General features: G+C 40.4%; 6 protein-coding genes across 9 annotated transcripts; 3 read left to right on the top strand and 3 right to left on the bottom strand.

The window, feature by feature from the left end:
• Positions 1–2,935: 2,935 nt before the first annotated feature.
• On the top strand, positions 2,936–15,921 carry usp36 (ubiquitin specific peptidase 36). The gene is made up of 21 exons (XM_030790192.1): positions 2,936–3,011; positions 6,714–6,975; positions 7,268–7,489; positions 7,743–7,853; positions 8,639–8,741; positions 8,876–8,943; positions 9,117–9,187; positions 9,319–9,401; positions 9,516–9,627; positions 9,735–9,875; positions 9,993–10,093; positions 10,193–10,331; positions 10,522–10,872; positions 11,299–11,517; positions 11,992–12,125; positions 12,441–13,160; positions 13,283–13,500; positions 13,731–13,916; positions 14,246–14,361; positions 14,548–14,683; positions 14,967–15,921. Exons 2-20 carry the CDS (start codon positions 6,723–6,725, stop codon positions 14,677–14,679), a joined length of 3,480 nt encoding a protein of 1,159 aa, XP_030646052.1. The 5' UTR covers positions 2,936–3,011; positions 6,714–6,722; the 3' UTR covers positions 14,680–14,683; positions 14,967–15,921.
• A 3,910-nt stretch (positions 15,922–19,831) lies between these two features.
• cyth1a (cytohesin 1a) lies at positions 19,832–54,464 on the top strand. Of its 4 annotated transcripts, none has more exons than XM_030790252.1 (14): positions 19,832–19,845; positions 22,832–22,908; positions 41,598–41,680; positions 43,712–43,776; positions 44,614–44,680; positions 44,783–44,901; positions 45,912–45,992; positions 46,336–46,448; positions 47,358–47,506; positions 47,600–47,711; positions 51,502–51,578; positions 51,809–51,877; positions 52,107–52,261; positions 52,543–54,464. In XM_030790252.1, exons 1-14 carry the CDS (start codon positions 19,832–19,834, stop codon positions 52,619–52,621), a joined length of 1,260 nt encoding a protein of 419 aa, XP_030646112.1. In that variant the 3' UTR covers positions 52,622–54,464. The 4 variants fall into 4 exon arrangements, with proteins under 4 accessions (XP_030646112.1, XP_030646114.1, XP_030646113.1 ...); XM_030790254.1 differs by lacking the exon at positions 19,832–19,845 and adding an exon at positions 48,914–48,916 and having other exon boundaries at positions 22,833–22,908; XM_030790253.1 differs by lacking the exon at positions 19,832–19,845 and adding an exon at positions 40,355–40,360 and having other exon boundaries at positions 22,833–22,908.
• An 11,843-nt stretch (positions 54,465–66,307) lies between these two features.
• Positions 66,308–69,024, top strand: LOC115826422 (suppressor of cytokine signaling 3-like). Its single transcript, XM_030790249.1, has 2 exons — positions 66,308–66,405; positions 66,938–69,024. The coding sequence occupies exon 2, from the start codon at positions 67,071–67,073 to the stop codon at positions 67,704–67,706; it is 636 nt and encodes a 211-aa protein (XP_030646109.1). The 5' UTR covers positions 66,308–66,405; positions 66,938–67,070; the 3' UTR covers positions 67,707–69,024.
• Positions 69,025–97,708: 28,684 nt separating this feature from the next.
• LOC115827010 (transmembrane protein 235) lies at positions 97,709–104,690 on the bottom strand. The gene is made up of 4 exons (XM_030790964.1): positions 104,519–104,690; positions 101,022–101,102; positions 100,529–100,666; positions 97,709–97,953 (listed from the first exon to the last, which is right to left on the bottom strand). The coding sequence occupies exons 1-4, from the start codon at positions 104,688–104,690 to the stop codon at positions 97,709–97,711; spliced, it is 636 nt and encodes a 211-aa protein (XP_030646824.1).
• A 1,405-nt stretch (positions 104,691–106,095) lies between these two features.
• Positions 106,096–109,147, bottom strand: birc5a (baculoviral IAP repeat containing 5a). Its single transcript, XM_030790957.1, has 4 exons — positions 109,040–109,147; positions 108,525–108,634; positions 108,127–108,244; positions 106,096–106,185 (listed from the first exon to the last, which is right to left on the bottom strand). The coding sequence occupies exons 1-4, from the start codon at positions 109,145–109,147 to the stop codon at positions 106,096–106,098; spliced, it is 426 nt and encodes a 141-aa protein (XP_030646817.1).
• A 1,581-nt stretch (positions 109,148–110,728) lies between these two features.
• fscn2a (fascin actin-bundling protein 2a, retinal) lies at positions 110,729–116,710 on the bottom strand. Its single transcript, XM_030790787.1, has 5 exons — positions 115,888–116,710; positions 111,686–111,842; positions 111,442–111,563; positions 111,170–111,337; positions 110,729–110,934 (listed from the first exon to the last, which is right to left on the bottom strand). The coding sequence occupies exons 1-5, from the start codon at positions 116,708–116,710 to the stop codon at positions 110,729–110,731; spliced, it is 1,476 nt and encodes a 491-aa protein (XP_030646647.1).
• Positions 116,711–126,938: the final 10,228 nt, after the last annotated feature.

Below are 126,938 nucleotides of genomic sequence, written 5' to 3'. Positions count from 1 at the left end.
TTTCTTACCCCAAAAGCGCTTGTAACATTGCTCTTAAAATAAACAGGGAAAAATTATAACTCTACCCAAACATATCCTGTGTATATTATTTTTAGAAAACAAATAAAACCAAAGATGATTTTTTGTGGCCTAAACATACAAGCACTCAGGTTAATCATGTTAGCTTCCTTTCTTAAGTAACATACATATTTCTCCCTAGCTTTTGCTGCTGAGATGCTCCTAGTTCTTTTAACATACACTGACTGTTTTTACTGTAGACCACAGAATTACAGTTTACCACTTCACTTGTACAACACCCTGCATTTTATTTCTAAAAATTATAAGTGCACCACAATATTTTAAAACCAGCTGTGTCATAACTGGTCTGTTTGAATCATTATTTGAAATACGCACTAATTAACAACTTTCTCTAACAATAGGGTTATGCTTCAGAGCACTGAATGCCTTCCCTTTGTCTCCTTTTATTGTGACCAAACCAGACCTAGTATCAACAGACCTGTGTTCAGATTCTCTTTTTCATTTACCATAAATGCAAGTTTAGCTGTTATAATGTAAGTGAGCTCATTGCTAATCAAACACTGTAATGATTAACTCTTGAATTACTCTGTGGTCACAGTAACTTTTCATAAGCTTTCTGTGATATCTATAAAACATTCACTGTGCTCAGTGTTTTCAAAAATGATTTCAGTAAAACATGTCTGAAAATGTACATTAAACATTTGTTCTGTTTTCTGTTATCCTCTTAATTTGTTAAAATCATTTTCTAATTGAATCTCTTTATGGCCTGTATAGTAAACATGTAGCTCCATTTTCATATGAAAAGTACCAATCGCTGATATTTTAGTGGGTCACTTTAAAATGTATTTGGCAAATATATGCATATGAGGAATGTATAGAGCATATGTACATTGTACTCTACACTGTGCATATAACAACATGCACAGATGTGGCAATAATTTATGGATTGTGTAATATATCAGGATTAATTTATATCATCAGCATTCCGATCTGAATATCATTTTTTTTTCCTTTTTGAAAAAAAAATAGCTCTTGCTCTTTCCGAGGGATTATCTTGGTTGGAAATGATTTGATTGTCCACTGGTACTGTGATACATGTGGCTTGACCTAAATTTTGGCACTTTGCAGCATTTCATAATTAAGTATCTGCAAGCCCCGGTGTTAATTGTCCTGTTAAATGTCCCAGTCGCACCATAATGATATGAAATTCAAGCACGGAACTTGTTCACATTGCTTAAATATGAAGCTTTTTCTTTTTTACGTAAATTTTGTACTCTGAATTTTGTATTTCTGTCAAAAATCTTACTGATTCTGTTACATTGTCTTGTACATTGTGTGTTTGATTTTTCCTTTTCTTTCTCTCTCTACTCCCTTTTTTTTGAGTGACCAATGTCTTTCTCTTATCATTGCTAAAAAGTAGTATGAGATGTCTCGTGCTGGTACCACTTGGGACAATCTGATGAGAGCTAGATTATGCATGCCTATGATTTTATTTTAATACTCATATTTCAAGAATAAACAATACAAAATCAACAATCAATCTCGTCTAAGTATTATTTATTTCCAGTTGAAGAACCTCTTTTAAAAAAGTACTGGTTTTAATTTGTGATAACATTATAAAATTTAATATAAAATAAACATCTGTCAGAATGAATTAGCCTGGGTGCATTTGCCAATGGTCGGTCTCCCACCTTAGGCAGGGGTGATAAAACATTTTTCTCACACATTTGTGGACACCAACTTTGTTATTTCAACACCAGGGGGGTATTCCAGAAAGCGGGTTTAGTGAAAACTCGTTTTGCTAAGACGATGAAGCCATAGGGCTTTTCTATTAGGAGGTTTACTACTTACTCTGAGTTAACAACTAACTAAGTTTTCACTAAGCCCGCTTTCTGGAATACCCCCCAGGTTATTGTCTGAAATATTTAAGTGACCATCATTCTGTCAGGTGTTGTAAACTACATTCACTCCCCTGTCTTGTTCAAAACCTTGATCAACCTGCTTTGTTCTTTAATTATTGTTAGACGTTCTGTGTTTTTAAACACATATTTCAGCCTCCACCCCCAAAGTAACATATTACTTTGGGGGGCCCTTTGAATCCACCCCGCAAAACCTTTCTAAATAAGCCTGCAAAGTTATGTACATAATTATCACCGTCACGTTGGTCAACCGTATGTAAATGTTGGAAGCTCTTCTCATTTGATCCGTTCTAATGCAGGGATGCATCCTCAATAAATAGGCGTTCTACTGAAAAGAAATGCCATCTAGTGGTACCTCTCTAAGAATTTAGTCAACCAACAGGCATTCTTAATTAGCTCAGTCTTTCGATTTGGTATGTCTTGTTCAATGCCTGTAGAATAATGCTTTCGGCCACTCCGAACATTAGGTCTAACGACGGCCACCATCATCAAGTGTTCACCTGAAATAAGGTCTAGTTTTCGCGGGCCGGAGTCCTGCAGATGTCTGACCTCACCACATAAACTCACGCTGATTTCATCCTATAAAGCACGTCTGCTTTTCCGTGAACTATAATGCGACTAGCGTGATTGGTAGAAATCCAAAAGAAACTATGAGCTCGGGTTCTGCACCCTCAAGTGTCCTCTATTTTATGTGATATGGCGACTGCATATTAGTAAGTGTTTCAGACTTCGTTCGAGCAGACCAAAAGCAGTTAAGCACAGCTTAACACACTATCTACTAACCTTTCAGCAGCCACCCATGGCAAAAAGTAAACAACACCTTAAAATGGATTCCCATTAGAACTTACACGGCGACCTGCTTTCATCATCTGATTGGACATGTGGAGCATGAATGAACGCTGGCGTCTGCAGCAAGGTAAATAGCTGATTGGCTTCAAGGCACTGTCGCTCATCCTCGACCCCTCCCTCTCTTAATGCAGCATGGGGAAAAGAATGGAACAAAATGAAGGCTTTGTAGCATAGCGGCGGTATTTAGAACGAAACCACAGTATCATTGTAGATGAAAAAAGAAAGGTAAGTACCCTTTATTACTGTCGTAAGTAAATCGGGCAATGGCTTGGATCACTGTTGTTGTTTCTGTTTTCCTTAAACCAGTTGACGCGAGAGGTGTTATTCACATTGCAGCAATGTGAAACGCAGCGCGTTCGCCACGTTCGTCAAACTGCTAAGCTACTTAGCATTGGTTAGCTGGCTTTTGCTTACCACAACAATCTAGTCATTACCAGTCACCATATTTCTTAATAACAGTAAAAGTTACGTTGCAGCTGCCACCATTAGCTTCGTATGTGATGCGTAATCATTCAGATGATGTTCATGTTTGTGTCGTGTATCGTCTCCAGTTTAAACGTAGGTTACCTTATCGCTTACCATGTTTGGCCGCTAGTTCAACCCATCATGAGGATACATTGGTTAGCTATTCTCGCTAGCTGAGCTGCATACCACGTTGTAGCATGTGCGAATCAGCTGTCATTAGCTCACCAGTCACCGATCTTTCGCACAGGCTGTGGTTTAAACTTCATTTGTTTGGTGATAGGGTGTTTGCACAATTCACTAACTTTTGCCCATGTAATCTGTTTGCTAGTACTCAGTATACATACGTGATTTGCTAATGCAACTGTTGGTGTTGGGTACAACGCAGCTGTTTGAAGGAGATGAGTAAAAGTTGACTCGCATCAACGTGTCAGTGCAACAATGTTACCTCATGTTACCCGAAATAAGAGCTGAAGTTACCTTAACCCTGTTACCTTGTACGTATACACTGCAAATTGGAAACTTAATGTGTCGTTTGCAAAATTAACCTCATACAAGATTTTTTACCCAGTTATGTGATTGAGAGAACTGAACACATATAATGACATGGATATGTAAGAGCAATAATTAAAGGAAGTTTACTCCATTTTGTTGTTTCTGTGTTAGCCCCTTGGCAGACACAGTGAACTGTTATGCTGCTTAACTGATAGTTTAAAATATTGTAGGCGCCCATCTCAGGTCCTCATAGTCTAAATTCTATGCCAAGTTCTTTACACTGCATTTTATAGATTCATTTTGATTGTTTTAGCTAATGAATTCTACTGTTTATTGTGAGGGGGAAAATACTCGGAACGTTAAGTTGGTTGAGCTCGAGCAAATTTTGCTGTAGCTACAGAGTAATCTGGGTACGTCAGTTGTAGCGAGCTAATTACACGGCCTGAGAAATTGGCACGTGTCCAGTACAGCTATAGAAAATTCAAAAGCACCACAGTCTCTAAAAAACAGCCAGATTTTTCTCGATTTCAGCATTGCTGGGAAATTACTCTGTGTCTAAAGAAGCGTAGGTATGTCCCCACGTCTCTTTATTGCCCAGTGTAAGAACGCTCAATACCATGTGCTGCAGATAGCGTCGTTTTTCTTGATCATGCTGTGAAAGTGGACGAGGTCGTGTGTTAAGATCACGTACTTTTACATTCTTATCACTTCTCTCATTCACCCTGTCCCTCCTACCACCACCACAACAATACAGGGTTCAGCGTTATCCTCACAAAGAAAGGGGTCTAATGTTGTAATGTATATTGACACGAACTGACACGACAAAATAAAGCCACTAATAAGCTGTACAGTATTCTCGGAGACATAGGCGTATCGTTGAGAGAAAAATGCAATTTCGGCAATGCTCATTGGCTGTTAATGTCAGCTAAGTCATAACTGTATATTGTAGACTAATTCACATTTTACTAGAGTAACATACGCTGTGCCAAGGGGGAAAACAAACCGATGGTAGACACTACCAGTATTCTGGTGAATGGACAATTTAGCCTATATATCAGTCCAAAAATTATGGGTGGGGGGGTGGGTGTTGAAGTGAGAGTAATAAAACACGCTGTGCGTGTCTCAGTCTGTGGAAGCATTAGCATCATTGTGCTCAGCTGTGCCGTAGATAGGAGGGCTGTGTCACTATTAATTGTATCAGTAACAGCACATGAAGGTTAGCCTGCCCTTGTGGTTCTGATGCATGTGCAGCCTCAGTACTCCTCTCTGCTGTACGTCAGCACCAGTGCTGATGAGTAAGCCTGTTATACCCCACACTATGGGCTGTGTGGAGAGAGAGCATGCCTTTTCTTTTTTTTTTCACTCTCTTGTAGCCTATATAGACAAACCCTGCATTTGTGAAAGATGCAGTGATGGTTGACCAATGAAAATGTTTCTGTTGAGTTAAGAACGTCCCAGTCGCTGCCGACAAAAAACAGTTCTTTCTCAAGGGATTGTAGCTAATTGTTTTTAAATTATAGTTCCACTGACGCAAGAACATTACTGACATCAAAGCAGGCAAATGAATTGATTTTAACATGCTGCTTTAGTCATTACGTCTCGTAGAGAAAATATCTACTGTCTGCCGGCATATTTCCCAACATAGGAAATGCCATGTTTGATGAGGCTTCTCCCTCAGACAGCAGACAGTGGTTGTGAAAACTTGGAAAATTTTACTATCCAAGGAGAAACGCCCCGCCCCCCCCCCAAAAAAAACCCACACACACACACAAGCTGCACTCTACAACATCAACGTCTTTATATTGTTCTGATGATAATGAGCTTTAGAGAAAGCGTTACTCGTTTTTCATTTTTAATGGAAAATTATGTTATAGAGGGATCATAAAGCCATGGGAAATAGTGGAAAAAACACATAACTGTGATGTTGGGGAGACTTTGTAAACTAATGTGGATTCTTGCTGATGGGTGGAAAACAAACCTGTTCACCAGAGATTGAGTTAGAGTTTAAAATGAACTCATTTCTGAGGGGACAAACTCAGTAAGATAATGTCAGTCCTCAAAGCCATCAAAAGCTAGGGATAGCCAAAACAACCCGTCTTTATACTGTGATACTCATAGAAATGATCAATAATGCTTAGGGTATATACTCTGTGCGACCTTGGAGACGCCAGTAACGGAAGCCTTTCCTCATAGATTCACAGATGTTATATCTGTAACGGACCCATAAATGATAGATGGGCTTATGTAACATGAATATGTCTCAGTGCATGAGCATCAGTATGAACATCCATAAGACACGTACAGGACCAAATTTCAGGCTCTCAGATCTTGCCCGCAGGTCTACGCTAATCACTCTCCCTAAATAACCTTAGGTGAATAGGTTGCACTCTTTGATCACACACAACAGCAGCCACACGCTGTGAGAGACACAGCTGGCTGTATTTTCCAACTACATAAGCCTGACAGAATGGGAGCTGACACTGCATGCTTTGACTTCCTCCTGGGGACACACACATGCACACAGGCTTTGTACCGTCTCACAGGTTAGCTACCTTGTAGCTGTTATGTAATTTTAGGGACCGCTGCCAAGATCTTACCTGACTCTTCCATCGCATTCAGCCTCTCTGCACTATGCTTACATCAGGCCAAGTCGTGATGTCAGCGTTACTAAAGATGGCACAGTGTCAGGAATAGACAATGCTTTGTGACGCCATATTGAACTTTACACCAATCACCAAGCTACTGACAATGTAAACCACTTGTTGTAGCTTTATTCTAAACAATTTGTTCTGCGTTAAAAATCTCCAAATATTGAAACAAGGTAGAAGTCTTATTCGTACTGCAGTTAGACATGGATGTTTTCATCAAGGGCGATACTCCGTAACTCCCTCAACAATGAGCTACTTTATCCCATGGCATAGAATCCATTAAACAATTAAGCAAGTCCGGTTGTTTTGTGTTTATTTGCAGTGATGCGCAATGCCAATCGTGGACAAGCTCAAAGAGGCCCTAAAGCCAGGACGGAAGGATTCTGCCGACGAAGGCGACCTTAATAAACTCCTGGCCTCCTCCGCTAAGAAAGTTCTGTTACAGAAGATTGAGTTTGAGCCAGCCAGCAAAGGCTTCTGCTACCAACTCGAAACACTCAAGACCAAGTATGTTATTCTGAACCCGAAGAATGACGGTGCTTCGGCACAGAAGAACCCAGAACCGGCCCAGATCAAAAGACAAGGTCTGTTGTGGTTCTGGAACTTCAGCATTGTAATAGTTTTGTGTGACAGTATGTGTTTTTACTGAATCCAACATGAGATATTCCAACTAGGTGCAAAGTTGTCATTTCTGTGGATTCATGTTGTTAAAGATGGATTACAATGCATATAAATTTCATGGGACCAAACTATATTCAGGGCTGGAGTCTTGTGTAGTGTTTGTGTTGAAATAGTACAAATTAGAAATGTGTATTTATAGTGAATTTGTGTATGTTTTGCGCTTAACAATCACTGTATCCTTATTCATTTCTGTAGTTTCTGAGAGCATAACTGGGGGCCAGAGTGATGGTATTCCTGCTCCACAGAAGATACTTTTCCCAGGGAACAGGCTCTCTATGCGGTGGGAGCGGGTTTATAGGGTGGGAGCCGGCCTCCACAACCTGGGAAACACCTGCTTCCTCAACTCCACTGTGCAGTGTCTCACCTACACCCCTCCTTTAGCCAATTACCTTCTCTCCAAGGAGCATAGCCGCGCCTGTGAGTCTGCTGCATGTCAATCATCAGTGTTAATGATGGGTTAATAGTTACTTTTAGTAGTAACTGTGTTTAGGATAAATGTAAGGAATGGTTTTAGAAACACCATTAGCTGTTTGAGTTATTTATTCACGGTGTATAGAGATGTTTTGGGTTGTCACTACTAAAATGATTGGAATAGACATTAGGTGTCGGATTGGGATTAAAAAAAAAGGTCATATTGGACCTCTAACCTAGTCTTGTGTGTTTCTTCCAGGCCACCAATCAGGATTTTGCATGATCTGTATTATGCAAAACCACATCATCCAAGCCTTTGCCAACACAGGCAATGCCATCAAGCCTGTATCTTTCATCAGAGACCTGAAGAGTAAGGACACTTTCACGTTATTCTTAGTGATCTTGTGTATGTGTTTTTGTGTTGGAGGTTGTTAGGTAGGGTAAACCCTCGAACAGGGTCAGAAGAGCAAATAGATTGGGCAATATGGAATGGAAAGTTTGTGATGGAAGTTCTGTGGGTAGCTAATAATGTAGTGAGTCATTGTGGACTCTCTGTAGCAGTTGCTTAACTGTTTGGTCATAAGCAGTGACGTCACAGAGAATTCGCATCATACAGTGGCGCTGTGTTATCATCTCAGGAGAGAATGCCACTGTACCCCTCCCCTTCCCTAATCTCTCTTTCCTTCCCACTTCCACTCTTTTGTCTGACTCTCACTGCAGTATATACCCTTCCCTCACCCCCCCCCCCCCCCTTTTCCTTCCCTGGCTTCTATGCACTCTCTCTCACCTTGTGAGTGCATCCTGGGACTAGTATCATTAACAGAAAATCACAGCTGTTATCAGTTCGCAGACAGAAAACATGTACTTCATAGCTACAAAGAATTTACACACTCTGTGTTAATTTCTTTGCCCTTTAGATTCTTGTCTTTCATGTCATTTCTGCCACGTTTTCAGTCATTTGGGCCTTACCCTGTGTTTAATGTCTAATCCTCATTTACACTGATAAACAACACAGCTTCAGAGTAGGTTTATATGTGTTACTTTTTGATTAACCTCCCATGGATTCATTTGCAGTTTTTCAATGTAAAGCCATTTTACTATATGGATAAAATTCTAATAGAGTAGCATAATGTATTGATTTTTCCTGTCTTTCAGAGATTGCTCGACATTTTCGATTTGGGAGCCAGGAGGATGCCCATGAATTCTTGCGGTACACTATTGACGCAATGCAGAAAGCCTGTCTTAATGGCTACCCCAAGTAAGCCTTGAATTTTCATTAGGCGTTTTGATTTTGAATGAGGGCAGATTAAAATAGTTGCCTGTTCTGTTGTTGTAATGAAAGGAATGGCAGCAATTCCACTTTCCCCTCTTTTTCTCTCTCTCTCTCTCCAGATTGGACAGGCAGACACAGGCCACAACATTGGTTCATCAGATTTTTGGCGGCTACCTAAGGTCACGAGGTAGATAAATCTATGTTTCATTTGAATCAGCAAAATAATTTTCAGCGTACACAGCACTTAAATTTTTACAACTAGTCTAGATGCCTAGAAAACTGTTTTAACAAGAGAACAAGTTCTATCTTGATTTGCATTGAGTTTTTTTGTTTTTGTTTTTTTTCTTCTCTTCTCCCCAGTGAAGTGTTCCATTTGTAAGAGTGTGTCGGACACTTATGACCCTTACCTGGACATAGCTGTTGAGATTCGGGTGAGTTAGCAGGTGTACAATCTGTGCTGTGATGTTTAAGAGAAATGGTTTTTTTTTTGTTTTGTTTTTTGTTTTTTTCATCGCTTAGAAAGGAGAATGTGTCTGAATAGCTCTCTGTCTGTCCCTGTTAGCAAGCGGCCAACATCGTCCGTGCTTTGGAACTATTTGTCAAACCCGATGTATTGAGCGGCGAGAACGCTTATATGTGTGCCAAGTGAGTTTCATGCGTTATTTATTTCTTAACTCAGTATTGGTATTTATATTGAATTGTAAACTCATTTCGCAGCATTCAAAATGTTGGACTAATGCCCAACCTCTCAATCTTTAGGTGTAAGAAAAAAGTTCCAGCGACAAAACGATTCACGGTTCATCGAACATCCAATGTTCTGACCCTGTCCCTCAAAAGGTTCGCCAATTTCAGCGGGGGAAAAATTACCAAGGTTTGGATTTTAACCTTCCACAGTGTGTTTGCAATGCTCTGTTTTATGTACTGTCGTCTGCGAATTCGTCCGTCATTCATGTTTAGTTTCTCCTTTCTTTCACCTAGGATGTTGGTTATCCGGAATTCCTGAACATTCGCCCCTACATGTCCCAGAGCACAGGAGACCCTGTGATGTATGGCCTCTATGCTGTTTTGGTGCATTCTGGGTACAGTTGCCATGCTGGGCACTACTACTGCTATGTTAAGGTGAGTATCTGAGTTTAACCTGAGGCGATGGATGTTATCTGCTATGTGTGTGATTTACCTCGTGGAGAATGTTGGAGGAATCTGGAGAAGACAATGATTCTTCCTCTCTCCCTTCAGGCCAGTAATGGGCAATGGTACCAGATGAATGACTCCATGGTACATTCCAGTAACATCAAGGTCGTCCTCAATCAACAGGCATATGTGCTCTTCTACCTGAGGTAATGATTGTCACGTCTTATGCTGTGGGACTGTATTTTAGGTTGTAACCTTTTACAAAACAACTCAACTCAAACTTTTTTGTTTCTTTTGTCTTACAGGATTCCCGAAACCAAGAAGAATGTGGATGGGCCAGTATCAAAGCAGGGTTTTGTACACCCTGCGAAGAACAATTTGGCTTCAGAACAACTTAAGAAGACCACTCTGAATGGACCCCTCTCCTCGCCCCAGGTTACCAAGGTGAATATGCTGAGTAACATACCAGAGGGATATCCATTCCAGAGTCCTTATAATAAAGTTCACATAATAAATTTGTTGTAAACATAAATAATGTTAATGTACAGAATATATGCTGTGATTTTCAGTGTGATCCCTAACAAGGTATGTGTCTTCTCATCTTAAATAACTGTTGTTTCTTTGTTCTTCTCAGAAGTTGGACCCCTCCCAACTGAGAAAGATCCAGTCCATGGATGGGGGCATGGGAGTGGCAGTGCCAAGGAATGGCACCAGTGTCCCATCTCCCAAAATGTCCAATGGCGTGTCTTCAGCTCACGCTTTGTCCAAGCTGTCCGGTGGCCCCACGCTGATTGAAGAGCCCTTCAAAAAACTGAAGAAGCCCTCTCCTCAGCTGCAGGCTCGCAGTAGCACCCCGGCACCCTCCAACGGCCTGGCCAAACCAGAGACTGAAAGGAGGAATGGAACGGAGAACCGTGGACTGGCACCATCTACCTCACTCAAGTCCCTATCCGACTCTTCATCAGCCGACACCTCAGAGTCTAAGGTAGCGTTGCTAGTCTGTACTCTGTCATCTACTCCTGCTCAGGCTACATGGTCCTGCTGTGCCCAGTAAGGCACTGTCTATGTCTTCACGCACAAACGTCGAGAGCGGCATGCATAGACCAGCGGTTTCCTATTCTAGTTGTAGATATCCACATGGCTGCTTATTTTAGTTCTAGGCCAGAACCCGATTGCCTGATCTCTCTGGTGACTAACTTAATGATTGACTGACTGAGCTGAACTTTGTGTGTTGTTGCGTGGTTAGAACAAGAAAATGGGAAACAGTAACTGAAATGTTATGAAAATGTAATGAAATGGCTTTAACTTGTTTTTTTTTTTGTTTTTTATGATGATAATAATAATACAAAGTTGAGCTGTGTTACATTTATAGATCTCAAGATTCATTTGTTTTCTCTGGCGCCATTTTTAGGACTCAATCGGCACTCGGAGCGCGCCTGTCGGGGACCTGACCACAGCCCCCAAAAATGGCGTGAATGGGACAGGATCTCCTGCAAAGAGTGCGGCGCGGTTGGGTGCAGAGGAGCAAAAGGCAAAACTGAAGCCCCAAGCCCTCACCAACATCACATCAGAAGCCACCAGCACTATGTCCCCTCCACCTGCCAAGAGGCTAGCTTTGTCTGCCAAGAAGGTGAACCTAGACTTCATTTAATGGCATTCTCATTACCCTTCTGGATGTTGTGTTTAGTCATGGAGCTGTGTGTGTCTGTGTTGTCTTTTGCCTGCTGCCTGTCCTCCTCACCCTGTCTGTACTGTGAAGTTGGTTATGTATCCCTGCAAATGGGTTTTAGGCCTTTGCTGACGATTACTACTGTAGTAATTCTCCATATAATTGATGCTAGCATGTCAAATGACGTCTCTTTACTCCTGTCTCTGTACAGCTACTCAAATAAGCACTTGCTGTCTTTTAGAATTTCTTTGTCGTTTTTTGGGTTTGAATTCTTTTTTTTCTAACCATTTCTAATTCTTCTCTGCCATACCCTTTTTTCCCCCCATTCGTTCTTTTTGTCTTGATTTTTCTCTTGGTTTGGATCCCTCCTCTGTCATGTTCATGGCAATGTTTTTTTTTAGACCACCAAGTTTTTATTTATGTCAATAACTGCAGGCCAATCACAGCCGGAGTCTGAGCAGCACCAGCACTGAGGCTCCGCCCAACCCATCCCACCATCTGTCAAATGACCCCACACATTCAGCTCAACTTCACCTTCTCACCTCTGCCTCATCGGACCAGCGCTACAGGTACTGACTGCCAACACAACACTCAGAAACCACCAAACCTTGAGGGCATTTGTTCTTTAAATAGTGTTTTGTAGAAAGGTTTCTCATCTCTGTCCTTGGGCCTCATTTGATGACCCATTTTCTCTGACCAACAGCAATAGACTTGATTATCAGGGCTTTGGTGAGTTTACTATTATTAGATCATTAGAATTATGCATGTTGGTTCTGCGAGGGAACACAATCAGTTAAGTTGGAGTAATGCTTCTGTTATTTGTGCGAATGAACCTGTATGCCTTTTATTTCTAATGTTGACATGTTTGTATGGTTTCCGTGCAGGGTTGTACCATTCCATTCACCCAAGCTGCAGTCTCCTCCTGTGACTCACGATCAACAAAGCTTTAAAAACGACAGCCCCGCAAAAGAGTCCCCCTCTACCCTGAAGAGTCCCATACTCACCATGTCCCCGCAGATGAATGGTTTCCAGTCTAACCCTTTTGGCACCAACGGACCAATCCGGAACCAGAATATCCTGGCCCCAGACACAAGACTCACTAAAGAATCTCTCAGTCCCTCCCTAAAGAAGAAGAAAAAGAAGAAACTCAAGCGACATCACTCAGAATTAGAAGGAGAACAGCCAACTGTCACCTTATCAGACGCTCTGGCAAAACAAGAAGATTCGATCAGTGAAAAAAGGAGGAGAAAGAAAAAAAGGAAAAGAGAAGAAGACGTAAAACCTCCGGGGAACCGAAGGGAGTGCGTGCCGTCCCATCTCGAGGCCCAGGCCCAAGACGAAGACTGGTGTCTTGGAGAGACTTGGAGCATCAGGCCTGTTGCTAAAGCATCCATAGAAGAGCCCAAGCAGAAAGCAGATTTGTCCTCAGAGCAGAAACCTCAAGTTCAGCCTCAGGCCCTGCCTGTGCTTTTGCAAAACCAGTTAGCACCCCCTCTGGGCCAGGAGAAGACAGACACCATCTCAAAGAAGAAAAAGAAGAAGAAGAAGAAGAAGAAACTCAGGGAGATGTTGGACAACACAGCTACATCCTTTGTAACAGTAAGGTCAGTGTCCTGTCGTAGATGTAACTGATTTGCTTCATGACATGCGAAAGTCACTGCATCTCTGCAATACTTTTGACCTTCCCGTTTTAGAGTTTCATTTCCTCTTCATTTGTCCACCACAGTTCTGCGGTTAAGGATGCAGTTACCACAGAAAGCAAGGTGAATAAGTCAGCAGTGTGTAAGAAAAAACAGAAGAAAATGAAGAAGGAGCTGAAGGATCAAGAGGCCAAACAGATAGAGGAGACAGGACATCCTGTTGACCATCTGGCGAGTCACGAATGTGAGTCGGTTTCTCAGAAGAGCAACGAGAAGACCGAGAAGATGGGCAAACCAAGCAATGGTACGGCCCCTTCCTTTTCATGCTTCCAGTTACAAAGGTTTTTACGAGAAACTTCTTAGTATAAATTACTACAGCCGACACTTTAACATTGCTTTCTTGTCCTATGCTGAAATTCCTTTTGACGCATAAAAAAAAAAAAGTCATTTCTGTATGGTGTAGATTGGGTGTCTCACTAATGTGCTACACAAGTCTACCTACCCCTCTCAGTGCCTTTTACTTGTCCCATACAGCTGCTGTGACTGTCTGGGACAGTCAGGTTAAGGATGGCTACAAGCGTACTGAGAACCCCTCAGGAGCAGATGACGTGTCTGGGAAAGGGCCTTGCCCTGCCCCCATGGCCTGGGATGGCAAGAGGAGCAACTCTGTGGTGGAAGAGCTCCTGAAGAACTCTTTAGATAAAGCTTACGGAACAGAGGGTAATCCCAGTTGAGCTCACTCCGTCTTTATAAGGGTTTTAATCTGACTTAGTTAATTGTTCAGGTCAGTGCTTTCTTAATTTGTTCTTGCTAGAACTATCGGCCCCGTATGTTGATGCTCCCGATTCAATTAAACAAAACCTTGGACAGTTAAGTGAACGAGTCGATCCCACTGTGTCACCATGAAGTTAAAGCAAAAAAATCTTTATAATATAGGGACCTGCAAGAAACGATTGTAAAACGCTGGTTTGATTTCTTCCAAACAACTGACCATTGCTTAAGTTCATGTGCCAAGTTGAAGTGTTGAGTGACTTGCTGTTTGTAAACAGTCCTTAGCTGGGAAGGAGAGCTCTCTTCCATCAGTAAAGATGCCATGGAAGATGCCCGCTATGCCAAAACCGACACAGTGATAGATGAATGGGACGAAGAGTTTGACAGTGGAAAGGTAACAGCTATTTGACACCCTGACATAGCACAAATCTTTTTTCTGTCAAGTTTTGAGTCAAAGGTGCAGTCGGTAATAAGTATTTTAATCTTTAGCATCTCTTGAACTATTTTGCAATTTTATTTTGAAAACCTTCTCCCCCAGGACTGAACTATAGCACCTCCTTGTGTTTGAATGTATTAACAGATCAAGAAAATGAAAAAGTATAAAAAGGAGAAGCGAAGAAGTGGCAACGTCTTCCAGAAGATTCAGGACCGCAGGAACATGTGGTCAGTCACACCAGGGGGAAGGAGGAATAGTTTAGGCTTCCGCCGCTGAGAAGGTGAGTTGGGGGGGGGGGGGGGGGGGGGGGGGGGCAGCTGGGATATTATCTACACAACCCCCATCTCCATCAATGACCCTTTTGAATGCTCCAGACTTATGCTCAGTGACAGCTGCTGACCAGTGATGTAGCAGTTCCATTGAACCTCAGATTAAACAGACGGCCAGGAAGTCCATTGCCTGTCATGAGAAGAGACCAAAGAGCAGAGGACTGAGCGTGTTTCTGACTTGATCATTCCTGATGTACGTGTGTTTTTTTTTGTTTTTTTTCTGTTTTACTGTAGACTGATCTGAAAGGCTCTGTGATGTGGATACTGTCTGTGCGTGGGCAGAGATGCCCTTACCAGGCCAGTAGCCGTATTGGATCAGAAGATGCCAGGACCTCCCGACCTGGCTTTTCATGGACTCCAAAGGGCTTCCTCGAATGCTGCTGAACGTTTACTGTAGGCAGGATCAAAATGTCATGGCTCAGTTTAAAATTTTGACCGTAAATCGAAAACAACAACAAAACAAAACAAAACAAAGCCTTCCGTGTGAACAAAACTGTTCCTGAGTCTCTCTTAATCTCTCTACATGTTATAAGAATTTCACCAAAGCAAGATGTCAGGATGGCAGACGGCCATCCAGTTTGATGGTTAAGTCCTCGATTTGAAATGTGTATGTTATTTGATCTTATGTGGGTTTGACTCTGGTCAAACCACCAACCACTCCCAAGGCCCAGGTGCTCTTTTGGGCTATGATGACATGTTCTTCATGTAAACTGTCAGGGGTGTGTCTTCCATGTTTGCAAGCTGAATCTAGCACACAGTTCATTTTGGAGATGTGAAAACAGAAAAAAAAAGTCACTTTCCATGAATGACTTAAAACAGCTTTTAAAGGATTCGTATTCCTCCCCCACCCCCAAATCCCTGCTAAACTGGTAAATCCTTTGTAGGGAGACATACATTTTATCTGAATTACTGTATGTGTTTTCTTTAGTGTGGACAATAGGAAGCCTGTGTAGGCCTTGGAAAACCCAAATGAGTTTTATTTGAAACCTTGGCCAAGTCCAGCCTGAAAATGAATGAAAGCAACATCCCTGATACAAAGCTGCAGTATCATATCCACTCTGTGAAAATGTAACTCTCTCGAGGATGTCATCTCTTCTTATAACTGTAGTCTCAATACCGGACTAAAATTCACTCATTTCATTTCAAAGAGACGACCTTTGAAATTATTTCATTGTTCTTTGTTAATTTACATGCCTTTTTTTTATATATATATATATACATATATATACACATATACATCGCTGTTCTGAGGGCCAGCAGACATAAAGGCCCGTTTCACATATCAGTCTCCTCTCTGCCTGTTGACCTAGTGCTGGAGAAAACAAAAAAAAGAATATGTATATTGGAAGAAGGGATGTTGACTGTGAGAAGTGCTGACACATCAACAATCAGAAATCGATATACTGTACCACCTATGCAGGGCTCCATTCTCTTAAAGAGCAGCTTACGCAACCACTCATGTGCCCCTCATTTGCCAACGTTAAGCCTTTCACCTCTGTCAGGTTTGGGCAAATTAGGTATGTCCACTTTAGAACAGTGAACAGTGCAATTCATTACATCACTTAGGCAAGTACATCTTTTGGTATCCCTTGCCTAGACAAGGATTTAAGTTAGTTTTGGGCATGCTTGTACTTTGAATGGGAACTCTTCATTCAGAATGCACTTTAGCCCATGGCCAAATGTATTCATTGTGTTAGAAGCCAGATCATGGATCACAGGCCTTAATATAAAATAAATCCCACCACATCCCTCCCAGATAAGACACTTTGTTGCCCCTGTGATATTTTAATTCATATAATTTGTGGTGCAATGAAAGGCATGTACTGTGTGTGTGTGTGTGTGTGTGTGTGTGTGTGTGTGTGTGTGTGTGTGTGTGCGCATGCGCCTCAGATCTGGTTTACTCATGCCCACTTCTTAAGTCTATGCAACTCTCTGACAGGTTACCTGAAACTAGGGTTCACCTCAGGAATGAACCCCAAAACTCCCAACTCGCCCCCAGAAAGCGTGGTCTTACCATTTGCCCCTTTCATTCCATCAGACGACCTCATTTTGAAAGTTCTCCTCATCTGCCATTGTCCATTTCTGCCGACCGACATGCCGTCGAATCGGTCGCTGTGTAACATATAGGGACAAATTGGTTTCTTCCACTTGCTTAAACACAGATAAATTAGCAGTGTAATTGTCAGAATTCTACATGATGCTCTCCCATGTAGGACATTGTACAGTTCAACCTGTGTCTCTTCCCCCCCCCCTCCCCCCTTGTCCTTTCACATCCTTGTAGTAGAAACCTATGTCCTCTGATACTTCAGTTCTAGAAACGTTGCCTTGGACTTTAAACTTTAAAATGAATAGATACTATAATTGAACATTATTATTTATATGCTTCACAAATATGAAATGCACACCTTATACACAAGTGAAACCTAATGTATTTAAGGGTTGTTGAATTGTGACTGGAAAAAAAAAAAAAAAACTATATCGGCCGATAAATGTGTGAATGTGGTGTGTTTGAGAGAATGTGTTAAGCAGTCTGCATTGTCTGGGACCCTCACACATTTGCTGTAGTGCTATACAGTACTTGGAAATGGGAAATGTTGAAAAATGAGTTCCAAGCTCCTTAGAATGTGTTGATGTTTAGTGAGAAATTTACTTGAGATAGGAAATGTTCTGTTGTCTGAGAAACTGATGCTAAAGAACGCATTCTTGTCTTTTATCTATGTCATATTTACATAGATGGTTCTGTACATTGCACCACCTTTTCTGATAAAGACAAGACATTATTGAGAACAAATGACTAAATGTAATGGTGCAATAAAGTTGTGACTTTTGTGAAAAACATTAAGTCTACGTTTGTTTTACTTGCTCGCCATAAAAAAGACACAAAATATGTTGTTAAATGTTGTAGGATCGAGAAGGGGTGAAAACCACTTGTGCGTTATGTTAACGATACACGAACTAAGAAGTAAGGGTTAGGCATTACATTGTTTTAAAATTGTACGCTCTTTGAGTATTTTACAGTTGTCGTTAATGAAACTTTTTCGCTGAGCCATAAGTTAAAGCATGACATCACATCGAGTAAGGTGGAGTCATGCCCGAGGTGGGTGTGCCTAGCTTTGGACCCAGTGGGACTGGTGGTGTGACAGTCGATGAGGGTTCTGGAGGAGAAGCGGGTATCAGAGAAGAAGGGGAAACCGGGGAGAGTCGAAGAGGGCGAGACAAGGAAGGTTGAAAACGCGTAGGTGGACTCGAAGCAGAAGGTACTCCGGTGCAGTGTAGTGTGCAGAGGAAACCCTGCGCTTGCGGCAGTGACAGCCAGACCTGTCAATATGGATGAAGAAAACTACGGTAGGTCATGCAATACCTCCGTTTCATGACTGCTCACATCTTAAAGTACCAAAATAACGCTTACATATGAACAGGTACCGGTGCAGGTACTAAACATTTTCATTTGAAAATGGACCACGTTCAGAAGTAGCATCATTAACCGACGAGTTGATCGTGTCCTCCCAGCAGCATTACTCGAACTGTAAACATATTTGATGTCCTTAGTGTGTCCGAGATGAGCTCAAGTTTTGCGCCAGCACTCTGCTCTACCTGATTAACAGGTAGTCCCCTTGAATGTTACAGGATGAAAAGGGAATGAACGCTGAATTATTAAATGGAGTGGCTACCACCCAGCGCTGATTCTGCGTCAAGGCACTGAATCTGAAGAATGAATTAGACCGCACTGTGATTTATTTATTGAAGATAAATGCTAATGTCGCAATCAAAATTGCTTGCTCTTTAATAGGTAAACTTATGGTTTGTTTGTTTGCTTTTGTGTGTGTGTGTGTGTGTGTGTGTGCGCGCGCGCGTGTGTTTTGTTATTTTGTTTTCAGTTTACGGTTTTTCTTTAAAGAATGAGGCATTTACCACTCATTGTCATCCATGTCAGACTGAAGATCACAACTTCTCTGAACTTTTGGTCAGATAAATTACCTGAGAAGATGTAAATAGCGAAATTCTTTGTGAGAACTGAAACCTAACTATCTTTTAATCCTCCAAATAGTCCTTTACATGACTATCTTTAAAGATGTAGGCTAATAATGCTTCCAAAATGCAGCTAACAGTATGATGTAGAGATTCATCTCAATTATTCATCATTGAGCTTTGCTAAGTGCATAATGCATCTCAATATAGCGCTGTGGTTGTAATGGCTTCGCTGTAGGATATCATCTGCTCCAGTCCCTTCAAGGAAATTGTAGATTTAATGGCAGTTAATCTGATAAAAGCTGTAATATGATCTTCAGAGGGTGGGTATGCATGCACACAAATCTTTGTGTGTGCGGAGGTAAGATCCCTTGTTACCTTGAAGTTGACACACAAACAATGTACAAATCGAATTGAACCAAGCATATTTAACATAGAGGGCCTGAGTCTGCTGGAAACTCTAATGTAAAATCTGTGAACCAGCCTTTTACTGTAGTATGATTCTGTATGGATGGTATTTTGTTAAGAGAACTCTGTTGGATGTGTTCAGTGTTTCATCCCATCTGTACTCTGTCACACTATGCATGTTCTGCAGAGTGAATGCATATCCCATGTGGCAAGGCCTCCATATGAAACGAGAGGTTATTTCTGCGTGTGCAACTTTGGTTGTCTTAGAAGATGGGGTGGTTCAGAGGTGTTGTTTTTACACAGTTGTCTCTCGATCTTTATCAGCCAATCAACAATTTACTCTATAAAACGATATTCAGTATTGCATCAATGAGGTTTTCACCCTGCGTCTGCACCACGTCATGTAGCACTGACTCTATACAGTGCTACATGACATGGTGCAGACATTGGGCTAAGTTATAGGGCTATTTATGTTCTGTATGGTATTATTCCTGTCTCTCTCGAGTATTCATGTGCTCCATGTCTAACTGTGTTTATCTCCACCTTCAAACAGTGTGAAGTCTGACTTGTCGTGCTTGAGATTTTTGCACACAGGTGTGAATTTAGGTTATTGTGGTCATCGTGGTTATGCAATCTGGAACATCAGATCTATGTTTTGACACTTTGTAACTGTCAAGCTTGTCACATTGCCCCACCCACCGGGGATTATTAGTGACAGCTAAATGGATACACAGGTGTGTGTGTGTGTGTGTGTGTCTGTGTCTGTGTGTCTGTGTTCAGGCTGCATCTGTCTCTGTGTGGGCTGCTTGTATGATTTTCCACTAAGAGTCTGCACCTCTGGAGCTCTCTGCCTCCCACATGCAAAGTGTTGGAAAGCACTATGTAAAGTGAAACAGAGAAACCCTCACTGCTGCTCTGCTATTGTTAAGTCTGTCACTTCTGTGGCAGGATCTGTTCCGTTTCAAGGTGCTCAGATTTGACACACACAAAAAGGAAAGAAGAAAAAAAAAATCCCCTCTCTTGCATGAACGGATGTAAATCAAAGGATCTAGCATCTTCTCACTTCCTTTAGAGACAAACAATTTCACTCCAGTAAATAAAAAAAAAATTAGAACGTCAATAATTAGATCATTAGAACATCAAACTCACCACTCAAAGATTTCAGTATTTGGCTTTATGTAAGTATACATTACATCATGTTTATGCAGGGGCATTGTGCTTGTATAACGTGTCTCTGATCTCTCGCCTACTGTTAGCCCCTCCTGAGTGCTATCTCAGTCAGCATGTCTCCTCAGGACCGTGTATATCTGGATAAAGAGGATATCAGGTTGTGTAGGAGTGAGTTCTACCAGCATTACACACATCTCCTCCTTGTTCATTATAAAAAGCAATGAGGGACATCAGCGGATGAGTTTAATATCTCAGGCTTCATCCTTAGCTTTGACAAGTTTCCAGTAAGGAAATATGTACTTGTATCTATTTGTCACACGTCAAGTTTTTTCTTTTGAAAACCCTAATGCTATGCCATTTGACTAGTATCCCTCATGGCGACACCACATATGACCACTAAGGGGCGACCTTGTGCCACAGTCATGCTCAGAGTTTTAGCCCCAGGCTTGGTTATCTTTGTAACATGTAAGAAAGAACATTGTGCTGACACAAAGTTTCAGAGGCAGTCTTATGCTTGGAGTTATGAAGTACAGTATTTTTTTCCTGACAAAAAGAAAGCAACTTAAATTTTGCAAAATGACTGATGCATAGTACCCATTTTTCATTTCTTGGTATGAATTGTGTCACAATAAGAATCATGACATTATATTCCAGTATGCTGTGAACACAAACAAACTTAATCTTACCACACAGTTTATTTGTTTGTTTGTTTGTTTTTTGTCAGCGTTTCTTCTTTCATTGCCTTCTTTCTTCAACTGCTTCCCAAAGGCTCAGCATTTTTATAGCATGTGTATGAAGACTTAAGCCTCGTGACATAAAAAGCTAAAATGGAACAGAGACGGAAAAGTGGAAATGCATACTAAATGTTTGAGAGGATCGTGTGTGCTGACTTGACAGAAAATGTCCCGTTGTCCTTTCACTGGCTTTTTCCCGTTTGGCTGATGAGCAACTGCAGCACTTTGATTCCCTGACACTGCAACTTGTGCTTTTTGCTCCGTGATGCTGTGTTACCATTACCATCCTCACAATTCGTTGTTGAATGTCATTGTTCACTGCTTGCTGATGTCATGTTGTCCTTCACTGTCTACCTGCACTGTTTTAACCCCACTGCAGATACAGATAATGATTGACAGAGAGGCACATTCTGAGAGGAATTGACAGGAGCCAGAGATAAGCATGCAGAAAGAGAGAGAGAGAGAGAGAGAGAGATGTTTACAGAGACATGGCTGACAGTGTGGGAGTGCCTAACACAGAGAATGACTGACAGACAGCAAATCAATTATACATAAGGTCAGCATTGTACAGGTGTAATTATGTGTGTCGTTAGCATGAGGGCGTTCTCTCTTAATGATTTTCATGCTGTGTACATCAGTGTAGGACAGACAACTACACCCACTTGACACTATGAATGTGCCATTTTTTGCACAATAGCTGACGATAATATAAACAAAACAAGTGGTCTGCTGATTCTCACATAGGGAATATTTTTTTTAACTTGTTGCCAAGCAACAATCCTATCTTCATTACCCCATAAAGGTTTATAAAGCCCCACAGCATGACCTGCAGCAAGAAGATTAAAAAAAAAAAAAAGCAAGAAAAGAATAGAAGTTATGTGTCAGTGCTCCTATAACACAATGACACAAGACCAAAATTTAGGACGTGTGCATTTCAGTTGGCTGTTCTATACAACTTTTAATGAAACAAATATAAAGTTGTCCCTTTGTGGTGTATTTTAATGTACAGGTCCAGTTTACCTAGTATCGTCACACAGCTAAAACCATGATTGTGATACGTGGAAGTTCCTGTGATGATTTGACATTTTTATCCTAGTTGCACAATAAACCAGTGGTGTGTGTGTTTGTGTTTTTGTGTGTGTTTGTGTGTGTGTGTGTTTGTGTATGTGTGCGTGTGTGTGTATACAGTATATGTGACTACAATATATTTGCATATATGCAGTATATATTACATTTGTTTATGTAGTTTATCCAGACTATCCATATGTGAAAAAGACAGGTGTGTTAATCTCCTCACTGCCAGGCAAAATGTTTGTGTATTCAGTTTGTTTGAATCTAAGAATATCCTCTGCTGTCACTGTGCAAAATAACATCCACACGAGAGAGAGAGAGGGGGAGAGAGAGAGAGAGAGAGAGGGACTCAAAGACGTTCTCTCTGAGAAAAAGTATAAGGGGGGAAAAAAGGTGCCGTAGATTTTAGGGCGCGCTGAGAAGAATATATAAGGACGCGCAAGGTTTGAGGTGTATGGAGACTGTGTCGGGGACGTGAGTGGATTACCAGGGAAAGCAAACAGACACACAGGCTAACATGCTGAACTGAGCAGCAGCAGCCCGGAGGTACACAGACCAACAAGAGGGTAATCAGCTGAGAAGACAGAGAAATGGCTCACAGCATGGATTTAACACATGACGTTGACTTCTCTTTCTGAAATTGGGGAAGAGAAAGTGGAGAGTTACATAGAGGCATTCTCTCTCTTTCTCTTTCTCTCTCCCTCTCTCGCACACACACGCACACATTCATACACAGTCTTCTTCAAGCATGGGGACAGTGAGTGAACTCTGTGTGTCCAGTTTTCAGGCATTCCTCTGCCCGGCAGTGCCAAGCAACACTCCAGGTAAGATGCCCTGAGAGGCAAAGATACCAGAGTGAGTCTCTTTTTTTAGTGTTCTGTCTGTTTGGACATGACATTTTTGGTGTTATCTTACTCAGCAATTTATGTCGAAAACTGTCTATTATGTGTGTTACTTGTCTTTAAGAGACAAATTTAATATTTCTCCTTCAGTTGTATTTTCAGAGTGACCTTTAACGTTAACTCATCTTAACACATAATTTTGAGAGATCAGCATATTTGTCACCTACTGTGTATTGAAGGATAGCTTGAGGTTGCTAACCATCTTTAAGGATACTAATGTCAACTCTGTGTATGTTGTATGGAGTGTGTGTGTGTGTGTGTGTGTGTGTTAGAGAGATAGAGAGAGAGAGAGAGCACACATGGCTGAGAAGAAAACAAACAGAAGGACAGAAATAGAAAGAGCTTGGTTCAGCTAATGAACTTGGTCTCATTATGGTCAGCTTAAGGGCTCTGCTCTCCTTAAGGAGAGGAACAAGGGAAAAAGATGCTAATATCCTCAGATAACGTTAGCAGATGTTAATTCCTACAGGGAGACAGACTCAGGTCTTTTAAATACATCCATTTGGGCTCACCGATATCCGCAAATGGAAACAGAGTCTACTTGTGTCTGCTGAGAAATATCACAGTTTCTAGAAACACAGTGATATTTCAGTATCGGATCGGGGAGAGTGTATATGTTCTGCTGTAGCACAATACCTTGATGCCACAACTAACTCTGGAGCTCTGTATCTTTAAAGCTACCTCTGTTCACCTTTATCTTAGTCCCAATCACTTGGATCTGCCCTGCCAGTGGTTTCCCTTTTAGTATAAAGAGCAGAGTGATGTTTACTGGCACTGCGCTTTAAACCCAGATGAAAATGGCTGCGTTCTGCAGTCAGTAATTATAGGCTAGAAGGTACACAGAATAGATGGAACACAAGACAAGATCAGGGGGGCCGCATTTAAACGTTTGTCTTTTTAAACTTGAAATCGATCTTGCGTTTCCCTCTACGGCTCACGCAAACAAATGAGACGGTTTTTTTAGGACTGTAGTTATATTAGGGAGGAGAAAAGTCAAGCGAAAGCAAAACTACTGACCAATGATGTTTGTACATCACACCAAGAGGTTTTGCTTTGCGGGAAACGGAGCGTTTTTTCCCAGAGACATCATTTGGACTTTTTGAAAGCTATTTTTTTTTTTTTTTTTGAGGAGAAATGAGGGTGCTGAGGGGTAGCTTTATGTGTCTCTGTGCTGTTACCATGCACTATGGGTGACAGAAAGGGGAAGGGATTCTGTGAATCTGTTGTTGTTATGAGGAAATTGCAACGTTAGCGTGAGGTTTCTGTGGAGAGAGAGAGGGATTGTTTGTTAGGCCAAAGATGAAGAGTGTCTAAACTTGAAGGCTCATGTTAGGGGAAAACAGTTGTAAAGCCAAGTTTAATGCTATTTATCAGGGCTTCGTGGAGAACTAGTTTTATTTTCCATGTAATAGAGGACATTGGGTTCAGGGGATTTTGGTAGAAGATGGTTTAGATTAAATGTGCCTTGAGTAATGTTATTTTAAATGAATCTCCATGTGTCCAATGCTAAGACAATGCTAAGAAATAAATACACAGTTTACCTCAGTACTGTGGCTGTCCCACTTTACCTGGCCTCAAGGCAGACTCTAAAACCACTAGAAAACGTGTGTGTGTGTGTGTCCGTATGTTTTTTTTAAAAATTAAGGCAAAAAAAAACTTATTTGAGGTTTCTAATGCTTGCGGAACTTCTAGTGCCTGGTCATCAGTTTTACACCATTGCACTTCAGTCTCACCAACATTGTAACATGTTGTCATGGATCTGTTTCGTTTAATTAAAAATACGTATCTATAATTATCCTCTCAACATTTCTGACCATATAAATTACCACTTTTTACATTGATCATATTGACTTTAGCAGACCGTTCCTTTTCTAGAGCCCTCTCACCTCATGATTCAACTCTAATTAATACAGCTATCATGAGGATGGCATGAGGGTGAGCGTAGTGTATTGTGGTTTTTGAAGTGATGGATGATAATTAGGAGAGTAATATCAGGGTAATTTAATTGGAATCCTTGTATCTCTGTGTTTGTTTGTGTGACTGTGTGTGTGCGCGCGCGCGTGTGTATGTGTACATATGTGTGAGTGTGTGTGGTTGTCGTTTTTCTATGTGTGAGCAGGTGCACACAGATAATTATTGCTGTCCTCCACTTGACACACAAATTGTTCCTCTGGCTTGCATTGCATAGCATTGCCATAGACAGCTGGGCAGCTGAGTCTGCACTGCCTTGGCCAAACAGACCAGTCACAGTAAGATCCTTCTGGCCCTGCTTAAAGAGGACTAGAGCGACATTACTGTCTATGAAGCGTCTCAGATTTCCCATCTCTTATCTCGACAGAGGAAGTTTCAGAATGTTGAAGATGACTCCATTTTCTATGGCTTATATGTAATGCGTCTTATATTGTAATGTGTTGTCCTCTGCTATCATCTCTAATGGTTTCAACCTTACTTTAGCCAGATGGCAAACATTTCAGCTCAAGATATTATTGATGTTCAAATATATTGCAGCCAAAAATTTTCAACTGCAGCCTGTTGAGACCGTGGAGTGGAATGGCAAAGGCAACCTCTATGGGATGTGTTGAAGAGTTTAAAACACGGAATCAGGCTGTCTCTCTGTCAGGGACTTCAAAGAGACTTAGGATGTTGAAATCCAAACAGCAGCGTATAGGAATCCACAAAGCCTTGTCTTTCAAAGTGAAGACTGACTGCTCGGTGTTGCCCCCCCCCCCCACCCCCCTCCCATCTCCTTTATATGTGTGAAATGAAAGCAGGCCATGATACAAACACAATATTGACCATATTTTCAGAGGGGTAGAACTCAATGACGTCACAAAGGGAGAGAGGGCATAGCACAGGGGGGCTGTAACGGTGCCTGTCATTCTGTTCTGGCATCTTCAAAGTGACATTAATGTCATGTCGTGTCTTAGATGGTTGGCCAGCCCTATTTTCTAGGGGGCTATTTCTCCTGACCGCAACTTGGAAGCATTTTAGATGAGATGAAAAGGTATGCTGGTCGTGGGTGCATCATGGTATCTTTGGATAGAGGGAGAAAGGGACAGAGAGAAAGAAAAGGAAAGGGAGAGAGATACAGAGAGAAAGACTGTATATCAGATCCTGTATGCCTAACACTGTTTAATTACCATATATGTGTTGGTTATGTGTATGTCTGATATCCGCTGTTCATGAGGAATGCAGAATGACTCGCAGGCTTAGTCACACACTGATATAAAGGGCTCTTTCATTAGGAGACCAGGAAATCACAACATTTCACACTCTGTGTTCAAAGCCTCCATCAGCAAGGACACACATACACACCCTGTGGGTCTACTACTCTGAAAGGCTTTTGTGTGTGTGAGTGTGTCTGTCTGTCTGTCTGTGTAAATTTAACAGTGGCATTTAACACTCTTCTCTGCTCTACTGCCTCAGTAAGCATTAGGTACATAGTCCTGCATGTTTTTACATAGCTGTCCTCTCGTAGATGATTAGAGACAACTGAGGAAAGATGAGTGAAGAACTAAGGCCTCAGTACATTTAACTCAGTACAGTCCAGCAGATAATTCCCCACTGACTTCAAGCAGAAATGACTCAGATTTAATGTCTATCTCATAGATACTGTGCCCTGTCTGTTTGCTTGCTTCACGGACCTGACTGTTATGATAGAGGACAGAGACTGAATTATTTACTAGCTATTTTGTGATACATATTATTAAAACATTAGATAGGTTGTGATTGCTTTCCCTCAGAATTATCTCAAGAGAAGAACTACTGACTCTGATCATTATTGTTATAAAGCTTCCTAAGATTTCTCAGTTCCTTTTTTTCTTTTTTTTTGAACGTCACAGAGTAAACAACATGAACTTTCTGGGTGAAACACAACTGGTTCAAGCCAATTACCGCTCTGTGTGTGTGTGTGTGAGTTTAATCTGCTATAACAGCGGATACAACTAGTCAGATTTGATCATTCACTCTTAATAATGATACAGCCTCTAGAAATCAATATACATCACATCTGTGCCAAGTTTGAACTTGTTTCTGATTCTCAGTGCACAGCATTTTGCTTTCTGCATGTCCTACACCTTTTTTTTGAAAGAGCAAGAGCAGGCTTTGTAACAGAGGCCATGAGTAATATGGAGAATATCTCTTATCCAGCTGATGTAGCACACATTCATTCAATGCCCTCTGAAATTATCCCCACACAATGAAGGATTGCATGGCAGCTGCAGGCAGTGAGATGTCTAAAATGAAGAAAGATGAGGCAATTACTCAAATAATTGCAGATATTCCCTGTCTCCAGAGACACTCTCTTACAGCTTTATTACTGTGCTGTTTCAGATCATCATTTGCTTCACTCTTATAGATGAGGTTTCCTCAGATGGGTTTCAGTGTCATCTCCTCTCACTGGCTCTTCTATATTAAAACAAGCTCAGTGATGAGGCACGCAACGTATTGTTGGCCTCCAAGTTACAGTACAGACTTCCACCACTAGAGGGCAGACAAACCCACTTTGGACCTTCCCTAATCTGTGCCCAATTCATAACATAGTGTGGTATTTTCCAAAAACATGTGTGTCTTCCACTAATCAAAGTATATTTGATTCACATTAGTTTGAGTGGAAAGTGTGTGTTCTTCAGATATAAAATATAGGTCGTAGTGCTTTATATAACATGCTCTACAAAATCTGACTTAGCAAAATGTTTTGGAGTTTAATTTAATTGTATAATAGCCATTGGTACACTTAAACTCATACGTAATGTGTTAATAGGCTTTGGCAGATCTGAGGGAAACAGTGACTGTATTCCCAGGGTGGATTTGTCAAAGATTGTCACATTCCAACACTTAAAACAACTGGAGCCTTGAGGAACAATACATGGAAAAAGTACATTCCACAAATAGCCTGTTGTGCATCTGAACTGCTCTGATAATGATCTTAGGTTTACAGTGAGTAAACTGTGTATGAACTTTGTTTTTTTATATTGTTTCTCAGAACAACCACAGTCTCTGGGTTCAATTTCAAATAACTGAACAAGAAATACATGCAATGCTATGGTTAGAAAATACTGTTTCAATGCCACAATTATTCTTGTTTTTTTTTTTTTGTCTTTTTAATGGCTTTGAAAAGGCTGCATTGTTACCCATGAACAGCATGTTAAAAGTTAATTTTGCCCTGACAAATATTTGACTAGGAATGCCTAACAGCATTGTTAAATGTTGAAGAACAAAGCCTTTCTCATATGTCATGAGGCAAGAAATGAATTTACATAATACTTACATTAACATGAAACTCATGTGCCAGTGACTGAAGCAGCACATTGTTTTCACATTACGCAAATGAAAAGGGCGACAAGGCTGCTCTACATTTCTTCACGTTGCTTAGTGATGAAAAGTATGACCTCATGTCAAGCTCAAAGTGTTTCTTGTTTCTCAGTTGTTGTTTTTTTTGTTGTTGCTGTTGTTGTTTAACATTTACATTTGCATTGTGGGTCATTGGGTGTACTCCATAAAATGAATCTAATTGTCTTGTGAAACACAGAGCCTCACACAAAACAGGGCATATTGTCAGAGACTGTTGTTGAAGAAGCACAACACCCATATTTATAAACCAGACAAGCATGTCTGCTGTGTTAATCTGAGTGACATCTCCTCTTTTGCCGAGTATTTCTTAAGAAATCTCATTAATCGCTCCTTAATCTGTAGTATTTCCTCCTATTCATTGTTGGTTTTTTATGCCTTTGTTAACAATTAGATTGTAGAAAGGACTGCTCCCCTTAGTGTCCCTCAAGGTCCACTCATATAGATTTTAAAAATGGAGACATAGTTTACATTTTAACATACTGCTACACTGTGAGTTAACAGTCCAATAGTTATGATAATCCAGCCCCCCCCACCCAAAAAAAAAATGCTGCATGTTTCCGCATGCCTACACCACCTCTTTCCTGGCAGCAGGGCATTGTCACCTGTTGTACATAATTGGCAGGTGGAGAGTGCAGGTAGTGTTGGTTTTATCGCACTTTGACCTTCTTAGCCAGAAGTGTAATCCCTTTGTCCTCATTCTTCATTTGTGGCATAGACAACAATCTCTCTAATTTATTGTATTTTACCACAGGTGAAGACACGTTCTTACACAGTTTTTAATGCGGTCTCCCTACTCCATTTAAAAGCACTGACAAGGTGCCAAGAAAAAAAAACTGTTTTGACTGGGTGTATGTGACCGGTTCGCACTGCCCACAAGATAGGTGTGTTGCATCTATAAACTATACGCCAGGCCGCGTGTGTCATGGTAACAACAGTTTTTGTTTTAATCAACTCATTTGTTTTACTAGGTGAATTTTTACTGTGTCAGATTAACTCTAAGATGTGTCCAAGTCACGACACACAACATTAAAACACTCCTGCATGTTGTACACCGCGCTCCCGGCGTTTGTCAATCAATTTCCCAACCCCCCACTCTCTCCTTCTGCCCGCTCGCACACAACAAGGGCGTGTGTGAGTGTGCTTGTGAAACAGAACACCGAGAGAGATCCAGGACGGCATGAAAGCGACCATTACGCACAGATCGTGAACGCGTCATTTGGCAAAGCCATTTGGCCCTACTTCCTACGAAGAACATGATTGGTTAGTTCTAGCCAAAGGCCCTCGAAACCACTCCCTTTAACACTCGAGAATACTCTTGCTTTGCAGTTATACATCCGGTATCGAGTACTATGTAAAGCAGTCAATTTATTGTCTAGAAGTTGAACCAGACTCAAAAACTATTTAAATAATAAGTTGATAAAATTTTGTCTTTTGTCAGAATCGGAATACGCCAAAGTAGACGCGATGGTGCTGAAATCGGAAGACGGAGTTGGTAAGTGACGATCGCTATTCACAACATATTTAACTAATTTCAACCCCTGTAGTATAATGTTCGTCCGTTTATTTTGGTTGTGTGCCATATATAAAGCTAACTAACGGTTTATTTGTGTTTAAATACCACTCCGAACGATTCTCTCCCATATAATTGCTCTTACACGTAACTTGAAGGTGTTTACAACTAACACGCACGTAGCGAGCCTGTTCCGAAACTCAGCCAGTCCACGGTGTTGCACTAAATTGTTTTGCGGCAGTTCTCAAACCAACCACTGGTTATTCTACTTTTGTGACTAATAGAAATCTAGTAGAATGGAGTTACATACTGAAACTAAATCGTAAAAGAAGTTGATAAAAATCTTTAATTTAAGAATATGAATCAACACGATTCTTATTCAGCCTAAATTTGCAACACACCGCAAAGACAAGAGTTACTGCAGAAGAACTGTAGCCAGACTGTTGGTCTAATGGGGCAAATGCTGACAACATTTTTGGGAGACTCTAAAATATTCATAACTGAATAAATATTTTCACAAGTTTCTCACCACTACTTATTATTATATTATCAAACAGAAATAGGTTTTAATGGAAAAAAAGGATTTCTAAAGATTTTGTTATTTTTAAAACAGCATAGACGTGTAAATTTAAGAAACCTCATTGCTTTTTTATAGCTTCTGTATTGTTATTTATTGCCCTTAACTTACATGCTGTTTTTGGTGGATATCCATTCAACAAGTGTGTGCAGTGCTGCAGCACACAGTGCCTTGTAGGTGTAACAGTAGAGAGGTGTTGCATTTCAGTGAAAATAATCTGTGACTGGCAAATATTGCAGAGTGTCATTTGTGCTGTATGTTTGTGCTTTGTTCTGATTTTTAAAAAATTTCATTATTAATAGGTAAAAAGATGAACAGAGCAGTCTCTGTAGATAAATCTCTGAAATGAAAATCTCAGATCTGGAGCTGAGAGGAATGGCTGCCAGTTGAGAGTTTTGTTGTTGTTGTTGTTGTTTTATAATTACTCTTTTGATTAACAGTTCTTTGTTTTTTGCATCAGTTGATCACAGTAGTTACATCTGAATGATACGTTGTTCCCTTCATGTAACAGCCTTCTTGGCTTTGTATGAATTTGTCTTTGACACATATGTTAATGAGGTGGAAACGTGTAATCCCTGGGTTGTCTTTACGTATTTTTTTTGGTTGTTTACAAATATATAAGACTCTCTTTTTTTTTTACGTCACCGTGCTGTGGGTCTCTGTCATCTCTGTCGTGTTCTGCCGACTGCCAGAGTTCTGTTGTGCCAAACCCACGTCTCCACACACACACAAATGGAGGACATTTAGGAATATCATTGCGGTGTGAGTGGTGGAGCAATTTGTCTAGAAAAACAACAACAATAAAAAAACGAGGCGAAGCGCATCCTCAGAAGAATTTTATGTTATTATGAGGAGAAAATGGCCACGCGCCTTGTTATCTAACTGTTCGTAGTTGCTAAAGTGCTGATTTAGACTAAGATCAAGTTCAGTAGAGTTCTATACTGCTCAAAGGGAAAAGTCACTGAGTGCCAGGAATGTGAGTTATGAGACAGAGTTAACACCATAGGATGTGTATATGCAAAAGCTTTTGCCTGAAGGTTAAACGTGGAATTTCACAGCTCAGTGATTACAGACATAAGACCTTAAAGGCCTGCATCCAAATATTGGAAATCCGCTTACACGTGAATAATTTGGATTTTGAATTTTCTGCCATTTGGCCGAGATAGAACGTTAATAAAAAAGAAATAGGTTTAATTTATGGTTTATTTTTTGATCTGGGAACAGATATTTGTTTGTTTAATTTCACAGTGAGGTGGGTAATTACATCATTGGTCTTAAATTACCTTAGGCAATGATGATTAAAAAAAAAGTCTAGCCCATGTGAACAAATGACTCATAGCACCTGAATGTTTGCCATGCTGTTTCATAGGCGTAGGCTTTATGACTCAACTGAATTTGGTGTTACTTTTGGTCTTTACTGATGGTCTCTATTGTAACAGAAGACAGTTGTTTCAGGTGCTGTCTGAAAGTGCTGAGTCAAACGTGTTTGGTAGCTACTGATCCATGCACCTGGTAACATCGCCATCGGCATGCGTTAGAAGTGTTAGCATCAGATGCCTTTGGGATTTTCTTCTTGTCATCCTCTCTCTGAGCTCCTTTAGTACTGGCTCATATTCATTCCCTCTCTCTCTCTCTCTCTCTCTCTCAGTGGCCATTTCATAATTTGTACTAGAATAACAAGTTTCTGACTCCATTACTTTTGTTTGCAGGCAGGAACAAGCTTTTACTTCCCTCGCTACTGAGTACTGAAGCAGAACTCATCGATGTATGTGACAGATAAGACTGTCACAACAATAACATTGTCTCCGTTTCTATCCCTGGGAAAGATTTCCAAAGCATGATTTCATATTCAAATTTATTTGATTCATAAAACTGATATGAATGTTAACATTAGGCTGACATTTGTGTTTTTAGGAACCACATTTACATAAGATTTGTTTGAACTGACGCTGAGCGCCAGCGGTGAGAAAGGGAAATTTCTCCGTTTTTGAGATTCTGCTTTGTTAGTTCTTTTCTATTGTTCTCCAGTGTATCGGAAGTGTCCGTGATCGAGTTAGGTAGGGAAAAGAATGGGTTGCTGCCTTTGTGTGTTTTCTTTTGTGCGCGTTAAAAAGGGAGCATAGCTGGTATTGTTCTTCTGTCTGTATTAGCCTGTGGCCTTGTGAGAATATTTAACAAGAGGTTAGAGTTTTATCTTGCCACCTGTGTGCGCTTTTTTTTTTTTTTTTCCTCAGCACAGAATCAGGGCGAGATATATGCTTCAGCTGTTTCAAGTTTTGTTCGGGTGGAGGTGGGGTTTGGTTGGAATCTTCTTTCCCACAGTCAGGGTGTGGAAATGTCTCTCTCTCCCTTTTTTCCACTCCCTCCCTCTCTCTCTCCCTCTCGCTGTCTTTCCGTCTCTCTCTCTCTGCAACAGGAAGCTTAGTCTTTCAGTAACCTCTTACTGGGGTTGCGGATGTTACAGCCCTCCCTGTAAAAAAAAAAAAAAAAAAGCTGTACAACCAAGAGTTATGGGGGATGGTGGGTCTCACGGTAGGCGTCACTATCAATTTGCAGTGCGTGAGATAAGCTGGCATTGATCTATGCAGAGTCGCTCAGTTTCCTGTTTGCTGCTGTTCAGATGTCCTTGACACGTGAGTGTAAAGGGGTCAAGGTTAGGATGTGTGATTTATGCTATCTCTCTTTACCATTCCTGAAACCGCAATCCTTTTTAGAGGAAAAGGTAAACATGTAGTCAGCTAAGAAGACTATATGGCTGTTTGTGAACATAGATACGACCCATAGTATACAAACGCTAACCAGGGTTCCACCACAGACCAGCTCAGATGCTTTTTTTTTTTCCCATGTGAGCAGCGTGTTTCTGTTAGATGATCCGTTGGGCTTTGGCCTGGTAACCCTCGGTACAGGATGTTTATGCTGCTAAGCTATGTCCTTGTTTGTTTAGCAGTCAAGCGCCTGTCTGCTTAGCGTCCCACTCACAGATCCACTCACTGTCCCATCTTCAGTCTCCTATAGAGCTTCCTCTCAAAGTCACAGTCTCAGTCATCAGCTCGCATGTCTCTCTTAGACTGGTGAGATCAGTAATTTAATAGAAAGCTTCTCAGCGGATGTGTCATCTCTTTGTGAGAGTCATACACTCTAGAGAAAACCCCTCATAGTACTGACTGAGGTCAGCTAAATCCAGGAAATATCTGCTGAATTTGGAGCCATGGGAGGTCAATGGCCTATTACTTGAGTAATTCCTGCGTTACTTTGATACTGACTCATCAGCTGTGTCGCGGTGCTTGTAAGGACCGCTCAGAGGTGAAGTGAGATATGTGATTTCAGTCTCGAGAGTGTGTCTGAGTGTGTGTGAGAAAGACCCGGGGAGAGAAAGGTTGGGAGAGGAAAGAGACTCAGCGACTCTGACTCACTGACCTGAAAGAGCAATGGTATTTCCTCTCTCATGGTGCAGTACGTGCATCAGTGCAGCTCGGAGAGGCTGGAAGTGATCCGTTCTCACTAACTGGACCTGGTGGGATACTCAAGTCCAGAGTTGTCGCACACCCCCTGGTCTTTTTATGATTTGTGCCCGGTCACCCAGAGCTCAACTACCCATAAATTCTTTTAACTCTGCCCCTCTGCACAGCGTCTACCTCCGTGTGGAGGTGAGATACGTGTAGCTTTTGTAAGTGTGAAGCCACTGTATCTTTTCACACTGTCAGCTGCTTAGCAGAGCAGCATAGCACGCGATGAGGTGTTCACGCAAAGGTGACTGCAGCTGCATAGACTGGCGTACCCGCCCAAGGGAGCACAGCTTACTGTAATGCCCTGGGTCTGTGCCAACAGTCAGCAGGCCTGGCAGAGAAGCGACTGAAACCTCGTATCCCAAATGTCGGAAAACCTCTATTATATAAGACTTGTATGAAGGCAGAATGCCACAATCAGCATAGAAACGCCTCCTGTTTTTGAAGACTGTTCACAGATGCGCATGAATGATCCCAAATAGTTAGTGTAAGCGCTTGCTCTTCAGGGGCCTTCCTTTAGAGAGAACCTAAGGCCTGTGAGGGCATATTGTGTCTCTGTAAGTGTGTGAAATAGCCTTGCATTGACCAGAGCAGAGAGATCTGTGGATGACAGAAAGAAAAGAGCTGAAAATGACCACTGGGTGGAGCCTCCATGTTAGTGACAGGAGAGGTCCCTGGAATGAGAGAGAGAGAGAGAGAGAGAGAGAGTGAGAGGGAGGGAGTGGAAGAGGGAGAGAGAGAGGAATCTCTCCAGATGGACTATAGCAGTATACTGTGGGCAGGCTGCTCTGTGGAATGCTGATTGTGAAGTACAGTAGAGTGAGGAGTCTAGCAACGTGTGTATGTATCTGTTACCAGGGTCCTGTTCGGCCTGTCGCTCCCCCCATCTCTCTCTCTCTCTCTCTCTCTCTCTCTCTCTCTCCCTTCCTCCCTCCTTCTTTCTGTGTCCATACCGGCCTTCAAATCAGCAGTGTTCTGGGGCTAGCTGACTGTCTGAGTCACGTTAGGCACTGTGCATGTATCATTGAGAGAAGAGAGGGATAGGGAAAGAGAAAGTAGTGGGGTCCAGTGCTGGAGGACGAGACAAAGACTTTACAGGATTACGCTCTCAGGTCAGTGTGATTTAAGAGATTTTCTCCCAGCATTTGTTCCGTTTTGGCCAGACAGTCTGGTGTTGGACAAACACCGAGTTGTTATGTGTTTTTTTTTTCTCTCTCTTTATTTATTTTGTGTCAGTAAAAGTAAATTCCCATTAAATTACGCAAATCTGAGAAAACATCTCAGTCTCTCATTTTGAATTAGTCGCATATTACGTCTCTTGCTTTAGTAATTACCCTTAAATTGATGTCATGAAATTTAATGTGAGAGCTTGTAAATACGACAATGGGTGTATTTGTTTTATACTAAGTGCTTTTCGGTGGTGAATTAGTTAGTTTGGAGTGTTTAAAGTTGAGCTTTGCAGCCCTGACACATGAATGAGATTAAATCAGTGTGTATACAGAGCGTCGCATGTGTCAGCCACAGGCATGCTGCTCATTTGGTTGGACTGGGCCGTCTCCTGGTGATAAAGTGAGAAGTGCTGAGGTTGGTCTGACCAGGTTTATGACTCTGTGGTTTCATGAGAGTTAAGGGATGTGCTTATTTGTTGCCTGCTGGTTATTGACATAGAAGATTACATGCGCCAGTGCACTTATTGGATCTTTTTTTTTTTTTTTTTTTTTCCTTTTTTTTTTTTTTTTTTTACATTACAGTTTGGGGTTTTTCCATGCAAGGGTAGTAAAGGTGAAACACCCAGAACTCCTCAAACATAAAACCAAATTTTCCCTATGTGGCTTGTTGTACGGGGCCAGTGAATGTTCAGACCTGTGATCTTCCCACTGTCTATGTGTTTCTCTGCCAGTTTGTCCCACTCTTGTTCTGTGAAACACAGAGCTTTCTCTTTCTCTCTCTCTCTCTCTCTCTCTCTCCCCCTTGGCCAGTTCAGGTTGAGTCCCCTGTGACCTGGAGTCCATTAGACAAAGCCCTGTTCCATTTTGTCCTCTTTCATGTCCTGTACTTTGACATGGTATGTATGAGGGAATGTGTGTGGCGTTGCCTTGACAGGCTATGATGGTGTGAGGTCATTGGAGCAAGGGTGAAGTATAACTGGAGTCCTTATTACTGCATGGGATTCACTAAAGCTGTTCATCACCAATGGGGACTAAAACGCATAGGGGCACGGTACCACTGAGTGGGAGCCCTGGCGCCAACGCTCGACGAAAATTGAGGCTAAGGGCACGGCAACCTGTTTTCACTGAAAAAGAAGTTTTTGGTGGCAATGACACGTCGGACTGTTTATGTAGAGTTTCGTGTTTGTGCAGCACTCTGGACCTGAGGTTTGAGTTCATGTGATGGTCAGGTGGACTATAGCAGGTGGTTTTAAAATAAGTAAACATTTGTTTGGCAGGACAGATGTGCTTGTAGCAAGGCTGCATGCTCCCCATTTCAGAGGAGGCCTTGAGTAAGGTGGGTGGGGGAAGGGGGACAAGGATAGCATCTTTGGTCAGGGAGAAGATGGAGAGATGGGGGTTGGCTGCGTTTGGGAGATAAGATTGCACAACATTAGGAGGAAGCAGAGAAAAAACAGGCAGTAAGAAGAGCAAGAGAATAATGGAGAAGGCTAGAGAGGAGGTTAATCAAGTCTAATGAAAATCCTCAAAGGACCAGATGGGTGCTTGTTTGACAGCAAAGATAAGGGAAGGACAAGAATCCTTGGGCTGAATTTTGCTGTCAGTGCACTGCATTATAACAAGGATAGGAGCAGCCTGTACATACATCATCTTGTTGCGTATGTAAATTACCTGGCAGATACAATTTGTTTTACATTTTTGTTCTGTTAGCGTCTGTGAGACTATGAGAATTGGAATGGCCGGTGCGTGCTGTGAAGATGGTAAACCAGTTCATGTTTTCAGGACTTGGAGACCTCCCAGAAGTGGTAGGGTCCCCAGAGACATTGACATAAGTCAGGAGAACACAGAAAACCCCAAAGGAATTTCTTTTTAATAGATTATATTTGTCTCTCCAACAACCCCATGTTGATGTCGTTAATGAGTGGTACGGCTATGAAATGACTGTCTGTAGGTGAGGCAGCACTGAAAAGCGGGCTGAGGAGGTTGATCATGCACTTGGAAGCTTGTCTTAGTGGGTACATTTTTAGGTTTGTCTCTTAGGTTGTATCTTTTGAATTGGGTCAGATCAGGAGGGGGGGTCCTGAGGAGATCAGAGCGACTGGAACTTTTAATTTCCTGATTTTTAAGAAGAGATTTCTCCAGCGATCTGCATGGAAATAAGTTGTCCGGTGCTTTTGCCAACATTGGAATCAGCTCGGATCTTAAAGGGACTTAGGCTTTTCTATAACTGTGACTTCTCCTGTAGTGCTATGGAAACTCAGTCCTCTGAGAGGGGTGCCACCCATCCCAGATGAATGAGTCCTGAGTGGCACTCCATGTGTGCTCAAGTGCTGTGTACCTTTACGGGAACGCAAATGGCGACTAACTGGCAAAGCAGGGTATTTCCATGGCAACAGCGGTAGGGAGAGTGGACTTTTATCCTCTACAGGTTAGTTTTTGAGAGAAGTTGTGTGTGAGTTTCTAATGCAAAAAGAAAAGATAAATGAAAAGTCCCCAGTTTCCTCTGTAAGAATAAACAGGAAATCAAAGTGCAAATCAGATAAAAAAAAATTCTCAAGATGACAAACACCTAGAATTGTCTCTGAAGAGATGCTTTATGTAAATGAGTAATATCAAGAGTGTGTAGGAATGTCTTAAAAATTATTTCAGCTAAAAGAGAAAAAAAAAAAGTCCAGGTCCAAATCAGGTCAGTGAACAATCAGGTTGTAGTGTTTCGGAGAACACCCCCCCGAATAGCAATCGTCTGATATTGCAGAAATCGCAGTTAATGTCAGACAAGTTAATGGATTACAGAGATGTTCACTTTATCTTATGTTTACATTATGCTCTTGGTAATCGTATAGCACTTTCATAACTGATTCCTGTGAGTGTCCTTTTAATGTCTGTATTAGGAATACAGTGGCACTTATATGGTTATATTTTGACTGAATAGAGTTCCACAGACATGCGGCAGCATAGTCAATACAGTCAAGTAGATTGTATGGTGATTTATTGTTGAAATGGAACACTTAGTGCAGTATTGACACAACAGCTAACACCGTAGGGTAGAAACATTTACTTTCAGTGAGACTGTGAGACTTTTGACAGAATGTGTGTAGTTTCTCAGGTCGACCTGTTTCTGGGCAGTGAGATGTTTTTGATAGAAGGATGTGGGTGGCCCCATTTTCTTGTTCTCCATCCCCACCCACGAATTCTCTTCAGCTTTGAAATGAGCATTAGATGGGTTTCAGACTTTACTGTGAGCTACGGCTTGCGAAATGTTGGGCTTGGCTCTTTTTCAGTCTTAAAAGCCGAGGTTAGATGATGAATATTGACTTCCACTAAAGAAGAGATGCTGAAGTAATGAGATGGATCTGCTCCAAATTCCTTATGCCTTTGGAAGCAGGAATATCGCAGTGTTTTCTGTCTCTTTACATCTTTTGGTCTCTTGTAGTCTTCCGCCACGACAACATGGAGACTTTTCTGGGGTTTTTTGGTCTTTGGGAGACAAAAAAACGTATAAAAACTTGTTGTGCCCTTTGTTAATTTTGACAGAAGACGGTGGATAGGTTGATCTTTTTGAACACTTGTCACTGTATTGCCCTCTGGAAAGAGGGGGAGCGAAAAAGATACTGTTTTCATGGTCTTTTTAGTACCTTCTTTCATAGAATTGTAACAATATGGACAAAAGGACAGCACTCAGTGTGGGGTTGCTTTTCAGAGAAACTTCCTTCCAAACTGAATTTATGAAAAAAAAAACTTAGTTTGCTGTAAGAAGTTTAAGATCTTTAGGGTAATGGTTTGAATTAATATTTGAGTTTCCTCCAGGAGTATACTGTAACCATAATACACACTCCTCTTTTGTTTGTTATTTAAGAGACATGCAAACTTGTTTACATCTAAATTCAAACTGTGATCTCTACACCTAACTTTCCATGAGTGGCCTACTTGAAGCATTGGTCTATGTTATTTGAACTATAGAACCTGACCCAAAATCAGTTTATTCTGAGTGGTTCATGAATAGTAAAAGGCAGTCATGCCAAATTCTTCTCTGGAGAGCTGAAGTAGATGCCAGTGATCATCAGTGTCACCAGAGTTAAAAAAAAAATGAAAGGAAATACTTGAGAGGAAGTCCACACAGAATGATTTCTCATCTTTGAAAACCTTTATAGTTGAGTATTATCAAAGTATTATTGACTTTACAGGCTCTAATCAATTCTTCTCAAATGTAAGCCTGCTTCCCAGGTGCTTGAAATCTACTGTCTGTGTCACTGGTCTTATTACTTAAGGGAGCAAACAGCTTTAAGCAATGAGCCGTGTAAAATTCTGAGTGTACACGATTTGTACCCTCACCATTTGTTTGACTCTCAGCATCCCTACAGGATGTGAGGGGTAGGGTGAGTGGTGGGTTGCCATGGTGATAATGGGCAGTAGAGAGGCTACAGCCAGAGAGCTGGCGGTAGAACCGCATGCTGAATGAGTTTTCGGGGGATGATCCTCAGGAGAGGTCAGGGGGACCTGGCTGGAATGTTCCACCAGCCCAGCTGTATAATGAGAGACAGAACATTGCTCTATTGTTTTGGGTCGCTGGTCTCTCCTGTTGCGTGGCTTTGGGGCATTGAGACATAGTATTGTTGTCTCGTTCTTTGTTTTTGAATAAGCAAACAATGAGGTTACAGATTTTTTTTAACGTTTTTCATATGTTTTTAAGCGCTCTGTGCCATTTGAATTTCAACTAAGTATCGAGGAGCACATTTGGGGGAAAAAATAGGTTCCTGAATATGTTTGTTTTGGTTTTCCAGGAAAAAGTCAGTCGATTGCAGTTCAGTACTATAGTTTATCTATGCTTGCAACTTGTATGACCACTGAAAATCAGCTGATTTTAGATCACATGAAATGTGAGTTCCCCATGCCGTCCATTACAGGAAAAGAGAGTGTCCACTCAACAGATTTCCCATGTCTCAGTGTGGGAGTGTGGCCACACATTTGCAAGGGAATTATACATGAAGCTAATTTTCTATTCAGTGTGTGGGTGTGTGGATTGGACTTAGTGAGAACGTTAGAGAATGAAGCGCTACAATAGGGGGATGGGAGTGAAGACGAGCGTTGAAGGGGTTTGTCCAGGCTGTCAGAGGAACAGTAAATAGCAGCCTGTGGGATCAGATTCACCGAATCAACAACTGACCCCCCCGCCCCAGTTCCTCATCCCCCCACCCCCACCACTCAGCATTTCTTCACTTCTGTGTTGTCCAGTTAGGTAAGTAGCATATGACAGCCTCTGGTCTTTGACCTATGAGATGGCCTTTGGTCGTGGCGGGAGGTTGCAGTAAGGTCATAGTGGATGCTAAGCAGGAAAGGGCAAGTAGAAGGGCACGCTTGTAAAATATTCTATTACTGAACCAAGAAAAATCTTCAACCCAAGCCAAACTCCCATCAAAAAAGAAGTCTCTATTTTGGGACTCATGAAAGACTAGGTTAGTGTCTTGATGATTAGCATCATAACTTAATGGTACCAGTTTTGGACCTTCTGATGGGAGGATTGACTGGCTTTGAGATTGCACTACACTCCAGAGAGTTGCCTCATCCTGTCTAAAGCAGGACCTTCTCCGCCTCACGGCTCCTGCTTCCACCCCCACCCCCCCGGCTCGGGCAGACTAATAATATCTCTTCCAAATGTAGTTTGACACATGCTGTTACTGTTGGAGCATTTTTACTGTTATGTTGGAAAGGTGTTTTATTTCTCAATTTTAAGAAGAGTAAGCCTGTTTCACTCAAACAGTCATGAAGCGGAAAGAAAAACAGACGGTTATAAGAATGTTCCTGATGCAGAAAAAGAAAAATTTCACATTTATCATGAGGCAGAATGGTCAGATGAAGAATTAAAATGATGTTGAACTCTTGTTTGTCAAGAACTTCTACTGGCTTTAGTGTTCGCTGCTTCAGTTTTTAAGTGAATAGAAGATTCCAGAAAGACCTCTCTGCATCAAGGCCAGTTGACAAACTAGCAAGTCAAACTGAATGATTAAATTGGTTTTAGCTTGACCTGTTCATCATCTCAAACAGAAAGGGTGAATCCAGGGCATTGACACAGCTAGCGATATTGGCATATACATTTTTTAACATGCAGTGGTAAATAAAATAAAGCAAGATTTGTCTTAGTTGAGTCCTCAGGGACCTCCGCTGTAATTCTGTTTTCACTCTAATGTGAACAAGAGTGATGATGTGGGTTTGGGAGCAACCTGGTTTTCTTATGCCTGGCCTTCCTGGGTTGTTTATTGATCTCTGCAAGAGCAGGGCTGGAGCAAGAGATAAAATCAGAATACATATAACCATTACAGTCATCAAAGCATATGTGTGTCCAGAGAAAAGAATAGCCCTCTATGACTATATGTCTCAACATGATAAAAACACACATGCTTTTCTGATGACGATTGAATGTGTGTTTGTGTGTGTGTGTGTGTGTGTGTGTGTGTTTTGGTTACCATGTCTCACGTCATTTGTCTTATTTTCAATTTCAGTGCCAGATGACCTGACTCCGGAGGAGCAGCAGGAGCTGGAGAATATCCGTCGTCGCAAACAGGAGCTGCTGGAGGACATTCAGGTACTAGATTTTTCTTTAGCAATCTCACAACCAGCGCACCTAGTTTGTCTGACTCATGTTTCCCTCTGACATGCTCATTTGAATTCATGTATTACAAAAGCCCGTTATCTTATTGTCTACAACGTATCAGCGTTTATCAGCAGTTTTTGCCTAAGTTCACCTGTTTGCTAAACAGCCGCACAGATAGCTACCCTGTACTTTTCAGTTTGAGTCTGAAAATCTGGTATTTGTTTGCCAGGTTCAGGTTTGAAAACTCAAATGTTTTCTCCAAGTGAAACTGTCTGTGCTCTGCTGAGGGTGGAGGGGGGGGGGTCTCTCCTCCCAGGCTCTGTTCAGATGTTTGGCTGACCTCTGCAGACTTTGTCTACATGTCTGTTGTTTTTTTTTTTTCTAAATTAAATATTTACTTCTTGAGTACTCAACAGAGAGAGATACTTGGAATATTTTGGACTGAAAACCAACAACTGGAACCTAAGAACTGTCCGAGGTGTACTCCTTTACTGTAGTTGGTATGTTTTTGTGAGGACTAAGGTGCTGCTAGCATAGCAGTTAGTGGCAAACACTCTTGTGGTTTGACTTTTCATGACAGCATTGAGAGAAGTAAGGACGTGGTTTGGGGTGTGAATTTAAAATGCGTAGGACATTACACAACAGGAAGGTTAACAGGAACAGGGTGGAATCTTTTAAAGAACGCACCAGCATCATTTTCTGTGGAGTCGACTAGATCACGTTAGGAAACTAAAATAAAGAGAATTGATTCTGTTCAGAGTTATGCACTAAGACGTGTAGACTTGGTGGTGTAATACATATTTCAAAGTTAAGTTTAACCACCAGCTGTTGAAATGTACTGATGAGCAAACACAGATGAGGTGACTTGACTTTCTGTAAACCACCTCGCTCTGTCCAACTGTCGCATTTCCTCTTGCACCGAAGCCTCTTTCAGATACACTCCACCCCCGACCAAACTCACCCGCACAACTCTGTGTGTCAAGGTCTTCCGCCACAAACCATTCTTTTGTTTGTGAAGACAAACATCTTTGGAATTTGTCTTTATTTAACGCAGGCCTAGTGGAAAAACAGATGTTTTTTTCTCTCCAGTTGTGTGGTTAAAGATGAGAAAACATGAAAAAAAAAACATTACAGTGCAAGATTCCTTAACCTTAAAATGAAGTAATTAGAGAAGGCTCATTATACTTGACTCCAGAGAAGGACAACCTTGTTTTATTTGGTGAGTTTACCGCCAGTCTGGCTCCAGCCTTTCTTCAGATCTCTGACAGAAAGTTCGGCCTCTTTTTTTTTGCCCCTAATTCCATTAATCTCCAAAAAGACAAAAAATAATCCAATTTCACTGTCTGTAGTCTTTAATCTGAGGTCATTCGCCAATTCTCCTCCTGTAATGTGATTTCTATAAAAAAGAACTTTCTTTGGAAAAGAGAGCTCCATCTTCAGATATTAGATTTGAGTGGCCAATGTCAGGCCTGTTTTGGATGGGTTGAGTGAAAAAGAGAGATTTTAGGATGTAGCATACAATCCCAGTCAGTTGAGCAAGGAATATTGAAAAAGGTTTAGATGTCTTCAGATGTTTTCTTTCTTTCTTTCTTTCTTTCTTTCTTTCTTTCTTTCTTTCTTTCTTTCTTTCTGTCTTTCCATCTCCAGGTTCTTTCAGTTCAAGGGTTATGGTTAGATATTTATTAGAATGTCAGGCCTTAAGCTGATGTGCTCAGATGAAAGAAATTTGCCAGTTCTTCCCTCCTATCATATCCTTCTTTGGAAAACTGACTGAAGATGAAAGTGTAAAAGTGTGTGTCTGTGTACGTGCATGTTTATGTGTGTGTGTGTGTGTGTGTGTGTGTGTGTATATGTGTGTCACTCAGTCATTTGAGTATTTTTCTACTATACATTTATACGTCCTGAAGTCAGCTATATTCTTCCTTTCAGACCGCTCTTTTATTGAATGATATGTGATGTAAAACATTCTCTTTTTTTGAGTCTTGTATCCTTACATCTCCATCCTCTCTGGTCTTTCCACAGCGTTTGAAGGATGAGATAGCAGAAGTTACAAATGAGATTGAAAACCTTGGCTCCACTGAGGAGAGGTGAGACCAAACCTAAAGCAGTCCTTGCTTATGCATGTCAGTTTACAGGATATGTATATATATGTATATAGCAAGCATCACATAACAACATATATAGATATAGATATAGATATGTGTGTGTGTATATATATGTATGTATATATGTATATATACACACACACATATATTTGTATGTGATGCTTGCTGGGTGCCAGCCCAGTCCAAACTGGGTGTACAGTCTGACTACCCGGTAAATCTAGAGTAGCTTAAATGTTTCAGCAGCCACTCCCATTTTGATGGGAATGCGTTGAATTATTCAGGGCTGTTTGTTTGGTGATGTTGACAATAGCATGTCTCATGAGAGATGATCCAGGAGTGTTCGGAGTAGAGGAGGGATTTCACCTGCTCAAGGCCAGGGTGCTTTAAAACCTCTCAAGGTTTTTTAGGCTTCTTAACACATATTCCATTCTGATTACGAGAGCACTTTTCCATCCATTAGACGAGTGCATTAGTTAGATGCGTTCTTTGTCTTGGACGTGAATTTGTCCCTGTAAGCTTCAGTGCCGTAGGCTCCACCGATCTTTGACAAGTGTTTTTGTCTCTGCAAAAAGATAAGGATTATATACAGCTGTTTTTCTGGTGATCTGTCATTAGTCGCTAACTTCAGTGTCGGCATCCACATGGTGTGTGTTATCAGACAACTGAAAGAGGCTTGTGTTCCCGCGCCTCTGTGCTGAAACAAAGGACAACTAAAGAATCACAAACAAAACTTCATCAAACCCTTTTCATTTTCTTTATGTACTAACTGTCAAACAGCATTGAGTAACGTGGAGTTCTTACTTATTTTCCATCTCATAGGAAAAACATGCAGAGGAATAAACAAGTGGCCATGGGGCGTAAGAAATTCAACATGGACCCCAAAAAGGTATACAGTACTGCATTCAGTGCCCTGGCCCGGAATGACATCTCCGGTGGCAGTAAATTAGTTTTTGTACGAAAAAAAAAATGGTTTGTTTTCCTTTCCCAGGGGATCCAGTTCCTCATTGAGAACGACCTTCTCAAGAACACTAGCGATGACATTGCTCAGTTCCTCTATAAAGGGGAGGGCCTTAATAAGACAGCCATAGGCGACTACTTAGGAGAGAGGTGAGCTGAACGACGTTTCAACAGGTTTTTTTTTTTTTTTTTTTTTTTTCGGGGTTGGTCTCTCGGTAACAGACTGGATAAGAATTCTGCTATTTTGATCACATGCCATCTGGGATATAACGTGGCCAACTGCCAGTGGAAACACGACCACAAAGTGTCATTTTTGTCAACATTTTATTGTTTTGTTTTTTTGTTTGTTTTCTTAACCCAGTCAAATACATATTCAGTGCTCCAGCTCTCATGAGCTTTTTAATAGTTGAGCATAACTTACTGGTATGTACTGCTCTACACACTTGTGCTCCATCTGTCTTCTATTTCTTTTGAATCCCTCTGTAACTGTATTAAATGCGAAATATTTCAGGAATGTTCACCAAAACAGTGTAAGAAGGTTGTGAGTTTTATATCAGGGGAGGTGAAATTAGTCAAGAACCTCCCAAAATGCCCGCTTATTCTTTCTCAAAAACCCAGGGCCACTTGTGCTTTCTTTATCACACTCTAATCTCTTATGCTGTTTCTTAATCTCTGAGTGTGACCAGTGGAGCGAGGGTGGGGCCGACTGGGGCAGACAAGATGAGGAAATGAAGTTTAGGCCATTCAGAGGAAAGCAGATCAGTATCAGTAGTTTGACCCCCGTCTGGTCCGTTGGAACGGGGGTGGTCTCTAGGGCTTTCCCTGTGAGTGGATTGGTCGTAAGCCCACCAGAGGAGTTGAGTGGGTGGAGGCAGGACATGATCTGACCCTATGAAGGAGACCTCTAAAGAGGTATCCCACAATCCCATGAGGGGATATCACATTCTTAGCTCAGCGCAGAGGTTGGGAGTGAGGTAATGGTTTTCATAAAAGAATTTGACAGTAGCGGAATAAGCACGTTCTCTTATTTCTCGCATCTTAGGCTAACCGTTTTTTGTTTTTTTTTCTTCCCCCGTCCTTTCAATGTCTGAATGATAAACTGACCTTTTCTTTCGTGTGGCATTCCGTCAGCTCACCCGATGTTTTTGCCTTTGTCACAGAGATGATTTCAACATCCAAGTCCTTCACGCTTTTGTGGAGCTACACGAGTTCACAGATCTGAACCTAGTCCAGGCCCTCAGGTAAAAAAAAGAGATCAAACCTCACTGACATACACCTCTTTAGTGCTACGTTTGGCACTGCTCCTTACAGTTGTACCACAGAGAGAAAATCTACAAAGTTTTCCCAGTACTCCCAAGAGATCAAACCTCTTATCTAGGGACTAATCCACCAATGAGTGTAATGGTCACTCAGGGGGATCTGTCATTAGCCAGTACATTATGGCAGCTGGTACACACACACACACACACACACACGCACACACACACACGCACAAACCAGCCTGCCAGCCGCTGTTCTCAGGGGATTAAGTTACCATCCTGTGGCTGGTACCACTCAGAGTGATTATTGTGTGCCCACGTGCAGGCAGTTCCTGTGGAGTTTTCGGCTGCCAGGTGAGGCCCAGAAAATCGACCGCATGATGGAGGCTTTCGCCCAGCGTTATTGCCAGTGCAATCCAGGCGTCTTCCAATCCACAGGTGGGTTTTACACATGACGTAAAAACCATCAAACAAATCTGTCCACACTACATAAAACACCCTTAAGAGAATTCAAAGGGCCACCCTCCCCACCAACGGGCAGTGACTGTTGCCGTTACCATGGAAACGCTTGTAAACTGTGCAGGTGAATAGAAGTAGTCATGCTATGACAAGGACTCGTGATAGCACAGGGAATTGGAAATTCCAAATTAAGTCAGAACAATAGTATTGTTTTTTCTGTTTGTTTGGTTGGTTTTTTAACTTTATGGCCCAAAAATCAAATGTGGTGAAGGTGGCAATTCTTGAGAGATGCAAATACTTTCTGGAATCTGTGTGCGCGGCATCGGCAGAGGCGTTTCATGCTCGGGTGGCGTGTCTGGTACAGTGTGTTCGTGGCAGAAGCTTCTTCTGTGACTACAGATTGAGCTGAATAATTCATGTGCTTTGTGCTGATCCACACAGGCCAGAAAGAGTGCTGCTGTGTCAGCTATGTCCTGACCACTCTGTCACCACACACACACGCACACACATGCGCACACACACACTCGCACACGCACACACATGCACATCCACACAGACAGATACACACACACACACACACAGGCACACCCACACACACACACACTTATCCACAGATTCTCTCACTCTCCCTTTCTTCAGTCTCGCTTTTTTGTTGTGTGTTGAGGCCTCAAACCACCAGGCTGTAAGCTTGCCTTTCTTGGTGCATAGACATAAAAAACACCAAGTGACAAACAAAAATAAGTGGTTTGTTTGAATTATATATCAAAGCTGATCAGTGGTGAGTGACAGTGGAGGGAAATACTTTCTTTGTGTGTGTGTGTGTGTGTGTGTGTTTGCTTTGGTCCGAGGAAAAAAATTTGTGTTTTGTTTGTTTGTTTGTTTGTGCAGACACGTGCTATATCCTGTCTTTTGCCATAATCATGCTGAACACCAGCTTGCACAATCCCAACGTGAAGGACAAACCCACCGTGGAGCGCTTCATCTCCATGAACAGAGGAATAAACGATGGAGGAGACCTGCCCGAAGAACTTCTCAGAGTCCGTCTCTTTCTCCTCTCTGTCTATTCTCTCCATCTATACACCTTTTAAAACTGTCCATATCAACCTTTTTTTTTCTCTTTGTCCCCACAGAATCTGTATGAAAGCATTAAGAACGAACCCTTTAAAATCCCAGAGGACGACGGGAATGACCTCACTCATACTTTCTTCAACCCAGACAGAGAAGGCTGGCTGCTCAAATTAGGTGAGTGTAGAAGCGCAGCAAGTAACTCCACAGCAATAAGGAATCAGAATGAATGCTTTTAAAACCACTTCTCTTATTACCCAATGTCTGTTTTAAAAGGAATGTGAGCAGATTTGCCAAACAAATGCTGCTGACCAATGACTCTTACCCTACAACCCCCCCCCCCCACCCCCTTCCTCCTCCTCCTCCTCCTCCTCCTCCTCCATTTATTAGTCTGAAAGTTAGGAGCAGGTGTCTGAGAAGACGGCTGCTCACTTCGATGCATTATGGATGTGCTTTTGTGGTGAGATGGCTACCAGTGGATGAATATCAATAATAAATAACTTGAATATGCACACACACACACACACACCAACTCACATTATTCACTCTCATACATTCCTTCACACCGACACGTACAGACACGTTCAAATGTACACGCGGTTCCTCTTTAATCTCTCAGGTGAATCTGTTTTGATTGCAGTGCTCCGTGTTGCTGTAAAGTGAACCTCTGGGAACAGCAATACAGAACACTGCAACCCATTCCTCGGTTTTCCACTTCAACCTCCCTCTCTGTGCGAGTTTGAAATGATTCAAAGTGATCTGAACTGGTTATGGATTCTCCCCTTAATCAGTAAATCAGATGGGGATCAAAATCAACTTTTGTGAATGATGTTATATGAATTGTACTTCACGTCAGCATGCATTTGTACCAGGACCATTTCCAAACCAGTCTGACAGATCACTTCAATCAGGTGGACTGTTAATAATGGTGAAACCGTAGCTGGTATGAAGAGTGAGGTGCAGTAGCGGAGGTACTGTCGTACAGTGACCTCTCTCTCTCTCTGTTACAGTGCATTCTGGGTAACGAAATCATCAGAATACATTTGTTCTGGTGCCCAAATTGTGTACTGCCTGCCATAAAATGTTTTCCCATTTTTATTTCTGATGTGGAAAACAATAATACATTGAACAACTGTACAGATGTACAATTTTTATCGGACCCCTCCCCCTTCCCTCTCATTAATTTGAACTTCCTTTCCCCCTTGTTTATGTTCTTTTTTGAGAGCTTGTATTTGAAAAGCAGTGCACAAGCACCTCCTTTGATCAGACTAGCAGCATACGGTGATATGATTTCTTATCATTTAATTTGATTTTTTGTTTTTCTTTTCTTCCTCGTTTGTTTGTTTGTTCCCATGATTTTGGCTGTTGTCTTTCCTCAGGAGGTATGTACACCTGCTCTTCCCAAACTAGTCCATCTTTCAGCTATCAGGTGCTTTTGGTGGTCCGCCATTCCTTCTTTCCTTTCTTTCATTTTTTGTTTTGTTTTTTTGTTTTTAATGTCATTAGTTTTATGGGCCCCTTTCCATAGGGTCTGCCCTCCATTCGTTTAACCTAGTTTTATGTTTGTTTGTTTGTTTGTTTGTTTGTTTGGTCCTTTTCTTTTTTTTTTCTTCATCAAGCTGGTGGTTTGTCCAAGTGCTTCTCTTTCTCTGTGTGGTTGCCGGGCGGTTGCCGGGTGCTTGGGTTTTGGTTTTTTCATGACTACCGTAGTGAAGAGTGCCTTTTCTCACTGTTTGCTGTGGTGTTCAATCTTTTTGATTTCCATTTTGGCAGCTGCAGTATTCATTTGAACCCTTTTCCCGTGCAGAGCCCCAACAACACAAGCAGTAATTTACATCCTGAACCAAAAAAAAAAGTGCAAAATATACACACAATATAAATAAAGCATAAAATACATATAAAACCAAAATGATTTACACATAAAATGTAATTAAGTGGGAAAAAAAGTGGCATTACTAAAATAAGATGGAGAATAGTGGAACACGATTCCATTTGCATTCTTAGGTCCTAGTTTACATCTCTGTCTGGTCTGACGTTGTGGCTCTGTTGGGAATGGGTAGGAATACTGCACCTATACCAGAGTGCGCACCTACTGCCCTTCTTCATGCTGGAAGCCAACAGGACCATGTGTGTCTTGGCCTGCTGTGGTGCTGCACTGCAGTGCAGTTCGCTCAGAGCATGTGAGGAGAATGAGAGCGTATATGTGTGTGTGTGCGTGTGCGTGTGCGTGTTGGAAGGTTACGTGCACTTGCGTGAGAGATGGTGGGCTGTGGCTGAAAGGCACTAGGTAAGATTGGACATGTCTGGAGTTGAAATGACAGATTCTTTGATGATTATCAGCATAGTTACTTTCCTGAGCATCTACTCGTTGTACAAAACCATTAAAGTAAGACCTGGGACAGGAGAGACAGCGCATCCGTGGGTGATTAGATTAAATGGATAAGGGTGTTCAAAAAATTGACTAGAGGCTTGAATTTTCTGGACATAACTCGCCATTACCTTCCCGGATCCACTCAACACCGTTCACCTCTCCTTGTCAACGTGTCAGTCACCCTCCGATTTGGACATTTCTCTGTATGTCCACTTCTGCCACAGCCCAGCACCCTTAGCCAGCCCTCCAGGAATCTCCCCAGAGTACAGGGTCTTTCCTGCTCTGACGGGGCATTTCTGGTTGGCTGTAAGACAACAGCTGTGATTTATAAACTCAACCACCAACCCAATCAATTTGCTGAATGTGTGTATCTGCCATAATGTCGTGATGTCTGTTTGTTATGTCTGCTGTAGCCCATTCTGACATCTGCATCAGTTCCTTTGAGACGAATATCTAGCGAGATTCAGCAGAGCGTAAAAACCACACGTTCCTATAGGTTTATGAAACAGTGTCTGTAATAGCAGTGACCTCTGCAGTTATATATGGGTTTGGTCTCCGGGTGGAGCTCCATGGTTATGATGTCAGAATAGAATTACTCGGAGCTCCCCAAAAAAAAAATTTTCTCAGATCTTTGTGGTTGATTTCTTGTTTTTAGGAATCCCTGCGCCTCTTACGGCCGTGTAGTTGTCTCAGTGCTCAGAGCTGTGTTTCATTGATAATGTGCGTCCCGTCAGATGATCCGCCCTTTGATGCCCATAGTTTAAGCCCAGCCTAAAAAAGCGCAGCCACTATAGTACGGTGTTTCTCACCACACCAGTCCCTCGGTTGGAGAAACCATCTGCTGCCGGGATCAGATTTCCTCCAGAGGAAATGGGGGTGTGATGGGGTCAAGGTTCAGACACAGATCATTGGGTGCTGAGTTAAGCCCAGAGACCTGTAGAATGTGCCAGAGAAGATGCTTTCAGCCATAGTGGGGAGAATGCCTCTTGTTTTTAGTGGTTGTGTTGGATTTGAGCCAGCTCTTCTCCCAGAACTGTGATTAGTGGTGGCTACAAACAGCTTATTTTTAACATGAAGATCGTCAATTAATTACACAGGGCACCGAGTTCACCAGTTAAGTGTTGACGGCTATAGTCTGGTCTACTGAGTGCAGAATATTGTTTTTCTTGTTAATATCAATCAGATTTACTCAGTGGAATTACGATGTTTTGATATCGGGTGTTTTTCAAGAGTGTGAGTCTTAAATTCCTGTGGTGTAAGCAAAGCATTCCAGGTTATGTCTGTTTATCCCAACATCAGATGCTCCATTTCTTGCTCCAAGTTTGCGAATGTTCTCAGGGGGGTGAAGCTGTTGAGAAATTCTATATCTGGATGTGACTGACATCATAAAGCATGGTTTGGTGCTTAAAAGGAATGCTATGCTTTTTTTGGAAAATGGGAATTTGAGTCATTGCGGGGGAAAAACTCTCATTACATGTGCGTTCATCTGTCTGTCTAGCTTGTCTGCAACTCTGTCTTTCCACTGCTTCAACTTCAGAACCTTCCAGAACTCTTGCTCCTTTGTCCCCCTCTCACACTTTTCTTTGTGTTCCTCAGGGGGACGCGTCAAAACCTGGAAACGGCGATGGTTCATTCTTACAGACAACTGCCTCTATTACTTTGAGTACACTACTGTAAGTTTCAAACTCTCCCAGAACCACAATCCATATAATTTCAGTTTGTTCACTGAAGACATGGGATTCTTCCTCTTGCTCTGATTGTAGCTTGTTCTACCATCTTTTCTAACAGAACGAAATATCTTGCTAAACCTTTCATTTTTACACGTGTACATTTGTTATAAGAACTACTCCTGGCTTTCATACAAAGCAGAGCAGATTTTGAAAGGTTTCTCATCTCTGCCCAGGACAAAGAACCCAGAGGGATCATCCCCTTGGAGAACCTCAGTATTCGTGAAGTCGAGGACAAGAAGCCAGTAAGCCACACCCCACTGATTTCAGTAGATTATCTCCCCTAAACTATAACATAGACCCTAGAGATAATTACCATCTTGCCTCTAGAAAAGCATCTCTTTCAGTCAGCAGTATTAGCCCATCTACTATTATTTACACGTTGTGTAGAATCGGCAGGTTTTGATAAATGGAAGGTGCTCTGTCTCCCCCTGCTGGACAGTCATGTATATATATTTTATCTCTGTCTCTCAGAATTGCTTTGAGCTCTTCATTCCTGATAATAAGGATCAAGTGATTAAGGCTTGTAAGACAGAGGCGGATGGGAGGGTGGTGGAAGGAAACCACACCTTTTACCGTATCTCTGCCCCCACTGCGGAAGAGAAGGATGAGTGGATCAACAGTATCAAGTCAGTATATCCTATGATTTCGGTGACATCATCCATGACTGGTCTGTGACTAGTGCCTCCGTCAGTAACAATGCCAGTGGTGTATTTTCCTAGTTTATTAATGCGTGTTTTAGTACTTTAGGTCCTTTGTGCCTAGCTTAGAATCACAATAAAATTAAGAGTTTGTATTATATTCACAATTGTGGTGTTTACATACCTGACTTCATTTAAGTGGTTTTCAGTTATTTAAGTGAGTTTGAGCACAGAGTAAGATTTTTTTTTTTATATCTTTCTGCCCACAGAGCTGCTATTAGCAGGGACCCTTTCTATGAAATGCTGGCAGCGAGGAAGAAGAAGGTCTCGTCAATGAAGAGGCATTAGAGCAGCTCAGGAAGCCCGTGTTGCACTTGAGAGATTCAGGGCAATGTGGAATTGCTCCCCCTTGTGGACAGGACTGAGGTTTGCGGTACGGGTGTGAGGCTACAGTTTCCAGCTTCAGCAGTCTCTGTGGGATTGGGAGAGCTTTTCGACTACTTGGAAGTCGTAAGGGGAAAATGTGGGGAATTAGCTGGAAAAGTTCTCCCCCAGACGCCAAACCTCCTCTCGTCTCTTTGCCTCCCGTCTGTGGCGCGAATGCTCCCTCACTTAACTCAAATTTATATCCGCACGCGCATGTGTGTGTGTGTGTGAGTGCGTGCGTGTGTGTATGCATGTGTGAGTGCGTGCGTGTGTGTATGCATGTGTGAGTGCGTGCGTGTGTGTATGCATGCGCTTGTGAGGCAAAATTCACAGGGAAATGTCCGTCTCTGTTCCCTTCTGGAAACCCCCAAAGAGGTCATTTTACATCATGCTTAACCAAAATATTCTCTCTCTCTCTCTCTCTCCGCTCTCTCTCTCTCTCTCTCTCTCACATGCATACATACAATGTTTTAATCAGCAGGTCTGACAGAATGTGGAATCCCAACCAAACTTTTCTTATTCTCTTCTGAAAAGGAAAGAGATCCCTTCTCTGGAGAGCTTTGATATGTGTAGGCACTGCGTGTATTTTTACATTTTTACTGTATATGCTACTTTAAACTCTGTTAGACTTGCTCTTTTGTTGGTTTCAGTCTTTAAAACTGTTTGAAAATGAATTGTGACTGATGACATTACATTGTTCATAGCTTTGGGCATTTTATAGAAAAAGAATCTTTAAAAAAAAAAAAAAAGACAATACAACAGTTTTTGGGGGATTTTGTAGGATGGAATGCAGTACATTGCTAGGTTGGTTTGGGTTTAATGTCAGGTAATGGTCCATAGCCATGCTACCATGTCCTCAGTGCTGGTTTGAATACAGATTCACGACGCGGTTTCTACAGAGAGAAACTCTGTAGAGCTGAATCCAGAATGAGATGAAAGGGCCAGAAAGAACCCTAAAAACACAGTTCTGTCCAAATCACTCATTTACCAAAGCCTTTAGCATTTGCAGTATTTCTAGTTTGTCCAAAACCAGTATGGCTACTGAATGGTTAAGATATTTATAGTGATCTACTCATTGGTCATATTAGTGGTTTTTGCAGGCGGAAACAATGTTAAAATCAGCAATAGATATTAGTAATTCTTAACCACTGCAGTCACATTTTTGTGTGTTGACAGAGAATGGTTTTAGTGAATTTTATGATTGGAAGACCCATCAGGGTTTAACTAAATTTTTACAGCACCCTGTTAAAATGGCAGGGTAATCAAATGTCCCCGCTCAACAGGAGAAAATGTTTCTGTGTGCCTAATATCAGAAGTTGCGGTGGGGCTAGCCTTGTTTAGTAAAGCTGAGAAGCTTTGTCATTAATTAAATCACAAAACTTTGTGAACATCAAGTGATATTTCAATGATAACTGCATTGAACTGCAGTTTGATTTCTGTAAAACAGCTCAATCTTTCTGTCTTTACCAGTGCCTGCCTTAGATTTTACACTGTCATCACCTATTAGCTCTTCAGGTTTCTAGGAAAGTTTCCTTTTTGCTAATTTCAGTGCACTGGTTGTTGTGTCAAAATAGTCGATCTAAACAGTATTTGTTTATTTATCCAGGATGTATATACTTAAGTGTATAGTGAATATCTGTCTTCATTTTATATAAATGTAAAAGTTTGTTGTTTATGTAGCAATATTGTATCATTAGCTGAGTGCCATTTTTGTCTTTTTTTCCTCTTTTTTTCATGTAAAATAAAGACTCACAATATTAATTACTATTGAGTAACTTGATTTTTTTTTACCTCATAATTTGTTAATTACAATACTTATAAATTATTTTACATTCAGTGCAATTCTAGAACTTAAGACGCAATTTCAGAATAATGTAAAAAGCAGTGCTTTTCCAAACACGTTTTTATGATTAAGGATGAGTTGCCACGTTCTAAGGAAAAACCGAATATTTCAGAACATGAAGTCTTCAAAAAGATCAAGCAAAACTCGCAACTTAAGATGAAAGTCAAACTTCAGTAAATTACAAATAGGACACCTATGTTTTTAAGTATAAATCAGATTTATTGCTAACAGTCTTTTGGCTTTTTACTATTCACAGCAAGCTTCACGTAGTGCAAACATTATATTGCTTCTAAAGCGGAATAAAATTACATGAAATGCGATGGAAAGTTTGATAGCATGCTAATGACACAATTGGGCCTCTTTTTTAATGATCTAAGAACATGGTCTAAAGCGCACGGCGTAAGTGCATTTAGGGAGTGTCAAAATCCACTTTTGCTAGTTTAACAACGGATAATTTGAGCGCAAAATGGATTTGGTCTCTTAATGAATCGTAGGTGTGTTTTGGGCGTAACGTGCAATAAACCAATCAGCGTTTCAGCTCCCATTCCCTTTAAAAGCCACCTGCGCCAGCACCTTGGCGGATTGCAATTATAACGGCGGACTCAGCACCTAGACGAAAAGGGTGACGCGCCGATTCGCTGCCTCCGCCGTCTCCCAATCCTCTGTCCAATCAGGTTCTCCACTTTTCAATGAAACAGCTGCGACATGATGTCAGACCAGGTTTTTGCTGGTCTTAGCACAGAGGCTTTCAGTTGCATTCAAAATAGCAACGAGCCAGCAATGCGCCTGACCACACCTCATTTTAAGACCAACCGCCTAGATGGACGCAAGTTCATTTGCTATTTAAACAACGTGGGCGCTGGACGGGAAAATGACAACTACGTCGGTCTGAAGCTAGCAAAGACTCTTGCGTGTCGGTTTGCACAGCGATGCGCCGGGTGTAAAATAGTCTCTGATTTTCATTGGATGAAACATTGTGATCTTACCAGTAGGTGGCAGTGTGTCATTAAATGTGCTTTGGTTTCTGCTTTGACAGATCATGCAAACTAAATACTGTTGTCACTGAGCTCTGATAACCTTTTTTTCTGGTCCCAAGAGAGAATGAGCGAAATGTTCCAGATGTTTCTTTCTTCGTTAGTTAATGATTACACCAGTTCAAATAAGTCACTGAAAAAAAACTTCTATGCAAAAAACAATAGTGCATGCAGAGCTGATGATTGTATGCTGTATAAGTTAAACAGGATTGTTTCACTCATATATTGCAAAGCAATGCGCAAACATGTACATAATGTACTTTTTAAAAGGCATTTACAGGAAACTGGAGGATCCACTTCCATTTGGTCCAAGGTCAAATGAGGGGCAGCATAGACTACCATCCATAAAGTGAATAAAAAGATGAAAGAGTTCGATTATGAGAAAGCAAATGAAAAGGGAAAATTTATCTATCCACCTGTGACCTTGAATAACCGTTCATTCTGCTTCCTCTCTCTAAATACGATAACAATGATTCACTGTAACTAAACAAGGAATTATCAATATTTATAAATGAAATTCACTATGCTTGGCAAAAGATGCCTGGAAACTAAATCAATAGGAATGATTGTTTTCCGCTCCATAGAGAGAATGGATAGAGACAATGAATGCATCATGCTGCATTGTGCATGGGATTTACTGGACCGCAATATGACACACAAAGTAAAAATGATTTTGTTATCGTGACAGATGCTAACAGTATTTTCACTAAAATGCTATGTTATCACAACAAAACAAACGGTATCCATTTACCAGGGGAAAAAAAGAGCGTTATTAGATCCTTCCTGGTACTTCTGAATCACTAGTATAACAAACTCTGACGTACAAAAAAAAAGAAGAAGAGCGTAATAAAATTGTGAAGAAGTCCATGTTTGTATTATGACTCTTTATCGTTTTTATAACGTCTATATTGGGATCGTTACCTTAAAGAATATCTTATCAGCACTTCCCGTCTAGCTAACATTTTCCTGGTTTCTAACTGCTGCTGATGGTTATTGTACAATGGTGAACGAGGCAGGATTTGATTTCAGCCTGTGAATAGGCCATGTTGTCATTTGGGTTTTGGACAGGACAAAGATTTTTTTTTTTTGGAGGGGTTAAGCCAAGTGGGAATAATATATATTGGTTTGTTTGGGATGCTGGCGAGTAAAAACCAGATTATCCACTCTGTTTTGGTTATGTGAAAGGAAACGACAGTGTGTCTGTGTGTGTACGTGTGTATATGGACCTAAGCCAGTGACAACACAGGACAACAGAACAATGGTTCTCTGAGCTGAGAGAAGACGTCAAACAAAAGAGAAGAACAGAATGTTTTGGGACATTTCAGGAACAGTACATCAACATTATACTCTCGGTCATGCTGAAATATAATACTTTTCAGTTCTTTTAGTGATGCTCTGTTTGCCACTGACATGTGTTTGCTTGTGTGAACAAGAAATACTTTTTACTGTCTGCCATACCAAAGGAAAAAATGGGCCTCTAAGATTAGAAGATGTAAAGACAGAATCCTGCTCTGTGTAAGATACATATTACCACAAACTATGAACTTTTTTGTTTTTTTGATAAATGTATAGATAAATGAAGTGTTTTATATTTTCCTCTTACGATTTGGAAAGAAACCAGAGGTTTAAACACATGCCTTATGATCAGGGTTTATTTATTTACCTTAATGAATTGCATGTGTGCTCTTAAAAACCTTCATACATAACAAGTGAATAATACCTCACCATTAAGTACTTGATGCCATATTCTATACTATTAATTCTCATCGTTTAGCAGAGGGAAGCTCCACTCTGGCTGGAGTGCAGAAGGTCAGTCCTGTCAGGCATACTGGAAATGCCCATCGTGCAGTTAGTGCCCTCTGAAGAGTTTGGTGCCAGGCCAACAAGCGCCTGGTGTGGTCAGGAGCCTGAGATATATATGTGTGTGTGTGTGTGTGTGTGTGTGTGTGAGTGTGTGTGTGTGTGTGTCAGGACTTGCGGGATACCCCTGTCTCCTCTCTTAAATGGATCCATGTGAGAGTACTCAGACACAAATTAAGTTCAGGCCTTTTCCCAGAAGAACTCCACTCCTTCTCTCTCTCTCTCTCTCTCTCTCTCTCTCTCTCCTCTGTTCTCTTCTCTTTTTCTCTCCTGCAGATTCAGCTGCTCTCATGCAAACTCTGATGACCTTCACCATGCGCTGCACAAAAGGCTCAGTGTCTGTCACCACACTGGACACTATTGTGCGTCAGACAATCCAGACCCCACCAAGACATCCACATAAAAAGTCAGGGGAGACAAAGCAACAAGCAACCGGACCTACGGAGTAGAGCGTGCAGCTGCGGACGCGATTAAAGCATCAGGTTTATGTGAGCTAAGGAGTCCTGGCATAAAGTAAACAGCATTCAGAAAACATCAGGAGCTGTTTCAACACATGAGAGGGGAAGCATAAAAATAATCACATTGATGAAGACAGAGCGGACTCTTCATCTGTCCAGTGTTGAAGAGGGATCTGTCTGCAGAAAACAGCATGTAAACTCATCAAACTTATTTTCAAGGCAGAAATAAATGAGAGACTTAGAGAGAGTCCTATACTAACGAGACATGCAAAGTGATTCAGGGTCTTTGCTGATCCATCTGTTTTGCATTAAGGTCCAGGTTTTGTACTGTAATCCCTCAGTCATTCTCATATACCCAGAGGACTTCTCCATTCTTTACATGAATAACACTTTAACTCACCCCATGAGGCTTCACACACATACTTGCTTAAACATGTAGCTACACATCGTAGAGGCATGCACACAGGCACACACATACGCAAGCACAAGCATACACAGACATACAGAGACATACATGGATGTAGACAAACACACACACACACACACGCAAACAAACACACAGAAGGTAGATAGAGGCACAGAGGCTGATAAAAAAAAAAACCCAATATCTTCACCTCCTTCATATTAAATGTGCTTCATTACCTAAATATAAAACTAGCATTTATGATTCTCATTGTCAGGGCCATAAAAAAGTTAGATTACTGACCTACATTTGAGATGTGACAGAACCAAACACCTGGAGTTTTTCTATCTTTACTGCTTAGCCCACAAACCTACTTTCGTGCAACCAGGAAGTAAACACACGCAAAATGTATCTAACAACAGAAAGTCGTTCACAATCAATAAAAACAACATAATCCAAAATCATTTTCCGTAATAGTTCCGGATCTCCCATTTAGAATGTTTTTTTTCCCTGACATGATGACAGTCTAAATTAAAATACAGTCTGTGTTAAATCTTAATCGATTTTAGACACATACTGTTTTCGTGCCTTTATCCTCTTTACAAACCTAGACATTAATTCAAGGCAGATAGAGAACAAATATCTTTTGCTCCATAGAGACTTAATATGTAACCAAATATAAATGGCACTGTAACATGTCTAAACAGTCGTCCTAGCATCCTTACAAGAACAGCCTAGGCCGTGTACTGGTGCTAGGGGAGGTTAGGACAGACTGTTCTTTGCTTGAGGCAAAATGATCAGAGGTTGATTTGGAGTGCCTCCGTAAGAGCTTCCTGTCTGTAGGGAGTGACCAGCATGGAAGAGAGCAGAGGAAATACCAGAGGGTTACAGGACTTCAATGATCCCTTCTTCTACCAACCAGAGGACCAGGTTGAAGCTCTAGAGAAATAGGAGACACACAGTGGCAGATGGTGCATGTTAGACTATGCTGGGGAGTAGGAAAAACTATGAAAATGAAATGTCAGTGAAGGAGGAAACTCCAGTGTCAGGAACAGTAAGATGCTGTTTTTAAAGGGCACTGAGCGTAGCTAAAAAGGACCAGGGAGGAGGAACTTTAAATAGCGGCCAAAAACGAGAGAGTACATCCAGGACGGTCTCCAAAAACTACACGTGAACAGGGCACAAGGACAAGATGCAGCCTTGTGCATGTTCTTGGAAGTTAGAATCTGAGCAACTTAAATACATTTCCTTGTGGCCTTGAAAACTATCGGTTTAGCGCCAAAAAGCATGCAAATACCCCCCTCCCAAAAAAACACAACCAAACAAAAAAAATGATCCATCTCACTGGATTTGACTATTTTACTTTTAAACCTGGAGGCACCTTTAGTAATTAAACAATTATTTATTTCTTAATTGGGTGAATTGTTTAAACAGTGTTGCTGCAGACCTGCAACATAGAGCAATTTTGCGTGTGTGCGCAAGACCTTACAAGCACAGTGCATTCATTCGCAAACAGTTTCACAGCTTCCTGGCATTGCTAAGGGTCAGGTCACTTTTACAATATTATCGTAGAACAGGATAGTTTGTAGGGCGTGCACGTGTGTGTATGTGTATGTATATGTGCATGTGTATTTGTATGTGTATGTGCATGTGCATGTGTATGTGTATGTGTATGTGTATGTGTATCTGTATCTGTATGTGTTTGTGTATGTGTATGTGTATGTGTATGTGTATATGTATGTGTGTCTGTGTGTGTGTGTGTCTGTCTGTCTGTCTCTCTCTCTCTCTGTATGTGTGTGTTTGTGTGTGTGTATATATATAAAAGAGACAGACAGAGAACCATTCAGACACAAAGAGTTGACCCACAATAGTCAGAGCAAATAAAGTGATCTGCCATCTGTTCTGTGATACAGAGAGCTATTCCTGGAATTTATGGGAACTGAAGTCCATATGTAAAGTGCTGACTGCTTCATATCCTTGTGGCCAAGCCATACAAATAAACAGGCCATAGGCACTGGCATCATGCCCGTTCAAACGGAGGGGGTACGTGCCCCCTCAGAATTTTTGAGCTCTGTACTTTTTGATTGCTGTTCTTAAAAAAATATATCTAATATTTCAGTTGCAATAGCATAACAGCCATGTCGTTCACTTTCTCTAAAAACATGGCAGAACCAATGCAGAATTCGGTAAATCACCCCCTCCCTTTGTCTACACCGGGTCATTCTTTGTGTGTGTGTACCCTCAAAAAAATGGGTGCATGATGCCCCTGACTACCAGAGAAACATACTGAATAAATAAGGTTTAGAGATGAATAGATTTCTATTCAGTGATCGTAGAAATGCTGTAGCTATTTTCTTTGTTTGTTTGTTTGTATCGACACAAACAAACATATTTTGCTTATAACTGTCCGCTGCGTATTATCAGTAATTAAAGACATTTTCTACTATGATAATTGTCTTTTATCTTTGGACCATCTATGATGGTTAAAGTAATAAATTGTTTTCTTCTAGCACTTTACTTCACTGATAAGGCTTAGTGCTTGCCAGGGGGGTGACATTTTTTATATGTGTGTTCCTCCATACACGTTTGGCGCTCTGACAAATTCTACTGAATTAAGAGATACAGAAAACTTTGAACATGTCAGCGCCATTGTTTCCTTGAAATAATGACAACTTTATAACTGTGACTCATTAACGAGCTGGCTGAGAGTATGTGACTAGTCATTATTAAGATAAGGACAATTCCAAATGATTTTTTTTTTTTTTATGAAAGGAGCTTTTGTCTCAGGTAACTACCTTTGTGTATCCTGAAAAAAAAAAAAAAAAACACAGCCCGGAAAGAAACCACACGAACTCATGACCGGTAACCATATGACTGAAATGAAACACAGTCCTTCCCTCTCCACAAAATATCACTGAAACTCATATTCAACACCACAGCTATCAGTCACACTTGTTGTGTATCAAACATATTGGATTTAAGCAAACTTTATCTACTGTGTTAATTATACATATGAAGCAATAAATACAGTGCTGGGAAAATTTTTTTTCTATTTTCTATTTTCTATTATCCCTGCATTTAGAACCACTGAATGTTTACCACAGTAAGCCTTGGGGAAAAAAAAAAAGAAATGACTCTTTATTTTCAGGTGTTCTAACGAAAGACAAATGACTGGCTTAATAGCTGTTAGCAAACTTTCCATTAAAATATTCATTAATCAGATCTACTGATAACACGTTTGGAACATAGGCTTAGTGCTTAAAAGACTTCACCGGAGTGTGAATATCCTGTATCAGGTAACTAATTTAAAGTAAAAGGAAACATGAAGTAAATATTTCCTTCTGAAAAATAAAAGCAGAACATGACAGGTTGCTCTCACTAAATTTAGCACTGCTTACTGAAAATTCACGTTGAATTTTCATTGGTTCCTGAGAGCTCCAACTGCATTCAGAGCAAACACATTACATTTCCAGGGCCGGAGTACATAAGAAGAAACCAAATACAACTTTAATGGTTAATATCCAGCATGAAAAAAAACCCTTTCCTTGTTGACCACTGACTATGTCGAGCAATGAGCAACAGCAAAGGAAAAAAAAAAGAAGGAAATGAAAAATAAGGATTAGAACATTATTGTCTTATTAAGCTCATGGCTGAGTGTATACATTAGCAGTTTCCTGCAAGGTAGCCCACTAAGTTATTCCCAAGTTTACAGAGAGGGACAGTTTGAACACATCATACCTTTTACCGCTGGCTAAAACTCGACCCGTTCTCACAACAGTTTGGAAAGAGGAGACCCATAAACACAGAAACACATATATCTTTTCAGCTGAGAAGTCTGCAAAAAAAAAGTCTTCTCAGCAGGGTTTCTTCCTCACACAGCCATTTAACACAAATGCAAATTTAAGGGAAATGACATCTCATTTACTGAATGACACGTTATTAAAAAATATTGTATTTCACACTTGATCAATACTATGTGTTAGAACTGGGATTAAAACTGAACCGAAAGAACCGCAATCAGGCATTTTATGTATACTTTTGTATATAAAGCATTTTATATTTCATATAATATAATAATCATTATATATAACATAATGTGATGTAAAATATATGTCTTATATATTTTATATAAGGTATCTATTTGTCTCTATTCTGCTTACTTTTGTTTTCCACAGCTGTTCATGAAACTGATAATTACCAGAAAAAGGGAGTACACCTCATGTGTCAGGTAATAATTTACATTGTGTGAATTCCTTCCATCGCAGATTTAAAAACAAAAAGAAAGAAAATAACACTGGAACTTTTTTTTTTTTAACTAAACAACAAAAGGCACAGAATGAATGAGAGCTTTGTGTGTTTGCAGGACTACTTAGTCAGCATGACAAGTAAGTAAAGTGACTTTGTAATTGTCTTCCACTAAAGTCATTCTTAACAACAACATCACAAAGCTGAACCTGAAATACATAAGTTATGAGAGGAGTAAATACTGTTACAGAAAAGGGTGGTTTCCAGGAATCATAGTGTCACTGGTGCCTATTTCAAGAGACCTGTTAATGTTTCTTTTTGTTCGGCTGTTATCACAGTCCTTATTGTGGTACTGTGAAATTTGAGGAAACAAAGTCCTCAAAATGTTTAAGGACAGCACAAATGAGAAGTTATGTTCAGTCCATCAGGAAATACATTATAGCAGGTAAATTATCCCATAAGGAAAAAAGGAACAAACTGATAAGATAGCACTGGGTTCCAGTTAGCTTCCTGTATCACACAGAGTTTTTAGATGGAGTATTTAGAGTATTAGTAGACAGTTTAAAAGGCTTTGCGATGTTTTATTTTTCTGGCAGTCGTGATAAAACACTGCCCGTAGTGTCCACACATCACTTACTCTAATACTGCCAGTATCAAAGCCAATTTCTCTCTCACCCCTCTGCTTAATACCCTTCTTGTTCGCATCCTAAACCAATACTAGCACAATCTGAACCGAGGGCCCTTGTCTGGCATATTGCGAATTACAGCCTGAGGACATTAGAGCGAAAATGAGCGCCCAAAAAGTAAACACCATAAAATGAAATTAAATGTGATTAGATTCTTATTTTCCTCTTGGTTGGCTATGTGATATTAAACTTCTCACCAGGCTAAGACAGAGTAGTGTGCAGGAGATAATGGGATAAACCGCTGGATGTCCACGTCCCATGTCTTCAGGTAAGGTACTAAAGATTATGAACATATGCAGACCCAATGAACATATTTATCCATGTTAAATCAATGATATTTTGAATAGTTTTGTGGGTTCTACACTACAGTAATTTTATGGTGAGAACCCTTACATGACAGTGAATGAGTCACAAAGCCAGAATTTTGAACACATGGTTGGAGGGGAACATAATGGTGTGTTATGGCCTAAACTCAACCGAACACTGGATTTAAAACAAGATGGTCCATTTGACTTGTTATCTTAAAAAAACCTTTAAGCTCTGACTCACAAGCATGCTGAATCGAAGTAAAACAAAGCAAAACCTAGTAAAAGCCAAGACAAGTCCTGTAGCTATATAGAGGATTTTGCTATATTGTGTTTTTCACTTTGGTACAAAAGCACAAAGGTAAAACAGCCATGGGGCAAAACAACATACAGACTACAACTTGTCATAAATAACCATGATTCTTATGAGTCTTTCAAGATAAATCTTATTTCTATCTTTCAGCATTTATTGTCTTTTTTGTTTTTTACCAAAGACAAAAACCATTTTTCCCGGTTCAGCCTCATTGTTGCAGAGAGTGGAACCTCTCTGAGTCATTGTAGAACATTTTGTAATAAGACAAGCCTATTCTTCTTGGAAGGGAAATTGTGAAAGAGGCTCATTTGACCAAAATCAGCATGTGTGAACAGTGCTGCTTTACCTCCATGGGAAAGAGGCCTAACTAACACAATACTCATCCATGTCCCAAAGCAGTTAAGAATAAGTGAGTAATTATTTATCACAGTTAAATCTGTTGTAGTTTACTCATAAATCTGGACACAAGATGATTGTTTTCTTATTCACCATGTAAGACAGAGAACTACTAATGGTTTAACTAGCTTCAGGCACTCATAACTTCACTTGACTTACGGGACAGATATATATGCACATATACACACACGCACGCACGCACGCGCACACACACACACACAGAGAGAGAGAGAGAGAGAGAGAGAGAGGATCAATCATTCATTCAACCTGTAGTTCAGATAGGCCTATTAGGTTGACAGCTCAAAGCCCAAAAATGGCTGAAAACAGTTTTAACGGATTAATATTATCGTCAAACACTGGACTTCACAAAGGAGGTAATCGACAATACAAATGGTGATTTCCTAGTAACATCTACAGCAGGCCTATACAATACCTATTACTAAGTAACAGAATGTCATTATTTTCCACTATTTTAATCAGATCTGTTCAAAGGAACTGTACGCACAATGTTTAACTGAGAATAGTAATAAAATTTCCCGATGATGGTCTAACACTGTACGGACTTTTCAGGCTGACGTACTCAACACTTTGGATTATTTAGTCACAGCAGAGTCCAAAGAAGTGAGAAGTATCCCTTCCTCTTTCCTCTAACAATAACTTCACGCGTCTTCTCATAGCTCGTTGCTAATATTTCCCCTGATGACATTATTTGCACATGGCTGAATTAGCATTAAATAAGGAAATAAAGAAGGCTTTGGCCTTTTTTATCGTTGTTTTCCGTCGCTCTGCCATCGTATTGTTCCCTACTGTGTCACCTCAGGCACCTGAAGTCAACCGTGTGGACACAGCTGCGTTTCCCCTCAGTTTATTAAAACATGTATCATCAGCGCCCGCTACTCCCCTCACAAGTAGTCTTTATCTAAATATGCTCACTACGGAGAATTAACTGCCTTAAATAGGCAGTGCTGACTACATGACGTCCATCGTCTAATCCTCTTGATTCTTCAGCTCTATCTCTGTGCTGTCTTGGTGCCAGTACTCTGAGATAAAATAATAGATCGTTATGAGGTGGGAAGGACAACACACACTTTAGTCCAACAACAGAACAGAAATCTCCTATCTCAACTCCGCGGGCCATGGGTTGTATGACTGAGCAAGGCCGAGTCAGCGCTGAGCAGCTTGTTGTGTGAATAATTGTTTGAAGAGTCACAAGCATGCACAGTCAGTCAAGACCACTTTGGGAAATTGTTTACAGTATAAACCACACCGTTTCCTGGTAATCAGACATGTGTCACAGGAATGAATGGGCGTTCAGTTGATGATAATAGCTGTATACCTGCACCTCACAGGCTTGCCCCGGGTGATGCTGCCACAAAGCAGTGATGTAATATTACTGTTTAATGCAATTAACTAACACATTCAGTCTGTTTCACACCAACTTGCTAATGAAAACTATCTCTTAGTAAGTATGAGAAAAATACCTGAGAGAACAATAATTAAGGCGCCCTCTAGAGGAAACATTAAATGCACATTAAACCCCTCACGCTACTCCGAGACTGTTTATGTAACCTGGCAACGGAGTACAACAGTTTTACTTGTGCAATACTGCATTTTTATTTGATCATAGTCCTAAATGACTGATCTTAAAATAATTTAAATAAGTATTAGAATTAGAATAAGTATTAGAATTACAGATTGCAAATGATATAAAATTTATTTTGTGCATAAACGCTTAAATTGTATGCAGTAAACGTACAGTAAAGTAAAAAAGTGTTGCCTCTTGAATTATCGCACGCTGCACATGAGATCCTGTTATAAACAATCGTACGCCTCGTAAACTTACTGTAAAGGGACATACAAGTTCTCCTTGTTGGAAGAACAAAGAGAGCGATGGGGAGGGGTTACCGACTACCAGGAATCTTAAAAAAAAAAGTACTTCTTCCTGACAACCTACCAAGAGCGCTTTACTGGAATAGTGGGGAGGAGCTTCCACCCAATGTCGAGGTCATATCAGCGCACATATAAGTGCAACTAGCAGTGTGTCAGACCGTTTACGAGACAGAACTTGATACACTGTGACAAACTCCAAGAGTTCCAAATACACATTGATACAACGACAACAGGAGCACTTGGAATATATCACAGACAAAGAAAATATTACAGGTAAAGAAAAGAATTATCTTTTAAATGATCATAGCAACGTTTAAGTCTACTGTCCTTTGTATGAACTTCGCACAACTAATTAATCCAAAAGGGCGTAAATGTATTATTTTGTTGTGCGTGTCTTACGGACGCAGTTTACGGTAAATTTGTTAAGGAGATCAAGATTATCTGTCCTTATTACGAACAGATAAACTATAGCGCCAGTAAAAGTTGTACCAAAGCGTATAATAAAAAGTCGTCTCGACTATTTTAAGATTTCAACTTTGTTAGACACTTTTCAAACTGGATACTGATGACATACTGTAGTGATGTAAATTTAAATATGCTGAATTATAAATTTAGTCGAATATAAATCTCAGTCAGTTCTTGAGAACAGACTATATATATGTTTTTACCATACAAGAGTGTCTAGTACATGGTGAACTACTCTACTATATACTCTATTACATATATCATTTAATATTTTAATATATAAGTGTTTTTGAGTCTTTTTATACCTTCAACAAGCTAAATTAATGTCTTTTGTCTACAGGTGCCATCTGTCGAGATAAACCAGACATTTCATCGAAAGGGGCCAGATTTTGTGGACTTACACTTACTGTCTCTCAAGCGTCTGAACCCTCTACTCAATCCACTATTCTCTCTACCTACTAAATGACAGCGCCATGGTAACCCACAGCAAGTTTGACTCCGCAATGAGCATCAGCCCCATTGATACAAACATGCGGCTGGCATCTCATCGTTTCAAGACCTTCTGCTCCAAGGGACAGTACCACCTGATCCTCTCCGCTCTCCGAAAACTTCAGGAGAGCGGGTTTTACTGGGGCTCCATCAGTGGCAAAGAGGCCAATGCTATGCTGGCCAGTGAACCTAGAGGAACTTTCCTTGTAAGGGACAGCTCAGACAACCGGCATTTCTTCACCCTCAGTGTGAAGACAGACTCAGGCACCAAAAACCTGCGTATGCAGTGTGATGCCAACTCTTTCTTCCTTCAGACAGACCCAAAGAGCGTGCAGTCTGTACCGCACTTTGACTGTGTACTTAAGCTTATCTACCACTACATGGCTTCACCAAGGGGACACATATCCCCGGGACATCCCCGTAGCACAAGTGCCTACTACATCTACTCAGGCAAGGAGAAGATTCCTCTGGAACTGCTGAGACCTTACCCCACTAGTCTGTCAAGTCTGCAGCACTTGTGTAGAAAGACTGTTAATGGACATGTAGACATTTCCAGCAAAAGAGATCAGCTCCCTCACCCGCTCAAAGAGTTTCTGCAGGAATATGATGCTCCCATCTAAAGGACATTAATGCAGTAATACAAGGAGTAGATCATGGAGTATCCCAATGGGAGTCAGGATATGCCATTGGTTGAAACAGGATGAAGAAAGTATTGTAGAGGGGAAGAGTAGCACCAGCTGTTGCAGGACAAAGTGGAACCTTGAAGTTGCAGGCTGAATCTCTGAGAGTTCTGTGAGAAACACAGAGGACACTGCAGTAAAAGTGAACTCAAACCAAGGAGAGCTGCTATTAATCAAACCAGCCACAATTCCCTGTAGTCAGTAGTTAGGGATGGTCATCTTTGTTTGACTGTCTGTCCATACTTTGTGAAAAGCAGGCATTTGGTTTGTCTGGAGCTTTGTCAACTCTCTTTTGTTAAACTCACTGCTTAGCACTGATAAGTCATGTCAGCAAAGGTCTTCCTCAATCCTCCATTCTAATTCTGTTCTTGTGGATCCAGCAGTGTTCTAGCTGTGAGTGGACATTTTATTTATTTTTTTGTTTTTATTTTGTTTTACCATGACCCCTTTCCTGGCTCATTGCTGGTAATATGAAACACACATGCCCAAAGGAATACTAATGTCTGCCTCTGGACTGCTCCAAATTAGCCTTGGGAGCAGGAATTCACAACAACCTCATTCAACGGAAATGAACCACCACCTCCTTCCAAGTAAATATTTGTGCCTTTCAAGGGAAGAGGAAGAACTGAGTAACAGAACATTCTTGAGACAAAGGAGCAAACGTACTCCGAGTAATGAGTTATGAGAAAAAAGTGAACACATGCGGAAAGTTCTATGTTCCTAACTGTTTGTATTTGTTTGTTTGTTTGTTTATATTAAAACGAACCAAACCTGCACAGAAAGACTAACAATATGGCTGTATAGAAAAGAGAGGAGTACATAAAGTGTCTTAAACAAAGTCAATCACATTTTAAGGACAAACATAGAATCAGAACAATAGATCTGACCCATACTGAACAGGAAATGTGGTAGTATTTGTGTGAAAAGCAGGATGACAGAATCTGCTCTTGAATGAATGTATGAAAATTGGAGGAATAGATGTCGTTTTCTGTCAAAGGATGCACCTAAGGCTCATCCAGATCTATTCTAGTACTTAATGGGACATTGTTTACATGTATGAAGAAATACGAATTTTGTTATCCTATCTTTTGTAAAGATGTCACATTATGTCTGTTCACATGTTTGACAGTTGGAATTTTGATAAAACCTGAGGAAAAACACAAAATGAAAGCAAGGAGACTGAAAAAAAAACAACAACTTTGCACATATTTATATTTATATGACATCTCAGTAATTTATATTAAAGAGCACTATTTTTTTTTTTAAAAAAATGATATCTGTATGCTGTCTTCATTCTTTAATCACTTCACAAACATTACGCTGCACCACTTTAAAGTTTGAAAAAAGTTCAAAAAAATTAAAGACGCAAAAGCTAGTTCAAGTGTCAAGAGGACTTCCATTTGAATCTTTTCTGAGATTTTAGCATATGACTGGGCTGGACAGTTTCCAGGCCTTTAGCCTCAATTAACCTTTTCTCATAGAAGAGTAGGAGGGTGTGTATGTTGATTCAGAGATATTTTCTAGAGAAGAATGAAGATAAATCTGCCTCTCCTCATTTTCTTGTTTAAATGCACATGAGTAAGAGGTTCTTTGTAGACCTAATAATTAAATGATTTAAACAAAGAAGACTAGACATTTTGGTGCCTATAGAAATATAGAATTGTTTTGCCTAAACAACAAAGGGTGTGACAGAATTTACTACTTTTTTTTAAATTCACGTGTAAAATACAAGTCATATTTTTCATATTTTCCATAAACCTTTACAACCATACACAAAACATGGTCATTATTGCCTGTTGTGGAACTTAAAGTAAATACATGGTACAGAACCACATTTTTTTTCTTCAGTCTTTAGAAGCTGAAGCCTGTGTCTGTAATATACATTGCCCTTCCTAACTCCTCACTCCTGTCTTTTTACAAACTGGATGCCCGTTCCTCAGGTACGTTCTTTGTGGAGTTTTATAACCACAGAGCCTTGGACATACAGGGCTGCATCACCTTCCAACCCACCAAATGAAAAAAAGGGGGAAAAAAAGAACGTGTTGTATACATCCTCCTGCACAATGCCCCATAGTCAGGCTTGATGGGCATTATAAAAAAGGCTGCAATCTCAGACTTTGGAACAGTGTGTATTCACCTGCTCTCTTTTGTGTGCACAGCAGCACAAATACAGACTGCATGGTTGGTAATGTTCTCAGAGGGTACTATCCAAATGTCTATAATGCAAGAGTGGAGGGTTAATATAATCTATTCATTGAATTTCCTAATTTACTTTAATAATGCAGATCACTCAAGCTTCACTACGTAAGCCGTGTAGTTTGGGAGGCTATCAAAGAAGAAATGTTGTGTCACGGTAAAGTTGGATTCTCCACACGTGTCTCTGCTCGAAATCAAACCAGACAGTTCTGAGGACAACACAATACTGTTAACCAGCTAACATGACAAGAATGCAGTTTTCACAATTACAGTCCTTCTAATCCACTGGGTGGCATGTGTTTTATTGAGACCTGTGTCATTATATGTGATTCAGCTGATCGACGGCTTTGTGAACAGTACAATAGTTTTATCAGAATTTACTCAGTAATAAAAAGGTGTTACCAAACATGGCTAAGCCTTTTTGGAAACACTGAGCTAAAGCTCTCTTGGCTGAACTGTTACACATACCCTCTGAAACAAAAGTCTTGATCCTTCTTGCCAGTCACTTACAATTGATCATGATCAGTTACAATTATATTCATAAACTGAACAAGTAAAATATCTATATATTAAGCTTTGTTACCTAACTACCCATATATAAAAAAGTAGCATTCATAGTTACTTACTTTTGTCATTAGATGCACATCACAGTCAATTCAATAATAAGATAACTGTCCAGGTCTCACAGTGAGAATTTTGACCAAAGACTTCACTATTCAATTTATTGTTTCCTTTTAAAGTTGTCTTTACATTACATTGGGGGAAACTTTCTTAATAGGATCTGTCATGTTCTTAAAGCTCTCTCTTTTATTTGTTTCCTGTTATGCCAGAGTTTACAGTAAATTGAAAAAAAATATTTGTTTCAAAATACATGCCCACAAAACTTAATGCATCAGGAAACACCTCATGACCAGTTACATAACATTCACTAAACAGCCACATCTCAATGAGTAAGGGACATTAGGGATTCATATTTTAGACTAGCTTTTCTGATGTGCATTTATTATATTTAAAATGTTACATTTGGCCATCTTGAACACTCTGTTCTGATCTTTCTTTTCAATTTCACACAGGAGTCTCAATGTGTGTTTGGGTACAAAGCGCCTACGCATGAGGTATGAACAATGCATTTAAACTGATCACACATCAGTTAGGGAAAATACCGGAACAGGGCACATTTAAATGACAACAACGTGAGTCACTGTTTACAATATCAACAGGTATTCTTTCCAAGCCCAGAGTTATGGGAAAGACATGCCAGTGCCCTACACAAACATGAACTCACGTGACAGTGAGTAGTGATCATATCTAAATGCTTTTTACAGATATCAAAAGTGTGAACTCAAGGAGAGAGTGTGACTGTTCGGTTCACTTCTTTATTGTCTGCAGCTTTCTGAGACTTTTGCTGACGCGGGTGAATTTACAAGGAAGAGTGCTTTAATGTTGCTGCTGGTGCAAAGCATGAATGCATGCCACAGAGCACTGTGACATTTGAACCGTGCTTTTTGACGGTGTATACACTCATTAAATTATGGAAGCACTAGTTTCTTCTAAAAAGGAATTTGTCTATCACTTCAGTTGTCTGCCACAGTTGAGCCTTTCCTCTATAAAGAAATATAATTTTTTTTCCAAAATCAAGAATGCTATGAAGAGAACTTTTTACTTTCCTTAAGAAAAGTATTGTTAAAAGAGAATCATTTCAGTTCTACTCAGTTATTCACCCTAGGCCGGCCTGAACCAGTCTGCCATTGTGTACGTCTGCTTAATTATAACAGTGAAATTCTGTAGTAGCGTGTCATGTGATTCCTTAGAAATGAAATAGCAAGCGAGAAATAGCATGTGATTACGCAAGCCAGTCAGCCGTCATGATAGCGCTCTCTCTCTCTCTCTCTCTCTCTCTCTCTCTCTCTCTCTCTCTCTCGCTCTTGATCTCTGCCTGTCTTCTTTGTCACTACGCACGCCCCCTGCCTTCTGTGTAAAGGTGCTAAGTTTAGACACAGAAGTGAAATAGAGGAGAATGATGTGGCTGGGGCCTGAAATACCATGTAACAACTGAAACAGAAGGTGTCACTTCTTTAGAATCACAAAACCCAGATAAGGAGATAAGGCCAGGCTTGTTCACCTTAGTACACTCTGTACTTCATTACTCTTGTGGTCAATGTAATTACCTCAGTAGTAAACAACTGTTCCTGATGGAAGAATGATATGAAGTCTCTGAAAACTTTCTGGGCTGTACTTTGGGAGCTGTACCAAAAATAAAAATCAATTTGATAAGTAGGGGTATTAAAATCTGTCCTCAATAATAAGGTTTGATACATTTTTGTTAATTTAGTTTATTACCAAAGTAATGGTCTGGCTGGTGTCTGGCTGGCCACTTTTAGTCTCTCTACTTCTGTCTGTCTGTCTGTCTGTCTGTCTGTCACTCTCTTTTTTAATAACATTTCCAAGAATGTCATCACTGACTCCTTTAAAGACATCTAAGAGTTTACATCTTTACTGGTGTTTTTGATCAAAATGAGTACACTCTATGACAAACTAAAACATAAAAAAACCTGTTCCATCTGGTGCCCCCCCCCCCCTCTGTTTCTTATGGCCATTTTGTCATTTGGAACTTTGGCATGTCGCCATTATGAAACGCAAAGGAAATTACACAAAACAGAAGTAATGAGCTTGTTTAAGCTATGACAGTTACTTCTTGTTATCTGTGACGTCATAGGTTTGACCATTCGTGTGTGCCTCCCTCCCTTCCCCAAAGGCACCACCTGAGAACATATCCCAGCAACGAGTGATCAGATGACCCGACAAATACATAAAACCATACTCCTCTACTAGTATTCACCATTCACTATGTTTACAATTCCACAGTGGCAGGTTTCCATGGTACAGACTAAGCAGTTCAACGGGAACCAGACAGAATGATGACTCATCATCCCTCCCTTCATTCCTCTTTGTTGAGTGTGGTAAGGCACACCCCAATACAACACATGTTCATACAGACACAAATATTTTCTACATGTTGTCTTGTAACAAACTCTGCAGCGTAATTACTAAGTAAAGACTTTCAGCACTGTATCATTGTCCTACACACATATGTATGGGCTGCACAGTCTGGAGAATTCTAGATCAGCTGTCTCTGTGCTCTATGGCTAATGAATTCACTCTCAACTCATTAGGTGGGGCTATTAAAATATCTCTGCACTCCCTATAACCAGTGCCCCAAGATACCAACAGGCTTTGTTTTATTGTGTGTGTGTGTGTGTGAGTGTGTGTGTGTGTGTGTGTGTGTGTGTGTGTGTGTGTTTGGGGGTGGGGTGTGAATGCTAAATCAGTCACAGACAATAAATAGCGTAATACAAATAAAACCAACCTAAGCATATTGTTTTCAATAGGAGAGGAGACCAGGATAAGGACAAATGGCTTTAGTTTTAATTGATATTCTTCTCAGAAAATAGAAATAATGCACAGTATTCAACTTGGATGTGCCCCAGGCCCATGCTGTCAACAGAAAATACCTCTTGTGACATATCTCTATACCTGAAATGGATTCTACATCTCTGAAATGACTTGCAGTTGCTGTCACTGAATAAAATAAAGTTATGTATCTTTTATCAGAATGTTGACCCAACTAAGTAAAAGGTTTCTAACTTAAGGTTAATGTTGATGAAATGTTCTGGAACAGCCCTGATGTCCTCATATACTCCCATTGCTACTGTATTTCAACATTTTACGACTTCTTTTTGAGTAATTTTTTTTGTTACAAAATTTAATTTGTAAACCTGCCCAGATGTCAAATCATTCTCAGCAAACTCTTAACAGTATGTTGAAATGGCCTCTTAGCTGCAGTCATGGTCATATGGAAATACTGTATATTCAAGTTTTTGTTATGGGAACTTTTAAAAATGGAGGGGCCCTACGTAGTTATTTAAAATAGAAAGTATTTGCATAATTTGCATATAGCAAAACTAGAGGAAGGACAATTTCCCCAAGGAAGTGATTTTCTTTTTTTCTGGAATTGTTTGCATTTCAAATGAGGTCAACAGTCACTGTGAGTAAAAAATGCTGTACGTTGAACTGTACAGAATAATTATATCTAATTTGAGTTTAACAAAGTGAAATACTCAAACATTCAGGGAAATGCAGTGCACTTCTCCAAATGTAGATCTTCCTGTTGAGAAAATGTGTTTAATAATGCATTTCTACTCTCACTGGCTGCAGGAAAGACCACTCTTTTACAGTTCCTGACATTGTGTGTTTTACAATTCACAAGTCAGAAAAAAAACTGTCTGTGAACTTCATCAAAAGTTAAACAAATGTCAGCTTAAAAATCGTACAAAGTTCTAAACATAAAAGTCAAAGATAACAAGTCGTACATCAACACAGTTTCACAGTATTCGAGCCATTTGAAATGTATTACCAATTATGTAAGACTTAACCATAAATTCAAATTACATCATTTATGAAGGCATTTTACATGATGAGATAAACATGGTGAGATGTTCCATGGTGAAGTGATGCTTGGCACTACACTAAAGCATACTGATAAGAGACCCGACGTCATTCATCTTGAAATAGTATAGTACTCCACACATACAGCTCATTCAGAAAAACCGACTGTTATTACAGTTAACCTGCCACAAATCTAAAAAAAAAAAAAAATTCAGGTGTACTCATTGCTGCAATGGCAGAGGGACTTTGTGAGAAATGTGGTTATTTGGGTTTAAATACAATGAGAACAGCCTTCTAAAATAAGATTTCTTAAATAAATGACAAAAGATCATTGAGAAAAGAGTTCACTGGAAAAATGAGAACATGTTGAACACATTCCAGCGAATTTGGTAAAACACATTATTAAGCAAAGTATCAAAACATTAAGGCCCTTCCAAAGAAATTCTCAGGAATCTATGTGAAAAACACCAGACAGACTAGTTATATATGCCCGAGGCTATCACTTCCTCATTTCCCTCTCAGCAGAACTAGTTTCCTCCTCAAGACAAATCACTCAAGAATTCCCTCAGTATTGATGGAAATGTGTCATACTGCTCAGCCATACTTTTCTTTGTAAGAGTTCATGAGGACATGAGATCAGGCGAATGACCTGATGACAACGGGATAGGTGTCTTATTTTGCCAAAGAGTCATAATTGAAGAATAATGTGAGGAAGTTGTGAAACACACAAGTATAGCAACTATTCACAGTTCAGTTGGCATGAAATTAGACCAGCACAATCTAAAAAGGATTGTCTAAAATTGTAAATGTAAAATTTGTACCTAACACTGATGAAACTGAATATTCACATTTCTCATATTAACTAATGCACTGTGCAAGTTTGAATTTATGGCACTCTGAATGCTAATGTTGTAGGATATGTAAATTACTCTTGACTTATGTCTGCCAGCTCCATTCCTTGGAAAATGAAAGAGTATTTTTCTTCTTAAGCAAGGTGATTTGAATATGCTGTGAATGTGCATGTCTGTACTAACAATTACGCAGTTTTGTGTGTTCTCAGGCATGTAATTGGCAAACAGTGCTGTAAAACACGTCTTGCTATCAGAAGCTGAGCGGCTGATAAGATTCGGTCCAGAACCACAAATAGTTAACTGTACAGATGCCCTTAAATGGTAATCTTGTGACAGCATCAGAAAGGATGTTGGCAGTGAATAATTGCCAAAATATTCCCTTTCACAGGAAATCCAATATGCAGAAGTGACCATACCCTGCAGAACATACCACAGCAACAGCTGGTCACCAGGACAATTCAGTTTCATGGAGCAAAAGTATAAAAGATATTGTTGATAAGGCTTGTGAGTAGTGAATGAGTGAATCATCATATCACAAACGATTTATAGTCTGTGTGGAGAAATTCTTTAAGGGCATTTCATCTGACCATCCACATGACGATTTAGAGAATTATACATAATATATAATATGTACAGTATATATTAAGGTACCCCTGCTGCACTGTGTCTTCAGATTAACAGTCAAAATAGTCAGGAAATAAGGAAAATGATCAACGGAGAGTCCCTAGACAACCAGACTACTATGGGTGTCCAGGGGATTATTCAAATTCTCTCAAAACCCAATTAAGCTTCCAAGGTAGTTTTGACTGAAGGGCAGAGATAGTCTTTGCAGTTCACCTGACTATCACCCATTTCTTATACATCTTATCAGTGTTCAAAGCACAATGTGACCTGATGCTATCTATACCTGAGGAGTGATTTTCCTTCCAGAAACTTCAGATAACATCCCTCATCACAAAACCAACTCCCCTTCAATGTAACAGTTACCAGTAAATAGGTAAATGACTCGCTGAACAGGCAATGGGAAATGGCTGTGTTTAAAAAAAAAAAAGACATGATCTGATTTCATTTTAGAGTCTTTCAGTGCAAGCTAACCGAGCCGCAGATTACTGTAAATGGGTCAAGTGCAGAGTAAAGGGGACTAAAAAGAAAGTGAAAAAAGACAGTGAAAAGAGAGCTGAGGGGGATGGGGGAATGACACATAATATCAGCTATCATTTGACAGTTAGAAATGTTAGGTGATTTACTAAAGAACTGCAACTTCGGAGGTAAACCTGGTACCATAGGAAGAGGAATTTTGAGGGAAAAAACCATGACAACGGTTTAGCCACACCCCTCTAGTTTGTACCCTAGCCACCAAGAATAGGTACGGCTTTACGTGGAAATTTCTGTCTCTGTTTGTTTGCGGCTCTAGGCAGTTCCCACCAAAATCTAGCTTCCCTTTTGATTTGTCCTGATAGTTTAAATATACACATGAACAGCCTTTTGAGCACGGTTACCATGCGACTTATGGGTGAGGGCAGCTGAAAAACATTCAAGAGCTGCGTTTCCTGTAAATGAGAGAGATTTATAGTCAGATAAGCCATGGAGAGAGAGCGAATGCCATGCCAGTTGTTTTCTGGCAGCCTCAGGTGGCTTTTCTTATGCGTGTGAGGAGCGCAGTGTCAGCAGTTCAGTACAGAGCAGAACCAAAGCCCAGAGAGCTGACTCTGACTCTATCTGTTATTACAAGAACAAATGAACACTAACCCCTACACAAATCATGCAAACATGTATTATCAAAACTGACAGGTACAGACATGCCCTTAATCTTCTATCATGTATAAGAGTATAAATGCAACTGACACAAAATGAACCAAGCCATGAAGTGTGGCAGTGCAGTTATTGCTTGTATACTGCCCAGTACAGTGATGTGAGAGATTCATTTCATTAGTTCAGAGCTGAATGGATTAGTGGTGGTGTCTGCTACACTGGAACATTACTGTACAAATGCGTGACTAATTTCTGGTGTATGATGTTTTCCATATTTTGAGAAAATACCTCTTTAAATACTGGAACACCTGATTGTGTGATTTGATGATTTGTATATAGTTTGTATGTAGTTTGTACATGGTTGATATACAGTTTTTATTAAAACTCTTTGAAGTTTCCATTGCCCTCCGTGTGTGGGCTCCGTGGCAGCAGTTGTGCTACAGCACGTCCATAACCAGATTTTTCCAGATGTGTCAGCCCTGGTCTCCATAGAAACGCTGTGGTATATAGGCATGTGTGAGTGTGTGTGTGTGTGTGTGTGTGTCTATGTGTCTTATACACATGCCTTACACACACATATGTTATTATTATTAGTGTAAACAGTGAACAGTGTGATGTGTTAATAATTCAGGGAAAAACACAAAAAAGGGTATGAATGTGTGTCTTTTAGATGCTGAACAGATTTTTATCTAAAATGTAAAATTATAGCTACGGTGGGACTAAGAGTAAATTGGGCAGGGCTTTAAATTTTCCTGGGCTGGAAAGAAGGCAGGATCATTATTTCAGCTGGAAAAGATTTGCGGAAGTTGGAATCCATCCTGGTCACACACACACACAAAAAAAAAACCTGTTGTCATAGAGACTATTCCAGATTACACCCAAAACCCTTGCGTCAGAGGAAACCGCCAGAAACAAAGCACAAGTCAAAAACAGCCGCTGGGTTTCCATAGAGACCGGGGTTGGGACACTTGGAAAAATCTGCTTCTGTACATACTGTGGCACAACTGTTACCACGGAGCCCACACACGGAGGGCGAAGCAAACTTCAAAGAGTTTTAACACAAACTTATCCTGACTTTACCACAGCGTGCCGACTGAGAGCCAGGCCAACTAAAAGTCAAACAACTTCTAGAACGTAAGAGAAAGCTTAAAAAAAAAAGGGAAACCTGCTCCATTTAAAGGTGAAAAAAAGGTACAAAGAAGACAAAAATGGCTGAAAAGATGATCTTACATAAAATATGAAGCAACAATGCACTTAAAGCGCTAAAGAAATAAATGGCCTTTTGGGAAATAAATCCGTTCTGTAAACAAAAACATGGCTAAAGAGAGAGAACAGTTCCATAATATAGATGGAATGAGTTACAGAAAGGCATTCTTAGGGGGAGAGGGCAATCCAGTTACTGGAATGTTTAAGAACTCTGTGTCTCTGTTGTGAGGGTGTTACGTAACACTAGATCACTTTTACCAAAAATGTTCCCAGAGATCAGATGGCTCTAATGGGATGTTATGTACACACGCACAAACACACGAATATGCACGTTTAATTATATATATATGTGTGTGTGTGTGTGTGTGTGTGTGTGTGTGTGCTGTGTGTGTATATATATGTATATATGTGTATGTGTGTGTGTGTGTGTGTGTGAGTGTGTTGTGTGTGTGTGTGTGTGTGTGTGTGTGTGGGTGTGTGTGTGTGTGTTCGTGTGTACATATTACCCCATTACAGCCATCTGATCTCTGGGAACATTTTTGGTAAAAGTGACCTAGTGTTACGTAACACTCTTATGATATACACTATAATTTGTTTAAGTGTGAATCTCTGTGTGTGTGTTTTGTGAATGTGTATATATCTGTGTAAAACCACTGATTTTGACAGTGTTATGTTATACACAGTAATGTCTATGAATGAGTGTGTGTGCATGTGTGTGTATGTGTGTGAGTGAGAGAGAGAGAGAGAGAGGCCAGGGAGTGGTTTGACTAGTCTCTGCTCTTGGCCTTTGGTAAAGCACATGGCTTTGAATACAGTGTGTACAGTAATGAGCTCAGAGTTCACCAGATGATATGACCCACAGAATTTGACTAAGCCAGCTCGTGTGTTAATTAGAAGGATCAGAATGAATTTATTGTGTGGAAAACTTGGTCAAAAATGGCCACCCACACAAGCACAAGCACATGCACACGCGCACACGCACACACACACACACACACACACACACACAGTTTCATTAGTAAGCCTCGACCATAGATCTTCCTCTTGTTCTTTGAACAGAGTGAATTACCAGAAACTGAAAAAAGATAAACAACTTTAGATTTATCATAGTAAAAATCATAATGTGCTACTGGCGACTGTGATATAACGCAACTGGGTTGAAAGTAACACGCAAGTATCTATGAACGAGTCATTTTGACATTGCAGAAATTTAAAAACTACGACTCTAGATGATGCCACCATATGAAGACATACCACATGATTACAGCGGTGTGAAACTTAACTTACAGTGATGCATCATCTTATTATCCTCAGTCTAGAGGGAGAGTTGCAAACACACAGGATGTTGCACAGCCTTGGGAACTCTGTCTTCTTTTTGGAGGAAGCAGTAAAAATGTTGGTAAAAACACATAACTTTCTGTGTGTCTCAATATGCCAAGAGCATCCTGTTTCTCAGAATCTTTCACAGTGTTACATTGCCTAATGTATGGACATGTAACCACAGAAGCAGCCAAACTCACCCAGGGTTTCTAAGAAAAGCGTGTAAAAATCATAAAAACACTGACTTTAACACGCAAGTTTAATCTCAGAAAAACACATCGCTTCGCCCGGAATCTTTCTGTTGTGTTCAAAAAGTAAATACATAAATAAAATAAACTCCACTATATAAATAGTTTGGGAAATATTCTTATTCTTGGTAAGAATGGAAGTTCATGCTATTTTTGTTTTTTGTTTTTTTTCGAACGAGAAGAGAGAGTATTATTATACGTAAGAAAACCATAAAAGCCCCCCAGTTTGGATCATATGAATACACCAAGACCTAGACCCTTTGGGGTTTCCGTCTCACACAGACTCTTTCAGTAACTCAAACCCATTCCTATAAGGACTCTAGTTTCATTTCATATTTCTTTTGTATAAACACACAATACCAGTAAACATGGCTAGATGAAAGAGTTTCTGTCATGGAAAAAGTGAACAGAGGTAGCTTTTAAGCCCCTCTGTTTCAGGGTCTCTTTGATACGTACCGTGTTGTTAACAGTCAGATAACAGCCTGGGTTGTTATGGGAACTTATCTGTAACAGCTGTGTTTCTGAGCAACCTGTTATGTTTTCCTGTTACAGTATTTGAACCTCCATCTTCACAATTCAACTTTTCTCAGGAAATGCTGACAGCTGTACAGACACCAGTTTGGTTTTTGTTCGTTTTTTTTTTTCACGCATCACACAACATACTAAGAAATGAACACGGTTGGTGAGTGCATGTCAGAGAAGTCCCTATAGACAACAAGGGTGAGCGAGTGTACATTACAAGTCTTCCCCTCAGTAAATGTGGTTGATCACAGGTGCCATTCATGAATAGCGGTTCTCTAAAAACACAAAGGTGTGGCCCCTTAAATGTTTGATGCAATATGCGGAAACGATGGTGGACCGAGCGTATTAGCATACGCACAGAGCTGGCGAACAGTCAAATATTACATCCGTAGCCTGACTGGAAATGTTGTGTAATCATTCTGCTCTCCACAGCTCACCACTCTCCCTGGGTGAGACATGAGAGCATGACTGGGCGAGTCCTTCAAAAACTACTACAACTTAATAGCGAAAAATCACCATTCGTCAAAGTGTGCGACAGACAAAGAAAAAAAAAGTGGCTCAATGGTCTTCCGTACAGCAATTCTGTGAAAACAATGAGTTTCAGTGTAGCGTTTTCCTGTCTTTTTAAACTTTCAGATAGAAAACCTAATAAGGAAAGGACACGAAATCAAAACCGCTATTAGCTCATGCGTGTGTGGGGGGATGGTGAATGACTGAACTCTATGAATGAATGTTGGTCTCCCTAAGAGAGGAGCTGATTTACGATTGTTTGGTGGAGGAAAGGCTGTTTGAAGGGTGGGAAGGGGGTTCTCTTTCTCTTTCTCTCTTTCTCGTTCTCTTTTTCTACGCAATGGTTCAAGGAACTGATCACAGTCTCTGAGAAGTATGACTCATTTGTGGTATCAGGCAACCCTTCAGATGTTGATCACAATCTAGGCCTCTAAAAAGGCAAGAGTATGTCATACAAGAGTAATCTCTTCAGCTTGTCTACACTACAGTATTTGCTTTTACTATTTTGTTTATTCATGTATTAATTCTCTGCCCCCCCCCCACCACCACCTCATTTGCTCTAACTTTGGCTCCATTTTCTCAAACCCTCTTCATTTCTGACAATCTATCCTACCCATCAAAAAAGCTCTTTGTGCCTAAACGCGAGTGAGTGTTCATGGTTAAGGTTGGTTACAGGATAGGCTTATTGTTACTGTTATGTGCTATCACATTAAAATCTGACAGAGAAGCCAAGATGTTAGAAAAGAGAAAGGCAATGGTACTTGCACATGTGAAAGGCATTTTTGAAAAGACAGCAGGTTATTGACACAGCACTGAATGTGAGTCAGTTTGTTTTATGAGCTCTGTCTCATGCCCTGAAACCTCATTCTCTCTAGAGAGACAGACTTGTGTAGCCAAATCAAGTTACCCATTTGTGCTTGTTACGTAGATATTTACTTTTCTTGTTTCAACAAAATGTTAAAATGTTGACGAGTAGATGTGACCACAGTGGAGCTTGTTTTGGCTATCTACAAACTATCCACAGCATTTATATAAAACATCTGTGGAAACTGCTGGTCAAGAAGATTCATTAGTCATTGCTATAGAAAGATCATGCACCAAAACTGTCACCCACACTAGGTTAGTTTTGCTTCCTTAAAACCATAAATACTTTACAGAATAAACTTTGAGGAACAACAAGTATGACACATACACAGTGTTTAAACACCTCAACCACAATGTGACTTGCTGCTGGCACCCAAAGATAGGAAAGCCTGCTCACCCACTAGCCTGTGACAGGAAGTGACATACACAGAAGCTCCTGGGTAATTACTGGAGCAAACTGATAACACCCACAACCCCATACTCACACACTGTCATCTTCCTTTCATATTTATTTTATTTTTCGAGTAACACTATGTTACTCAGAGCTGTATTTCGCTGTTTGCTGTCGCTGGGGTAATGGAAGCCACGCAGCAGTGACAAGAATGAGGAGGCTGATGCTGATGTCTGAACTTGAGACAGATTTTTTTTGTGTGTGTCTATTTGGAGTGGGAGCACCTGATTCTGAAAATACATTCACGCTAAGTTATATTCCACCTATGAAAGCCTTTCTGTCTGCGGATCCTTTACCACACAGTTTCATTCCTTTTTCCAATCTCAGAGTCTCTATATATGGGCAATTTAAATGGAGCACAGCCTAAGCGCTGGTATTTTAAATGCTGCCAGAAGCTGACGTAATGCCCTCTCGTCGTTTGGCCTGCGATCTGGGGGAGGTCAGTACAGTCAGTAATGACTGAGCCTCCTCATTTTCACTCCCCTAAAAATACCCTTTATCCAGGCATATAGAGAACCCTGGACTATTGTTTATTCCTGGCATTCTCTCCCCCTATGTGGCCAAGGAGTGGGCATGTGATGTGTATCTGTGTGTGTGTGTGTGTGTGTGTGTGTGTGTTTGTGTTTGCGTGTGTGTTTGTGTTTGTGTTTGTGTTTGTGTGTGTGTTTGTGAGGTTGGACGTGGGTGCATATACTTTAATTAGTTTTATTCTTTCAGTGAATATCATCGCTGTCTTCTTTGTAACACAGTTTTCTTTGTAAATGATTGTGCACAAGTACACACACACACACACACACACACACACACACAGTCACACACTCTCACACATTCTCCCACACAGTCACAACTGTTAAACACCCACTACTCAGAAGGTCTGTGGCTATGGAACTGAGAGTGAAACCTGCTATAGCTCAACTGTTCTCCAACCCCAAAATGTTCTCTCACCGCGCTATTCTGACTCAGGTAGTCCCTTTCAAAACCACTTCTATAGACTGCTTCTTGGAATTGATCTTTACAGGTCTGTCTGTCGAGTAGTTCTTTGAAGACCTGCTCAGATAAACCCCATGAGTTTCCCTGCAATCAACATTTTGTTATCACTCAAAGCCTTAAGCAAAGAGTACTTTAGAACAGTAATTCTTGTTAAAACATTTCCTCCATACTTAGAGTCTTAAATGTTACTGAGTGAATGGCTACTGAGTTTTATGGTAGAAATGAGTTTGTGGCTGCCACCCCTAAAAAATAAAAAAAACAAACAAACAAAAAAAACAGTAAAGTGAAGCTGTTCACAAACATGCACACAGTATGCACACACACACCACATACATACATAAAATAATAGCCAAATTACAGCCTGTTATCCTCAAGCAATCAATGAAACTTCAGCTGTCAGACTCTAATGATACAGTGTGATGAGTATTGCAACTCATCTGTATGTTATCATACTACCATGCAAACGCAGGTTCTCAAGAATGGCAATAAAAGTCTGCCACAATTTAAAATGTGCAATCATATCAGTTCTCTTCCTGGAATAGACTGCAGGCTAATTTCTTTAGTAGTGTCCCGTAAGGTGAATTTTTATCAAGCTATTCAAATTTATCCACAGAGTCATTTTAGAGATAAAGTAAGTTCTGTCATATGGCGTTGAGTACCTTGGAATTGGTTTGAATAATTGAATAAGATATCCGCTGAGTTCCAAAAGCCAGCCACAGAGCTAAAAGTTAACAGGTTGTATAAACCTCTGTTTGCATCCCATAAATCTAATTGACAGTATTTTATATAAAGGATAAAAGAGCCAAAAATTATATTACATCAAACTTATAAATCAGCTAAATGGAATCAACGTTTTTACGAGGGAGCACTGAAAGTTTACAGTGTGGATCTTTGTCTCTCTACACCAGCTGTAAAGAAGAGGATTACTGTAGCTGCATCTCAGTTGTCCTTACTGAAGTCAATCAGCAAAGTCTGAGAAAAGGGTGACAAAAATCGCACTTGAAATGTTCTTCAGCTCAGAGGGAAAAAAGGCCCATTTTGTTCATCGAAAAATTTGGTCAAGAGATGAAATTAAGAAAAAAAGCTCCAAACAATATGACGGAAACTCAAAATGACACCCTCTACGCAAAAGTTAAAAACACACTGTCCAAAGGGGGTGTTTTATGGGGGGTCCATCACAGTTCTAGGGCTGAGATAAGAGTTCCCTCTCTTTTCCCCTCCCTGGAGCAAAATTATCTTAAAATCATCAACCACATCCATGCACAGGGCTGATCAAAGCTCTAAGCTCTGATTAACTACTCCTCAAAACTCCTTTAACATCCAGCCAAAGCATCTGTTATTTATTAGCACAGTTTACAACTTCAGTTTCTCCCAACTAAAGGGGATATAAAAAAGTGTGTCAGTTAAAATACAGCCCTAATCTAAGAGGAAGCCAAAAGAACCCACTATTTCACTCCCAGACAGATGGCTCCTCATCCCATATGGGGAGATTATCATTAAAAATTGCGTGTAAATAAAGGTTTATGCCAGGCCATGCCTTTATCAGAAGCGTTTGTTTGTCGCAATCTGAAAGACAATATTTAACTATGTTAGTTTGACCTAGCTGTCCATCTACAGTGAACACTGCTGTCTAATACTGTCTTTTCTAAAAAACACTTAAGAAATGTTTTTTTCAGATACATGAATGCATACACAGACAAATGCTTCAGTGTTAGGGAGTGTAACATGGGTTTTTACACAATGTTACTAAGTATATGTACCAGAAAATGTTCAAAAAAATGTGTGTGTGTGTGTGTGTGTGTGTGTGTGTGTGTGTGTGTGTGTGTATCTGTGTATGTGTGGGTGACAGAGGGTGAAGGTTGGCTGTTTGAAGTGACTTATTAACTCAGCTGTAAGAATTCTAGGAATTCATCGTAGTATCATGCAGAGCTAAGCACAGCTGTGATGAGAAAAAAAACATAGCTGAGGCATAGCTTATCACCTCAACAAAACCGTTAGCAGATGATTTCTTCTGAGCTTGATTTTTGTTCAAATCTCAAAGATTCTGGTTCCCAGATAAAAAAAAAACTATGTATCTCAGAGAAAACAGTATTTGTTCACCTGGAAGAGCACTGGACCTAACAGACTCCTGGCTTTAATCAACCCCACCTCTTTTCTACTTTTTATCATGTCATAAATGAAAGTGGCCAGGCCTAGATAGTCAAAATGCAGTATTCCAAGAACTGCAATTTCACCATAACAACCAGAAGAACATTCATGCTTCTCAGAGCTGCAGGCAGATGCAGTTATTGTGTGCAGGGTTTTTTTTTGTTTGCTTGTTTGTTCATTTTCTCTTTTGCCTTTGCACAGAAGGCAAGAGTTAAATCTATCAGACAGACTTTTAAGCACTCCATCAGAGAAGGAGGTGGTGGAGCATTCAGTCAGGAGCTGGCAGAAGCCAGATAATTTGTTGTCTCCTAAACTCATGATGGAAAACCTCTATTAGGATTTTAAAGTCATTTGTCCTGGAAACTTTATGAATGCTATCAGTATTGTACTGAAATATGTGCTAACACAAGCCAATAAACAACTATAGAATAAAAAGGGGATTTTTTTTACTATTATAGAAATTCTGTGGTTTGCAGCCATATTTTTCCAGCGTGTCCGTTTTCCCTCTATTATGTTGCTTGTTGGTAACTACAAACTATTTTAAATGGTGTGTGTGAGAGAGAAAGAAAGAAAGAAAGAAAGAAAGAAAGAAAGAAAGAAAGAAAGAAAGAAAGATAGAAAGAGCGTGCCATGGAGAGATGAGAAGTGAGTTGTGAAAGAGAAGAGAGAGAGAGAGAGAGAGAGAGAGAGAGAAAGAGAGCGAGAGAGAGAGAGAGAGAGAGCGAGAGAGAGAGAGAGAGAGAGAGCGAGAGTGAGAGAGAGAGAGAGAGAGAGCGAGAGAGAGAGAGAGAGAGAGAGAGAGAGAGAGAGAAGAAAGATCCTCACATGGCCCTGAATGAATCTGGGTACCTGGATATAGATCTGTTATTCCAGGCCTTACTGGAAAAGATGCCCTCCCCCTCCCTACAATCACAATGACAACCAGGTGTCATGGAACACATTGTGTAGCACCCTTATGATTCAGAGAGCACGCACACACGCACACAACACACACACGCACGCACGCACGCACGCACGCACGCACAGCAGTGCCTGGGACTTTCTGATGGTCAGCAGGACTGTCACAAGTACTTGGCTGCAATTATTGACCCCGAACAAGTCTGACAGTGACGCAAATTACCGCCTCGCGGCTCCTTCCATTGCTTACTGGCACACAGCTGCACCAGGTACCGAACAAGAGAAATACACAGATATAAAGAGAACCTAGATCAGCACTCTAACATCACATCAGGAATTTCCATAAACATCCGAACCATTTTCAACCCATCGACCGAGGCATGAGAATTTTGAGTAACCCAAAAACAGACATAGTTACTGTTCTATTTACTGCATAATGACACAACCGCAGCCCAAGGGAAAACAAACAAGATAAACAAGATATGTTCACCACAGTAATAAAATACACACAATAAGATATCATAACCAAATGGTTAACCATGACACTTCTCCTATTATGTCTGTTATGAAAGATGAACATGGTCTTTACTCCCCCTCCAGTCAATAGAGAAGAGCAGACATATCAAAGAGCAAAGAGGGAGCCTTCAAATATTTGGCGAACCTTTGTGTGGTAGTATTGTGTGCCAAAATACACCAAATGTTACACGCTGCAGATCTAATAAAACCTCTATGTTTTTCTCTGAATGGGCTTTTCCATCTTTGTGCGAGAGGTCACCAAGACACTATGGTACATTCAGTTCTCTCACACTCTGCAAGCAAATGCCTCAGAACATTCACACATATCAAATGTCAGCAACGCGCTCACCACACCAACACTGTTCCAAATATCTACTGACCCCGTTAGACGCTCTGTAATCGACTCTAACGCATCTCTTTGTGTGTGACAGGCACGTGGAGGAATACACGTTCAAACTGTTAAAAGTTTGTTTTGTCAGAAATAAATGAATTCCAACTTCATCACATGCTATATAGGTCTGAAAAAATTTGACACACATCCTCAAGACCCCGCAGCTGTGGATGCTGGTAAAACCCCCCTGAGAGAGTGTAGGTTCCTATTTGTCTCTGGTTCTTTGTGAGAAACTAAAGCTCCCGTTCTCTGAGGTAATGCCAGGAGTTCTTCGGGCAACGGGATGAAGTAGTAGATCGAATAACATCAGGGGATGCTAGGCCTACTCTAAATTTATCTTGAATTATCTCTGTTTGTATACACAAATTACGACAGACAGATAAACAGACAGACACATTTACTCACACACACATATACACGCAAACGCACAAAGATTCAGGATGCTTCACTACACAGCATATATTTGTTACTGCAACTGTCACAACACCTTGCTTAAATAAGCACGCATTTTTCTCTAGGGCAACTCTATATAGTTCAGTTCACTAGTAATGGAACACAGTAATGTAGTAATGGAAACTGTCACTATTTTCTAATAACCATTGGTCTTTTTGGGGTTTCCTGCTAAGGGCAACACACGAAACATGACCTTTAAATATAGTTGCACTAGAGGCATTTAAATGGGTCTGGGGAAACACAAAAATAATCAGATAAAGTATTAAAATAAGCACCCAGACATGCACCCAAAACAAATAACATCACACATTGCTTGTCCGTAGGTGTGCAGCTTAGATGGCAGACAGCAGACGAATCATTCCCACACAAAAGGCTCATTCTGTTCATGTCAAACAATTCCACGTGAAGGAACATTAGAATTCCACATTACCACTGAAACTGGAATGTTAAGTGGAATGTTTTCCATTGTTGTATACATCGTGTTCCTGTATGTACAGTCAATAGCACAGGTATTTTTTCACGGAACAAAACACCCATTTGTTCAGCTATCAGGGCTGTTGTTCTTTCTGAACACCTGAGGTCAGATCAGGAGAATATCCTGAGATACTTGTTCTCACAAGGTTTGATAGTTAAAGCTGTACTGCAAGCCTTAGCGTATATCTTATGAAGAGAAACACCGTGACGGGATGACCTGTAACACTTCTGTGAAGCATGACCAATGAAAAAAAATGCTATGAGTGATGTAATAGTTGTGAAACCATTAAACGTTTCAGATGTTACATATTCAATATCGGACCAATGGAAAATAACAGCCCAAGTGACATCAGAGATCTGATAACAAAGTGGTTTATGAACTCACACAGGAGCTTATTGCCTAGCAACAACCAAAACCTATTCCATGAATGGAAAGTTTGACCAAGGAACCTCAGATAACCTCTCTGAATGTACAACGCGCAAACCTCGCAACAACCTGTTCATTACCGGACTTGTTGTCTTTTGCAGCATTTTTATCCATTGAAATTTCACTGAGAGCACAGACACAGGAAAACTCAGACAAAGAGATTATGCAGACAAACAGATCGTGCAACATCAGAGGTCATTAACACGAATGCAGATAAAATCAGTGTGAGGTTCCAGCTATCTTCCCTTTTAACTTCTCTTTTAGTTCTCCCCACAGCCAGTAACCTGATCTTTAAAAGCCTCTCATTCCTTCCCTCATCTCTGTTAACTATCCACCCCTGTCTTTGTAAACTTTCCCTTTTTGTTCTCCATTTGTCTGAGGGAGAGAAAAGGGAGTTTACACCGAGCTGCTAGCTTTTCCCCTGTGCAGGGCGAACTTGTGAAATTCAACAAGCTGAATGTGCTGACTCTTGTGTCTAATGTTGTTACAAGCTGCACTGCTCTTTACTGTAGTACTTGGCAGAGGACTCAGAGAGCAGGAGTAAATTCTAGCCGATCCTGCCAAACCCCTGACTGTAAAACACAGGGAAGAGCTAGCAGCAAGAAGCTATGAGTTCATTCTTGGCACGGTTTGACTGGGGTTAACTTTAGCACCATGTCACACAGGGATAGCCCGGCCTACATGAGACTTTAAACCTTTTGTGGAAGAAGACACTCCTCCAGACTGAGACGGAGGGGCGGGGGGGGGGGGGGGGGGGGGGGTGGGATTGCCGTGAACTGGATGTCTGCAGTTGTCCTTTCCAACTGAGAGAAGATTAGAATAATGAGTCCACAGTTTCTACACAATGATATCAAACTTGGATGGAACTACTTTGAGGCTCGAGCTATGAAAGTGCACGTTAGGGATGGGTCTTTACAGTGAATTTAATGAGTATCAACTATAAAATTAGAAGACCCAGGCCTGTAACACAGTTATTTTCTAACAGGTACCTGGCATTATAGACTTTCAGCTGCCACCTCCATCGCCAAGGTTCAGAACAGATCGCGTGACATGCTTCTCGTATAAGCACAGACCGTTAAGGAGGCCATGAATTTGTGGGCTTAGGTGGGGGGGGGGGGCGATACGTCAGCTATTTGGAGAACATATTGAGACCAAATGAAAGTTTTTTCAAACAGTTACTCTATCTTTCTACTGCTGTAACATGAAAGAACAGATTTTTCAAACAATAGAAGACATTGTTCAGTAAGAGAAACCAAACAGTTTAACAATAGTTCGGAATTTTATGGACTTACAAGCGGTAATAAATACCAAAAACAATCAGACATAAGGGGCAGACTTCATTATTAAAACCGAAGCAGATGGGGGGTGTTCCAAGTGCAGACTATTGAATGAGAATTTTACTGTCTGTGTTTGGAGTGGTGTTCTCACATCGTATAATATTTTTGTATAAGTCACTACCCAAAAGGCCATATGTATATAATACATATGTATTTTGCATTACAGATTTTTGTATCTTCACCAAGATAAAGAGGGAAATTAAGAAAATCTCCCTCAGAAGGTCATCTGCACAAAAGAAAACAAAGCAAGGGAGATGAATCCTATGTAGTGCAGATAAAAAAAAAAGACCAGTGTCAAACAATACAGATTTAAATAGCAGAGTACGTCACATAACTTCAGTGCTCCACAAAGCAAACACATGTTTATTTAATGAACCCACATCACAAGCTGGGTTGATACAAAAAGCAAGACAAAAAAAAAATCTGAGAAAGAAATACAGTTTAACTCTTTAATCCATGCAAACATAATTTTCCACAGTTATAAAATGCAATGGGGACAAATAACTACCAAGAGAGATAATCAGTGTTTCTTCATAACAATTCTCTTTTTCAGGGATTACTCTATCTTGTTTTATTAAAATTCTGAAGAAATGCACGAGTAGTCTCAGTAAAGGAATGCTTAGTATGTGAGAAATGTGATTTAATACTTCACCAGAAGGCCCTGGATTCATCAGTGGGAGATAAATTGGGGTTAGAGAGGGTATGTGGATTTAAGAGGATGGAGAGCAGGGGGAATAGAAAACATTGAATTAGTAATGTCTGATCTTAGTGAGCAGTCAAAAGTTTACGTGCCAGTCAGCTGACAGGATGATGTTACAGTGACATCTAGTGGCTGAGCGGTCTTAGAAACTGAACACTGTGATTACAGTTTTTTACGATTGCTTTGAAAACAGGAATCGTTTTGTCAAAACACTACACCCAATTCACACACACACATACACACACAACTAGCAGAACACCTCAGATCTTTTGCAAAATGAAAGATGTCATTCAAAACTATACAATCATTTATAAAAACCCAATTATGTCACCATATGGCACACACACGTGTTTCATACGATCTGATTCTGTTTGAACCAGTTACACATTGCTGTGCTCAATCTAAAGTACTTCTAACATTTCTACTTTTCTTATGATATAGTCTGGGTTTGATTTTTTCCAAGACATTGTTAGAGTAAAGTGCCTGAATATACTGACCAAACACAACATACAAGACCAGTACTGCACACTGATGACAATATTTATTTCTCTCCACACTGACAATCAGTCAGTATATCCATGCATTTCCAAAGGTTGCATTTTGCACTGAAAATAAGAACAGAACATATTCTAAATAGAATACAGTACATACCACAAACACAGCAAAAACATTTGTGGAGACAAAGAAGAAAGCCTGAATTTAAAAAAAAAAACCCTTAAGCATCATCTCTTTGCCTAGGTGGACCTGGCCATAGCACTTCATCCACATCACAGGCTATGTCCTCTCTCACAAGACGGCGAGGGAAGAGTCTTCTTGAATGGCAAATCCATCCTTGCACAGACCCTGCATCAATTTGGTCGCAGGCTTCCTCCACGGCTTGAATGAGGGGTATCCCGACATAGGGCTGGAGATCGTAAACCCTCCACTGCCATGCTGAAAAAAAGCTCCTCAGTGGGGTTAAGGAAAGGAGAGTATGGTGGGAGGTATTGGAGTGAAAATTGTGGATGCTGATGAAACCAGTTTTGGACCAGAGCAGATCGGTAGAAAGATACATTGTCCCAGATGACAATGTATCTCATCTGCTCTGCTTCCATTTGGTGTTCAGCTGTGACAATGTTGTGTAGTCTGTCTAAAAATGTATGTAGGCCGTATTGTAAGGACCTAGGTTGGCATGGCGGTGGAGGACCCCATTCTGCATGATTGCAGTGCATATTGTGATGTTACTGCCACGTTGGCCTGGGTCATTCAGAATAGCTCTGTGGCCAATGATGTTTCTCCCTCTTCTTCTTACATTTGTCAGGTTAAATCCAGGCTCATCTATGAAGATAAATTCATGCGGGATTGCATCAACATCCATTTGCGAAACTCTCTGAAAAAAAAGACAACATTGTGTAGTACAATACAGGCCTACTATAAATTTACATGTAAAGAGGTTCTGTGTGCAGTGCGCAGTACTGAGGTGTACATTACTTACCTCCATATATTCATGCCGCAGGTCTTTTACTGTCTCAGAATTTCTTTCAAATGGCACTCAGTAGAGTTGTTTCATCTGTATGTGATGTTTAAGGATTCGCCCCAGTGTTGATAGAGAGATCTGATGGACATTACTGAAAACTCTGTGGTCATTGAGGAATTGCCTTGAAATGGCAGAGAAGTAACATCGTGTTCGATTTCTGTGTCTAACGGTCTAACGTAGAGAAGTGTGTTTAGTGCTTTGCAAAACACTGTGTGTAGTCTTGAGCCAAAAGTGTGAGGCTGAGAATGTGCTTATAGTTGTGCAGATCCGGGCTGAGGTTTTGCTCCTTAAGTATCAGGTTTCACAAACTCTGCGTTATTTTTAATCTTAGTGTGTAAGCAATCTTAAAAAACTGTAAACTCTGGTTGGATAGAGCAATTTTTGTGTGTGTCTATGCATGCATACGTGAGTGTGTGTGTGTGTGTGTGTGTGTGTGTGTCTGTCTGTCTGTCTGTCTGTGTGTGTGTGTGTGTGTATGTGTGTGTGTGTGTGTGTGTTGGGGGGTACTTTCACACTGAGAAGTGGCCTTCTGTTAAATAGCTCTGGGTATGCAACCACACATACTACACGCAGTATCAGTGAAAGTTCACACTCCAATAAAGACACAACTCGGTTTTCATTTAAAGTTTTTTGTTTTGACATGGAACTCATTCCACATGAGTTTCCAAAAGTGCATTTCAATAAGACAGAGACATCCACAACTCCAAGAATAAAGTGTCAAACTATGAGACCAGTGTAGAAAATATTTCTCAGTCATTTGATCTACATCTGTCCTACTGGCATTCACGCCAGCAGGTGAGAAATATACTGAGCAGAACCACAGGAATTACTCCTTTACAAACAGCATTTGATCCAGGTTTGAGTACCACAGTTGAGCTGAAAAAGCATTCTGCATTCAAATATGAATAAAACGTGTACGTGTGGAAAATCAATGCTAGTCAAATGTCCACTGTTCTGAAGATGTACGGGTTTATGTAAGTATATGAACTGATATCTATAGATTTGGCCATATGTGTGTAGAGCAAATGCAAATTGAAAAAAGCAACAAGAAAGCAAAATCCCACGACTAACAGTCAAACATTGGCAGAAACACCTTTCATTCAAATTAGTCTAAAGCACTTGATTAGACAACATGAAAGGAAAAGTCAGATCCATTTTTTTGGTGTCTGAGAATTAACTTGACCTAACAAACAGACCCGAGAGGATCCATCAATTGGTTTGTAAGAAATCAATAGCGTTTAACGAGAGATGGTGAAAGCACTGTTTAAATGGATCGACCATGGGGACACGGCACTTCGGCATTCTAAAAAAGCTAATGGCGCTGAAGCAACTGAAGACAGCTGCTCTGATTGGACTGGAAATAGAAATTGATATGCATTTGGTGTCTGTAGATATACATACACTTGTTTGGAGTAACTGAACAAGGACCTATTAGAGCTATTAGTGTCAGTGACAGGTTATGCATCTCAGGCAAAGGGTCTCATAACCACAGCCTTACACAAAAACATTCAGCCAACATTTAAAAATTCAATTTCTGTGCTGTCCACCTGACTCACGGGCCCCCTAATGCCCACACAGTGTCCTTTGATGACTGTCTGAGTTAAGTAGTTTGTTCATGAGAGAAATAGCTAATGTTTCGGGATAAAAACCGATTGGGCAGTAAGCTTTTGAAATTCAGGCACATAGTTGTCTGAAATGACTCTTCAGTTAATACCACTGGACCTGTTGAATAAGGAACAGGAGAGAGGGTCACAAAGACAGCAAGCACCATGCACGCTTGTTCATTTATACATGAATGTACGGTGCACGTTAAACCCCCTCAGGAGCAAAAGGTGGTTCAAGAGAACCATGTAGTACCCATATTCTCCTCAAATGTCCTTCCTTATAATGCCCTAATGGATCTGCATACTCACATTAATTACTGGTGATGGTGATAGAAATCTTTGAATGCTGATCAGGGGGTGGATAGACAAAGAAAGAAAGAAAGAAAGAAAGAAAGAAAGAAAGAAAGAAATATGCACAAGCATTCCTGTTCATACACATGGCTGATTTGTTGAATGGTGAATGAATGACAAAGTGAAGTGTTGTTTGTGCTATGACAGATCAGAAGGTCTTCTCGGTGAACTGTAAGCTATGGTAAAACGACAGTAAAGCAAGATACGGACCTCGTAAGGCAAAATTACAAAGCTCTGTCAAACTGCGACAAAACCAACAGGAGAAAGAGGAATGTCTTGCCCCAAGCTCTGGTCTGTTATGCAGCGAGGGAGTGAGAGCTGAAATATTATGCTCCATAAAAGTTTAATGAGTTTTGGGCAGCCTTAATCTATAGCTGCTAGTGTTTTACCTCATTCACTCACCCTTAGCCGACAGACTCAAAAACAGCACACACCACTGAACACCCCTAACAACAAGGGGCTTGAGAGTCAGTCTACATGCACAGTGCTGTATAAATAAATGTGTGTGGATGAGACCGGAAAATTGGGGGGGGGGGGGGGGGGGGGAGCTTTTTAAATATTCAATTCATTGAATAACTATTCATAATATTTAATCAACATAATTAATCAGCATTCAATATTCAATAATCAAAATTCAATATTCAACTAACTCACATAAACATGTTTATCTGAGTTAGCACGCAACTGACTATGAAAGCAAGCAACAATGATAAAGGCAACAACAAAAAAAAAATGTCCAGCACAAAGCATGAGGATATTCTCTTGGCAACTGAAAAGCTTACTTGATTTGAGACATGAACATGAAGCAGACAAGCATTAAGCAGACTAACAATAGAACATTCCATATGCTGTATAGGCACTGACTGTGTTAACTCTGCTAAATGGAGGGGTCAGCTGCTGACGTGTTCAAAGCCACAAATAACTGAACAACAGAATGTAGTGTAAGCACACACTCCACCTGTTGAACAAGGTTTCTCAAGGTAGACTTTAAATAAAGAGGACGAATTTTTTCAAAGTCTAGTGCACAATACTGGATAAAAATATCATTTAACCCCCTCTTAGCAGTGTAACGGATATTCAGTATTAAACAGTTGTGGCAAATAGAGACACTGAGGTTTCTGTCCATTAGATCAGTTTCACCACGCGATGACTGGGAAAGACGATGACTCCATTTGCTCTGTTTACGGTCAATCTAGCTACAGGACCCCGATTACTCTCTTTAGTGTACTACATTTTTAAGAGAACACTGATTGCATCAATTTTGATCTTCAAAGCGGTAATCACGGCGCTGATGCAGCCCTTGTTATTAGGCAGCAGAGTGCAATTTTCAACATTAGCAGCACGTTCTCACAAGCACCCGAGGAACCAAAGACCAGACATTTGGGAATGTGTGTGAACTTAGTATTTTCAAAAGAAGAAAAAAAAAAGCTGTATACATACAGGAACATGTCTCTGTCTATAATTCTTATCATGTTGATACTCCCACCGACCCCCCCCCCCCCCACCAAAATTATATATCTTCATACTGAATGCATTAGATCATTTCTGACAAATTGGTAAGCCACTCCTTTACGCACGGAGCTCTGACAAGCTCATTTTGAACGAAACTGTTCCCAACATTTCCCTGATTAATCACAGGCAGACCTTGGGGAGCCTTATCTAATTGTCACAGCCATTACTGGAAAACATTATTCTCATTTATTTCATTTGAAAAGAAAGACGGGTTCTTTGGCAAGCTGTTTTATGTAGTGTGGGCATTTCGTCCAGCTTTCTGGCATGAGCATTTAAGACAGTGTAATGAAAGGGTCTGATGCATGTGTCCAGGTTGGATTTTGACACTTTCAAAATCAAGAGAATATCTCTCAAGGTCTGATTTTATTTATCATGGCGCAGTTGAACAATGATTTTTGGTTTATGTATTACATCTAGATTGATATATAAAAAGAGCTTTCATCACATCCAAAGTTTCCATCGATTTGATGCCCATAACATCATCAACTACAATACAGACACACACAAAAACACAGATACATACAAGCAACAAAGAACCAATACATCAAAGAAAAAGATCATTCAGATAGTTCAGATAAATCAGATCAGCAGTCTTTCCATACACAAGATTCATCTTTCTTTTTTTTTTAAATATTCACTTCTGTCTTGCTTACCATATAGACTTGACTCTGTTCTATATAAATCAGCTGTGGAAGGAACACTGTATGGGGTAATTTCAGTCTTCATGACACATACACTGCATTAATGTGAAGAGGTTCCTGTGGCAAAAAACACTACATCACTTGTCTTCTCTCAGAACATCTCACTGCCAATGTACTTCCAAGATGTTATGAAGAATCTCAGCAGATTTTTCTTAGAATATGGAAATTATGTGGGCAAACATGTGGGCACATTCCAGTATGTTTTTAATGTAAATTACTGCTGTTGTCTGAACTCATTTACCGTAATTCAATGACACAATAAGCCACATGACTTAAACAAACCAGAAAAAACAATTAACACTGCTCAAGATAACTTAAAACGTGCCTCAAAAAGCCCAAAAATGATAAAAAACTATAAAAAAAAAATCTCAAGAGACAGCGACCTTTACAGTATTTACAAACAAAGCTAACATTTTTCTTTCAGTCTAAAATTCTAAACTAAAGTAAAATTTTTCTTACACTCTCCCCTGGATGGTGTAAAAACAATTTGAGTAAAGTGACAGTGAACAGAAAAGGTTATTCAAATGATGATTAAATACTGAAATAGCGAACTGAAAATGTGAGAAACGTTCACTAACATACTGCATGGTTAATTACAGGTCAATTATCACAGCTGCGCTGGTGTATATTAGTATACAATATGCCTCTGCTTTTGGTAACAACACAAGCAAAGAAATAATGAGAGTCCGTAGATTTAAAAGACAAGAACATACGAGGTGGTGGAGTTTAGAATGAATACTAAACAGTGAAACAAATCCTTGATTAATATACATGATAATGCCTACTGGGCACACAAAACACACAATGTCTTGAGTGGTTCTCAGCTTACAAGGGGGAATAATTAGAAAATTGGTTAGCTAACACAGTGAAAACAGGAAAAAAACGAGGATGATGTTCAGTTAACAGAAATTAAAACTCTGGACGCTAGTAAGTCAAAAAAGACCAGTTGTAAAAATAAAGGTCCGCGAGGAAAAAGACAAAAACATGCTTAAAATATCATGTTTCATTAACACAGACTTCACACATACAAAGCTGTTGTTACAAAGGTATTGTTCACATTCAAGGTATTGTTCACATTCAACGTTCACATTAAGAATTCTTAGATCAATATGACTTCCCAGTGTTGACTTACTGTCAGCTGTTAGTTACAGTATGTTATTAATTTGTACAGTGTTTTTCTAATACTGTATCACATTTTTTTTTTTAATATGAGGTGAACACTGCTCTCTTCTCATTCCCAGTGCGGAGGTGGGGGGGGGGGGGGGGAGCAGAGAAGACTTGCTGGATGTCCTGGGGACAAAAAAGCCAGGGAGTTATTTATGAGCTGAGACCTTAAGACATATGTCCACCAATCTTTCAGCCTCTAGCACTCTTCTTCGATAATGAGATCGATCCATCTCTTTAATTCCCTTTGTTTGTTTATGGTGGTTTGGAAGAACAGAGCCTTGCGTTTGTTAGCGTGGTGTAGTTTGGATATGGAGAGAATCTCAGGTGTGACCGGAATCCTTAGCTCTGTATGGAGTTTGGTACAGCTCCAGACTATAAAGAGAGCAGCGGCTCTAAGCCATAGAGATAGCCACAGTGGACTCGTTGTGATATTGAGTGTAGGCTATTTTGGCGGCCAGTATGAGCAGAGCACCTGTGGTCAGCTCCAGGCAGAAAGACAAACATGCAACAGCTAGTGACCAACCAAAGGACACATGCATGTGAGACAAGGACTCCATGTCAGCCATGTGCTGGAGGTCCTCCAAGGCCTGCTGGGAAAGGCTGATATAGACACTCACCGCTGAGATGGTAAGGAGACCTGGGGAGACATGTGAATTTGGATTGAATTAGCTTTTTCTTCTCATATATTAGTGCAATACCAAGAGACGCTCTTCTTGGTATTACAGATAACACCAAGGAGGACGCCATTAATATGATAGCGTGGTTACAGCAGGCTTGCATTAAAAGAAAACTGTGTGACTGAATGAAATTCAAAGAGGAGGTAATAGAGAGGTAGCAGATTTACAGCCATCATTAGCATTAATTAGTCTAGCAACATGAACACTTGCAGTGGTTTGACCTTTAAGTGTCACACTCAGTGGATTGGCAAAGACGAATGAGCAGGAGTTTAAATCTTCTTCTCATCTTGTTACCTATTATGGAGATGAAACACAGCTAATAACCAGCACTGTTCTCCACAAATATTCAGACTACCCCCAGTTCTTCAGCCTCACTTGTGCACTATAATAACAAACACGCTATTAAATCTCATTATGACCAAAAGGAAAAGAGATGCACTGCACATAACAGCCAATCATAAAACTGTCAGTCATCTGCTTGTCATCTTCTAATTCATCAAATGACCCAACCCGATCAATAATTACAAGGAATAGTTTATGTGCAATCACCATTAATCACTCTTTCCTTCAATCAATATATCAATTTCACAGTCGTCCATTCATGAACCAAGAAGAGCAACACCCCTCCACTGGAACAGGTTTTGCTCTGCTGTCTAGTTACAGAAAACATTTCATTTAGTGAGGCAGTAACAAGAGAGAAGCAGCTCTAGGCCACCTGGTAGCAATAAAGCTTGATAAAACATGGAGAAAATAAATACAAGAAAAGAGTCGTTTGATCTTGTCGGAATTGCAGTCTTGGCTATATCTTCTGCCTCTCTCACTCACTGAAGAACAGGAGGATTAACACATGTCCTTAAGAGATGTGAGGTCACTATTTCAATAAAAATATGTCTGCGTTCACTTATACTGCAGAAGGAGACGAAGAAGAGGAGGAAGAAGAAGATATTTTCTCCAAATGAATCTTACAGAGAGAGCCAAATTGGAAAACAGATGTTTATGAATGTTCAGTCTGCAAAACATGTCTCATTTTGCAATCAATTTACAGCATATTAGCTGCATAATATCTCAATTCACAAGAGAGGAAAGAAGAGAGAGAGAGAGAGAGAGAGAGAGAGACAGAGAGGGAGAGAGAGAGAGAGACAGAGAGGGAGAGGGAGAGAGAGAGAGAGAAAGAGAGTGAAAGAGCCACACACTGAAGAGGAGAGAGTGAGAAACAGTTTATTATCTTAGAAATGGCTGTTGAAAACTATTTGTCATTATACCACATATGAAAATGTGAAATTATTGTTCTATTGGTTGGTCATCAGTGTAATCCTAAAATAAAGCATGTATTTATTCACGTATTGAAGATCTTTCCTTACAGAACAGAGGAACGTCCTACAAAACCATTACTTTTCCTCAGAGTCTTAATTGCACTACAACAATTGTAATGCATTCATTCACACGACTATGTTTACTAATACTGACCACAAGCTAAACTGCTCCCAACACCCACAATATAACGGCATTCACATCACGCGACATCATTTCAGATTTATGTAGGCGTCTAAAGATTGTAAACATGCTTCTTCATTATTTAAGGTTTGATACAGCTCTGCCTGTCCAAGTATTTCATGTTAAACCTGTTTATTGTGTAGTTTAATGGAGTTTACAGTCTAATTGTACGGATTCAGCACAGTTCAATTACCACCTGAAATATTCAAATTTGAATGGGGCAAAACGTTCTAAATAGAGGAACAATTTGTCCAATTAATGTCTTGCCATATCTTATTCATACTGTTGAACAGGACAAAATGACACGGCACAGAATATCCGTATCCAAGTCCCACGTTACCTATCTGACTAGGTTATAGTAACAAGGACCCAAAACAAACACAAATCTCCATCAAAACCAACCCATGTGGTAAAAGAGAAAAAAGATATTTCATTCATTTAAATACAACCCACAGGCTAAAATCACAACAAAGACAGTAAAGGAGAGGGTGGAGTGTTAACTCTCATCCCCACTGACATATCTGCTTCCTTACAGACAGGCTGTTTGGTAATAACCAACAATCCATGAGCCCTGCAACAGTCTCTTCCAGCTGCTTGCTTCTGATTGGTTCTACTGTTTACAAGGCTAGAGTACACACACAAACACACGCACATGCTCTAATCTGTTCTTTTAGCTACCAAAACAAAAAAGTAATCATATCACCAGACTTTTAAAGATTTTCCAATGATACATCAGAGGTCTGAACAGATGAAGGTGGATTCAGCTCTGGTAGAGTCTATACAGTTATTCAGTTTGAATGTCTTATTAAAAATATATCGACACTGACTGGTATTTGACTGAGCGAGGCTTAAATGTAATTGCGTATAATCACTGTAATCCTTCCATCCTCAGGAGTAAAGTTGAACACAGAGTGAACCAAAAAAAGTGGAATGTAACATGAACACATCTGTAAATTCATCTCAATAACTGAATCAGAACATTTTGTGCCATAAACCCACACAAAACACAAATTCCTTCTCATATCCTCTTTGCCTACTTACTACAGATGAGTAGGTACGAGGCAGTTCCAGTCAGAAGAAATTTGCTTCGAGCTAAGGAGCCAGCGAGCCCACAGATCCCACCAAACACAAGCAGAACCAGGCTGAGGGGAAGGAGAATGACTGTGACCCTGTGTAGGTCTACAGACAGAACAGCAGAGCTTTAACAATATTGATGGAGAAAAAAAAATCAGTTATTCATGAAACTGCAGGAAAGATTAAGGTCCGTGCATAAAACAAAAGTGCAAATTCAAAACAAAGCTTGCTCTCATGTCTGTCTCTCACATCAAACTATGAAAGGTGAATGTCAAGTGGCCCTGCAGTGAGGGTGAATGAGAATGTTCACTCTGAGCAGCTAATTAACTCCAGGAGAATTTAGTGTAAGCCCCCATTTTTTTTACTTGACTTTCTTTAAATTGCTTGCGTTAAAATCACAGGATATAGACAGAGTATCACTCTGAGCAAAGTTTACTCACATTGTCTAGTGAATACTCACTTAACAGGTGTTTCTCTCGCTCGGTATGATTGGAGGTATCGACGTTGAAGGAGTAGATATCATGAAAGCTGCCATTTTTTCCTAAAGATGGTACAATTTGATGCATAAGATAACAGCACACATAGCAATAGTGATCATTTTTTGCTCATATGAACATGTTTTTCATTATAAACACACATACACCATAGAATATTTCCCCATTAAATGATTTAATATATGCTAGGGAGAATAAACAGCTTTTAATGTGGCAACAATAGCCAATAGTGACTCTACTCTCCATCTTCTCTTTTTTTTGCTTTGATGAAGAAGATGGAGAAAAACCATAATATTCTGTCATGGTCACCCTCTATGAGGTATTAAACAAAAAATTATTGCAGAATATGAAGCTGGTGAAAATACATGTGAATTAAAAATGGAGATAATAAAATGCATATTAAATGGTAAATAGCCACTAAATTGGTGAATTTGAAATAAAAGGTATTTGATTTAAAAAAAAAAAAAAAAAGGTGTTGATTTGAGAAAATATGAGCCGCAGTTTATAATTCATCACCATATTCTGCCATTTATCATTTATCATTCATACTACCAAACTACCATTGTCATTTAAGTTGGTCACATAAGGGAGGAGAGAGCAAATATTCTTTGATAAAAAAAAAAAAAAGAAGTGTTGAAAATGCAGTGGTGTTGAAAATGAATTGGTGCATTAACCATCCAAGAAGCACATGCTGGGTTGGAAACTTGTGCAAATCGCAGTTTTTCTCTGTGAAAGCTGTGTCTCCTTTCTTTTTATTTAGTGTTTCATATAATGAACTGTAATTAGATGGGAATGAGTTTTACCATCATTGTGTTTCATCGTAAGAGTGATTACGCCTCATGTGTTTCCCCTTTTGTGTGAATGTCTCATCACTGTCTTTATGGTTCTGCACAAGCCCTTGTAAGGATGTACCATGTTACCCATAAAAGACAATTTCCATGAGAGAGGCCAGGGGTTGTGGCAGTTCAGGGTGATACCCTTCGGTCTCTGCATTGCCCCAACCACCGTCAAGAGACTGATGGTGACGGTACTGAAAGGTGTGCCCTGTAGCCACGGTGTCATCTCCCAGGATAACACTGTGATGCACCTCCCCTCCACCGACGGCATATTCTCTAATCTGAGGGAGGTCTTTGCTGCCATTAGGGATGCCAGGCTGAAGCCTAACCCAACCAGCCTCTAGCATCAAGCGAAGTTCCTGGGGCCTGTGGCAGACGTCAGCAGCATTGCCACAGACTCTGACTGGGTCCAACCACAGACCCAGGCTGAACTTTCCAGCTTCCTGGGCCTGGGGTATTACTTCTTTGCTTTGTCTGCGGTTTTGCCAACATCACCACACCCCTTCATCGCTTGACTGCCAGAGGAGCAGAGTTTTGGTGACTAGCAGAGTGTGAAGCTGATTTCAGAGGCTGAAGGAGGTTCTCACCACAGCGCCAGTCCTTGCCTTCCTTGTTCCAGTTACCCTGTTCATCGTGGCCAGTGATGCCAGCAGTGTGGGTTTTGGAGTGGTCCTCTCCCAGGTCAAGGGGGAGCAGGAGAGAGTGGGGCCAAACTAGAACCACCACTTCAGCAAAGCAGAAAGCAAACGCTACATCACCTGCTGAGACCTGTTGGCACTGGTGGACGAGTTACACCACATCCGACCCTACCTACTGTTGTACATAACCAGTTTCACCCTCCAGACCGACCTGCCTCATGCACCTGAACTTCAAGGATTGCAAAGGCCAGGTGGCAGCCCTGCGAGGCAATTGTTGTTGGCAGCTGGAAGCATGTCAGGTGGACGGGGGGGGGGGGAGACGTGCTGTGGTAACAGCAACCCGAAAGGACAGCAGAGTCCACAGAGGACTCTTCTTAAAGCCTTTTTGTTACAAGTGTCTCATTTAGTAAACTGTAATGTGTAGACTCCCCGTTTGGGTGGTGTGACGTGAATGCATTTTAACGTCATCATGTTTCATTGTCAGAATAGTTATGCCTCATGTGTTTCCCCATTGTGTGCATGTCTAACCATTATCTTTACAGCACTGTGTACCATCTCCTTGTTAGTATCTATAACGCTACCAATAAAGAGCTATTTCCATGTGAAGACTACCATCAAGTCTGGTTACTCACCCCTCTGCCCACCCATCGTTACAATACTATTAATTGTGCTTTTTTCCCCACAAATAATAAACATTAAGTTAAACAATAAATGGGGCATAGGTAACAAAAGTTACAACATTACAAGATAAATTATTTTTATCAAATCACTTCACAATATTCCACTTTAGTTCTGAATTCATGTGTGTTTACGTCAGCTGTTTTTCAAAGAATATTGTTACCTCTAGCCCTGTGCGAGACCACTTTTAATGACATCGTAGTTTTGTGGTGCAAATGATAAATGATGGATACAAAAAATATGGTGATGAATTATAAACTGTGACTCGTGTTCTTTGAAATCTTGTCGTTTTTAATCAAATAATCTTTGAATTTATCAAATGGAATGACGATCCATCACACAAATTCTCATTTCACATGGATTTTTTTCCGACTCCATTTTTAATTCGTGTGTATTTTCGCTTTCAGCTTGATTTTCATCAATTAGTTTTTGTTACTTCCACCCCTGTTACCCTCGCCCTATTTGCTATTAATGACATAGGATGGATATTTACCAATGTGTCAGTAGTTGCTTGAAAATATACTTGGAATAAAATATTCAACAATTGTTCGTTAACGGCACTGAGGAGCCGATACTTGACATAGTGATCTGTACGTGTGTGTGTGCGGTCATGTGAGAATATTTAGTTCCATTCACCTCCCTAGGGGGAAACTTAAAAGAGCCAGGGAGTGAGGCAGCGGGTACAACGTTAAACTGAGGTCTGAGAAGCACTTACAAACTTAACCCCCCCCCCCCCCCCCCCTCCCCTTCAAATTATAGAAACATAGTAGATCTATGTTCGCAGTTTTTAGGCTACTTCTGGCACCTTGGTGAAACAGAGGGATTTTATGGCTCTGTTTAGTTGCACCCTTAGTAATTCATCATGAGTAAGCTTTTAATGTTCCCTGGGAGCATGAACGCAGCAGGGGTCCATTAGCCTACGTGTAGTGGTTACGACTCTGTTAGGAATGATAGAGAAGGCATCTTAATACTAAGCCTGAACATATGATGCAGGTGGGGTTTTTTTCCAGGTTCACCAAATATAATTAGTACCATGAAGCAGATTCAAGAGTCATCAGAACTGGAATATGGAAACATAAATCCTTTGTTCCTATGTAGACTAATTCCAAAATTCAACACTGTTCGTGCATGCCATTCTCTGAAATAGTCTAATCACCGTTCAGCATGTGGTAGCCTATAAAATATACAACACAATGTCGAAAATATTCAACATATATAATAGTTTAAGAGTTTTACCAATATCTCCTAATAGACAGAACCCATTTCCCAATCAAAAAGTGCCTGACCGTTGCGGCCAAGACGGTTCAATACCTTCGTATATTCTCCACAATCCAGAGTGGGAATTCCTGTCCTCCGAAGTCGTGTGGTTTGCGGGATCTACCTCAATTATGTACCAGTAGTCGCTTCCGATTGCAACGGCAAGTAAAGTAAAACTTAGTAATCCACATAAGCCCGCGGCAATCACTATTGTTCCGAAGCTCATTTTATTGATCGGTATGCACATTTCCCCAGCGTTGTTTAATAGTGCCTCAATTCTGTCCGAGCGTTGGAGTGGGCTCAGTTCTGTTCGCTATGGACCGCAGCAACCGCGCGCTTGTGCTGTAAGAAATTCTGCCTCACCACGAGATGTACAAGCATCATTTTCAAGTTTTTCATCAGGTCTTGTCCAAACGTGAGGACATTTCAAACCAGTTGTTTCCTTTACCCGTCCCCCAGCTGAGCAAAAGGCGCAAATGCCCACCTCTTCACTGACCAGCCCAGGTAACTAAATCACACACGAACACAAATTATGTGCTAAATTAACGTGACCTTCAATAATTTTATTCCAACGTTAGGAAGAAGAAGAAAACAAAAAGGACTGTCATGCACAGTCTTGTTGATAAAAATTGATGGGGACTTCAACTGTTTAACATCAACCAAAACACCTATTCATTTGCGCAGTTGGAACTCTAACACTTACAAGTATATAGTATCTGGGTTAAACAAAATAATGATTTAAGCGTTTAAATATTTATTACGTAATATATACTTTCTACTGCAGCAGTTCTACACACGATCCGACAGATTTTAAGGGTGAAGGTGGGGAGAAAAAAACCTAAGTGAGACAAAGACTACATTTAAGAGCAGAAATTATATACATTTATTGAAACAAAGTCAGAGATCAAACAAACTGATTAGTAAAACATTGTGCTTCAGCCCATTTGAAGAACATGAATCCCAGATTTCAAGTTCTGTTCACAGACATGAGATGACATAACAGGTATTCCCAAATTGGTAAGAGTATCTGAATGGACCTAAGTTTTTCACCACAGAATTAGAAAATACAAACAAACAAAAAAAAAAACGCTAAATGCTGGCTTAACCTTTAAATAAATGTTCAAAGGACAGTTAGACTGGTGGACACAGCGCAACCCAAGAACACACAGAACTGAGTTATTGTGCTAATTAAAAAAAGAACCACCTATGAAGAAACAGAGTGGATCTACTGTTAGATTTAACAACCACAGTGAAAAGAAAAGTCCTATTTTGGCAAGTAACACATGTATATACCACCTCACTCAGGGGGGGAGCCTAAGAATGCCGCATCACAAAGGATCTTATAAACACATTACAAGGCAGAGAATGGTACATAATACGCAGAATAGAATTAGCCCTCTGAATCAGACAGAAATATTCATTTGCATTCATTATGAAGGGTCAGCATGAAAGTAAATGACATGACAACTCACAAAAAGAACGTATAGTTGCCATGACAACAAAGCACAAAGCAACATTCATAACTGAAGAGGAAGCATGACAGTTTACTGTTGGCGCCACAAAGGACAGGAGAGAAGATACAACGTATGGCTAAACACCCCGACAGAGTACATTTTAATACATATAAACACTTATCCCTCCATAGCAATTTTGATGATATCGCCTCTTCTTGACTTGGCAGCTTCCTCGAACTTCTCAATTACTTGATTGCAGGTTTTTTTCTAAATGGAGGAAAAGGAGTTGCACATAAAATAACGTCATAAATCTGTGCATACAGCTTAGATATAGAGAGCATCATTACACAGCTCATTATGGACCTAAGTTTAAAGACAGTCATCATTTTTTGCCCTCCAGAAAAAGCATTTAAAACATGGAAACATTTTATTAGACCACGCTGTGAGAGCCAATTTCACATCACGTAGTCTTATAGAGAGGGGGGAGAGCAAATGTTATTGGATAAATCCTGTTCTTATACCGCAAAAGTTTCCATGAAAAGCCCCATTCCAGAGGAAGAGATTCAAATATGTGGTCTATCCTTGAGAGCACCATACTCGTGATGTCTCAGGGAAATTCTCACACACTTTCTTTCCCTTGTTCTCATTTTCAGTTCTTTCACTCAGGAAATGTGGGGGGGGGGGAAAGGGTTCTCATTTTTTACATGGACATACAGAGCCTGCAATGTCTCTAATTATAAAAAAGAAAAGGCAATGATTTTCCATCTGGACGCCATGGTCCGTCACTCCAAAAATGTAAGTGTATGGCACCACTGAGGTGATGTTGTTTGTCCAAACCCTGCAGTATGGCTGCGAGAAAACTGCTAAGATAAGGCACTACGTGTATCAGAAATGACAAGGGATACACACATCCGTAATAAGACCGAGTCAGCTCTTTTTTCTCTCAGCTCTAATTGAGTAAAAACTCAAACTAAGTGTCTTAACATCAGCAGGAAAGCAACAAATGGTCAAAATTAGAGAAAATTTGAAAGAACCTTTAAATCATTAAGTATTAATTTACTTGAAAAGCCCTTTTTTGAACTGAAAGCCAAGCTCCTCGGATATAGATGAACAATGTCTCCCCTCTGAGCGGACCACTTTTTATGCCTGTCTTTGATGGCATGTATGAGGCAGGGCCAGTGGGCCTGAATCAGAGGAGAATTGGGTGGGGGGGTCTTTTATCACCTTGAAAGTGGTGGCAAGACATACTGGCTGAAATTAAACTGCACAATGTGAATGTTCTATGCTCCAGATTGATGTCCCAGAAGGTTTTAAAAGTGTTCCAGAATATAAAAAGTCTAATTACCACTCTGGCTTTACATCAAGGCTAAAAAAAAAAAGGCCGGCTGTAAATTAATGAAGTTCTGACTGTTAGATGACTGTTCTTTCTTCCTCCTGTACTTTTTGACAAATCCACACAACTCCACAACAGACAAACACGGCAACTGATCTTACTGTAAAGCAAAACAGCAGGAAGTAACACGGTCCCATATTCCATCGTGCATAGTCCTACCAAACCTGTGGGTCACACTATGGCAGATAGATAAGCCTTGGGGGGGGGGGGGGGGGGGGGTAAATCTCCATATAAAATTAATTTTTAACCAAGTTTTAGTTTTAAAATTTTCTACTCTATTTCTACTGAAGAAGGATTCCGTTATTCAGAAGTGGTGTCTGGAGGTTAAGGCCCTGTGATTCCATATGAAAGGGCAGAGAAACTGAAGTCTGTTATATTCAGTCTTGGTTTAAACACGTTGCCCTAGGAGCAGAATTAGCCTAATTCACACAACTCCAGTATTACATTTCAAAGACATCAACTCAGAATCTGACTCCAGACTGCCCCTTGTGCCCAACACGGAACATCCATTTGGGCACATAAATGGGAGAAGTGATATAGAGAACAGAGAAGACTGCCATTATGTAAAAGTCTATTAAAAAAACACACACTGAAGTGTTATAATACCAAACAGCGAATACACGACCATCAAAATGTAAGAAACAGGATAAAGCACATAAACTTTTCTTTGACATCAAATCACCTGCAAACTGGTAAAACATATTTCTGAATTTATTGCCATTCAAATTTGCATTTCATTCTCAATGTCACTTTTCTAAGTGTGTCTGCTGTCTCAACGATATAAATTCTGTAATGCCTTTGACATTTTTACTCACAATGAGAAACTTTTGTCTGTCTTTCTGTAACTTGAGAATCTCTTCCACTGTAAGATCCTCCACAGACTTCTGAAGCAACACAAAATTACAAGCTGGAGAGTGAGCCTTGTGTTCTTTCCTGAAAGGAAAGAAAGGAAAAACATCAGATCAAGTATAGATCAATTCATGTCTTCATCCTTCAATACTAACGCCACAATTTCAGACTATGTTCAAGTGCCACATCTAAACAGATGGTCGAGATGGTCTTTAGCTCTCAGCAATATAGCAATGGGAAAGTTAGCTCACTGTGTTCTTGTTCTCGTCAGCATGAGTTATAGTGTCAACTGTCTAGATAATGCTCGTCCGAAACGTTTTTGTAGGGCCTGCAAAACAATCAGGATGAAACTTGGTTAACTCACATAGGATCGTCTTCAGGCTCCCAGCCCTCCAACTCCTTATAGCAGAAAAAACACTGGGCCACATCGGGGCTGTTGTCGGAGGGGGTGTGAATAAAACCAGCTCTGGCCATCTGGAAGTACCGTAGCAATCAAAAGGAAATTCATTTTGAGGTTTTGTTTATTTCTGAATGAATTAGCTGGTAAAGCTAAAGCTTCAGAGATACGCTAGTCCAGCTAACAAAAAATAAAACACCTAACTTAGCCCACAACTAATTAGGTTAACTACCCTTCGTTCGGTTTAATAGTCATAACAAATAGCCTTCATTTGTACACCCCTGAATCTAGCTAACTCGGATAAACGCACCATGCCCGCTGGTTAGTTAAACGACAACCAGAATTTTAAAGTTTGCCAACTTTAAACTTAAGATCCAAACAAAAATTTGTTTACGTGAGAAATAACTGTGTTTGTGAACTAAAAGTGATATTAGCACACCTAGCGAAGTTAACGACAATAGAATCGTGCTAGTTTCACTCACATTTTCAGAAGTGCAGGCGCAGTCCTCATCAAATGGCCAACCCGAAAATGTTGCTAATCTGTTGTGATAAAAGTACATTTTTGTGTGCTCTTCGTTTAGCGGATCCATGTTTAGAAATAAAAATACAGTTTGCCAAATGTTCCAGATCGGCAGTACGAAAATGTTATTCGATAACCCAACTAGCACTGACAACGAACCGTCAACGTCTTGTTTAAATCTGCACCTGAGTGAGCGCCGCATTTTCATTGGTTAAGTGTTTTACGCCATTGTGCGCGTTGCTTTCTGTTGCATCATGGAAAATGTAGTTTTATGTTCTCGTTTGCAAGCTGAACCGATATCGCCTTGGAATAAAGCACATAAATTACTTTTTTGAGAGACACAAACACAACTTTCTATTACTGGCGTCACAGTTTGATACATTTAATGAAATAAAACCGTGATGATGTTTGCTTGCTTTCATATATGGACAGACCGATATGTTTAAAGTGTAGATCAAGGTCCACTGTCTGTTACAACTCCTCTCACATAGGCTACTGGAGGCAGATGCCAAGTAGGCTGATGGTAAATGTGGTTATTTTCGTTTATGCTTGTGATGAACTTTCTAAATGTCTAGTAATGTATAGTGTTTGATCTAATCTTCATGTTAGCACAATCAGCACAATGCACTGGCATTGTCATGAGAAGCACATTATAATGTTTTGCTCACTTTGCAAGAGTTTGAGTAAAGACATGCAGGCATTATGTGTCCAAGGTTACCAGAACTTTAATCAAATAAAGAGAATTAACAAAAAGAGAAACACACACTCACACTCAACAATACAGGCCTTTGTGTAACCTTGTGTCATCATTAAACATATTCATTGGCTTTTCATCAAAATAAACAGAAGTGGTCGAACAGCAGTGCGGACAACTTCCAATTTTTGAAGACATTTTATGAGATTTTTAAGGCTCCTTGACAGGACACCACAAGAACACTAGATCTCCCTGAAAGGAAACAGTTCAAAACTCTGTTACTGTTGTGGTCATCCCTTTAGGGAGTTGCTTTCAATATATTATTTTTGGCCATTAAGATTTGATTTTAAACAAATTATGGGTAGCTGAAATATTATCAAATGCATCACAAACATTGTTGGCTGCCTACTTCTCCAGTGTTTTTTGGTGTGTTATGTTTCCCTCATGATAAAACAACTGCAAGCATGCAAAGATTTTGTACATATGTGAACGGAACAATTTAACAACACGTTTATGAAACTTGAGATTTAAAAAAAAAAGTTATCGGGAGTATATTTTCTCCTTCTTTACACTGACTGGCTGTAACTGTAATTGAACTAAGAATCTTGGTATTGGAAGACTGTACTTTGTGGCTTCAGCATTCATGACCAGAGTCTCTCTGTTAAGTGACTACTCACGAGAGTTATTCAGTTTCACAGTTCTAAACCAAAATCGCTAAGTTGCGTTCTTTCTCAGTGGAGTGGTAATTAGAAACAAAACAGTAACAATACTATTATTTCACTTTTTGCAAAAACAAAACAACTTTAAAAAAGCCAAAATTGAGCAGCTACAAATTTGTGTGCTTTTTTTTTTGCTCCCCAAACAGTTTATGCACTTCTGCTGCTTGTAACTGCTGCCATGGAATGCAGTTAGCTTCCACTGCATAAACCATAACCAATCCAGGCTTGATGACGGGACTCAATACTCCCAGAGTGAGGAGACATCCACTTTGACAGCATCACCCTTCAGTGTGCCACCCTTGTCCCCACAGAGGTATTTGCCATTTTTACCCTTGATGGCAACTCGTCCATGTTCCAGAAACTCTAGGAAGAAGTCCTCTGGCTTTTCCCCATCTGTGCACACCAGACCACTGCCAGCAACGTACCAGAACTTTCCGTTTGCACCTGGAAAGAGAAATTCAACGTTGAGTAACTTCTGGACCGGCATAGCATCCGCATAACAAAGAGTAAGTATTCCCTGAATGATGTTTTATCATTTATTTTAGCTGATGATGATCATGCACTTCTTTGATCCCTTAAATGTCATATGAGTGCAGTATCTTGCCTCTGAAATCTTAAAATGAAAATATTTATGTTTCAGCCTAAAGCCAGAGGTAAAACCAGCCTCACAAGTACTGACATTTTATCTGGTACGCGCCATCACTGAAGAGCAGTGAGAATATGTCGTAGATGGAGCGGTTGGCATCGAGTGTGTTTGAGTTTTTGTGATGACACACAAAACCATTCTCTCCACGTAGAATCAGGATAGGCCGGTTGATCAGTTTGAGCAAGAACTGCTCGTCATCTCCTAAAGACAGAAATACAGACAAAAATCATCATGTTTTTGAATGGTTCAATTACTGTCACATGTATGAAGCTGGAGTGAGGAAGTCAAGACCCGGGCACACTCACCCACGGAGTCACTGACAGCTGCTAATTGGCCATTTTTCTTGGTGCAGACGTATTTCCCATTACTTGCCTTCAAAGCAACTCTTCGGCCAAGCCATTCAATGTCAAACATTGTGTTTGGCTCTCTGGTGGCATAAGGAACAGAAGTACAGTTAGTGGCAATAAAAGGTGACTGAGGCAACAGACGTGTTATCACAAACTGAAAACGTGCACCGAGTGACTACTAAAGAAGAGTCTATCGCCTCACACTTCTGTGGCCGTGGATTGGATCCCTCCATGAGAGACGAGCGTCCAGTAATTGCCTGCATTAGTCCTGAACATGCATTTCTTGGTCTCCTTGTCAATTTCCATTTGAAAAGTCTCCATGTCTGTTTCTATGTCCTGATTAGCAGATATACTCACACCTGCAAGTACAGGGAACTGAATGTGAGACGGTGCACAAAAAGAGAGCCAAGACATTTTAGTGCAGTGATCAAATTACACAGTAGGAACTATTAGCCCTAATCAGACACACATGCATTGGTTCCACAATTGTCAGCCATAGTCATATATTTACAGATATAGAGGTACTCATAAATATAAAACAACTCAAGTTCTGCTGGCAGCAGACAGTTCAGTAAACAAGATGGCAAGACATTTATTGTCATCTGAATAATTGGTTTATTATGCATTTCATCTTAATTATGCACTTTATGAAAATTTGATGTAACTTATAAAGGTGATTCACTGTGTGTGCTATGCCATGCAGTTCTTGGCAAGGTGTTGGTTCTGATAATACTGTGCATTACCCTTGACCTGAACCAGAGACATCCCACTGTGAGGATGAGCTTGGGGAAAGCTGCTGTCAACACAGGGTCAAAATGCATCTGTATTTTTTCATTGCTTCTTTAGAAAATTCTCTCTCATTACCAGTATAACTTTTTATCATCTCAGACACCTATAGTTTTTGTGTTTTTGAAAAGTCATACCTAAAAGACATACTTTCGCAACTTTGCTTTCTGGCATATTCAATGGCAGTATAGTTAGTTCTGAACAAAACTATACACTATCACTTTTGAGAAAAAGTAAGTGAATATATTACACCTGTGTTTTCTCCCTACAGTGGCAGTACATTAAATCGCAGGGAGATTATGGCAACATTTGTCTGACCTTTAAGGCTGTAAATGGATTAAATCCATTATATTAAAAACAGTTCTTCATTTTCTACAACCCTAACCGCATAGCTTTGTTCAGAGAGTCCTAGGAAACCAGAGAAGAGCCGAGAAGACATAACGAAAGGAAAGGCCTTTACCTGTAAAGAGCTGTTCCTTCCTCCATACTGTCTTTGTTCCTATTATGGAGTCTGACTTACTGCTTCAAAGATTTTAAGGGACCAGTCTCCAACACATTAAAAATCGATTAATTATTTATTAATTCATCCATTGTTCAGTACTAGGCATATGCTAAATGATTATTTGAATATTTTTGCGAATACTGAATTTGCCTTTTCAACATTTATATCAAAAAGACAAGGCCGTTTTTGCTCTGATTACTTATATCAAGAAAAATAACCTTGGAATGCAGCTTTTAATTTAAAAATACTCCTCTAAAATAGTGTGCACTTTAGGGGCAGATGTTTCATCCTAATGAATAAATCTGAACATCACAGGGCAGAAGAAATTCTCTCTCTGCTCGTGAGATCTAGTTCAAACAGCCTTTTTTGAAGATGTTTGTGGTCTTGATAATGTTTGTTTCTTTAGAAATAGTGATTATTTTCTGATGTTCCAGTTGTAGTTTTACATCTATTCATGAATAATATGAGTAATAAATATAAATGATATTCTGGCCAGAGTCTCTTCTGAGAAATATTCAACCTACTCTTTTCAATAACTTCTTAGGCAAAGATATCAAAATTGAAAGAAAAAAATCTAAATAAGGTTCACATCAAACCATAGTGCTCTGAAGGCAGTCACTGATTTAAGATTAAGAGCTAATTCCAGGAATGTTCTAGTTCTTATCCTCCTGAATGCTACTTTAGACCTAATAGATCATAGTATATTGATCAACAGTCTTTAAAACAGGGTTGATCTTGTAGCCACTGTCCTTAATTATTGTTTTCCAAGGTTGTGGTTGTGTATGGTAGACTTCACATGAGATGACTCAAAAATATCTCTCAACCTTTCTCGTAAACCTTTTACTGGCATAATCCCCCCCACACACACACAGACACACACGCGCGCGCACACACACACACAGACACACACACGCAGACACACACACACTCCTTCAACCATCCTTCTCATTTGCTTGCAGTAATTCCCTTGCTGAAGCAATCCAAATCTCCATGGAAGGGCCCACTAAGCAGCTTTGAATGCCTTGTCTCATGAAAAAAAAATTAGAAGAAGAAAAAAAATCGAGCTCTGAAGTTACAAAGCTGAGCAAAATGTCATTAAGTCAGTAAACTCACTGCACCCCCATACACAAACTTTGCTTAAGTTTTCACATAGGAAATGAGATAAATATTTGTGTTTAGCATCTGCTTTCAAAGTGAAAAATGTTATGTCTCTGTTTGCCAGTAATGTTTAATGCAGCAGCAGTACTTGATAGTCCTGCATGCCCAAACAACAACAAACATTTTACTGTTCTGTTCCAAAAAACCCCCCAATTATTTAGTTGTACACAAAGTATGTCAAACACAATACAACAACTGAAAGACATAATTCAGCTTCCCCTCAACAGCTCTCAGTTACCATAACAGTTATGAAATCAGTTGCAAAACAAGGTACCATGCAAAGACATGGCACTATACCACTATGCTGTTGTGTTAAGAAATTGCACCTATCATGACAGGATGCAAGCAAAGATTTGCACATATTTGAATGTGCCAAAGTCCTGGTTATATCACTGTCCTGACATGCTCCATTAAGAAACAAATCTACGAAAAGAGTAAAAACAAAGTACTCTCTCTCTCTGACAAACACGCACTCACACACACACACACACACAGACACACAAACACACACACACACAGACACACACACACGCACACACTCACACACACACTCACACACACACACACACACACAGACACACAGACACACACACACACAGACACACACACACGCACACACTCACACACACACTCACACACACACACACACACACAAACACACACACTCACAAACACACTCACACACACACACTCTTGTTCTCCTTTCTTCAAAGCACAGCTGCCTGCCCCCAAACCCATTTCCCGCAATCAGAACAATATATGCAATCATGTGTCTGCCACAGTCTGACAAGTTGAGATGTATTGAGTAACTGATCTTTCTGTGCCACTGCCTCCACTTCAGTTCATCCAGATTCGACCAACCTGAGCAAACAGAATTCAACCTTCCATAGTCAAAACCCTTTTTTTCCCCTCCACCTGAAAATCAGATGCCGCACTCTCATTCAGAAAGTAACGCCCGAACCAAGGTTCCTGTTCTATGAATAGCAACAATCCTGTTGGCTTATTGATAGTAATTAAGCTAAGGCACGGGGACACGTCTGGCCGAAGTCATCTGTAACTCCTTTAATCTTGAGGGAGAAAGAAAACGACAAAGCCCATTAACCTCATTACTTCTCATAAAAAAAGCTGTGAATGTTTGTCCAGATAACCATGAATAGAAATGAAGGGTTTGTTCTTCACTTTAATTAACCCCATTGTGTGGCACTCTTCTTTTTCCTGTTTTTCACAAATATATTTTAATTCACAGCGGTAGTACAGTCATTTGGCCTTTTCTGTTACTTAACATTGATAATATTCTTAGCAGCCTTAATCGGAGGTATAAGGTGAATGGGTGAAGACACAGGCGGTCACTCTGTGGTCTGTAATCCTCAGCCTAACCACCGCAGTGTCACCCATTCAAGTGCAGACACATGAACTCAATGCTACTGAGTTGCAAATGAGTGAATACAGAATGCTTCTTGCAATATTTTTCACACTCACAAAAGGAGACCTTCTGAGGCCTGTTGAAAGCTTATTCTGTGAAGCACCATGTCAACAGCCTAATATTAAAGCATTACAAAAAGAATAGTGGCAGCATTATGTTATGCTCTGATATTCCATTAATTCGAGAGCTATGTAGAGCCGACCTGGAATTTGCATTAGCACAAACTTGTACCTTGTGAAAAAAAGGCTTACTCTTGAATGTAAACTATGTAATCTAATCAGACTTGCATTTATTCATGATATTTTTTGCTCTGTCCTCTTTTCTTGCTGCATTTTTAGCCCAGTTAAAACTACACAATTATCACACATCAGTTCATTCGTTTTCTCTTTCACAGAAAGGAAAACATTACTTTTATAAGTCGCAAGATATGATGAAGCGGAATGTCCAGGCCATGCCACCTTCTGGCCACCAAATTGTTTGGCCACCATATCATATTTTTATTCAGCACCAATTTGCTAAATAGTGAGTTGCTTACCTTGACGAATGGAAACAAATCTTTTGTTGGCTGCCTGGAAGATCGCTTGTGGATGGCTCTCTTCCAGTTCAAACAATTCGTCTTTGCCAGGCTTGGAACATCTGCCAGACTTCAAGGTGCCTGTGGGACCCATAGGTGTGAGGTACTTGCCTTCAGAGTCCTTAAAGGCCAGCTTTCCAGACCTAAGTTCCAGAGTGAACCCGGTATTGGGACTGTTCCCCTTCAACAGCTTGCCATCATTACTGAGAAATCGACTATCACATGTCTTCAGACAGTACTTCCCATCTAGGTACACCAGGGTGACCAGGGAGTCCACTCCCCAGGGGATGTTGCTATCCACAGAGATCTCGCCATCTGGAGCAGACAAGTGAGCATAGCGTTTGCGAGCCACGCTGAGCAGGTTGGCTTGTGGATGGAGGGCCAGGTGGACAGCCCAGAGCTCTGACTCTCCAATGGTTTGAGCAAAGCAGGACAGGTAATCAGCCGAGCCACCAAAGTAGCGCTGGTATGGCTCAGACTGCAAAGCCCAACGCCCGTCTGACTGGGCCACGATTAGGAAACGGCAATCAGAATCTGGCTCCTCTGCCTCACAACCTACCTTGCCATCCTTATCGGAGGCCAGGTAACGCCCTAGGTGACTCCGCAGGAAAACTACCTGACTTTCCTGGTCATCTTGCTCCAAGGTCCAAATCTGCTTCTTCTTCATACTGGAGCCTGATGCATTTACCTTGAAGCCAAAGGCCTCAGCAGTTAGGTAACGATTCTCATGGTTGATGAGTCCAAACTGAAGCTTTAGGGCTTTGCTTATCCCGTTGGTTGGCATTTTGAACAAGCACAAAATACCAGTTGTCTATAAAAACGTTGAAATTAGATGGAGGGGAGGGAAAAGGGGGGTAAGAAAAGACTGAACGGAATGTCCAAGGTGAGAAGACTTCTACCAAATATTATCCCTTCTTTGAATTCTTCAGTACCTGCTTCAGGAATGTTTCACCTGCTCCCGGTTTCGACGCCAGTTCTGGTCCCAGTTTGATTTGGCTCTTTTCTTTTTATATGTCCAAATTGTTTTTGACGCATAAAAAAAGCTTGTCCTACTTCTAACTGTGTTACCTCTCTCTACCCCACAACACTTGCACCGGTGCCTGCTTTCTGTTCCTTAATCGGCATGGATTAAACTCAGCAGGACACAACACTTCAATCCACCAAGCTGCTGACGTCACACACCAATTCCCTAACCCTTCCTCCTCCACTCTCATTCTGCCCCCCCCCCCACAAACACACACACACACAGTTCTCACAACCCCATCTTTCATCTTCCTCTTCCTCTCACTATTCTTCCCATTTCTCCTCTAAACCTTCTTATTGTGCAATCTATCCTTTCCCCGAATTCCTTTTTACTTTAATGGCCACAAGTTATCCGTCTTGTAGAGCAGGCCTGTGAATCTTTGCAGGTCATCCAACCTGTGGATTATCCTAGAGTTGATCTCCTGATGATCCTCTGTTTAATGGCTCAGGATCAGATTGGTTCCTCATCTTTTTACTTTGTCCACTGTTTCATTCATTGGCCTTCTTTGATTGTGGTTTGATTGTGGTTCACTGAGCTCAATACACATCACCTGATTTCTCCATTTCAGTAAGCCTGCCTTGAGAGGTCAGTGCCAAATGGGGACATTTGAGTCTTTTCCTCACCACAAAGCCTCCTTTCACTTTTGTCCTTTACTTTCCTCCCTTCCATAGAGAAAGGGTGTCTTGAATTTTAATGTACTCTGACTTTGACCCTTTGAAATATCTGCTCTTGGCTCTATATTTAAAAAATGGAGTTATTCTCCTAGCTGGGGTTTTTTTTTCTTGCCCGAATGTTTGTCCTAACAGATCCTAACCATTTTTCATTTCCCAGTCAAATGTCTATCTATATATCTGTGACTAACAAATAGAGGATTTGAGAGGTGACCTTCATCGCTATGCATGTCTGTCTCTGTCTAAGAGCATTACTGACCTCACTCTGTGTTTTCTAGTGCCACGTTATTCAAATAAATTCTGAGAAACATAGAGTCAACATATTCTCGCTACTTGTCCTCCGAGCGCACAAAATAAAATACAAAATTACGGTTAAATGCTGTACGCTTTTGTTTCAGAGGGCTTACCGTCTAACATATGTAACCTTGAGAGAGAGAAGATGGGAGAGGATTGTTGAGGTTATCCCAGAGCACAGGGGCAGTTTTAACTCCACACCACTTTGGGGTAATGTAGGATGACTCTTTGGTAACTGGCCAATCCTGGTAAAGCTCTATCTGCCCTGTGTTTGCCACTAAAGGCCTATTGCATCACATTTTTTAATGGGACAGCACTGTCACTGAAGCATAAATGATCATGAATCTCAAACTGGAAATAGATTTAGAGAATAGTTTACACATTCCAGCATACAGCTCAGGTACAATAAAAAAGACTAACTGGTAAAATGCATGTTTATTGTACATCTGCTGTAGTAAGATGCATGTATGCCTTGCCAATCTCATATATGAAGAGTGACACATTGGAATGCCTTCATTACTTGGATTTATTTTTGGTTCAGGTCACCTGTGCTAGTACCTAAAATTACATACCACGCCTTGGATACTGGAGCTACTTAGCCCAGCAATGGCGTGACAAATGCCTATTGTCACTAATTGGATTTGGTCTGGAGGCTGTCAGCATTGACTGGACAAGGCCTCCTTATGTCAGTTCAAGAGCATTCCAAGCAGTAGAGGGCACTGTACATTTTGTCATGTGTTTCATCAGATGTAGCAGGCAAAAGTATAGTTTCCCTATATCCATTCTCTTGTATTAAATGTACTAACTGTCCTAAAACAAACAAAATTCCATACTGGCTGTCATTAAAGGCACAGTACTCTTCTATACAGATTATGGGTTTGAAAATAATTAAATCTTGTACATCTTGTTGATTGTTAAGCCCATTTGCTCAGAGTATCTGTTAGGAATAAGTGATAAATGACCTCTCTCCTGCTTGTTATGGTCTGATAAATTATTATGCTACTTAAAAACATTGAAGTAAAAGTGGTAACCCTTTGCAGAAGGAAACAGCTCATGAAAGCTGTTGGTAGGAATACTGCACAGGGTGCTAATTTCAGATAAAATCATTTTAGTAGTTGTCTTATAGCCAAATATCTATATCACCCCAGTCACACTTAACCATATGTTCTTTCATTAGGTGTTAAATGTAGAGAGAGATACCAGTAACACTGAAACTGACTGTTTGAGTTTTGTGCTGTGGTTCATCAGTATGATGCCCCACATGTGTCTGTCAGTCTACTGTCTATCTGTTCATCTGCTGTTTGAATGAAAGTATGTACGTATGCCCAGCAACATCTGATTGCACTAGTGTCAGGTCCTTGTCATCTGTAAAGTTTTTTCAGTGCTGGCTGTCTAGTTCTTGACTGTTATTGTACCACTCAGCAAAACAAATTCCTTATATGCATGCGGTATATTTGACAAAAAGTAATTCTGATTCTGACTGTGAATGGCCATGAATGACCTTGCTAGTGTCCAATAATTTGGTCAAATATTGGAAGATCTGCATCTCTCTCTCTCTCTCTCTCTCTTTCTCTCTCTCTCTCTCTCTCTCTCTCTCTCTCTCTCTCTCTCTCTCTCTCTCTCTCTCTGTCTGTCTGTCTCTCTCTCTCTCTCTCTTTCTCTCTCACTCACTCACTCACATATGTATACCCGCTGCCATCATCGATGTTAAGCAGCGTGCCAATCTAGTTTTTCTCTGTTCAAGTAAGTGTGCATCTGAAAGGCGTGGTTCAAAGAATCTGCCAGAGACACGGAGCACAAAAAATATGTATGTTTGAAGTGCTTCAAACAGCCAGTATACAACAGCACACAAGATCATTTCAAACCAGTGGTTAGTTGCATGCTTAAATAAAGGGTATATATCTAACCTAGAGCACTGTGATAGAGCTTTCTATCATGGTTTCAGGATAACACTTCTTTTGTGTTGTAGTTCCAAATCATATGCACAATCTAAATCGTAATCTTAATCTGTACATCAATGGAAAACACAACTGTGATGCTGTGGTAATACCTTTACCTAACAGCACTAACAGATCTCCTGACTTACTTTGCAGACATGCTCACACCACAAATAACCATCAGATGGAGCTATTGTGCCATGATACATTGTCTGTACGACCTCAGATCTACGATCTCTCTGTTTACCGGCAGGGACCAGTATTATCTAGGAACCGCCTGGATCCCGATAAATAATGTTCACCTTCGTGTTAACGTTTTAGATAGCATAAGTTAAAAACATTAGTGTGAAATTCGATTTACATGATATTACTCTCATTGTATCACCTGCCATGTTACTGCAGGTTATTGCAAAATATTTTCTGATTGTTCAGAAAATTAACTAGAAATCACTCATTATTCAAAGATAAATTAATACAGGCACAGCATAGAGGTCTGAAAGAGGTACAGGGGAAGAATAATGGGGTCTGCTTTGGGCCGCTACTCTTTTTTCAATGTATTTGTATGTATTCGCTTAATGTAAATATAGTCTTCCTGTCCTACAGCTCACTAGCTGTTTCTCCACTGGCCCACTGGATGGCAATGCTGACTGTCCGTGTAATCCCATTCTCAGTCTTCACATCTTGTGCTGTGGTTTGTTTGTTCATTTGTTCATTCATCTTCTTTATTTCTTTCATTTCTTACTCCTCAGATTTGGATTGTCAGTATTCAGAGTATATTAATATGGCATTCTGATTTTTAGCTGTTTTCTTCTGTGTTGACAAGTGTATTGCATATAATTATCGAAGCACATTAGAAGGTTATGAAGAATGTAACGAACTTCAACATGTTCAGTACGCTCGGGGGACCCGGTGGAATAGACACCGGCCCACCACCGTCGAGACTAAGGTTTATACCCTGACCGCAGTGCTTCCGGTTTGGCCAGGTTTCCATATGGACACAATTGGCAGTGGGAAGCCAGCAGGGGATTGTCTCTCCTTGCTGCAATACCGACTCCCACTGGTTAGTCAGGTACGTCAGGTTAGTAGTGGATGGATCTGTGGAGAACAGTACAAATCTGTCAGGGCTTCTGAGAGAAGTCCCCCACAGCTGGGAGATAGGAGGCATTCAGAGGTAGCCTAAGCCCTCCTTACACTGTCCCTACACCCTCCCTGGCCAGCATTGGAGCCGGGGGAGCAGAAATACAAAGGCATCAGCTCAGACTAAGCTGTGAGAAAAATGAATGAGAGATAAAAAAAAAAAAAAAACATTGTGCAACGTGCAAGCAAATTGCCTTTACCTTGAATAATCAAACCAATATGCCCCAGTTACATACTGTTGTTGCGTGTAACAATTACACTGACAGCAGTATGTTCAAAAGCAATTATGAATTTATCCATTCTCTAAGATTATCAGATTAATTCAACATTCGCATTTAACACAACAGAACTAATTTCACATACCCCACCTGCTGTCTTAATCAACACGCACACACAGGATTTGATGGGTGAACAGACAGGAGGAGACATCTCCCACTGACAAGCAGCATGGTTTGAGTGACAACCAAGATCATACTCATATACATAGCCTTAGCTCTCACAGCTCTAATAAATGTCACAGTGGGACAGCATTGTTTTAAATGACACATTCACTCAGTTATTCAGGTACTAAACGTCATCATTAGAGACATAGCATTGATATATCGCTCTGGCTTCTTTTGTTATGGTCCATTTACAAGTTGGTTGTTGTTTTTTTCTCCTGGTAGTGTCCGCACATGTGAGATTAGTACCTGATCTTACGAGAGTTGTTCACAAGCAATTCCTAGACGAAGAAGAAGAAGAAGAAGAAGAAGAAGAAGAAGAAGAAGAAGAAGAAGAAAAAGAAGAAGAAGAAGAAACCCTCTGTAACATGTATATTTTGTCTGTACTTTCCTCTGTTGGATATCAGATATTTCAGTAGGAATGTAATTCTTCTGCCGCCAAAACAAACAGCATAAAACTGGAAAGGGAAGCACAGCTGCTCTTGAATTCAAAGGAATCTGACTTGACGGAATTGCGGTGTGTGACAAGTACAATCACATTTCTCTAAGACGTCAGGGTGAATGCAAACGGAATCTCACGAAGGACCAGCATGATGAAGTATGGATTAATCGCCCAATGCGCTTTTAGTATTTATCAAGCCCGACTGCAGCAGAAATGCCCTTCATTTTCTTTCACTCACCTCATTGCTCTGGCTGTAAGCCTCTCAGGCCTATGTCTACAGAGAGAGAGAGAGAGAGAGAGAGAGAGGGAGAGAGAGAGAGAGAGAGATGGTCATATGAGGTCCTTCCCTCGGTCATGACACAGATTAATGTGATCAGTGTGAGCGTTTCATTTACAGCTGTCCTAAGACCTTTCCAGATAAAGCCATTTTTCAGGTTTCTATTCATTAACGCTTTAGCCTACATCCATTAGGGAGCCAAACACACAGAGCGTCATTTAGAGGGATGGCGTTCACATCAACACTGTGCTTCTGCTTCTCTCAAACAAAAAAAAAATTTCCTTCAAAAACCGGTAGGCTTCTGCTGACAATAGCAACAAATAATCTGACAGACAAACAAATAGATAAATAAACATATTTATGTTGAAGCCGGTACGGAAGTACAATTTTGTTTTTTTATGATTCATTTTATTTTCGTAAGCAAATGGTTTAAAGGCTTTGCAGTCGATGGAAACTATTAATGCCATTCCTTTCACAGTGGATTCTGGGAAATCCAAGGCCTGCCTCAAACCACCTGCACCAGCCCCGAGGCAGGAGAAGAACTCAGGCATCAGGACACAAGTCATCACTCACCGTGCAACAACTGCCTTGGCTGCTCTCCCCTGGACTGTCTAAAGTCCATAAATCCTGGTATCAGTTCATCAGCGATGTGACCCACCTGCGTGTAGTCACAGGTTCACTGCGACCTCAGTCCCTGTGTCATGCTCTACCTGTTCTAATGTGGGCTTCCCAGTAAACATGAAGATCCAGCAGTCATTTAAATGAGTCACTGTAAATGTCACCTGTTTAAAACCGTGCTGTAATGCTGCATTTGTTTGGCAAGCTGTCCTCATTTTTTTTTCCCCCTCCCTTGCGTGAGTTTATTCGACAGAGTGTTATTTCATTGTCAGCTTATTGTGAGTTAAAAACCGAGAGGGAGAGAGAGAACTATGGTGGTGCTATGATGGATTAAGGCCTAAAACACACAAAAGACCAGAAATGTATCATTTTTTTGTGAGTCTTCACAGTACGCCACAGAGTCACTCTTATTACCGGGACTGCAAGCCGCAACATTGTACAATAAGTCATCGGTGTGCTGCACTTCCATGTGTCAACTTTCAAACAGAAGCAAATCTGGTATAAAAACAACAATATAGCACAAACGTGTGATAGGCAAATTGTGGAGATTTCAATGAAGTTGTAAATTCATGAAAAATCAAGTTGTCTTCATCTTTGAAGTCAGTTCAGATCAGTGGCTATGATAAGTTATAGTGTTTGGACTGTCCTTGGTCGGAGACTAGGTCAGGGGAGGTAGAATGTTTCTTTCATGAAGGGAGATTGTCCATGTAAATTACCATGGCAGGTGTGTGTTTGCATTTGAGTGTGTGTGCGTGTGTTTGTGTTTGTGTGTGTGTGTGTGGTCTCTACGCATCAGTGTGCGTGTGTGTGTGTGTGTGTGTGTGTGTGTGTGTGTGTGTGTGAGAGAGCGACTGTATCTCAGTCTGGCCTTTATATTTGAGCTCTGCCACCCATCTTGGGGCTGAACATACCTTGCTCTGCAATACCCCATCGCCAGTTTTACTGCATTCCCACACGCAGAGACCATAAACCGGAGTGATTTACACATGGAAGAATAAATACTCAACAGTCCAGTCATACTTTATTTCAGACGCCCCACGCTGGCTACAAGGCAGAGCCCTCTGCTGGGTTCCTCTCAGACAATCTCTCAGACTGCACTTTGTATATTATCTCACAGACAACTGCCTCTAGAATTTTCCCCAACAGAAGAAAAAACAACGGGGAAGAATTAAATTTGCAGAAGATTCCATATATGTACATGTGTAGTGTTTTTCCAGAGAACACTTAAACATCTAAGGGGTAGATTTAAAGTTTCAAGGGAGAATAAATCTTCTTCAAAAACAGTAGATCTGGGTCTCATCTGAAGGTCTGCGAGAAGCCTTCGAACAGCTTTCTCAAAGTTATATCTCAAAACGCGACTGACATATTTAAGCAATGCGATTATTTACAATGCTCATCATGCTTTTTTTTTTGTTTGTTGTTTATTTGTTTTAAAATTAGAATCACATTTCATTGTAAATACTATTAGTTCCTCTTAGTTCTTCCCGGGGTATGTTTATAGTCTGTAGAGGGAAATCATTTGAATTACACATCTGCTGAAAACAGGCACTGAAACTGTATCTTCTGTTCTCTCTTTATCGCCCTCTATCTCTCTGTGGTTTACAAAAGCGTTTGGCAGTCTCTCATTTGGCAACTGGTTACGATGGTTTGGCTTTTGCTCATACCAGAGCATGTTTCATCATCCCAGTGCCAGTCTAATTCAAATTTATGTTCTATTGGGATCCATCACTTTTCCAATAAAAGCCATTTAGCAGATTATTCAGGCTGTTTTTCATTATGTCCAAGTAGGCCCTAATTCAAGGAAATAATAAAGCCATGACCTGATGCTCTGTTAGCAATGCATAGGAGGAATCTTTAGGCAGGAAGTCAAGAGACTGTTGGTAAATTTATGCAATCTTATTTAGGCATTTTCCTGCCTCCTGTGCAATATTTTACTTGAAAGATTATCTGCAAATATGTTCAGTCTGTCGGTCTGGCTTGTCACCTCTATTTTGGTTTTCTTATTCATCTCACATAGTCGTCGTAGGCGTAAATGTGTGGGCAGAGATTAGAAGTGACCATGTCAAAGGTCAAAGGTTATTAAGGACCATAGTTAATCCCTAAGATTATTGTTTGACTCAGCCACTTCCTGTTGTTTGTTCAGCTGCGGGCCTGCGGTGGGAGAGCGAGAGAGGACACGGACGTCTCAACATTCAGCAAACAGAATTTATGACCTCTGACCTTTGAAATGAGGCAACACGGTCTGCATGGTGCGAGCTCTGTCTCGTGCCATTTGATTGGTTGATGAGGCCTGGCAACAACAGCGGTATATGTTTTAGGAATGGCGTGCACATCTTTTCATTGACATTGTGTAAGGATTATTCACCATTCAAACTATTCATATTCAGTCCTTGAAAAGATTTACCTGCACGTCATAGTCTACTTCTAAAACCCCATAGTCTCTCCTGACAAAAGAGAGAATGGATGGATACACCTGTGATAACAGTCCTGTAACAGTCAAAGGAATGGAGCAGTGAGCTGGAGGCTGAGGACAAAGCCCAGGGACTAGTGACTGTCTGAAGACAACAGTGTCCCTTTTAGACCTGAGTGGGTAACCTAGGGTCTGACGGAAAAAGACCAAACTAAAAAAAAAAAAAACGTGCCTGTGTGTTGACTGAAAGAGACAGCAGATCATATTGCATTACTCCCTGAGCTTAACAGTGTTAAAAGCTATCGGCCAATGGTGTCATTAAGTCCTTCAATGCCACATAGTATATCATTCAGAGGTTTGCCACAGCTGTTCTGTTCACCCATAGAAAACTCTCCTGTGTGTGTGTGTGTGTGTGTGTGTGAGTGTGTGTGTGTGTGAATGTATGTGCACACAGCGTGAAAGTTGTTGGTGCACTGCGTGTCCAATGAATTTTAGTGTGACCTTAAAGTCTGTGGTTCCTATGACAATATGTTTGTGTTATAAGTACTGACTCTGTTAACACCATGTTACTTTAAATGCACATTTGTACTATCATGTGATATCCCGCTGTCCATCATTGCACTGTGATTGCGTATGTTCTTGTCTTGTCAGTATCTTGTCTGATATTTCTCTGTAATGTGTGTTGTGACTCAACTGCATCAAATCAAATTCCTAGAACAGAAATGTACTTGGCAAATTAAGCTAATCTATTCTATTCTATTCTATTCTATTCTATTCTATTCTATTCTATTCTATAACATGAATAAAGACCATCCTGAAGTCTAACACAATGTGTAAGGTCTTTTGCAGAATTAGCTACTGGGTTATGATCTTAAGATTGTAATGGGGGATAACATTAATCAGTCAGTCACTGTATTCCATTAAGGCTTTTACTGGATAGTGCGTATGTCTCGGTATATTCAGTAGTGTGGAAAACATCATCAACAATTTATAGTAATAAGTTCAGCAACCTTTACAATACGTATGAAAACATGATGACTTTTAATAAGTCATGTTCATCCAAAAAACTGTAAATCCATTAACCTGTTAAGGTACAAGTGTTTCACTGGAAAGCATGAGTCTGTCAAAACACACATTCCTCCATGCAGGTTTGTTCATTTTATCTGATACTGTACTACTCTAGTCAGTATTTTTTTTATTTCTGCCTTCCTCCTTTACATATACTTGTGGGATTTTTTTTTTCTCAAACTCACTCACCCCATTCTTACTCATGCTCTGCTTTGTAAGGCAGAGATGAGGTGACTGGGGAGAAGTCACATTGCTCGGGACCTTAAATCTGTCGTGGTGACACTGTAAAAGAAGGCCATTGGCAGGGATTCAGTGCTCACATCAAAATTACGGTAATCTGAATGATGCTGGTCAACATGTAGAATACCGAATGAGTTTTACCAAAAACTCTTCCATCCAGTGGTGTAAAGTATAAGTGTACGTCCATAGAAGCAGAGTGATGGAGAGGAAAGGAAGAGTGGGTTGGATGTGTTTAGAGGCTTTGGCAGGCAGGGCTGGAGGTTTGGCATGGGCTGAGTCTCTTTATACCCTGTACTGAGCTGCAGCTTTATGGACACACACCCGCCCCCCTTACATCACCCATCCAGTTGGGGCCAGGGCCAAGCCAAGAGAGATAGCCTGTCCAAATGTGTGTGTGTGTGTGTGTGTGTGTGTGTGTGTGTGTGTGTGTGTGTGTGTGTGTGTGTGAGTGTGT

Source organism: Chanos chanos, chromosome 13 (assembly GCF_902362185.1).
Source record: "Chanos chanos chromosome 13, fChaCha1.1, whole genome shotgun sequence".
In the NCBI taxonomy this organism is placed as follows: Eukaryota; Metazoa; Chordata; class Actinopteri; order Gonorynchiformes; family Chanidae; genus Chanos; species Chanos chanos.
The sequence above is the reverse complement of the archived record's forward strand: the minus strand, read 5'-3'. Positions and strand labels throughout refer to the sequence as shown.

What these genes read in the sequence shown, in the direction of transcription:
- usp36 (XM_030790192.1), top strand. Translation starts at nt 6,723, where the DNA reads ATGCCAATCGTGGACAAGCTCAAAGAGGCCCTAAAGCCAGGACGGAAG. An exon ending in ACATAGCTGTTGAGATTCGG is followed by an intron (nt 9,188 to 9,318) that starts GTGAGTTAGCAG and finishes TGTCCCTGTTAG; the next exon opens with CAAGCGGCCAACATCGTCCG. An exon ending in AACGCTTATATGTGTGCCAA is followed by an intron (nt 9,402 to 9,515) that starts GTGAGTTTCATG and finishes CTCAATCTTTAG; the next exon opens with GTGTAAGAAAAAAGTTCCAG.
- cyth1a (XM_030790252.1), top strand. An exon ending in CTTGGCTCCACTGAGGAGAG is followed by an intron (nt 43,777 to 44,613) that starts GTGAGACCAAAC and finishes TCCATCTCATAG; the next exon opens with GAAAAACATGCAGAGGAATA. An exon ending in AAGTCGAGGACAAGAAGCCA is followed by an intron (nt 51,878 to 52,106) that starts GTAAGCCACACC and finishes TCTGTCTCTCAG; the next exon opens with AATTGCTTTGAGCTCTTCAT.
- LOC115826422 (XM_030790249.1), top strand. Translation starts at nt 67,071, where the DNA reads ATGGTAACCCACAGCAAGTTTGACTCCGCAATGAGCATCAGCCCCATT.
- LOC115827010 (XM_030790964.1), bottom strand. Translation starts at nt 104,690, where the DNA reads ATGAGCTTCGGAACAATAGTGATTGCCGCGGGCTTATGTGGATTACTA. An exon ending in ATTGTGGAGAATATACGAAG is followed by an intron (nt 101,103 to 104,518) that starts GTATTGAACCGT and finishes TACCATCTTTAG; the next exon opens with GAAAAAATGGCAGCTTTCAT. An exon ending in GCGAGAGAAACACCTGTTAA is followed by an intron (nt 100,667 to 101,021) that starts GTGAGTATTCAC and finishes TTCTGTCTGTAG; the next exon opens with ACCTACACAGGGTCACAGTC.
- birc5a (XM_030790957.1), bottom strand. Translation starts at nt 109,147, where the DNA reads ATGGATCCGCTAAACGAAGAGCACACAAAAATGTACTTTTATCACAAC. An exon ending in GCGCCTGCACTTCTGAAAAT is followed by an intron (nt 108,635 to 109,039) that starts GTGAGTGAAACT and finishes CGGTACTTCCAG; the next exon opens with ATGGCCAGAGCTGGTTTTAT. An exon ending in ACAGACAAAAGTTTCTCATT is followed by an intron (nt 106,186 to 108,126) that starts GTGAGTAAAAAT and finishes TCCTCCATTTAG; the next exon opens with AAAAAAACCTGCAATCAAGT.
- fscn2a (XM_030790787.1), bottom strand. Translation starts at nt 116,710, where the DNA reads ATGCCAACCAACGGGATAAGCAAAGCCCTAAAGCTTCAGTTTGGACTC. An exon ending in AGCTGTCAGTGACTCCGTGG is followed by an intron (nt 111,338 to 111,441) that starts GTGAGTGTGCCC and finishes TTCTGTCTTTAG; the next exon opens with GAGATGACGAGCAGTTCTTG. An exon ending in TGGCGCGTACCAGATAAAAT is followed by an intron (nt 110,935 to 111,169) that starts GTCAGTACTTGT and finishes TTCTCTTTCCAG; the next exon opens with GTGCAAACGGAAAGTTCTGG.